The sequence below is a fragment of the Apteryx rowi genome, unplaced genomic scaffold (genome assembly GCF_003343035.1).
Source record: "Apteryx rowi isolate R43461 unplaced genomic scaffold, aptRow1 scaffold_380, whole genome shotgun sequence".
Lineage (NCBI taxonomy): Eukaryota > Metazoa > Chordata > Aves > Apterygiformes > Apterygidae > Apteryx > Apteryx rowi.
In genome coordinates, this window is record NW_020450308.1 from 652,512 (window position 1) to 796,690 (window position 144,179).

The window sequence follows — 144,179 nt, forward strand, 5'->3', positions numbered from 1 at the left end:
AGCTGGAGGCTATGTTGTGGTAGAGCCTGTTGGGAAGGATCTTGGTTGACCATAGACAAGAGAAAAATAGCCTGGGTAAATCCAGGGTTGACTGTTAAATTCAGAGATGATACCAAGTCATTACAGTTGGTTGTACTGCTGTCCTTGCAGAAGATCATCATAAAGGATTGCCTTCTCTTGCTTAAGGGAATAAATGCCCAGGAGTAAAGATCAGTGACATTTAGGCTCTTTAGAGCCTGGGAAATTATGCACTAAGGCACCGAAGAAACAAGATGTTAATCCTAATCTTAGGTGGCCTAAAATACATAAAGGTTTAGCTCTCATCTGTCTATGCATCTAAATAATTAGTCTCATTTAAATTAGCTGCAGTAAAGATATAATTATTTTTCTACTGCAGCTTCCTCCCTCTCCCCTAAGTATTTTGTGGCAGAGTGCCGTAGACTCATTCTGCAGCTTCACATTTATGATTAATTGTTCTTAAATTATTAAACAGGAGTCTCTAAATCATCTATTCTTTATCTACCTGTAGACACAGTTTGTCTACCTTGATTGTACTCCTTTTTATTATCCTTGTCTTCAAAGTACAATTTCTCCTGAAACCATTTTATGTTCCTAAAAAGTTATGGCATCCTTTGCTTTGCAAAGTGGAAGGATTTAAAAAAAAATACTTCATCTTTCCTTCTAACAAGAACAGGATGTGCAATAACTTTGGTTTATATAAGCCTTCCTGGACAGCACTAGAGTAACTCTGGAATTAATAAAAGCCGCAGCGTAATATTATAAAGTAAACTTTTTGTGAAGGTATGTTGTTGTACAAAGATATATTAAGAAGAAGATACTTCAGGCCTCTCTTTTACAGTAACTATACAAAATACAATAAAATATGTGGATTGTTCCTTTATGCAGCTTTAGTTAACTGAGTGCATTCAGTAGGAAAACATGAGTATATCATGTCACTAAGCATCGATTTATTGCATACAAGAATTACAGAAACTGACTGTCCAAATTGAGAGTTGTACCTCTTACCTAGAAAATGAGAACAAATAAGCCTTACTTGACCTACACTCTTACAGAATTTTGGCTATAAGAGATGGAGAAGCAATAGTACGACTCGGGGCACACTCCTGGAAGTTTGTTTGCCTTGCAACAGTACCCTGTCACTGCACACTACCAACACTTATTCAGCTTCCACTAGTGACTCAGGCAAAGCTTTGCTGAAGTTTATTTATTTGTGCTGTAATTTTAAGCTTTACTCCCTGGTCTGACTGCAGTAATAAACTGTAGGATTTACTGAAGAGTAAGAAGAACCAGAGTGAAAGTAACAAATCACTCATCTTCCCAGGCTCCGTTATGCTCGGTGCACACTACAGGCATATGTAGCATTTTAAAAACTGCGGAAACAATAGTGAGACAGAACAAATGTGTTTTAACTTCTCTTCTACTAAATTTAAAGGCAAATTAAAATCAGGAGAACTGCTTGTGTTATGGCACAGCACTTGCAAAGATATAAACAGCAGACACCCGCCTAGCTCTCACTCTCCCATTTGTATACTTGTTGAAAAATGAACATAAAGGATACCTGAAATACTATATTGTATGTACTGAATAGTTTAAGCCTTAATTTCTGTGTATTCTACTTTGTACAGAGAAAAGAAACCAGTGTAGAGTAGGCAATACCTTGGAGGATAAAGAGGGATATGAAACCTCCCCAGCTATTAAGGTAGATGTCTGAGAGTCCCCCTCTTCCCAAGTTAAGCAGCATGGACTCTACTGTTCACACCTGACACATCATCCATCATTTCAGCTGTGTTTGTAATGTCGACAGATATTGCCCTTGGCTCTGTGCTGGTACAATGCAAAGAGGCAGGTGTTCCTTTATGTATCTTTGGCACCTCCAAACACATCTTTGGTTATTAAATACCCTGACAACTTGCTTTGGTAAAATCAATGAATTCACCCTTGATTTTACTCAGATTTTGCTCTGAGTTTACATTAAAGACAATAATTCCTAAGAAAGTGGGGAAGATGGAAAACTTACTGCAACTCTGTTGTCATTTCAAAAATTATACCCACTTTTTCTTGCCACAGAGTGTTGACAGCTGATCACTCTGCATGGCCGTTTGCTGGGCCAGAACATGGCAACTGGCAATCTGAATGATGAACCTTAATCTCACGGCAGCATACAGTTCACAGAGTTATACAGAATGACGTAGGCCTGCAGATAAACTCTTCCAGATCAACCCATAAGCTAATGCACTTTAAAGGGCTTCACTTCATTAAAGCAAGAGTGAGACCATTTGTCAGTGAATCATTCCATTCCCTGGTAAAACACTGTGCTAACTCTCTGTACTGCACAATTATTAATACACACACAGAGACTTAGGTGTTCACCAGGGACAAAGTCAGAATAATAATATTTATAGATACAGATGGAAATATATATATATATAATTTAAATTTTTATTTTAAAACTTCTTTGTGCATACACTTCTTCAGCATCTTCCTCTTTTTTTTCATTGCACTGAAAAGTTTCAAAAAACATAAAATATGTCCCTTTACTAAACATTTTTTGTTCTTAGGCTACAAAAAGATTAACATTTCACAGTCACAAAGCATAAGAACATTGGTCCAAAACATCTTCCTCCAGCAGGTCCTCCATTCTTCAGGACATACAAAACCTAGACAGTTGTACAGATCTCAAAATAAGATTATTTGTCCAATGAAGGAAAGAAAAAAGTGGCAGCTATTAAAAAAAACCCTCAAACCAAAATAATATACTTATGGAAGAACACCACCAGCAACAGCTTTAAAAATTAAAAAAAAAAAAAGAAAGGAAAGAAAAAAGAGTGAATGTGGAGGTGGACAAGGGCACCCTCCTTCAAGTACATCACAGGTAGAAATACAGCAGCACAGTTACAGCTTCGTTTGGTCACTCTCTATATGGTAGCCACATTACTAACTTCATCTAAGAGACATGGAGGAAAACTATCTACACACCAAGAATGTTGGGGAAAAACAACAATTCCACATAGTTTGCAATTCATGTTTGATATAAAAATGTTGAAACTATTTGTACAGAAAATGCAAAACAAAAGCAAAATGGTGAGGCAAGAACAAACACAGCAGATCCGTTTGGAACATGTAGTGTCCTTAAAAACCTAGTAGAAGTTCAAAGCCAAAATCGGCCCAAACATAAAATGCAGTTCTTCAAAAATATCTTGGAGGCACAGATTCTACCGTATTTCAGAGACCCCTCTGGTCACATTTTAACATGGATTTAACTTTAACATGGAAATCCACTGCTAATACAGCAGACTAAGACTACTTTTCCTTTAGGTTGTTAGTGCTGTTGCTTTTTAACATTTCTTTTATTAAAAACACTCTCTCTCTCCAGCGTGAAGCTATAGAAAATTAGTCCTCTCAAACAATAGGCTTTTGTGTTAATAAAGGAAGCATCGCTGCAGTAGTTTAACAAAAGGTGGTTGTGTGCCCCAGAAATTTCTGACTTCTTCATCAAATTAAGCAAAGAACATTTTAGTCTGTAGTGCAAGTGAAAACGTCCGAAATGACTGTACTAACTTCTGGAAGAGTATTCATGGGAGAACGGTAGCAAGCTACTTGGTTCTGGGTTGATAAAAATGGAGCTGGACCAGGCACCAGAAGACAATGGCATACGAGTAACTGTCAGCTAATCTGAACTGTATGGCATACAGGTTCCTTTCTTGCTGCTGTCTGAAGAATGATAACTTGCCTAACTTTGTAAGCAGTGCCAATGTATTGGCAAGGATCCAGCACTGTACAATAGCAGTATTAATACAGAGGCAATTTAGGACGGAGGTTCCTTGCTGCTAGGGCATAATAATTTTGCATATGAAGGAAACTTCACCAGCAAAACCATCGTGCTGCCAGCATCAGGCAGTAACTAAGATGATGTGCCAAGGATATAAAATTTGGACTTAGTGCCTAATTTGCTCCTGCTTGATTAGGTGAGCTATCTTTTCCTACCTCAGGTTAGCAGCTTCCCGGAGCAGTAGAGCAGCTGCAAGTTTGAGCATGGCAAAATCCATGCCTTGCTGAAAAATGGTGTTGTGCAACACAGATCATAGCAATTCTTTCTCTCTGCCATCAGTGACTTGTAATGCTGTGACTCCTAAAATAATTCAACTTAGAAAGGGAAATTGAAATGTTTTTAATTATCCTCACTTCACACACAATACCTCCCCAACAAATGATTCCTGTCTCCTATTATACTGTGCTTTGATATATATATATATTTATACCATACTTTGAAGCAGAGCACAGACCGCAGTACAGGCATGGTAAGCAGCTCCTAATGAAAGCAGATAGAAGCGAAAGCCCAAGTACGGAAGTAGTGCATCAGAGATGTACCAGAGACACTCTAGGGAGGTGAGCATGTACAAGTATAACAGACTATGAAAAAAAGCAAAACAAAAAACATCACAGCATATAACTTCAGTCACCTACATCTGACTGGGAAGCTTTTTATTACTCTTGAATGTTCTCAGAATTTATTAATGTAGGGGACTGACTGGAGTTTATACAAGCTGAATTACAATCTCATTCAGATTCAGAGTATTGATACTATACTTCTGCCCTTTCCAGGAAAGAGCTTATAGCTAACTCAACTTCACCTAGGCACAGCAACTGCAAAGAAGCAGGCTGCCTGACGGCAATATTTCAGATGAAGAACAAACGTATTGGAGACTAATTCACAAAGCCATACCAGTGCCCACAGGATTTTGCTCTGAGAACTGACCAGTGTCAGTTCCCACTTTGTTCCCACTGAGTCATCCACCTCTCTAACACACCTCTCTAGGGCTGCATTTAAGAACACCACCGAATCAGAAGGCACATCTTCCTTTGCCTTGAAATTTCAGTTTTATATTTTGGTGAATGTTATGCTGGAAATTATTTTCCACCACATTGTATTCAATGGCTTTACAAAGACTGTGGGTGTGTTGACACCATGTTTCTAAAGAATGAAGACTAATGCACGGGCACCAAAATGTTTGACTCAGGCCTGCAGTTGGTAATTGCAGGCACCAGCTTCTCTTCTGTTCACACGACTCAGCAGGAATCGCCAGCATTAGTTTCTTCATTAAAGAGGATCTGAATCACTAAGGTATACACAACTGCATTTGCAAAGAGACAACAGGAGTTACACAGACCATGAAAAGCATGTTTATAAGTTTATTAGGCAAAAAAAAAAAAAAGAAAAAAGTGCAAGAGAAAGATCTCTTGCTCGAACTTTAAAATATATGAGGGGTCATGAGAAAAATATTCTAGACTTCAAGGCTGTGGATCTGTTTTCATTCAGTTGCACACAGAAAAAGAGGTAAAGGGAAAGGAGAAAAAAAAACAAAGGAAAGGAAAGGAAAGCTAAAGCATGACAATACAGAATCAGATAGGCCATTAATTTACGCAGAAGCTCTAGAATATAAAACGTCGCCGTTCTGCACACAGCTTCATCACATGCAGGCACTGTGGAACCCATGGAACAGTCTTCAGGCCAAAATCACGCAGTCTGCTGCATGTTTGAGCTGTTAAGCACTCTGCACTGCCTCACCTCAGGCTGCAACTCCTACCTAGTCTGCAGATTTAAAGAAAGGGAATTTTAAATTTACTGCGATTGCTGAACATGTACTCAGGATGCAATGGAATAAAACATCTGGTCAGCTACACCGAACACACACTGTACTTTGTTTACATAACACATTATAAATTACAAAACTGGCAAGCTCTTGGCCACTCCTGTTCAGGAGAAAGTCTGCACACGCCAGGGAACGTGAAGGACAGCATCCTCTCGTACAGCTGGCACTCTGTCCTTTGGTAGACATTGCATTTGTGAGTTGCCTAGTCAGTGCTCTACAATTATGTCAACTCCATGTCTTTTGGCTACCATGAAGTAGCTTTTATGTACAAGCAGGATTAGCAGCTCTAGAAGAATGTGGTCTGGGGGCAATTCAGGTTGAATTTGGCTCCCCAGCCAATATACCTGTCTATACATGAGAACCTTCTGATTTCCTTTAATTCCTGCCCATGAAGTGAAGAGCTATCTGCTTGAAAAACAGGTGGCTAGGATGATCTGTAAATTTGCTCAGCTGGTTCCCTCACGGACTATTGCTTTTACTCTTGATAAAGCTTTACTCGGATTTTCTTTTTTTAAATTGATTAAGCACTGCTAAGAAAGAGATGATGAAGTTAGCCAAGGCCTTGTTAACTATCACAGTGATCTACTGATCCTGAACTGCAGTCCTCAACATCAAAAGGACATAAAAGTTATAAGCTGTTACTTTCTGAACACAAGTCAAGCAGGCGGGTTATACTGAATAATAGGTGAGGCAGGAAGAAGAGAAATGATTTTTTTAAAAATAGATCACTATCTGGGCATCCAAACTGATAACCAGAACAATACCATCACTTCAAGTAGAAACTCAACTGAAAATACACTCAGGAGCCCATACAAATTTACTGAATCCCAACTGATGCAAAAGCTGTATGTTCAGGGATCCTTTCAACAGGATAAAGCAGACAGAACCATTCAATGAATGAAAATCTCTGATCCCAAAGAAACCATGGCTTCCAGGTAAACACCGCACAGAGCAGGGTTTGCTCGCTCTGTATAATCATGGTATACAGGCAACAAGGGAATCTTGACAAATAATTCCTGATACCAGAATAAATCTTGCAATACAAGACTGTGATCTATTTTCCTGGACAATTTCACAGATGGCTGTTTTAGCTGCAGTAGACATAGTCCCACTGAAAACAGTTTCAGTTTTTCCACTAAAACATGTAAAATACAGGAAGCATAGAGTCCCAGAATGCTACTGAAGAAGAGACAAGAGGGAAAAAATGGGGATTCAAAATATTACACGAGTTTGATGTTGTCCATAGATAAGTCATGAAAGCAACTTTTTGAAAGAACAAAAACTTTGAGTATATCTCATACATACATACATACACACATACATGTATGTATGTATGTATGTTTTTTTAAAATGAGATGTGGCCCGAGTCACTGCTCTGAATATTTGAGGGTGGATTTCAGGAGTCTCCTTGGCTTCTGGTACCCATTTCTACTTTCACAACTAAAATGGCTCTTCCAAGCTACATGGTAAACTGAAAAAAATTAATTCTTATTTCAGGTCTTCACCTGGAGGGACCACAGGATCCATAATACACTAGCAGCATGTAAATCCCGTTCCTGTTAAGCACCAAAACCATTTCTATAGGGGAATTGTAATCTTAAGAAATATCTTTAGTCATATACAGTATATGTGCAGAGCCCACCTTTTGGGCAGAAAAATACCCCTCCAGCATTGGTTTAGAATAGGTTATATCAATTGGAAAAGTCCTGGTCAGGTTGTCACAAACATATTGTCTCTTACAGGCCCTTCCTAAAAAGATCCCCTTCCTATAACCACTCTTGATGCTACTTTCATGACTGTTTGTTCCCGTGTATTAGAGGAATGACGTAGACAGAAATGTCGTCTCCGGAGCCCAGTCTGTCGTTGGATATCCTCCATCCCCTGTCCTTGAGCACTCCCCTGGCTCGCATCACCAGGTCCTGCGCCGCTAACGTGTATCTGCGGAAAAGGCAGAGCACAGTCAGCGTTGCCAGTACTACGCGCTAGCTCTCACAGCCTGCGGGATTTACACTGGCGAGGTACAAGGACAAGTTACCCGGTGTTTTAGAAGGGGCAAAGAGGAAAGTTAACAGCAACGTAACCACAAAGCGATTATTTATAGTTCGGTACGAGCTTTTATCCGAGACCCTCCAGGCATTTCACAGACACTGATTCATCAAAAAGTGATTGGTCATTTTGGGTGCTCAGCTTCACAAGTTTTCAGAAAGTATTAAAACACTAGCCTTAGCAAATTAAGTTTCTAGAAAAAAATCCGAAAAACCAAGGACCCAAAATAACACTACTTACTTTTGAAAACTACACCTTTGAGGACCGAAACACTTCTTGAATGAAAATAAATATGGGTCTACTCATTTCAGAGACAAACTATTGCAAAGGAAATGATTTGAAAACAACTAATAAAGCTAAAAATAAAATCCAAACTGCACTTTAAACCAAGTAGACAAATTGTCTGTTTTCCTTGAACATAAGAATGATTTTTAAATCTCTTATTCTGAAACTGGAAAAGGAAACTTAAGTTAATATAGCCAGATTAACAAAGTCCACAGTCCTTTCACATTTATGAGTTCAATGAAAACAGTGTGAACGTGAGTTGTCAAGTGCTTAATTTAATGAAATACTCACCAATAGTTTCATGATGCTTCAAAACTCCCACAGTGTGGTGGGCTGAATGGCATTGTATTTATGGGAGTTATTTTCTGTCCTTAAAAACAACAGATGCTGCTTGGGGGCGGAAGGGCGTCAGAGTAGAAGGGGTGGTGCACAGAGCATGCTCTGCCCTGCACCATCCAGAACGGGGAACTGGCGCTTTACAAGCATGATTATTTCTACATGAGGCCTTATTCAATAATCTTTCTGATCCTAATGCAGTAGTGATCAGAAACGTTCTCCCTTATTTTACCTGCTGTTACTAGATCAGCACATCTTTGTGCAAATTTAGAAATTTCCTCTGAAAAAAATCTCATTATGGATGAACAACTCCCATCATGTGTTTTTCCTTCATCAGCTCAACATCTGGCTGAGTTCTTTTGAATTCGGTAGGGTGGAGGCAAGCCTTTCTATGATTTGCCAATTATAAATTAATTTAACAGTTAAAAGATTCACAAGGAAAAATATTGTGTCTGCCTGTACTTTATTTAAAGCTTAAACATCAGTCTCTAAGGTGATGAAGGGCTCTATAAAGCCAAACACACATGCAAGCAGAAGCAAAGCACCCCTTTGTAATTAACAGAAACCAGGAAGGGCAAGTAGAGCCTGCACTTCAAGACCCTCTTTTCTAGGGGAGGCTTTTTGGCCAGAAATGATCTGCCCAAACCACATCTGAGGAAGAAGAAAGAACAGACAGTATAACTCCACTGATCAGAAGTAGAGAAAAAAGGGTTTATTAAGTCAGTATCCAGGATTGTTCTAAACCCAGAAATTTTAATCAGAGAATGAATTATTCAATGGTAATTTATTTCAAAAGAGACTTTATTCACTCTCTGGGGATAACAGGAGAAAAAAACCCAAATTGTTGTTATGTTCTATTTCTACAGTTTTGGTGCCTTAAACCAAATGACTCCTTTGAACCAGGAGCAAAAAGATTTATTCGCTTTACTGGAAAGTTACCTTCACTGCAAATAAACCAACCAATAATTTACTATATGAAAGCTTTGATGTTAAATCCACCTAATGTTCTACATAAGCAATGCACTTCCTCCTCCTAATGGTACTGAGAAAGTGGTCAAATTTCTAGGCCTCACTAGTTTTGACACAAGATTTACTTATAGTGATAAGAGAAGGGTCCAAGGGTCATTTTACACCAGGCAAGGCATGAACACGCACACACGCTTACACACGCTCTGTATATTCCAAGGTCTGTTCGGTACCAAAGACCTTGAAGTATAAGAGCAGGATGTAACAAGAAGCACTAACTGTATTGTCCTAATACAATGTGAAATCTTGTTTTCTAAATGTGAAAGAAAACCCAAACATACATACTTGCATTCTTCAGTTTCCGAATCCCCAAATCAGATGCTGGGCTAAAGAACAGAAGTATTCCACATGGCAAGCAAGAAACTAGAATATTTATTCACAGCATGTCTGATGATGAGAGAATTTTGGCTAAGAACAACTTTTTCAAGGATTTCTCAGCTATTGTCAGAATTTAAAGAGAAGAAATCATCCATTATTGTGGGAGAACAGAAAATTTGCCTTCCTCCTTTTTCTAATTAACAAAGGCTCCCCACATCTAAAGAGTGGAAAGGAATAAGTATTGCCCTTTATTGTGTAAAGGCTTTGCTGCTTAGTGTTTGGAGAGGACAAGATTAAAAAAAAAAAAAAAAAGTCTTACATAAACCAAAAATTCCCTCATAGACAGACTGTGAAATACACAGGAAAAACAGCACATTGAAGCTAAGGAAAAGGAACAGGTGAAGGCAGCAGCAAGGTAACATATTCCTCTCCTAGTGTAGAGCTGAATTGGAGCGATGTTGTTCAACTTGGCACTAAAGGAGACAGGGTGAGTTTCTTGTACCTGGAGATGAATAGCAGCAGCAGCAGTCCATTACTGAATGCTTTATTCTCTAAAGCTGTGAACTTGGGATTCAGCTGTCGAGACAGCATTAGAGAACTGCTGAAGTAGTTTTAAAGTAGCCACTTCCTCCTAATGAACAGCCTCACTGGAATACAACTTTTGTGTTTTAAGAATAAATATATATTTTTTTCTCCTGCTGAAGCTTTCAGTATTGATCAGTGAAAGTACTGCAGGAGAAATGGTAGCTATGGGGGAAAACATGCTCCTGTCTGAGCTGCTTCTTGTCCTCTCACGCTCAGCAGAGGTGGAGCAACTTTGCAGCATCCTCAATAAATCTCTAGATAGTGTGCGAGAAGACAAGGAATCAGAAAAGGCAGGAGGGAGGATGAGAAACAAAAGATTCCCGAAGTCAGTGGGTAAACCTGTATGAGCCCAGCTGAAGGAAATGGGCAAGATTCATGCTCCTTCTTTATCTTCATACTTTTCCATACAGATTCTTACGTATGAAAAAGCAGCACTGCATGGGTACCACTTGTTCTTCACTCAGGTCCCCCTTCAGGTTCTTGTCTGCCACAATACTCACAAGAAATCAGCTGGCTATGAAACCCAGTTCAACCCCAGCTTCTTCAGTCCGTCACCGAATTGCCCAGCTCTCACTCAGAAACCACTCTCTAATCAAGTCTGTTCTCATCATCCTTTGTCCAAATCCCCCGGGGTTGTCTCTGCATGGCTGGGTGAAGACAGACCTGACTTTGCTCTCTCTGCACTTGGAGATGTCCAGGCACATGCTACATTTGACAGGATTTGATGTTTTTCTGTGGGTAACAAACACTCATAGTTCTGACAGTAAATAGCAATAGAAAAGAGTCCCAAGAGCTTTCAGAGGGCTATAAGCTCTTGTCCATCAGACTATAAAATGACTTCTAATTCAAAAGGAGACATATTGCTCCCTCAAAGAGCTAATTATGTAACATAATAACTAATTACTCTACAGCCTAAAATCTTTGTCTCTGTCAATTTTTTTTTTTTTTAAATATATACTGCTGTCAGGGTATGAGTAGGCTATGGGGTCAGATGGATCCACAGTCTGCTCCAGCAGGTAGGTTCTTCAGAAGAACACATTACCAAACCCAAGGGGCAAACCTCTTACGTTTTGTCAAGTTTTCTATGTCCCTAGAGATTCTACATTTCCAGCCAATCATCTCACAATATGTCACTACACCCCTCATGGAACTTGACATTTTGTGGGATAACATTTCTTTTAAACATAACACACTGATAACACTGCAAATAGGATTTTTCTTGTCACTGCCTAGTGAAAGGAATGAACACTGCTCCACAGTCTGAGCTGCTATACTGCTGTAAATTCATTAGTTATACCTCATTTGAACCACTGTGAAGTAATTACGTAAAACCTCTCACACAGTACTTTAAACCCTTTAAATGTTCTTTATAACCAAGCAGCAAGAGCAATTCCACAAGGTAATTTTCATAAATATCATTGTAAACTGTACAAGAGACTGTTCTAATTACCTTTTGCAAGCTGGCATGAGAAATATCTTGCCAACACTATTTGTAAGTCTCTAAATGACCTGGCACAAAGTTACTTAAAAGAACAAATTAATTTTCAATTCAGATGTCCATTCCTAGACCACTAGGTCAAACATTACTAAATGTGTTTGTTCTAACTCATTATACAGCAGGGCCAATTCTGGACGCACACTGGTACAAACAGGGACTAATCTCCCACAATTATTGGGGATTAGTCAGTAATACAGCACAAATAAATTTAAATCAAACAAAAACTATTCCTCCTTTGGTGTCTTAGTTTTTTGCCTATTGTAAAAAACTCATAGAAATCACTCACCTAACAAGCCAAAAGGATTGAGCAAAGAAGTCACATTCCTACTACAACAGATGCGTTGGTTATCACCAACTTTGGAATGACCAAAAGATCAAAACTATTTTAATGACTACTTGCTAGATGTGCAGGTATGTTACCACCATAGGGGCAGGCTCAGCTGAGAGAAGGGATGTGTTGTTCTTGCCATAACAGGAAAGACACATGCACCCAGACTGCATCAACAACTAATAGATAAGACCAGCCAAGATGGGTGGAAGGGTTAACCTTTCCCCATTACTAGATGAGAATGGAGACAGAGCGGGGCAGAGGTACTGGATTTTACCAGGTACCTTTGCAATAAGAGGTCCGGGGGAGCAGAATTCAGAGCAAAAGCTCCCTAGCACTGCTCAGTGGTGCTAGGGAATGCTGAACATTTTCATGGGATATGGAAAGTAGATGATGTGGGTTATGCCTGCCCTAATTTAATGGCATATCTACATAGTACGGTGCAGAGATGCCCAGGAAACGACCCTCACTAATCATGTCTGACCTCCTCCCAGAGGAAGGGCAGAGAAACTTTCACGTCTTGCTGAAGTAGAGATGGCCCCAGCTGTCATTTATACCACATCCTCTTCAGTGCAAAGAGGTAGGGAAGATCAGAATATTGCAGTTGCAGCTTCACACTAATCATCCATTCACCTGACAACTGAGTGCTCGCAGCAAAATGTTACTTTACATTCCACGTTTGTAAGTGTCAGGATAAGAAAATACTGCTTGCAATTTACTTTGGAGTGGCTGTCACTTTAAAACCGAAGTGGCTGTCATGGTGTCTATACCCACCGTTATCTTCCTTTCTTCCTTGTTTGCTGATGGAGAACAGGGCTGACCCCATGAAGATGGCCACTTCGAAACATTAAACACACAAGCATTTTGAGATTGGTTTTCCCCTCACCCTCAACAGCTGCCACATCTAAACAACTGTAACTTGAGCTCTCACACAGTCCTGCGTGTTTTCACTTGGCTGGTGAGATACCCCGGAGCTTATTTCTGAAACTCCACTTTCCCCAGGCCAACTGGGGATGCTTAAAAAGCTCTGTTCTTCACTCACGGCCAAAGGAGATGCAGATCAGGAGACGCAGATCAGGAGACAGGGCTGGCCAGCCAGGCCTGAATTCAGGAGCAACAGACACTTTGCTTTCTGAAGGGAAGCCTTAGAGAAGGATAAAGCTATTTCCACTTTCACAGCCCTCTGTTTTACAAGTGAGGGCCTACTGATCTCTAGTGTAATGTTTTAATTCACAATGACACAAAACGCAGCAGTAGGCAGACTGATCAACTCAATCAAGGAAGACAGTGCTCTATCTAGTTGTTTGGGAACTTTTGTTCCCTTGATGGCACGTTTCAAAGAGAGAAGCACTGACCAAGTAAGAGGAACTAAAGAGAGGGAAATGAAGAGAATTACTTAGGATACAACTGTGGAATGAAACAGAATCAAACTAAATGAAACAGAATCAAACTTTCCATCTAATCTGTCACTGAATCTGTCCTGCTGCTGGTAGGCACTGGGCATTCACTTCTGAAGATGGGTTTAAAGGTCACAGCATGATCAGAAACGAGTGGGAACCACACTGTGTAGTATGTATACACATATATGTACAGAGTGAGAGACACACACACTGATAATAACCTAGAAAGAAAAAAATTCTTTAGTGCAAAATGACTATCCAGAGGAGAGTTAAGTGGAAACCTGTGACTGCTGGAGAAAGAGACCTACTATCACATTCTTTTAAGACTTCAGCCTCCTACAGTTTCCATGTGACCTAGTACAGCAAACAAAATAGATCCCATGCCGATACTGTGACTCCCACCTTTTCTTGAAAGGTAGGCAATCCTGATGTATAACATAAAAATATAATAACCCTTGGTTGTAGAGGCTCCATCCAAGTTATAAAAACATCTTCTTGTAAGTGCTGTGTATTTACTGAGTGTTATTCTTGTCATACTTCTTTCTACAAAAATACTCTCACTTCCATGGAGAAGCTAGAAATGTCAAGGAAAAGCACGAACCTGTGGGGATCATCGGGGTCGCAGTTCGGTAGAAAGTTAGTGACAGCTTCTGCCACTTCTTCATTTAACAGCACATCCCAGAGTCCATCAGTAGCTAGGATGAGAACATCATCTGGCCCATGCTCATACTGCAGAAGGTCATAGACTCTCACCTAAAACCGAAAAGCAAGAGACAATGATGAAGGCAGGAACCATCAAACCTGTCTGTGAAAAGCTGCTGGGTTTGGCTCTGAGTTCGCAGGCTCGGCAAGGTCACTGAAATACCTCTCCCACAACACAGCTGGGGTCTGTCTCCGCTTTAGCCCTTGAGCTGGCAACCCTTCCTGGCAGCCCGGCTCAACAAGGCTTGGTGCGGTTCAGGGGGGCACTTCAGCACCAACACTCAAGTGCTGACCTCAACTGGGATGGACTCAAGTGTTCTCGAAAGCAGCTGTAGTGCATGGCACTGTCTGCTGTCAGCAATGACCAAGGCAATTCCCCCCCAGCCCTCGGGCCTGGTTCTGCATGTTAAGCTCTTCCCTGTCATTAGCAGGGCTAGTCAAATGGAAGTTGAATTATTTATTTGATGAATCGTTGATAGTTTTAAATAAAATATTCACAAATAATTGTTTTTACTATTTGTCCAGATCCTACTAACCCTGCCAAATAAATTGCACGTGTTCTGAAATGATATAGTAGAAGTATCTTATTTACTTTTCTAGACCTGACCCAGCCACTGCACTTAAGTATTATGTCTGAGCAAGTGAATAGTTCCACGAAATGGGGAAAAACTGCTTACTTGTTCAGTGATGTGTACCTGTAAGGATTTCAGTGGGTAGAGACCAATTCAAGATCTGCACTGAAGTGACCCTCCCCCCCTGATAAGCTTATTGGCACTAAACTATTTCCTTAAAAAGTCCATTGGCTTCGCCACTTTTGCCTGTGGCCACGGTCACGCTGACCACTGCTGCTGATATCTCTGTAAAACTCTGCCTGCACTCCACTCTGACTTCCACAGCCCTCCACCAGACGAGGCTGGCTAAAGCCTGGACTGGAGAGGAGCAGTCACGAAGGGTGCTGGGAGGTCATCAGGTGAGCCACAATATGAGCAAAGGTCATCACAAGCATTTTAAAATGAGCCCTTTGTTGGATGTAATTCTTCCTCCAGCACATGCTATCTTCCAACAGACAAACTGCCAGCTGCTTCAGTTCCCAAGCCAAAGTGTGGAGCACCTCTGTGAAGTGCTCACAGGGCACTCTAATTACCACAGCAACAACTGCAATATGAAAGAAGTGCGACAACCTTGGCAAGGCAGACAGGAGGAAATGATGATCTGTACTAAAGTTTGGAAATGGTGCACCTTGTCACGCATCCTGCTCCAGCTGCGGACTTCACTAACAGCAGCAGCAATCGGCAGATTTGTTGGGACAAGTGCTTGGCACAGCTAGAAGCTATGAGAGTTGTTTTATTCTCCCTCCTGTCGCACCCTCCCCTTAGGAGCCATGGAGGAAATGCACATAAAATGCCTGGACCTTTTAATGTAATTATAATTTTATGGGATTGCAACCACTACAGGAGAAACAATCATCTAGACTTCACCGCTAGTCCTCACTTGCTCACCTTTCACTCAAAAGCACAGGAGGGCCATTTGTAAAATGTAACCTTCACTTCATTATCTAAGGTAGTGCCTAAACAAGGACTTTGAAGAGGATTAAAGTCAAAGCAAGATACTCTCTTTATTAAGGCATATTCTCCTTATTCAGACTGAGTGGAAATGTTATTCTAGAAAAGATCCCTGTATGCTGTACAAATCTCCTTTCAAGCCCATTCCAGAGGACAGGAGTTGTCAGAGACCCCATCTCCCAGAATTTAATTCAATCTATAGCAGCCCAGAGTTTCAACTCAGAAATCACTGGGGTGTGCAGGGGTAAGCTGGCCAACACAGCAATCAACAAGCACCACGTGTTTTGAACAGATGTCTTGGGTACAGGCAAATATTTCAGAGAGCATCACAGCTAATGCTCAAGTATCCACTTAGCAGCCCATGTCTCATATGAATAACCAAGCTTCTAGCATCGGCAGGAGGAAAAACATGTCTACCATGGCTTTCCCACTCAAAGTGCTTATTAAACCAAAGGAGCCTTTTTTCAGTAGGGTGGGGGAAGGGGGGAGGGGCAGGATAGGAAACCAAAAACATGCATCACAGATTTGAATTGTCTCAAAGTGAACAATCTTGTCTGATGGGGGAGCACCTGAGGTGGATGAGAAACCTATCACACACACAATCACACAGAATGGTTGAGGTTGGAAGGGACCTCTGGAGATTGTCTAAGTCCAACTCCCCTGCTCAAGCAGGGTCACGTTGTACAGGATTGCGTCCAGGCGGGTTTTGAATATCTCCAGAGAAGGAGACTCAAAACTTCTTGCAGCTGATCCACATGTGAAAGGGCCCAAATCCCCAGTGTGGCACACTTCTACAGCAACTTTGAGAACAGATAGTTTTATTAAGGGGGCATTTAGGTTTGGGGAAAAGAAAAAAAATTGTAACCAATGATTTTATGGGTAATCTGGGAACAAGGTAGTTATTTCCTAGAAGTAAAATCTTTATGAGCTGAGCACTCCAGAAAGGGGTGTCAATTATCAGATGTCTGAAGAGGTGCAGGGAAGTGCAGTGGGGTGAGCAATAAGGGATGCTTGGCTGGTACCAAAGCTGAGGAAAAAGGAGTGCCAAGGTTACAGAAAACAAGTGTGGGTCAGCATCAGCCAAGATCATTGTACGCAAACAGCAGTTAGCACATAAAACACAATGCTCACTGAAACATGGCTTTGTCTACCTTGCAATTATTGCAGTAGCAAAACATTAGGGCAGCAGCCATACCCACACAATACTTAAGGGAAGATAAAATTCTTTCTTTCTTTCATCAGATTCCTAGAATACAGTTACAGGTGTCTCCAATCCATTGCTGACACAAATGAGTTGATTAAGAGTTGGTCAGTCTGTTATAATTTCAGGTGATACTTACAGTCTGTCTTGCCCAGGTGCAGAAACAAGCCAGCTTCTACCCTTCACTTCCCTGCTAGCAGCTTTGTTCTAATTCTTACTTTTAATGAATGTTGACTTGTAACTTCAGTACAGCACAGAGTAGCGTGAGAGCTTTCAGAGACACACAGGTTGGTCAGGACTAGCAGGGTCCGTGTAACAGATGCTCAGACCAGCAGGGCTCACTGAGCATCTGCTCCACGCTCTCCCAAACATTTTGTAACATCCTATAGCATACTTGACACATACTGTACAGAAAACGCAAAGGATTGTGATATGTTAGCATTTTGGAAAGTAGAGGAGAGATCCAAGGAGTTACCCAGGTGCCTGCAATAGCAAGTACCCCACAGCACTGTGTAGATTTTTTGTGACTGTAAGCAGCTCATGGCCTCCAATGCATATGACTTAAGTTCCAGAGCCAGCCTTCCCAGTTACCACCTCTTTCCTTCAGCTGTATTTCAGGAAATGAAACAATAGTGAGGTTTAAACAATGTTCTGTGACACAGTTTGCACAAATCTGCATGCACTGCAAAGCAATATATAGCCCAACTAATGCAGATGATGGCTGGCCAGACACCAGCCAGCAGTGTAGGGGTTGCCTTAACCTGTGTTGCACCCTTGACAAATTTCCTAGCAGGTCCCTTGAGAATCTTGAATCTTCCCTCATGGCTCATTCTTTCTGCAGCCAGACATCAGTCCCGATAGTGCTCCATGAGTTCGTGTCCTCTGCCCCAAACTCCCTGGAAGGTGTGTGTTCTCCTCTCTGCCTCCCCTGCTCTTCTGAAAACCTTGCCTTGCCAATGTCCCTGAGCTTCCCAGCCCTTTTGTACTGCCGTGACAAGCGTTCTTCCTCTTTAACATCTCTCTGGAGCATCACGGCATCTCTGGAAAGCTTCCAATTTGCTCACCATACTTATACCATCAACTACCCGTCTTACTTGACATGGAACAGTTGACCTGTTAACTAGCTAAACTTGACTCTAATAACCAGAAAACAAAAAAAATCCAACCATAAGGAAGCAGCATCACCTGGGTAGCACAAACATCCGTGACCACAGCAGCTGGGTTAAACTAAATTTTACCCTAACTGGTACTTACAGATCTCTGCTGAGATTTAACAGCAGATACACACCACTAAAGCCCATAGTTACACATGATTTCTCTCTGAATATGCATACTGCAATCTGTCACATAATACATTTCTTCAATACAGATATTTGTTTCTAATATTGCTCACCTACATACACTCAGGAGTGCTGAGAAAAACACTCTGGGCAAGCAATGAATAAGCAGGTGGGTCAGTTTTGTATTTACATTTCAAATGGATCTACCCACCTGACAAAACCTGCATTTGGCTCAGGAAAAGGACCACACCAGCTCTGGGAAAGCGCTAAGACTTGTTTGTCAGCTTTGTTTTTAAGAGGCAGCCAACATGAGTCCCTGTGGCTTGAAAACTGTTCACAGCAAACTGCCACACGAGCCCGCAGCCATCTGAGGTGCTCCTGAAGCAGCCTGTCCCAGTGGAATTGAAGCCAAACTCACAGAGGCAATATTCTGCATTCAGCTGCCTTTACTATTGATCAACTCAGCTACTTCAATAAATTAAACCCTTTCTTAATTGTATTGTCCCTTTTTATGTGCAGTGTTATCCAATGCAGCTTCACTGGCAAACGAGGAGATCTTTCAATACCACCCTCCAAGTAATTTATATGTAAATAATAAAAAGCGGGTCCCAACACTGCTCCCTGCAGCACTCACCAATTAATCTCCTTTCAGCTTTTTATTGCCACCCTTTGTTTCCTGCTCTTTAGCCAATTTCCAGTAGACTCTGTGCCAACTTTCCACTTACTCTATAGCTTCATATCTTTTATATTAATAACCTGTGATGCAGAACAGTTTCTCAAATGTTTTCTGAGAAATCAAAGTGCTCATGCAAGACCATCTACTACATTTTTTTTAATTCTCTGGTAGACATAACCCTGAAGGACTTCAAGCTAGTAAAGCATGATGTTTGCTTCCTGAAACCACCTTGACTCCCTTTGATCAAACGGAACTTCTCTAAGTATTTGCCTTGCTTGTTCCTTCAAACGCTGTAATTCCTAAAGATTTCTCCAGAAGGCAGATGTGAATCTAAAATTGTTTCCTTTGACATATTTGTGAAGTTGTCAGAAAGACTTTACTAACACATACTGGAAGGGGAAAAGTTCTCCGTGGTTGCCTTCTTATCATTGACTCTGATGACTGACTTTGTGTTTATTACTAGCAAGGGCCAAATTACGCTGTCAGGGCCACACTTCTTCCACCAAATGGCTGAGTTGCTGTTTGAAAAATTTCAAGATGAAATTTTGCTCTTCATATGCAAGAAGAAGGCCCTTGCTGAGCTTTAAAAGGCAGAATTTCCTGCTGAAAGCTTTCAAATGAACTGTTCCATTATGAAAAATAAATATTTAATTCCACGCCAGAGAGCCTCAGCCATGGCTTGCCTGCTTTGTGCTATTCCAGTTCATTATAAAAGGCCCAATTCTCTAGAGCTCACCAACCTGCAAAAGTCCTCCAAATTTGGTCTCGTAACAGCTGAGCCACTGAATCCTGATTACATTTGTCAGTCTTGGCTACATGACTTCTCCTCCCATAGCCTGGCACTCTGTCAAAGTACAATTTTATACCGCTCTCAATTACTTATATCCCTCTTTCTGGATGTAGTCACAGAGATACTTACCTTTCCTTCAGATAAATTTTGATGGACATTGCATACCAGAGTTTTGTTGTGCTGGAAGTAAAATATTCTGAAAACTCACCGCATTGCCCAACCTGGGAAAGGACACTGTAATTATGGCACAGAAATGGGAGCCAGAGGACTTGGATTCGCTCTCTGTCACGACTCGCTGTGCAGCTTAATTTCCTGTGCCTCCCCTTTCCCAGGTCTGGAAACCAGACATTGTGCTTCCTTGTGCTTTATATAAACAATTCAAAATCCAGTGCTACAGAAGGGCCAAATATTATGGCTGCTTGACACCACTATGTTTACTTGCAAGTGCCAAGCTTCCCAGATGGCAGGATAAAGACATTGTTCCTTCATCTGGGTTTGTGTGTAAGGTGCATTGTCCACATAGGGACAGACCACGTGAGAGAAGAACATGGGAGATAAAGCACTGGGGATCTCTCTGGGAAGAGAGGCAGAGATGGTTAAGAAAGGGAGGTGCAATGGAAAGCAAGTTGGAGCATATGTTACTGTCTAATAATATTCAGGGTTTTTTTTGCCAACATCTCTAAATTGAGGTGGCTGGTCCTCTGTCTTTCCTGCTCCTGCCCTATTACATTTCTGCTGAATTTAGCTGTGAAGGGAATATGGAAACAAAGCCATTTTTTGCTTTCCTTTTATGAAGCAGTTAAGAGATCCTGAAACGTGGATAGCATATGAACTGGACATCACATTCCAGAATTTGAACACACACACAAATCAGAAAAGCCCATGAGAAGCTTTGGTTTATACACACAGACGAATACTGCAGCAGCAATTGGCAGAGATGATCCTGCTGAGATACTGTGCTGCAGCTATTATATACCCCAGAAACATGGGGTCTCATCATGCCAGAAAGAAAAATAAATAGGTAGAATTGCATCATTACACTGGCACTAAACAAATCCATCACAGTGATGAGGGCAGAGCAGCTGATTGCCTGGCTTAGGAGGACAGAAGCAGGTCCCAAGTGAGGGATACCATACAATTAAAGTGGCGACAGTGAAGCTACCAGACTGACAGCAAGAAAAACGGAAGGGAAGAAGAGGCTGTCTCTGGATCTCCTCCTTCTCTTTGGGGCCAGAATCTTTCAGCACTTCCCCCCTCCCTCCCCCTTTTTTTAAAATAAAGTCTCAAAGATGTTCTAGCAAGGTCAATTTAATAATTTTGTTCCTTCCCGGCAGCGTTATATTATTTGTGTATTTTCATTCTCTCACACTGCCGTAAGCAAGTAAATTCAAGGTCAGATCCCAGGTATGGTTAAAACACCAGAAAGCCAGTTAGCAGCGAAAGGCTCTCAGCATCTGGCCCATGGTAGCAAAGTCTGATTAGAACGTGGTTTGTCTTTTGGTGCTCTCAAAGGCTGGTTTGCTCCTGCTTAATATTTTATGGAAAATGTGTGTCATCTGTTCATTGATGTAGGAACAGGAATGTAGCTATGGAGAAAAAAAAAAAAGTGAGGTTTGCATGTTTCTTCTTGATAAACAAGTACATTCAAACCCCTCTAGCAAGCCTTTATATCCTGAGCCTCTTCTGATGGATAGCTCACTTTCTCCTACGAAATGCTTCAGTTCATTGCAAGGTCTTCAGTGTTCAAAAACTGAACATGTTTGGAGCAAGACAAGTCACAGCAATGGAGGGATTTAAAACAATAGTTCCCAAACAATTGAGTAGTAGGGTTACTACCCCAAACATAAATACTGTGCCATCCCCTCTTTATGCTATCATTTGGGAATCCATACTGTTGTTTCTGCCATTATTTACATATTACATAAAATCATCATACAGAATAATGAACTGGGTCTGGAAGTGAAGGGGTAGCCAGATGGAAGCATAAAGCTCTCCCAACGTGCTCTCAGTGTTTTCCTACTTAGCAGTTGATCCGATGTCCTCTATCTAAAGCAGGATTTCATGCTACCATGGAAGACATCCAACATGACAGTACCTAGTTCTCCTTCCTTACCTGAGAACAGAGATTTATGTTAGCTTCTGTGAAGGCAGCGCGATCCAGGCCTAAAAGCAAACTGGAGCATGTGGAGGTGAGGAGAGAGGGGTGTCTGTCACACTGAATGTGGGGCTGCAGGATAATGGGACACAAGCGGAAAAGAAGTATCTGGTACCATGCAGCAGGAGGAACTTCAGCCATGAAGTGCGAAGAGTGAGAAGGCATCACTGCCCTGGCAGGGATGTGGAGAAACCAGAAGTAGGGCACACAACTGGGGAATTTATAACATTCCTGCTCCCACATGTATTAATACCTTTCAACTTCTCCATTACAGAAACCTTTGGGAAGGGCAGCATGTTCCCTGGATCAGGCCAGAATCAGAATGGAGTCACATTTGGGATGAAGAAAAAAAGCACAGTTAGTGTATTTTTTATCTCTCCCACAAATCAGATAATTGAAGCTTGACTGTTTTACCTCGGGAGATGAGGACAGGAAAGGTTTGATGTAGATATTGGAGTCGTGCACCTTCAGGTCATGGTCTCCCAGTCCTCGGGTCACCCCAATTGTTGCCATAACCCGAGCCTGGAAACAAAGAAAAACAATGGGATCAAATATGGTTCCATGCACTATGCCGATAGGGAAAGAGAGAAAGAAAGAACAATCCCACTCCATAACTACTATTGTTTGGGATAAATTCCCTTTTTTTTCTCCCAGAAACTCTGGAGTTAACACAGATAAACAACTTTTAAACTTTTAATGCTCACATCTCCATTTCTGTGGTTATTCTAAGCTTTGTATTTGTCCACATCCCAGACTGTGCATGCGTGCCTTAGACTGTGACCATCCGAAAGGGCCAATGGAAATCTAACCCAGTCCCCTAGCTGTCCCATGACAGTCAAGGAGAGCATTCCTTTAGCAGATCATGCTATCAGTGTGAAGTAAATAGGTTTTACAAAAAGGATGAGGAGCTTAATTAGCTCATTTATTCCAGACACCTGTGGCCTCTTCCTATTGACACATTGCCACATATTCCCTCCACCAAGGAAAGTACCAAAGGTCACCGTAAACTGCTGATGCAGGAGCACAGAGAGGAGGGTGCCACTGTGTCAGTAGCACCCGATGTAGAACTGGTCCAGAGCAGGTCTGCTGCCACCTCAGATCTACCACTTCCTTTCTGAGCATCTTTCTCTGCGACATTAGTGGTTTTCCAAGAGGCACCAGGCTCTTCTTCACTAACACTTCCCCAAAGAGTGACCAGGCAGACTGTCTCATGGGGAACCTAAATCTCTGCTGTTTGCGTATCACTCCCCCAAATTTGAGCACAGCTGTAGCAGCTTCTGACCAGGACAGCTCAGTGCATCAATAGCAGGGAGTGACTGACTTAAAATTATTTTGCCTCACTAAATCTTAGCTCCATAATGCAATAAGAAAGTAAATTAAAAAGTAAGATGTTCATGAAACATTTGGCAAATAATTATAAACCTAACCAAATTTAGAGATAAGCTGCAGGTTTGAATCTTCAAAACTTAACTAGTTTTGAAGAGCACGTATTTCTGCATTGAGATAAGAACCTAATGCAGCAGGGGAGCGCTATTTAGAAACACAGCAAGCATACTAGTATCAGTGAACTGACACCACATGTCCTTATATTGATCCTATTGCTGCATCCAGCTAAGCTTGCTGGGATCAGCACTAATAATCTCACTGTTCTTAATCATGGAATTGGAGACAAAGTGCACCCAAATGGAATGATGGTGTTTTTTTTTCTTTTAAGAAAAGCTATCAGCATTCACATCAGAAAGACTCAACAGCGAGTTCATGCGCACTAGCTGAAGAAGATATGGTTAAGGGGTATTATATTTCCAAAATCCCACCCTGATCCCTCTCCTTCCTAAATTAGTGTTTTTTATCTCAGAGCACTATGAAGTGTTATTAAATATCCTTCTGCTTTGCTCAGCAAACATAAGCATACATTCATCCAGCCTAGTTATATTTTATAATCAAACTAGGAAAATTTTAAATCACTTAAAGGTGGTCCCATTGTACTCTAATCATTTACAATGAAACCAAACCAAAAGCAAACTGAACAGCAAATGACTACGTTTGCTATATAACTGCTTATATGTTGAGCTTCTCTCCTCCACCCCTTCCCCCCCCCGACATGAGACTGATTTATGACAGACGTAAGATATTCTTTCAAGCTGTCAAAACGATAAAATAGATACTGAGTGGAAAACATTGGACTGCCACAGGCTAAACTGAGAGGTAAACAGCACAGAATTCTTTCTTGCTTCAGTTGGAGTAAAGCAAATGTGCCCACCTTCTTGCCTTCTCCATATATAAGAGGAAACTTCAAGTCGTCTTCCTCAATGGTTTTGTATGCCCTGTGGGGGGGATAAACAACATTTTTAAAGCTTGCACTCAATTAGTGACCTAGTGCCCTGAAACAAGTATATATATTTTTAATCATTACTTTTCCTAGAGACTCTGCCTTTGAACCAAGATGTCAGTTCCTTCGTCTGTGGAAATTTTCCCTAAAGATTTGCACCATTTGACCAAAAGGAAAAGTGAACGTCAGGAAGTATCTAACATGCCAAGCTGCTCTGATTTCTTACAGGAAAAGAGAGGTGAATTGGAATAACATCCTAATGGGGGAGATATTTTTGGCTATGGCAGTAGCTATACTATAATACAGTGCCATTAAAAAAACCCCAGTGACTAAATTCACATTGTTAATCTGAACAGTGAACAACCACCGAATGCGAGCATGGTCAAAGTGTGAAACAGCTCTCAGCTCCTCTTCTCGCCTCTCCAAACCACAGCGAGCTTCACGTGGTGAAGAGTTTTAGAAGGATATTTAGTGCCCATTTGACCTTGACTGCAACATTCAAGGTTGTCAGAGATTTTACATTTCACAGCAGCTTTCCAACAGCCGAGAGACAAGCGAAGTAAATGCTCATGCTCTGATTCCATTTATCGCATGCCTGCGTACTCTACCTTTTACACATCCAGCTGTTGACACTGATGAGGTGAGAAGGTGAGCAATTTTGTCAGTGAGGGAAAAAATAGATGGCTGTCACTCTCATAGCTGCAGAGAGTCCTTTGGTTTGCACAACATATGCTCAGGCCCACAGGCTGGGGAGCCTCTGTGGTTGGAGTACGTCCCCCCAAAGCCAGAGGCACACGCTTCCTTCGTACCACAAAGCTGTATCCCCCTTCCCTGCGTGTTCTGCTGCCCCTGGCTCTTGGGGCTAGACCAAAGCCGTCACCGCATCAGCCCCTCTCGCCAAAGCTGGGGGGAAACGAGTGTGCGGAGGGACAGCCCAGCGGCACATCCCTTGCCAGGCACAGCCAGCACGCCGACCCCTGCGGCTCAGCGCTCGAGCTGCGCTGGCCACTTGAGCCCGTGGGAATCACATTCAGTCAGGCTGAAGCAACATTAAGGCGGTGACACAAACCAGCAGGAAATTAAAAATTAAGGGTGAAATCCTATATTGTAATCGAACTCCCCCTTGCTTCACTGAAATATAGCATAGACCTGGGATCAATAAAGGTGTTGTTTTACATAGCTATATATGCTGCATCCTCTAGGCACCACATGGCAAGCCTCAGACTTGAAGACAGTAGCACAGATGTCAAATTTAAGCCCCACATTTACATTTCCTAATAATCACAGGTATGGTCCACATTAGTGGCTGGGGGGGGGGGGAAGGAAACAATCCAAAATCCAAAGAAGTAACAGTAGTGAGGGACTCCACTCCTCCTGTACTACAGAACATTACTGTATGTGAAATCCCAAAGAGGAATCAGGAAAGGTTTCCAAAGATGCAATGGATACTTCCTGGGAGACCACACAGTCAAGAAAATTTACATAAAGAGTTACACAGATTTGGCAAATATGTTTTGGAGATCTCTACAAGAGATAATAAGGAGAAGGCACTTAAATGGCATTTTTGTAGCAGGAGAGGGGAAACAGATTAGCAGGAAGAGAAACGGAAGAGAAACAGGCACAGATCACTAAACACTAGCCAGCAAGATAAAACTTCACTGATGTTTAAACCCTGGAATATCATTTTGTTGGAAAGGATGAGTCAGTCATGGGTTCTGCTCTTGTTCCTTCCTTTATTTCCAGCAGGGAATAGCTAATGTCTTTGCCTCACTCACCAACTTGGATACCTGGTTTGGACAAGGCTAAGTTTTACCACAGCTCTATTACATCCCTAACTGTTAGCACATCCCAAAGCTCCCAGCTGGACCTGCAGTGCAGGGAGCCTTGTGAAACCTCCTTGACCGTCTGAGCTCTTTTCATTCCCATACACAGAGCCAGCGGAGCTCTGACTCCAAGAAAAAGGATGTCAGTCGAGTCCATATATGGCACAAGAGTCAAATGACTAATCAAACCACAAAGCCAACAAGACAATGATTCCTATTGGATTTTCAAGCTGCTATACATATTTGTTACAAATAGCTAACATGACTAAGCTAACGTGACTAACTATTTGCAAAACCCGCTTTAAAGCAATAGATGAACCCATTCCTTACCCACAGATTAGATTAGCAGCAAGGTGATTAAAAATACTTGAGAGACCAAGGATCCCATTTTACACTGTTCTGTAAGTAGCCAAAAACAGGGACTGAGTTTTCTTCCCTCACTCCCCTCCTTCCTCACATTTTCATGCACAGCACCTCACGTTGACTGTGCTTTAGGAAGAAGGGGGAAAAACAAGGGCATCATTTGTCCAACTGTCTTTCATAAGAATAGTCCCCACAGCTGCATCTCAGCATCTTTTATGGAACCACCATAAGGGCCATCTTCCACTGGGCCATCAAACTGTGACACATTGGTGCAAGGATGTTGGAAGAGGCCACGCTGCAAGAGATGAAGCTAACTTGTTTCTTCAGGACACTAGGAATGGCAGCTGGCTAGCTTATGATCTCCTCAAGCTATGTGACTAAGCGAGCAAGGCCCAGAGGGCTACAGTGATTCGTTTTGTTTCTCAGTTTCTCAGCAAATTGCCTCTTGGGCTCAGAACTTGGGTGTCAAGACTCATCTCAAACATACTTTTTTTTTTGTTGACATTGCTGTTGCCAAAAAATTATTCAGCCTTTGAAAAACAATGCTTATAACTGTAATTGCAGCAGTGGAAATGGCACAGATGCACTGAAAAGCCACTTGAGACACTCTAGAAAAGTATCTAGGTCCTACATTACTAGCGAAACAGAATTAATAATATATGAGTGTGTGGTTTCCTGCAGAAGAATGATGAAGGACAGCTTTTCAGCTAGCAGCTCTGCAACTGCACTGGGGAGAAGGAAGGAAGGAAGCTATGAAGTTCCTTTTGATTTATGCTGCGTGAAACCTCCTGTACTTTGTACGTATGTTTATTTCACACAGACTACAACCTTCTGGACTATTTCACTTGACTTTAAGTAATAAAGTTGCATTTATACCTTCCTGTGCTGTTTTGGGAGAGAATGTACTGTATATAAAGATATAATATGGCAATAGGTATATCAAATACAGACATATGGAGAACCTGAGGGGGTTGTTTGTTTGTTTTTCTTAATGCCAACACAGCCTTATTCAGACATCTATGTAATTCAGCCTAGTTCTCTGTTGTAACAAACACAGACACAGGGTTGAAATCCTCTACCCTCATCTTCCTCATCTGCATCCCAGAAGAACTCAGTGGCCACCAGAACGTGCCAAGAAAGGTCATAAAGAGAAGGCTATACTGTTGCTTGCTGCTCTGAGAGAGCCTAAATCCTGTCAAAATTTCTGCCACGTAAACCTCTATTTTTCCCAAATGGAAAAATGGAGGGGAGGGAGAGAGAGAGAGAGATGGGTGTAGAGAAGGCAAACTTGTGCTCAGCTAGATCTAGCTGCATTTTTTTTCCATTTAACTTCATTTCTTCTTTTCATTTAAAAAGATTTATGAAACACTACTGCTGTCCAAAAATACTGAACTAGGGCTTGACACATGTACCACCCACAAAGTTACATTTGGACTCAGGATCGACATTTTGGAAAACTGGGCCAAATAGCACCAGGAGCCAAAAGAGATGTCAGAAAGAACTAGGACTGAGATGATGTTACTCATACAGTAATTGGAATCTGTTCTAAATACACAGCAAAAAATCACCGGAAGCTGCTAAATGCACATGGTAATCTATGGAACAGATTTCCTATGGTATCCACAATCATTAGCAATGCTTAACATAATGCCCTTTAAATAAAGGGCTAAGTTACCTGCAAATTGCCGGGTGCTGAATTTGAAAAATTGGTCAGCTCCCAAATACAGATTTCAGAGCCAAAATCCTAGATAATCTCTCACATGTGTTAAGCATTCTCCTGCCACATAATTTGTTCTTAAAATTGGCCATATTAAAGTACATGCAAATTCACGTAAGAGTAGAAGCTGTTGTAAAACAAACAAACCAACATTATACTAAGTTTGCTTTTACAGAGAATAGTGCGAGTTTGCTGTTCATGAAAGGTATTGGACTGGCATCCCCAGGCACAACAGATGGTAGCAGAAACACAGTCTATCCTGCCCTGGAAGACTCGGTGTGTGAACGACAGGGGAATCCAGGCTTGTGCCCACTGTGTTTTCTGCCTTTCCATAGCACTTGGCTTTAGAAAGTTTGTCCATATTTCACATCTCTACTAGTGACACCTGATAGTAAACTGAGAATTACACCTGAAGAACAGCAACAGAATTGTCAAAGGGCTTTAGCTTGAAGCACAAAGCACAACCCACTTGTGGAGCACGAAGAAAAAGCACTAGAGCTTCAGAAATGTCCTAGTTTATCCTGAAAACAAGGATGAAGGCTCTCCTTTGAGACAGGTTTGTGGACACGGGATAATTCAGAACTGCTTTGTTACTAACTGTACAAAAAAAAGCACCTAACAAACCACCTTCTACCCCTCCACTCAACATTTCCTGGTCATACTAGTAGAAAATGGGATTTTAATCCTTGAGCAACACAAAACTTGCTAGAAAAAAGAAATTCCACAAGAAAACAATGGATTGGAACTAATCCTTTGTATAATAGGACTCAAATCACCAACCCAAAAGGAACTGGTTATCTCTGTTGTCTATTGAACTACATACATCAAACCAGAGTAAGTGAGCACTTACTAACAAGCTTTCCAAAAGGAGCAATGATATGTAGCACAGGTTAGGCACAGAGCCACTGAAAATTATGCAATTTATATCTTGATCCATCCACAATTTTTTGAATGTCCTTATACATATGCGCTTTTGCAGAGTCAGGATCCCTTAATCCACGCAGCACTGACATAAAGTATCCTCTGGATAGGTTAGCTGCAATGTTTCAGTGCCTCAGTTTCTTTCCTCTACCACTCATGTGACGTATAGTTCAATGAGGCAAAGTTAAGATATACAAATATAATAAAAGCATACAAGCCATACTAATGTTTGTTAGAGAAAGGATGATAGCAAAAACACAAGTATTAAAGAAGACAGACTCATGCGCACATATGTACAAAACACAGCTTTAGGGAAACATCTATTCTACAAACCAAGATGCTCTAATAAGGTTTTTTTCATGTAGAGAGAAAAACATGCAAGTCTTGAAACATCCATTTTCCCCAGAAAAGGCAGAACCCCCTTCTTCTGAACCTGAAACTGCCAAATGCTTCATTTTGAAATTCCTAGTTCTGCCTATATGGATGGCTTAGCCCAGCTGTGAATTAAAAATATGTATATATATATATGATCTCTGGCTTGCTCAAATCAGACCACTCCTTGAACGCTGGACCTGCAGGCAGCCCACACCATGGGGCACAGTCCTAATGCAGAGTCAGGACTTCGTCCCGAGAGGAAGCGTCCCCCAAGCACCGTGCTCTCCTGGGCAAAGAATTGCTGGAGCTAAGCAAACTCCACCCGTCTTGGCCACCCAACTGAATGATATGAATACCTGCATCTTCTTTCATGCGCTTTCCCGAGCGTGGCTGATTTTTTTAGTACATTTACCTCTGATGGAGCATTAAAATAAAGTGGTGGTGGGGTGGAAAAGCTGGGGAGAGGGTGCAGTCCTGGAGAGGTTCTTAGTCAGAGAAGGGCAAATCAGGGAAAAATGTCATTAAGTGTTTTTAAAAGCATCTTCACTTGCTGGTTTTGTGCTCACGACAGACAGGAGGAACAGAACAAGTACACTGCTAGCTCTTCAACTCGCCTCTTCTGAGGGGGAGAGCTTCCCTCACCCACAACGAGGGACCGAAACTGCATGCAAACTGAAAACCAAGTGAATCCATGGTCTGCAAATTTTACCAGTTCATTTTTCTTTTCCTCCAGAGAACTCAGTGTCTTAGGTACTTTTGAAAATTTACTTAATCTCTTCTACTTTTAAAAGACAAACAGGAAGGTTTGGCTGCAATTTACTATGGAGATAGGGGTAGAAGGGAAGTGAGCTGTTAACACCCTATGGGGCTTAACGCACTGTGATGGACAGATGAACCGTTCTTAAATGCAGAGTTTACTGTGCATTTTGTTAAAAGGATGTGGTGAGGCAGATGGGAGAAAGATGGCTTGTTTGCCTCGCAGTGTCTGCTGCGATCTGGCTAGCTGGGATCCTCTGGAAGGAAGGAGATCACTGTTAAGGAGCGAACACTCCTGGGAAACATCCCGGTAGTGTTGGATGGGGCAGGTAGTGAGAGATGCAGCAAGCGACAACTCATCCTCCCACTGCAGGCCTGGAAACTCCTCCAAAGAGCAAGGGACCTCCTCTCAGCCAGGAGCAGAGCCATAAGTCAAACTCTGGTGGCAACAGAAAGAAAGAGGATTTCCTAGGGACCCAGAAGAGGTTACGTGGAATGTGCACAACTCGGAAAAGCCAGAGAAAGTGTCCGGACTAGAAAGCAGGAATGGGAGAATAGACTTCACCTCACCAGGCAGAAGATTTGTTTCTGTTCAAGATGTCTCACTAAGCATATTTGAGTCTTCCATTTGCAGATTACCTCGCTTCAGTTTAGCTTCTGGCCACCAAAACCAGACCGGGAGCCTTTGGGTGTCCTTGCCTGTGCAGCACCTGAGCTTGGGGCAAGGCAGAGCCTGAGCTCAGCTGCTCAGCAGCACAGCCAGGCAGCGAGAGGCCTGCAGCGCGCTGGCTCCCGATGGAAAGGCTCCTGCGGGACACCACTTGGACCAACCTCATTCCTTTCAGGCTCACTTGGTCCCAGCAAGGACATTTCTGAAGAGCTTTACCCCAGATGCAGTTTTCTCCTTTGTCACAGCAGACAGTTATTTTTTTGTTTTGCTTTTTTTTGTTTTATCCTGCCCCAAAGACACTGGCTCAGCTCCTGTGGCATGTGTGCACTTGGGGAAAACAGAGCCATCCATCACTGTCGGGAGATGTGCTGTACACAAGCGGGTCAGCTCTTGTCTCCCGCTGTTCCTGCGGCAAGGCTGCAAATCTTGGAAAGATGCATAACATGCACATTGCAAACAGCCATTCATCATTGCAGAGCTGTGCCTCAGACACTCAGCCACAATCTGGCAAACTGCTCCGGCTGCATGCACCCCGGCCCATGCCATGCTACCTTGCAATGAGAGCAAAAAGCAAACAGCAAAGCAAGTGGCTGTGGAGCACCGTTTCTGCTGCAAAAAATGATATCCTCTCTCTCCTCTCTCTACAAAGGCCTAATGCTGCTGAGGTGGCCCATAATCATTACATTATGAAAATGTAAGTTGCTGGGAGGAAATTAATACCAGGCATGACCGGGGAAAAGGCTGCTTTCTTGTGAAGTAATTATGAAATTAAAATTTGATCTCTCCCTGGCGATTGTACAAAGGATACGGCTGAGGTCTCAAACACAACAATACAGCCAGGATTTCAACAGAAGAAGCACAGAAGGTTTCACTAGACAAAAAAAGCTCAATTAAAAATGGAGGGGAAAAAGATGACTTTTTGTAAATTACATGAATTTGGCTAAAAGGTGTAATCAAGCAGGTTATGGCACAGGGCTTGCAGACTTCCAATTACTTTTTACAAGTTGGAATCAAGCTGTTAGGAAATGCAGCTTATCTGAATAAGACTAATAATGCTAAGCTAATTAGACCCACAGGCATTAGCCAGCAGATAAATTCAGGCCGAAAAGAGGGACACTGTCACTTTAAATACTGCCTTGGGATCCGTGGAAAAGCTAATGAGGAGTGTCAGTTGGGGCTGTTTTATTAGGTGGTTCTCTAGAGGATGTAGCCTGAGGTTTCTGTAGCAGGGCTTCTGTGCTTGATTCAATAAATCAATTTATATTAAACGGGGGGTGCAGTGCGGGCGTCTGCTTCATAAAGTATTCTGTGGCATTTCTCAATCTGCTTATGCACTCCGCTGCCAGGCTACCTGAATGTGCTGTCAAAGGACATTGAACAGCGCAATAAAGAATAAGATAGCAGCCACATTGACAATATTTGTTCAAATCAACTCGCACATTACCACGCACAACATGTACATTGGCTCTTGACGTGGTATTCTAGATCCCCAATAAGTGATTAATGGGACCCTATTTTTTGTGAGCTGGAGTCTGAACCGCAGACTGCAAGGTGGGCTTGCACAATGAAAGCAAAAGACATCCATCCCAAACAAAATAAAATGACTTGAAAAGTAAAGTTGCTTTTTAAATCAGATGCTTAGAGGCTGAAAGACATTCCCTGTTGGAAAGAAAAGGGCAAGCACAGAACAGGCTGGCAGCATGCCAGGGAGTGGACAATATTGACTCTAGAATAAAATGGGTTTTGCTTAGCGCTAGCCCCAGGGCACCAGCCTTTCTGGTTTGGAATAAATCACACACATAGGTGACTCCCCCAAACGGGCTGACCATTGGGTGGCTAATCATGTACTACAACAAAACCTCACCAGACATGGAGCTGATAATAGCTCTGCTGCTACGAATACAGCATGCTCAGACTGAACATACAGTTTTCCTGCTTGCTGTATCCTGAGATTTTAACCCTTTGCAAGAAGCTGGGATGAGATCCGTTGGTTGAACCATTTTGGATGGGGTATAATTCAACTCTGTGCAATCTCTGAAGGCAAAGCAAGTCACAAACAAATCAGGTCTAAAAGTGGACTTTTGGTCTAGGGCTCTTCTGTCACTTCAGACCCTAAAATCTTCTACTTTAATGCAGACAGTAGAAAGGCTTCTGTTTATGTTTCAAGGAGGAACAAAATTTGGAAAACCACAAAACTGATGCCAAGTGGTAGTGCCTTCTGGATGCCTTTGGTCAAATATACTGCTGTAAGGATCCTCTGGCCCCACAGGAGGTTGGCAGGGGAACACTGGCAGAAGTAGCTGTGTGTGTGTGAGTGCCAGTAAGGAGCACAATAAACCAGAAAACCACAGAGCAGGTTTCAGGAAGTGCTCTAAGATACAGTCAGAGCAAAGCACTCTGAAATATATGTTCAGTAAGAAAAACAGAAATTATTCACACTGGATTTATCCATGGGTGAAGCAAACCTTACCAATCGTGTTTTAAACAAAAGGAGGAGATGGAGAATACTAATTCTGTGCACTTCTTAAAATGAGCATGGGTATTTGAAGACAAATGCTAGTATATTTTATCATCAGGCCTGCTTCTTTTCTATATACTTCTACCTCAGATTACCTGCACCCTTCTTAACACTGGCAACATTTTGCTTATGTGGCCAGCTGCCTCTCCCCTGATGCCTCTGTTGCCAGGACTTGCAAAAGTCACCAGAACGACCCTCTTCATCATAAAAGTTTAACCTCTGCAAACCATGGGCCTAAAAAAACCGTAGCCCAGGGATCCAGCTGAGAAAGCCTGTTAGCAACACAGATGTCTGCCAGCAAATTACAGCTCGAGACAGCTCGGAGGCTAGTTCAGCGGGAGACGTAGCTCCTAAAACGCCCTGCCGGTTGCAGTCTGTACCCTGCAACGGTCACTCAACCTCCACGTGCGTGGGGCAGCTCATGGCCAGCTCCCACCCAAACGCCGCAGCGTGTTTCTTGCCCTGACTCCCGCTGCAGAGAAGGGAGAAGGGGCTGAGGGGTGGGGATGTTCACAGGAGAAGGGAAAGGTTGGTCTCAAAGCAACCACATGCAGCTTGGGCTGGTGATGCAGCACGCACTGCTGGATCAGTGGTTGTCCTTAATGCCGTGGGGAAACTGGGCAGCACTGCTACCACTGTGGGCTGCCGAGACAAAGCCAATGTGGAAGCTTCATGGGGAAAAAAATAAAAAAAAGAAGAGAAAAAGAAAGGGGGGTGGAGAGGAGGCCAAATGTGTTATGGCAGACCCAGAGACAATAACCTTGCGTAAGCCAAGCAAGATGGGCAAGCCAACCCATTGTTGAGAAGCTGAAAAGCTCCAGAGCACAGCAGAAGGGGGCGGGAGGGCACAAAAAACAAAAACAAACAGAGTCGTACAGCTTCTAATAGAAACCATAGAAAGCGTCCCGAATTTTAAAATAAAACAGTTCTTTTTCCAGAGAAAGCATCAGAGCTGCATTTTACACCATCTTACTAAAGGATCAGTACAGGAGTGACTGCTTTTTGCTAAGATCACCTGCCTATCTCTACTCATACGTGCAAATGTCAACACCGAGGGAAGTCATTGACCAAAAAAGATCCTGACAATTCTACATTGTAAGCAATAAAGGTTTGGCAGCATTTTAGTGTAGCAAGCTCTGGCTGGTCAAGGTTCCACCTGACTTTTTCTAGAAAAGGAATATATATGCTAATTTACTCTCCATGACAGATACTGTACTTAGAAACAAATACATACAGAGATGTCCTGGGCCGCTGTGTCCTGATGCATCAATTAATTCTAGGAATTAGAAAGGGAAGAAAATAGAAGTGAGAATCTTGAGATGGAAAACTATCACTGTGCAATACCAGCCACCTCAAACTACCACCTCTACAGGCTAATCAAGCTGGAAAGCTAATATCTTGCCCACACTCTTAACCATTAAAATTGATCCAGACTTTTGGATAAATAGAAGCAGATTGTTTCTCCTCCACTTAGAAGATCACTGCACACAATTCCATGGAAAACAAGCCTTCCTTGGGCAAATGCCCTGCAAAAAGAAACAGATCCTTATTTAGAAAGACTCTGATTTACCCGAATACTATGGAGGCAGAGCTATCCCCTCACTACTTTATTGTCCTGAAGCAAACAAACAAAAAGGTAACTGATGCATTAACTGTGGGATATGAATTTGGCCAAGAAATTCTAGATTCTTTTATTCAGGATATTTTCTGCATCCAGCCAAAATTCAAAAGGAACAGCAGGGAGAGGTAGCATCATCACGGTCTCCACATGCTTTTGCTTGGCACAGATCATCTCTTTCTGGGACAACACTGAGGTGTACTTAGGCTTGAATATTCAAGTCACAGTTTAAATATTTGTTCCTGGATAGCTGTTTGCAGCTAGGCATATTTGTGCTAAACTAGGGGCAATCTGTGTACCGACCATATTAAAATCTATAACTGGAACAACATGTGTCCTAAACTTCAGGAAATTCAGAAAAGTCAACAGGAAAATCAACTCTCTTCTCCCCCTTGCCATATGCTAGAAAGAGTTCACATAGCAGTACTGAAAAACAATACATTGAATCAAATCTGCAATCCATTTAGACTTACCCAGTCTCTTCTATCTTACTCATTATTGTACTTCTAAAAATGGTGCTCCTTTATCTTTCTTCTAAAGCCAAGTAATATTAGCTAAGCAATAACCATTTTCAATAAGGTGAAAGTGCATAGCACAGACTCACAAACGAGGCACAAACTGATTTACAGATTTATCTCTTCTTTTAATTTTAAATCATTCCAGCCCTGTATGCATCCTAACATCCTGTTGGTGATTCTGACTGGAACAGCACAGTAAGCAGAATTTTCACTGAACTCTTTGACATGGCTCTCAAGTTCATGGGGAACTGCTAACATGCACAAATAGTTATTTTTCCCACTTCATGCTTTATTTGGTACTTATCAACACTGAATTTGATCACTGTGATGCCCATTCATGTAAATCATTTCACTCTTTACAGTTCCTCACATCCTTACTTATTAGTAGAAGAGCTGTGTCACTTACAAATGCTGCTATTTTAACTATTCTGTCATTTCCCTTCCCGACCGCTAACCAACTGGGGAAAAGCAAAACAACTCCCCATGAACCTGGAGAAATCCTGTTTGCCTTCTGATCACAATGAAAAAATTTTGCTCTTTCCCTTTTCTTAGGGAGTTCTTGGCCCATGAAACTTCTGTAGCTCCCCCCCAAATTAGTTTTCTTTTTCAGTAGCAAGTCTCATCTCAAAAAAGAGCTTCTGGAAGTCTACATTAAGCCATTCTTTACAGATCCCTTCAGAGAGGTCATGAATTTAATGAGAAAACTCCCTTTTGCAGAGGCTGGGAAGACTGTCCCATCATCTTCCAAATATTTTGCTATTTAAGTGCTCAGTTCAGCTAATTTACTCTTTTTGTTCCTATCCTTTGGATCATGCCTGTAGCTTTTTTAAAATCAATTTCAGGGAGGGATTGTGTATTTCTACTAGCAACTGTTCGAGATGATGGACAATGATGGTTATTCTCAGATTAACATGTTCTGTACCATTTAAACACTCCAGATTACATTGATAAATTTAAGTAATTATTCTGCCACTAAACCATCATATTTATGGGCAGTGAAGTATGGGACAATCACAAGTGTGCGGAGCTCTAGGTGTGTGTGAGCATCCAAGTCTCCAAACCTACAAGAGCTCAAGCTTTTTCATCCCTTCAGCCTTTTCCATTCCTGCATGAACATCCGCTAAAGATTGCTAAAATGCAGACAGCATGTAACTGAAGACCATTTGCATATATAGGACCTTCGCATTTACAGGTCACATACAGGGCATGCAACTGCAAGGAGTGGGGCTTCTGTAAGTGAGGGGAGTCACTTGAGAAGGAACCTCTTGAACTGACACAAAACAATGAAGACATTTAGCCAGAGACAAAAACTCATCACTCTTCCTGTCTTCAGTTCATTAAGTCAATGCTTTTCATTCAAGCCTTTTCATTTTAGGCTGGCTGTGACTTTTATTCAGATAGGCCTGTGTCTAAAACAATTCCTCAAGATTATCCAAATCAGGGGCCATCTGTACTGGAATATGGGAGGCAGCTCTTCCCTTTGCAAATATTTTTCGTCATGCAAAGGAAAAACAGCCCATTGATCCAGATTCCATAAAAAGCTACTTCCAAGACAGGAAAGATGTTCAGCTTTCAGAAAGATCCCCTGGCACTTCTACCCTTTTAAGTGTTTTGCTCCACTTTGAGTGCTCACATGCTAAAATGAGCTGAGGTCCTGGCGTGGAAGGAGGGTTCCAACTTATTTAAAATGTTAGCTTCTAAAAGAAAAATACATTTGAAGGAAGGAGATACCTCTCCTTATAGTACATACACAGGTACACTGCCGCCTTTGATGCAAACAGGTTTATGCTAATCACAAACGCATTCAGAGCAGGCATGGGTGGGGGGAAGGCTGTCACCGGGCTGCAAAGGGGCATGTTCTTACCAGCCGGTCATGTTGAAGTTGCGGTAGAGCATCCTCTTTCCAACCTCCTTGCGCTGCACCCTCCGTGGAAACTCTAAATGTGTGAACTCATTTCCCAGCAAGTGGGGCTGCATGTAAGCCTGTGGGCAAAAACCAATCCACAGATACCACACAAATATCATAAAACAAGACATCATCTATTTTTAATGAGGTAATATTACCATCCCTTCCCGCTCCCTTCCCACATGATTTTTTTTTTTCCCTCCTCTTTTTTTTTATACAAGGAAGATGACAAGCTCTGTTTCAGCAAACAGGGTTTGCGTACACCAGTCCTGATGGACTATCGGTTGTTCAGCAGCAGCTGCAGTATGAGTGGTCCTCTCCCCCTCAAAATCTCTCAGTTCTTCTCCCTGGTTCTCAACATTTGGGATTACTAAAGCACACTTCAATCAACGACCCTGAAGGAGTCTGTGGAGCCAGACAAAACAGAGGCATATCCTTCTGTGGGTCAGGGAGAAGGGAATGGTTGAAGGCCAAAGCCACAGAGCACCTCTCTGGCTGGACAGGTGCTGGATGGGTGCTGGAGCTGTGAAGAGGCTCAAGCTTTCTGATACCCAGCTCAGCTATGCTGACAACACACACCACCTGGTATTAGTACCAGTCTTTATTTAATCTTCACTGTCTCAAGAAAAGTGAAAAACAGCTCTGTTCCCTTCTTCCTGCTGAGCATGCTGCACCCCATCACATGAGAAACTGCTAATAAACATGCATCTCACACCACCTTTTCTTGTTTTCTAAAAGCAACTTCTTTCATAGAGAATATAATTTAAGAAAAGTAGCAGCAGTTTTTGGTTACAACTGAAAGTAATGTTTTTGCCAGTGTTAACATTCGACTGCTGCAGCTACTGTCCTTTCTGGTGTGTTGCTCTCGAGACGCTGTGAGGCCTCTTTGGCAGCAGTCTGTGATCGTACCTGATAACCGAGCACTTCAGAATTGATCGTTCTGCAGAAGGCAAGGCAGCTTAATTTGCTTGTCCAATGCACAATCTTTTATTTGGGATTTATGCACAGACCATCTGACATGACAGGTTAATCCTTTCACATATTGTATTTCTTCTTACTGAAATAACCCTCACTCATTTCTAATATTTGCATAAACAGGCCTTTTCCCACTCCTTCCCCCAAAACACACTGCGAGTGAGTCCCTCAAGTCAAATTGGTTAGATAGCACTAGCTGAAAAAAAGTTGTGTTTCTTAACCTTTTTGCAGATAACTCTTTTTTTCTTATCCAGACAGTTAAGGAAACAAAGTCTGTCTTATCTCCAGCAGCAGCTGCCATCTGGACAGATCAAATGAGCTGGCTTTAGTTTCTGGATTTGCTCATCAAAGGTGAGCGGCAGGAAGTACTGGAAGCCCTTATTGATCTACCTGGTAGCTATCACACAGATAGTTCCCAATAAAGTACTTCCTGCATTTAAGGGCTGAGCCTGCTCCCACTAAATTTAATAGGAGTTGGATGAGGCTCAGCACATCATGGCTCGACCCTGCTATCGAGTTGTCGCTTCTGCCTTTGCCAGACACCACCTCCGAGCTCTGCTGAGCCGCAGCACCAGGAGACTGCTCTGTGCTGCGGACGAGGACAGAGACTGCTTTCAAGCACACAAGCGTGATCTTGACATCGTGATCCCTTCCTGGAACAGGGGCTCCATCAAATCCTCCCTCTACACATGGTTAAGAGAATTACATTGTTTTCCTGCAATCTACAGCCTGCCAATTCCCTCCCCACCACACCCAACTGTTGCTCCCCAGGGCCATCTAATTGGATCGCTGTTCCTCATTACAGAAATGACTGTGAAGTACTACTGACTTTTCAAAGGTCTAGCAGTACTCATCCAGATGAGGCTTTTTGCCCTTTCAGAACTTTGAATGCTTTTCAAAAGTATATGCAACACTGCATTAATTTTTGTTCCAGTTGCAGTGAAGGCGTAACATCCCCAACAATTTGTTTGATGCATTGTTACACGCTGATGGGAGAGAGTGGGACTTTCTTCTGTATTATTTATTCTTTGCGGTTGATGGTACTGTAAACAACAAAGTCAATGGTCTGCTTAGAAAGCGTAATGCAGTTCATTTTAAAATACACAGCCTATCTTGATTAAATCATTACAAACCACTTCTAGCTAAAGACTAGTGTTGTCCATCTACAAAACAGGAAACCTTATTTAAAGCAAAAGGCTTTGACACGAAAATGGAGTTATTTAACCATCAGATTATCAGATTACTTATTACGCTGGATCACAGGTCCAGAAGAAATGAAGTTAGAGGCTTTTAGCATTTTTCCCCTTGAAAACAAGAATTTCCTTTATTGAAAGGGGAAAGCGATTGGGAGAGACTGCATTTCATAAAGATTTACTCAGATGGAAAGTCTGAGGTCACAGGTGAAATAAGATTAATAAAGCTGGCAGAGTTACCAGTGGACTGCTAATGTTCAAATAAGGTTTCTCTTCCGCAGCCAAGCCTCAAAGCTTGATTTACAATCTAGGGATCTTAACTTGATTCTAATATTTTTGGCGTCAGTAGAACAGAGGGAAAAGAGAAATTTGGAAGCTTCTGGTGGCTGTGAGCTGAATTCTTATGTGAATAATTTTTAAATTATTCTTGATGTTTCACTGGTAATTCTACAGAGAGCAGAATGTTCTACTATAAACCTCAGCTCTGATTTTTCAGTCTGGTTTGTTGAGAACTGTTCTCTATTTACTACAAGGCAGAGCTCTTCTCCCTCCCCACCCCAAGCAAACTTTGCTGTGCAAGAAAATCAGAAAATAAACAAAAAGAAACACTGTAAAAATCTACAGATCTTTAAAGTAGACATACAAGCAGACACAAAGAAATCCCTTTAACTGATCAAATGAGAAACAAAAATACTAAGTGAACTAACTACCAGAATTTCAACAGAAATGAAGCAGGCTCAATTTGAAAGAAATTTTGATAAGAAACATCGTTCAGAGAAAGCAGCATCACTTACCTCCTTATTAATAAAAACAGTGTTTGTCAAACACTTTATATATCCTTATGAGGCATGGTCAGACAACATTGTTATTCTGTGTTGTGAAACTGGAGTATTTTCCATCATTTTTCTTTCCAAAGCTATTAAGATTTTTTTGGAATAAGTCTGGCATATTCTGTATCATATGCTTCTGGTACTCAATCATTTTATGGTAAGTTTTAATGGTTAGATGTATTACATTTAACATTAGTTGTATAAAACAGTCTGCTCAAGGAAATATTAGCCACTTCTCTTTCAAGAGGCCATTTACTTCCTGCTGTGTTTCCTTTTTTTTTTTAATTAATACTCATCAGCAGAGCAAATATGGAACTAAGCTAAACACACATTAGTGTCCTAGATAATTATCTGGTAGGGAACATTGTGCGTATCTTATCGTACCTTGCAAGTGTCTTTCCCTCATCCCTTTGCCAAGTCCTGTGATACCTTTTCCAGCTGTTCCTGAAGGCACTGCTCTGGGACATCATAAGCACTAGTTTTCACTGCATTACATGGTATTTTCAGACTTGCTATTTTCACCTACATCAATTGTATTTTATATCATCATCTTCTTACTATCTTGTGCTATTTTCTTCAATCGTATTTTCTACTACATGGTACTAAAACTCAAAATAGCATGTGTAGCACAATATATCCAGGAAAAGTTCTATAAATTAAACCATCCATTATTATATGGCTACATTCACATTTAAGCAAAACAGAGGTTACAAAGGCAAGGAGGTGGTAGTAGAAGGAAGTGAGAGCAGAATCCATCTCTGGATTGGTGTTTCCTCTGTTATGAAAGGACAAGACTCTTTCCATAAAACCATGCATATCTTTTACCATAGCGCCACATACTATATCAAATTACCAAAACAGTTCTACACTGGGCAATGCATATATCTATATATGCATCATATGATGTATAAACTGTAAGAGAATTAAGGAGCAGCTGATTTGTAACTGGAACACTGAACTGAGATTTGGGAGATCTAGGTTCATCTTCTATTTTGGCTTGGATTTCCCAGGCATCCTTTAGTAGATAAATTAATAAGTAAATAAATTAGTAAGTAGCAAGTTAATTCAGTAGATAATTAATTATCACTTAATCCTCACCTGAATAACAAAATAAGAATACACCCTCTGTGAACTCATGTCTGTCTAGGCTTGTGAGCCATTGTTTGCTTGGTGCCAAATGCAAAGAGTTATCAGGGCTCATTACCATTGCTGGCTACCCAATCTCTACTGGTATCAAACTCTGCCCTGGCAGCAGTAGCACACCATCTTTGGTCTGAGCTGTGAACTTTTGGGACACTGCCTAGCTACATGCATGGATACTATATACAATAGCATCATTTTGACCTCAAATGACATCTTTGAAGAGCAACTTTGATAACTAATAGCAATACACCCATCTGCAATATTCTCATTCATCATTCATTTTAAACACATTTTCTGAGGAAATAAGTAACAAAATCTATGCCATTTACTGTTACAGTTTAGTCTATCAGGATTGAAATTAATAGCCTCCTTAGAAGATAAAAGGAAAATTGCCTCTAGCAATCTTTGCCCACACAACTGCAGAATGCACCAGAGCAGTTCCCACTGAATACTGGATTTTGTTTTCTCTTTCAAGACATACTGATATGGAAAGCCAGAGCTTTCCTAGAGTAAGCACTATGTAAACTTCACACGCCAGAGTGTTTAAAAAAAAAAAAAAAAAAAAAAGGCTTGTGAATGCCTGATGATGGAAGGGAAGCATTATGTGCACTGAACCTCTTTGGAAGCTGAAGGACCAAGGTGTAACACTTTCACACCTTATATCTTTAAGAAGTGCTATTTGACTGAAGGATTGCCTTTTAGTGCAATGTCCTCACAAGTTGCCTGAAGCAGAAGCCTGCCTTGGCCCACCAGCATTCACATGGCCTCCTTGAAATCAGCAGGAGGACCCAAGGAGCTGAGGTGCTGGAGCTGTATGTTGTTCTCTCTCTGCAAAAAGCAGGGCACATGTGGAGGCTGAAGAATGAACATGCCCAGAGTTGCTCTAAAGTCTGAATGACTGGCTGTAGAGAAATTGTTGTTTTAAAGCTGCCATGCCAGAGGCCTATGCCCAGGGTCATTCTTGGATATTGAGCAATAAAATTGCATTAAAACAGAAGCTGGATATAGAAAGCATTTACAATTTTTTCCTCGAGTTATTCAAACAGTACTAGTTGGAACACATTTGCGTCTAAGGCTAGGCTGGAGGGCTTTATACAGTGATACTCACAGGACCTAAACAACTCATTAGCCTGCAGACTTCTTTGCACAAGGAAGTTAGAGCCCAAAAATCACAGCATGAATATAGAAGATGCTAGTTAACCTAAACCAACTCCCTGCATGGCCAAAGTAGTCAGTAGGCACTAAAGGCAGTGTAGAGCTTCTTCACCCTGACTGTATACTAACAGTATCTACACAGGCAGCTGACGTTTAGCAGTCAGTATGCTGTAAATTCATACCCTCCTTTTACTTTTGCAATAATTTCCCCATGTAGGCAAGCCCTGAGGTGAACAGCATCTGCATTTACTAAGTAAAACATTTATGCTAAAATGATTAAGTGAATTTCTTCCTATTGTTCAGAAAGAGCAGTGCAATGTTTTAGAAACAAAGAAAATACACTTTAATTGCAAGGGACAGAATAAGTCCAAAGAAAGTAACTTTCAGATAAGAACTGCAAAAATGATGCATTGATGGTGTAATACAATGATAGAAGAATCTGGGGACAGCCCAAGATGAGTAAGGAAAATTATTTGGGATTTCACTTTATCTAAAGATCTTCTCACCGAGATAGATGCAACCTTTGGAGTCTAATGTTTTATGCCAACCTTGTAAGAAATCCAAAGTCTTTTTCTTTCTTACTAGAGTAAAAATGTTACTTATGGAATGTTATGTTTGAAATTATCTCTAATTTTCTTTCATGCTCTTGCTGTCTTGCATGTATTTTCTTTGAACATGATACCCATAGCCCTGGCACATTTGCTACATATAGAAATAAAATAAACAAACAAAGGTAAATAAATTTTCAAAGGAAACAGCAGAAATGCTTTTCAGATCAGCTGCTGTTTTCAAATACAAGCCAGCAAGGACATCAAAAGAGCAGAAAATCCCTTGTAGGCAATGCTTTATCTCTTATTTCCTAGAGAAGTGCCAGACTCCCTAGATACTAAAGATACCTTTTATTTTAAAGGAAAACAAATTATTTTAAATGTAACTGAAGTATAAATATTTATTAGGGCTCCTCTGCATTTGGTTTTCTGAATATGAATACTCCCAAAGTAATATTTCCTCTGAAATTTTCAAAGGCAAGCCAGTGAACTTGACTAAGAATTGAATGTAACAGTTGCAGAAACTTATTTAAAATTTTTCTTTAAAACCTTCCTACCCACCTTCAACAACCTGCGTTTTGCCTAGTTTCAAACCACAATGCTTGGGCCAGGCTGAAGAAAAACAGCACCTTAAGAATAGGGAACTCCACCAGCCTTGACCTATGCACCTAGGATCAGACAAAGCTAATAATGAGCCTGCGCTGGCTTAAGTTTGAATTGCTAGAAGACAAAACCAGGAGATCAGAGGAAGCAGAGAAGAAATCTCTCTGCTATGTTAGGAATGATATTTTGAAAAACAGCTCTTCAACAAAATGATTTGACTGTTTTCATGCAAAATAACAAAATCCATTTTGACTTCTGTTACATTTCTTGGGCAGCTTATCAGCCAACACGACTTGCTGTAAAAAGCATCCTGTATCTCCTCAGCTAGTCCCCCTGTCCCAGCTTTATGGGTTCTGCTACACTAAATAAAATTAGTCTTTCTTCATCCATCCCACCCTGCAACCATTAACAGTGACAGAAATCACCTGTAAGTTGGGTATCTTCTCCCTGAGCTGGCTCTGTCAGTATACTATTAGAGCAAAGGAATAAAACCCTGCAATAGTGCTCATGTATGCACAAAGAGCAGTCTGTGATGTTTTATACTGTCACACAGTAAACACCGGGATGGATTGAAATACCTCTGTGGTTTGTTAGTTGTGTGTCTGAGCTCTCATTATCCAACACCAATGAGCTGCTGAAGTCTGCAGCCAAACAAGGTACAGCCACGCTGACTGATGGCCTCCACGGAAGAGAGAAGACCACTTTCATCGGGATGTGCACTATCAGGTTTTTCCTCCACATTTGCTGATGGCTAAAGCACACACGTGGCCAGTCACCAGTGTTCAGCAGGTATGTGGCCCTCCATTGAGTCACAGTAACTCAGCGGCACGTGTCTGACCCTAGGTATTACTGAACAAAGCTTGTAATCAGCAGCAGCTGATTTGGTCCTCGGGTCTCTTACCAGATACTGAAGTCGCTGGCGTTCAGTCTCTGGAGTGAATTCCGAAGACATTGGAATGACTTCACCATTTCGGATTATTATAGCCCTGTAATTGTAATAAAGCCTCATCAGTAGAGGGAAAAAAAAGAAAAGAAAAAGAATAACAACAGAAAACCATAAGGTACAGTCAGATGCTTATTCTCTGCAGAGCCACAGTAAAATCAAGTTATTTCTTTTCTACTGAAGTTATCAGTAGAACAGAATAACAATTCCTGTCCTGCATCCTTTAGGCTGGATAACAACACAGTATATTTGTATATGCCAAGTTCATTTCAAAGCTCACAAAAGCACGGAAGCAACAAAGACAAGAGTTATTTCAGTTGATGTCTACAGGGTATCCTTATTAGTGAAATCCAGACACCCAGAGGAGATGCTGCAGAATCACTGACTGTAGAACAACTCTTTGCAGGATTTAATCCCAGTTGTGGCTGACACTGCCTAAACTATGGCTTCAAATGACTCATGCAAGCCACTTTCCAGTTATTGATTGGTCATATGTCATGTCAGAACATTTCTAGTCTAACAGCAAATGGAAATGGCAAAGCAAATCCTGTTTAACACAAATCTAACTAGCTACCTGCCAAAAGACGACAAGTAATGAAATGACTATAGATCAGCAAGAAGATTTCACATACATTTCTGCAAATGGCACAAAGAAAATTCTCTCAAACACCTGTCTGTTGCCTCTTAAAAATCTGCTACGCTGCATGCAAAATGTGGTCTGATTCTTCCCTGGTTCAATCCCACTGGCTGAAACGCAGTTTCAAGGGGGAAGAATTTACTCAGTGTTCCTGCTGTATTTATTGGTCAGGTATTCACTCACAGAATTTTATTCTCTTACCTTTCTATTATTTATGCAGTTCTGTAAGTATAGCAACACTTGGTGCTTTAGAACAGCTGGATGAAGCATATACCCTCTCAAAGATTTTAACACCTGATTTGGAGCTGCTTCCCACCCATCTGCAGATTAATTCAGCATTTGGATACTAGCAGTGTACCAACTCTCCTCTTGAATTACCACAGAATTTGGTTTAGACAAAACAGATAACCATCACTTGGATTCAGATTTCTACAAATTTTAATTCTTCTCCTTTCTGTGATCTTCTTGTCCTGTTGTTGTGCTATGTAAATTTTAGATTAGTTCTCTTGATAATTTGATCAGTTTGCTGGCATTACTTCTATACCAAGTATTCTAATGGCACTGCAGTGCAACCAAGAAATACTGTAGACACATGAACACTGAAAACCCTTGTACAAGCCAGCTTTGCAAAATTAGTGGCACTGTGCATCTTCAAACTCATAACTTTCCAAGTGTTCCAGATATGATACTGGATTAAATACTCTCCAAACCACCACCTAATATTGCTAGCATGCAAATGGAAAGAGCACTGCTGAAGAGGAGAGGAACTATCCACATTTCTAAGATTCATGTGGCAAAAAATGGACAGGTGCAAGACTGAGCTGCAGTGGGAGAGGTGGGAAAAGGGTTTAATGATGGGAGAAAACAGCTGTTCTTTGACAGATAAGTTTACTGCTTCTGGACTTGCAGCACTTCTTTGCAAATGACCCTATGTAGTGATGAGAGGAGGCTCTTACTGGCCCTCCTCTGCTCCAATTAGAGACAATTTTCTGTGCATGAAACAAGACAGACATGGTGGTTATAACTCTTTAATTTCTTGGGACAAATTTGTGCAGAATTTTTGATGGAGTTTTTCCCCTCTTTATGAGATCTGAATGTATTATAGGTTTACAAAAATGCCAACCTGATAAAATATAATAAAGGTTTGCTGAAAACTGGTCTTCAGCCTTAACAGCACGCTTGGATGCTTGATCATCAATGCTGATGCTCTGAATCATTTAAAAAATGAATCAAGAACACAATCACCTATTTTCTGCAATGACATCTTTGCTTTTAGTTTTACAGCTTTGAACTACAGCCATTTACTCAAAGACAGCAGCCAGGTTTTATAACCTTTTCATGTGTAATTTGACTCACTGGTGTAAGCCTTAGTTTAAAGGAAGGGTCTGTGGGTTTAGCACAGAGACAAGTACTCTGGCAACAGTCTTGGCTAGACTGATCAAAGGATCTGATCAGATGGTAACCAAATTGCCACATACTAGTTTAAAACAGTCGTAAGGAGCCTATTGATCCTGTGTTCATCTGAAAGAGCTAGTATAAAAACACACACTGATGTAATTGCTAGTGTGTCAGGCTAATTTTTTAATTATTCTTTGCTTCCCCACTAATCACCATCACCAATGGTGATTAGGTACAGTGCTCTGTACCTCAAAGAGCACTCGCAGAAGTTTGGGATTCAGCTTTTTCTTTGTGCACACTGACATGGTTCCTATATACTTTGATAGCTATCTTTCTCACTTCTATGGGTAGAATTGGGCCTTGAGGGACTAACATCATATAAAAAGCAATTCAGAGGTGAGTGGGTCAACCTTTCATGGCTTAACTTATTTTCACTAGAAATTGCAGCCATCTGGGATGAAAAGTACAACCCAGCACAAAAACCTTGGGGGGGGGGGGGGAATTAAAGCAAAGATGTTGATAAAATAGAGCCTCAGTTTTATGCTTTTCATTACTGCTTCCAGTGGTTAGACTTTACTTAACTTGAGAGTTACAACTGCTCATAAGAGTCAAATGGTTTGATCTGAAGAATTAGACAGCTCTAGGTGTCAGTAATGGGAGGGACAGAGGCATAGCTACACAGCTCTGGGGGGTTCATTACCCCGTTACCGGCCTCTGACTTCCCGCACCAGCTATTTAGCAGTCTCATGATGGCAAGAGATATCTCTGACCATTTAGACGACAAAAAAGGACTTATGTGCTGGCAGCCTCACCTGAGAGGCTGGGCGTGAAAGCTCCAGGCCAGGAGCCGCTCTGCTTGGCCGGATTTTTTCCTGTGACTTAAGAGATGCCGAATCAGGCCCGAATTGGGCTTGGAGACTGCACTGCCATCTCAGTGACCTCGCAGTGACCGAGCTGCCAAGCACCGGCTGAACGCTTTTCCCGCAGAGCAACCTCCCGGCTCCCAAATTCGGCAGCCCAGCAACACTAACGACCGCTCGCACAGTGGGTGGCTGGCCGGTGCTGGAGTTAAGGGCATGCCGGCAGTCACTTTTGAGGGGCCACCCCAATTGCCCCGTTCTGTGGGAACATTAATTTTGACTTTACGCTTCCTAAAGGACGACGCAAACAGCATCGTGTTACACGAGCATTGCTGCTCCTGCATGGAGGACGCAATGAAACACAGCACTCCGAAAGCGTTTAGCTCCCCGCGCATTGTGCAAATACGGATGTATTATTTTATACCAGAATATAGCTGTCCCATTAAACTGTCAGAAATAGCTACGTAGGAAGCCAGAGAACTTGAAGAGATGCAGTGCCCAGAGAGCATCTGATTCTGCCATGTTTAACAGTGACATTTTAATTTCAGCCACACGGCTGAGACACATTATAGCACAGCCACAGGGCGAGCCTGCCAGAGCAAGTCGGATGATTCATGCCAGTAGGGAACAAGTATGTCAACAGCAACAAAATATTCCTTGATGACAAGGTTACTTCAGACCCGTACCAATCACTAATTTATATCAGCAATGAAGAAGTAATAAAAAGAAATAAACAGAGGGTTTTTGGCAGGAAAGGAAATCAGGAGTCACAGGCCTGCAGCCCCTCAGTGCTTTGCCCCTCAGGCTCTGCGGTGCTGAAGCCCTCTCCGCATAACACCACCTCGGAGCAAGCAAACAAACCGCACGCACGCTTCTTAACCCCCGAGGCCACCGAGGCCATTAAGTCACTTGCTTTGATCCCCTTTAGAAACATAATCTATAAATTTCACTCCGTCCTCTCCCCTCTTCTGAATCCAGCCACTTAACTCCCCATGAAAGGTCCCCACCCAAACAGAACCACAGGACTGCACTTACCCTTTCGTTGCATAGATATGCAGTCTGCACACAGAAAGAAAGTTCACTAATTTGGAGCTGGTAAATATTTACAAAAAACAGGATTATATTAAAAGAAAAGAAAAGAAAAGAAAAGAAAAGAAAAGAAAAGAAAAGAAAAGAAAAGAAAAGAAAAGAAAAGAAAAGAAAAAAGAAAAGGAAAAGAAAAGGAAAGGAAAGGAAAGGAAAGGAAAGGAAAGGAAAGGAAAGGAAAGGAAAGGAAAGGAGACCAAAGCACAGCTGAAGTAGTTTAAAATGGAACAAAACAAAACTGTTTTTGTATCTCTTTTCCTGCCACTTCACTCTGTTACGAGTGTTTCTGATCCAGAAAATCCCGGTCCTGAACAACTAAATGCGTGCAAGTGATGTACCAGTACTTCAGTCTGTAAGATGGTACTGACAGTCAAATCAAATTCTGCAGTGGGCTACATCCTCTCAGTTGCAGGCAAATGAAAAGAAACATCCAGAGCCCAAAAGGCTGAACAAAAAATACATTTATCTTTTGGATTGACATAACTGCGTAGTCCACAGTGACCAACTAGACTGTTGAATGTATTTCAACATCATTTGCACAGAACCTTAACTACATGCTTATTTTCTACATTCAGATTTGATACTTTAAAGCAAAATTTGGTGTTTGAGGATATACCCCCTTTTAAAGTAGGTGGTGAATGAGGCAATAAAAGGGTAAAAATCTACTACTGTGCTGTAGTGGTGGTCCCACAGTCAAGACATAGCAACAACACTGGTATAGAGAAAATATCAACGTATCAATTACTTTTGTATTTTTAATAGGGATAAAGCATCCACCCTTCCTTGAAGCAAGAAGGATTTTTTTCTTGCGTGCACAAACACAATTGGCTGAGAATTGCACTGCATCCTTTCTGGGTTTCTTATAAGAAACAAAACAGGGAAACTCATACATTTTAGAGAAAGCTATTGTTGGTTACTCTCATTTAATCATACAGAGAAAGAAACACTTTAGTGAACAAGGTCAAAAGTGTAATTTCACTGCTGTCCTGGGTCTATTGGGATTCTGGTGTTCAAAACAAAGAGGCACCTCCTACTGTTGGGAGTATTCAGGGGACACCCTGATTCCATTACACACTTTTTCAGTCAAAAATGATTTGAAACGCAACATTAAACTGCACATTTCTACAATGGAGGATAAAAATCTGGTAAAGGTGACAAAGAGAGACCATTTGGAAAACCCTTTTTGACAGCGTATATCAATTCCAAGCCACAGGGAGGATGTATCCATTTTGTCAAAAGGTGTTAAGCACTGTGGACTCTGTACAGATGAAGCAGAAGTGTCTGGCCTCACTGAAGAGGTATTAGAAATATGTCAATGGATAATAAAGAGGGATTAAACTGACAGAAAGAATAAGGCAGGGTTTTATAACATTCAAAGGGGAACCAAGCAGTAGATTTTAATTACGTATGTCACAAAATAACTGAGAAAAAATGTAAATCTCAAAACTATGGAATTAGTCTACATAGGTACTTGTTTACTACGGTAACTATATATACATACAAATATACATATACTTAAGGAAGCACAATGCTAGTGTCTGGTGGACTTCGAACAAGTTTTTTTTTTTTTTAACTTGCTAAGAAATGAAAAATAATTATAAAAAGATTCAAAATAATGTTTATTATCTCTCTCAATTAAGTACTGGAACTTACAGCCATTATGATTACTGATGAGTTTCAATATGTTCAGCGCTGGCACCTTGGTTTCACTTATTACTAACTGGATTACCCTCCTTAATCCCATGCAGAATCATTTCTGTGTTTCTTTATAAGCCTGGTGAACACCTCATTTTATCAGCAATAATCATGGAACTATAGCACAAAGCCTTTAAATGATTTCCTTAATTCTTTGAATCAAGGCAGACTGAGGATAGTGAAATAAACCATTATACAAAAATTTAACCGGCATTTAAAACATGTCCCACTGATGCCATGTCCATCACCATAAAATTCAGAGGTGAAAGCTGCAACCCTCAGCAACACCGATGGCAAAAACACCTTAGCTGCTCCCCATCCCCAACACCCAAGCGATGCTTCATAAATGCCCCACTCCTACTCAGCATCTCTAGCAAAACGGAAACAAGCAACAACATGGGGAGACGTCAGAGACGATTAAAATCGCCTCTGCCATTATTTTCCATCTACTGTCATTCAAGGGTCCCGTCACCCTGGTTTCACCACATTTATCAGTGTGAACATCAGGCTGTCCACAAAAACATTATGACAGACTAGAAACACTGGATCATTTCTTTCAACTGAACAAAAAGTCAGCATTAACAGGGAATGCAGTCTCCCTGCTAGTGGCTCTTCCTGTGACAATTTTGTCCCATCTCATACACCGTGGCTAAAGCAGACTGCTCAGATGCATTCATTAATGGCTTGAGGGAACTTCTGCTCCCTCCAGCCAATAAATGGTGCAAGAACTTGCCTTGGTTGGCTATTGCACAAAGGCAGGGTTAAAATAACTTCCTGCACCCGTGTGCTTTAGTATTTCCTGCACAAACAATGAGGGACTCCCCCAAACTTTTGCCAAGGCCTTTGACAGAGTCCTACTCAGCAGCAAGGGGCATCTGCCCAGAAGAGCAGCTGCGAAGCTCAGTCATGCTCTGCAAGGACCCTGACATGGGGCTTTCACAGGTATCTGACTCAAGGGCCTCTTTTCCTTCTTTGCATCCGTACTGAGCCAACTGCGCTACACTGCTCTTGCGATAACATAAGCATCTCCCCATGCTTTTGCAAGAGCTGTGGAAAGAAATCACACAATCCTGTCACTGCAAGGAACCTGGAGAGTCTTCTTTCAGAGGCACTATGCAAGCAAGCAAGCTTTTCTTTCAGGCACGCATGTAAAACTTTATTTTGTTTCAATTTACCTGCCTCATTCACATTACATTCCAAATGCTTATTTAGTCCTTTCCAAGGAGAAGGCCTCTGTACAAAATGAGGGTGCTGATATACTCTAAAGCCACTCTTTTGGTGGTCTGCTTTTACTAAATGAATCATATTATTTTTAATAAAGGATTACAAATAGGCAAGTAGAAGCTATTTCTCATAGCAAAATAATATTCATAGATTTCCACGGAAGGGCTTACGTCTCATTTACACTAGCACCCGAGCCAGTCAGCATCTTCCTTACTGCCAAAAATAATAAAAATCTAAGTTTTTAGAACTGTTCTCACATTCCATCTCATGTATTCAGCTAACAACTTAGTAAGCAGCAGTTAAAGGGATTTTCTACTCCTGAAGACCTCCCTCTGCCCTATATATTGCATCCAATCATTACAGGCACTTGCCCATCATCAACTCTGTAAGTAAATTAATTCAGCTGTTTCTATACCACCATCATTTTTTGATTTTAAATTAAATATAATACTGAGTTTGCAGGTTGTCCACAGAGGAGACAGCCTGGAGAAGACACATCAGCCTGAGATTTTTGACACCCGGAGCCGCATGCTTCCAGGTCTCAGAGTCTCTTTGGCTGGGTGCAGCTCCATTCCCATGAGACTCCCTCTTGAATCCCTTGCTCTAGTTTAGCTCCTCAAGTGTCTTGCTGGTCTGATGTAATCCAAGTCTGCAGTTATTACTGTTAGTAGCATTTGGCTAATTATTAGCCAACTGGCCTTACTAACAGCGTTTCATTTTAGGGCTAATTATATCATTTTTTGTACTCCTACCTCATCACAGTAGATTTTCTAATGGGACGGTGCCAGCTGTCTGTATGCAATACTTCACTGTTTCGGCAAGGAAAGTAACTTTTGCTACTGAAATATCTGTCAGTGGTGACTTTACATGTTTACACATATACTTGTAGTATTTTCTACTCTGGTTCCAGTTGTACTAAATTAAAAGCCAACTAACTCAACTAAAACATTCTGGAATGAATTGTGTGTTGTAAGATATAAGATGTAAACCAATTCTGTTGGTTTCTGAACATACTGATCTTCAGAGGACCTTGGCAGCCAGGCAGCTATTACAAACCTGTTTACAGTGAGTGGACCCTGCTGGCACATGAAAAGTGCCTGCTGGTGACTCCAGCATGCTTATATGGGAGATTTACTGCCCTCATGGGATTCATTCTGCCCGTCATGATATCAGCAGTATTCAAACCAAGAATACACTAAGTCCAAGGTCACAACGATGATACACCACTGTGCTTCTGTATCATGGCTGAACAACATGCCACCAACTATTTAGGCCATGCCAGGGAAACGAACAAAGCAGCACAGCCACCTCAGTGGCCAGCTCCAAGCCTCTGGACTGGCATATGGGGAATCAAAGTCTTTTTTTTTTTTTTTCCCCTCCTTTGCTGTCCAAAATATCACATTCATATCCAGGATGAGTTACTATGGTAACTAAACCTGGGTTTAGTGGACGAAGGAATTGCTATGCAAGTCAGTGTTTATTTTGCCAGTATATGGCTGACCACAGAAGTATGGCATTTTCCCCCCACCGATCTTCGGTGATTTACCAGTAAGGAAGAGCCCAGAATGACTGTGGCACCTAAAGTGTTAAGACTATCTTGATATCAGCTCTTCTGCATACGTAACTAAGCGGCAGTTACAGAATACTGGAACAAGTTGAACTGAGAGATAAAAGCACATTGAAAGCCGCAGTCTGCTAAACTTGCGTCAGTGAATTTTTACCCAAGTCCTGCTTCATTCGTACGTTCAGAGCTGAGAGGGGAAGCCCTCACTAACAGCTCCAGGAGCGGGGCTCAAGCTGCACTGTCTAGATGCTGATGGGACAGCACTGCCTGGCTCCTTGAGTTCAGGGGCTGAGAGGAGCCTTCCAGCTGAGAGGAGCCTTCCAAGCGAGTTTGGGGAACTTCCCCTGGTTCCTCTCCTGCGGTACTGACTGAAGCCTAGAAAGATGTCAGTGCTCCCAGCCTGCTTGGCAGGCCTTAGCCGTGGCCCTGTAAAACTGAAAGGAAGAATCCACGAGTCTTTCTGCGGTCAGTAAAAAAGGCACAGATGAAAAGATGGTTTTGAGCTTAATGCAGTGCACTGGTAGATCTGGGTTCTGGTATACCCAGTTATACCATGAGCTGCCCGTACTAAAGATCACAGGATCTTTATGCATCAATACAGGCAAAAGAGTGATTAAAATGGGGTCTCACCACCCTTGCTCATCTTGTCTCACAGACTACAAGCTCTGCAGACTACATATGCAACATACATTTGAAGACATTATTACAGTGGGAATTTTTCAATTGGTGCTTATATACACACCAATAAAAATGCACAGCAAGGGAATACTTTTACTTGCAGTGGTAGCAACCAACCTTTTTGTTCAACTTGGTTAGTTGCTGTTGTGTGTTCCCCCCCGCCAAAGTTTGAACACCTATGAGAATGAAAGGTAAAGAATATACTGCTTTTGGAAACTAGCACCAATGAACTGTGGCTTTTGAATTTACTGAGATTACTTGCATAGCAAAAACTCCTCTCCTTCCTCATAATCTGAAACGTAAGGAGTTCACGGGTAGATGTCTGTGTGGTTAGGACTGAAGACTTAACTGAGCGTACCACACATCAAAACTGTTTATAATGGCTTCAAAACCTGCTAGATTGCCATAGACATTGCTCAGGCATGAGCTCTCTCCCAGAAAAAACATGAGTTTGGAGAAGAGGCAGGACATTTGTTTTGTCTTCAAAAGCCTATGAACGCTGACTGCCAAATTAATCATTTCTGCCAAGTCACTGTTGGATATAACGTGCCAGTACTCTGGAACTCATCATCTGCTGGATCGGTAGAAAACACTCTGCTTTCTTACCACTCCACGTTGAATGCAATGACTTATTTCTGATCCAACAACTCCCCCCCCCACACACATCTCTGCTAAAGTGTTTCCTGAAGTGTCTCCAAAAGCTTTAACCAGCACGAAATCCTGCAAGATCTGAGGTCACTGCTATTCTTATGTACTTTATGTTCTTATTCTCCTTGGAAAGAGGAGAGATAGTAAGGGAAACAGAAGTGCTTTCTGCAGGCCTGAGAGTCAGGCTTCCAAGGAAGGGAAGCAGGGGAACAAAGCGAGACGGGATTTGGCTGTATCTTCTGAATGTGACTAAGACGTCACATTCTTTTCCAGCATTTTCTGCTGGGCAGAACCAGACTTCTCCACCTACCAAACCTTAGTCAGTGAATAAGAATTTGTGTGGGAGAGACTGGCTTTGTTTTGAATCCAGTCTCTTCTCACTTTACAGGCTCCTGAGCAGATCAGGCTTTGGTTATCTGTTTCCCTGAAACAATTAAGCTTTTTTTTTTTGAGAGAGATTCTGTCAAAGGACTAATATCATCTAACAAGAGGACGTGCATATAGCTTGGCCAAAATATGGTCCAAAAGTGTTGTTCTGGCCTCTTGAGAGAAGGTATCACTTGAGGAATGGAAGTAACGAGAATTTGCAGGAGGAAGAAGAGCCACCACAGACGGTGTGGTTCCAGGGTGAAAAGGCCCTATGCACCGTTCATCTGCTGCTTGTCACATCTTAGGAGGAGATAGGAGTAAGAATGTTGTTCTAAATACTGCGGACTGATGAAGTTGAACTGAGTTAGCCTTTCCTCCAGAGGCCTCTAAGTACTAAGTACAAAACACAATTATTGTTGCTTATGCAGATGCAGATGTAAGGAGGCAAGAGGACTAAGCAGAGTACTCATACTATACACAGTTCAGATTAGAAAATAAGTAGTTAAGAAAAACAGAAAATTAAAGTTTCTTAAAAAAATACTATAAACCAAAGAGTACAGCAAAGGAACTCTACAACAGTAATATACTAGAACATTTTCTTAGTTCCCATCCTTATACAATGTTAAGATCATCTGGCAAAGATCACCCTTCTGAACTGCCTTGAGAAGAGATCACATACCATGAACACCACAAATAGATCAGAATCTTCAATTCTGCCTTTTCAAAAATTCCGCTTGAACTACAGTGCCAGGCTTCAGTCAGCAGACACATGGCTATTTCCCTGCCTCACTCATTGGTAAAACCTCATTAATCCCCCAAATTTCACTCCCTACAATGAGAACTATTAATAGGGAAAACAGCTGAAAAACACCATGATACAGACAAAGAGAAAGTAGAGATTTAGTAAGATTCAACACAAGAAGCAAAGGGGAAAGAAGCGAAACAGTAAACAAGGTGGAATTAAATTTTCAATTCACTATTTTATTATGTTGCGAAAAGTCAGGATTATAAATGCACTCTCCCAAATCTGGGCATCTGATGCATCAATAAAGTTGTTTATCCTGCACCCACATGGATCATAAAATCATTCACTCAAACTGCTATCATCCAGCAATCCCAAATGCCTGAGCATTAATTCTACACTTGCAAAAAGGAAGAGAAAACCTTCTCTAGACATGAGGATGCATGTTCAGCCAGAGGGTGAATGTGCCCTGAAGACATAAGCATAAGGGAAACAAGGAAGCAAAAAGATGATTAAAAAAAAGCAAAGTGATGAAGTAAAAAAAAAAAAAAAAAAAAAAATCCAGTCATTCTCCAAGCCTGTGAAAGCTTCTGAAACGTCAGAGCACTTATTTTGTCTTATCGTCTGCCAACAAATCAGAAAAGCCTAAAAATCCATTGCAGATTTAGTGATTGTTTCAGTGCCTATGGAAAAGTCAAAATAACTTGTGATGTTTTGCATCTCTCATAATGATAAAGGCAGAGCTAACTTAAATGGCTCTATAACACCTCCAGGTGTAACACAGCACAACATGGCAGCCCCTGTAGTCTCCAAGCAGCTCCTTGGACAGCCAACATGAAAGTCAGAACTCTTGTGCCAGAGATAGTTAATATGATTATACTGACCTAAGGTCATCGGAACGATATTGGGCAAATGTTATGTTGCATGAGGTTATACAATAATTGGGCAGTAATCAGTAAAAACATTTAAGTCCTTGGTTTACTATGGCTTCATCACTAGCTGTAAAACAATATACCAATAAAGACCACAAAGCTAAAAAGAAGTGAGATTAACGAGGTGTGTTATGGCAGTTTAGAGGTAAAAATCACTTTAGCAATATAAAAAAAAACAAAAAACCCCCAAACAATACTATTTAAAAGAGTGAGCAGAGAAAATTTAGTATTCCTTATTAAAAAAAAAAAAAGCAAGCTATTCAGAGAGTCTGGCCTAATTACCATAGTGTACATGTCAAATTGGTAAGCAAAGCACAGTGTACCAACGCTCACCAGAAAAGCATTATATATGGGACAGCTGACTACAGCACTATTAGTCCCTGTCTAGAGAGCCTTTTTGAACAATGTTAACCATCGAGAGAGAGAAAGAGGAACACATTAAAAAGCTTTGGCCAATATTCAGACATAAATTTGACTGTACAAGTAGGTATATTTATGTCAGAGTCCAACAATGACCAGATGAACCAATGGAAGTGGCTCCCTCCAAGTTGTTTCATCAGGCTCTGAAGACATCACCTCATTCTTAGTAGAATTCTGGTATCATGTGCCGTTACCATTTAATTATTATAGGACTGTGATTGCATCGTTAGCAGAAGTTTAATTATATCATTGACATTAGTGATGCCATAACATCAAGCTCAGTAATAGTTCATAACAAAACCTACAATTAGCACAATTTTTCTCCATTTTACGTCACCCAAAAGTGTTCAGCATGGAGAAGGCTAATAGTCCATACAGAAGCGAGCTAGGGCTGAACCTGAAAGGATTGCTGGCTGTTAATTTAGTAATATGGTAATTAAAATCTTTTCATGATGTAATTACACATCAACTACAAAAGGACAGCTGCTATACAACAGTGCCAGGGTACGTGGCATGAAATGATTAGATTTGAGAAGCTTTAGTGGTTAAACTGAATACCAGAGACCTAAGTCTGAGGTATAGCTGGCACAGCACAGAACAGCACATTATTATTCAAGTCCCATGCTCGGTGTTTCTTTAGTCTCATTGTGATAGTAACAGTTTGTTGTATATACCTTGGTCCTGTGATAGCAGAAGCTGTTCAAAACCCACCTTTATAAGCTTCAACTGTTTTGAAATTGTCTGGAATTAAAAGACCTAACTCTCTTTTGAGCAACAGAATCAGTACAAATGAGGTTTGCGTTGATACGTAAACATTTATTTCCCATCACTGCAGTATGAAACCTCCTCTCTCAGACTGCAGTCTGTGGGAAATGTAGCTTGATTTATTTGTAGGTTTTTCACCGGGGGAGTGGAGAGGGGAGAAAGAATGAGAACAGAGGAGAAGTGCAACCAAGTATGTGAACTCAGGGAAACTAAAGCTCGACTGAGGAACTGAGGGTTTTGGCATTTAGTTCTAAAATCAACAAACACAAGTCCCCTTTTTGGGGGGGGGGGAGAAAAAACAAACAAACAAACAAAAACCACCCCACTCTTCTCACCAAAATGTTTGTCCACTCTTGAGAAGTAGTCTCCTTATTATATTTCTCACTGCACTCATTTGTATCTGTACAAAATGCAAAGTTGACCACACAAGGCATGAGACAACAAAAATGAACATATTTTTCCACTGAGTAAGAACTTCTTGGCTACATGACTGGGCTTTTAAAAATACACAACTACAACATTGTGCACCCTGGCAGTAGGCAGACAAACTCAGAGATGTCTAAAATGTCCTTTTACTGATGAGCACCAACTTGGACGCGTCATAATAACTGTTTTTCTCCCCTTCTGAAACATGGGAAGCAGGCACTTGGCAGGAGAGTGCCTATTTTCTAGGCTTTAAAGGTTTTATTGAATGAATGAGATAAGAAAATCTAGAAGTGGGTATATTTGAAAGTCAAAGAGTTTGGGAATGCATAGAGCCCTTCCCAGCACAAGTAAGTTTTCCTTGAAGCCTGTCTGGAAAGAGCAAAACCAAAGTGCTTTGGATCTGGAGACCCTGTTACCTGTAGGATCTGAGGAATGAATAGAAAAGCTTCAGTCCTAGTCCCAACAAGACCTAGCTTTGCCAGTGGTTTACCTTCTCATTCCTGCTCTTCCTCTTCTTCTGAGGAGATGTTTGGATGGGCTTAAAGATCACTCAAAGCCTCCTGAAGTCTCAGTGGCTTTATCTACACCGGACGCTGAGGCCACTTCAAGATCACTATCAATGAGGTTTTCTACCCATGGGTATCAGGAGGTTGCAATGCAGCTGAGGCTGCTCTCCAGGGGCAGAGGAGGAATCTTGGACAGGAACTGGAAGCAGTCAGTCATTTAAGAAAAAGATCTCAGCTGCTCAGAAGTACATCCAGCATGGCCAGTTTTACATAGTATAGATGAAAGAGACTTATTAAGAGACAACAATGAGTTTTAGCCAACTCAATGGAAGAGACTCAATTGCTCCTCAAATATTACAGTAACACAGGCAAAACATGATAAAAGAGGTAAAATGTAATGTAGCCAGTGGTTCTGATGACTGGATAGGCACTCCACTTAAACATGCTTGCAGCTGTCCTCTGTGAGGACTAGTCCAACATTCAATGTGCAAAGGAGATTCAAACTGTCACTTGCCAAGGGGAACTTGGTAAACAATTTGTAATATATACACCAAATTCATCACATTAGCAAGAATCATCAACATGCAAAAAAATAGGAACTTCACGCACATCTTACTATCTACACAGTTTGAAGCAGCAACAGGCAACAAAAACCTTAGGCTGAAGCTACAAAACACTGCTCGAGCCCTGTCTCTGGAAATACATGGGTATACACAATACAAGCACGAAGTATGTGCGCACAAACCTTGAACACAATTAAATGCATAACTCTGCAGCAGTCTTCAGCTAAAGACAGGCTGGTTTTATACCTTTGCAGACTTACAATCATTCAGCTGCTTACTAACAGAACACAATGGTCCGTATCATGAACAGAACTACTGCACCAGGCCTGTTTCTTCTGGCAGCACTCTGCATAAACATGTGAAGGTCTGAAGTGGTGCAAGAACAGTCTTATTCCCTCTCTCTGATGGTGGCATGGGCAGAGCACGATACAGAGCGAAAGAGTACAAGTGAGAGATTTCCAGTATGCTCCTAGCTTTAGCTAAGTCAGAGAAAGCTTCTCATTTGTGGTGTTTAAAGCATTCAACTTTAACAAAAACACACACACACACACACTTCTGAACTACAGCATTCGGCTCTGAGGAATGGACAAATCCGTGAGACAGAACAGGACACAATAAAAATCCTAACCTGTGATAGTCCCTCTTCCTCCCCTCCTCTTTCACTGCAGAAGTAGCAGCTATTTGCTTACAGATGACCAGCTTCAACTATATCAAAATTTGAGAGCCAAGTGATCTTCCAAGATATCCTTCCAAGGGCTGTGGAGAGGGGCCATAGGACTTCCTATTGAACCAGTCTAGCTCTACCAGCTCTTCCAGTTTTCAAACACAGTGATCTTACCAAACGGTGCTCGACAGACAATTCAACTACACATCCAAGGTCTCCTCTGTTTGATTGGCTATTCAGTGATTTTGCACTACTCTACAGCCATCACATCATCCAGAAACTGCTACAAAGAACAGAAGGATCAACCCCTCTGAATGCATTCACCACTCAACTAGATATCAGAAGTCTATCACTGCCTTAAGCATTAGGTTTTGTGAGAACCGGTAAGTGTTCTGGTCCTGCAGCAGAACTGCATTGTGATACTGCTTGCCCCTAAGGAAATCAAAACCAGTAGATTTGGGGGACTGGGGTGAAGGGAGAGTCAGGGAGACACCACAGTTGCTTACCTGCTATCACCAGCATTTGCCACGTAAAGCTTCCCCAACAAATACACCACAACAAGAGCTGTGCAGCCACCAGAAATATTATACACAGTCCTCTCTCGTTCTATTTGTAAATCCTACAAAAAAAAGAACAAAAATTATAAAGACAGTGTTGCAATTATGGTTTTAGAAAATGAAGATTCCCCTAAAAAGTGACCATCTTTCTTAAATTGCAAGCCCCACTTACTTACTTTACTCTTGCAGCTATGGCTACATGTTCATGGAGATGAATGGAAAGTCAAAGAGTACCTATTACTTATCATACAAAGCTGTTTGGGAAAATTCAAGACAGAAGATCATAAAATACAAGGCACCAAGGAATAAATGGCAAATCTGAGGGATGCAAGAGATTTTGCAATGGAAAAAGCACAATGAAGGCAAAGATAGATGTAGTTTGACAACTGGTACCTGATGATATAATTGCACAGTGCTTTACATAGACAGGAAATAATTAATGGAGACCTAGCTATGATGTGAATAACTACCTGCTCTCCAAAAGGAAGTCTAGGACTGTGGAGAATACACATTTACAAACAACAGCAAGCACACTGTTATTACAAGGCTATCCTTCAGAAGCACAGGGAATGAAGGCATGCTAAACTTCTTAAGGGGGGAAAAAAAGGTCAGTAGAACAGCATATACTGATAAATACTCTGCAGTCACAGACTTTCCAAGATGAACCATGGTTTCAGGTTGTGTGTCATCTCACTGCTTTCATGAGGCCATGAAAAGATTTACGTGCATGCACAGGCCCAAATTCAGGGAGCTACGTACCTACTCAAACAGTTTTGTTTGTGTTTAACGTCCAACTTTTAACTGATTCCAAGTGAAAGAAATATTAAACAAACAAAAAAAAGCCTTGCTGCTTACTAGAAGCAGAGAACACAAGTCACATCTATCACTGACAATCAGTCAAGCCCAGGAGTTTATATTGTCCCAGAAAAGCATGCAGATCATGTAAAAACATGTAAATGAGCTTTCCAGTACTCTATACATTTTAAACACAAATTGAATTGTATGCCAATGACCTGCCTCTTTGTTTAGCTTGTAATAAAAATGCAACATGTTACAAAGCACCCTCCTCTCCTATGGCCAGAATTAACCCCAATTTAAACTGCTCTTTCCTTGCAGTACTAGGATTCACACAGGGAGCATCACTGAACATGGCTACTGCAGGTGCTGGTTGATCTTTTCAGCTGAACCCTGCCTACTTGTATGCGTTTTTATTGCAGATGTATTTGTTTGCCTCTGTATGTGTGTATTCACGCACAGAGCTATACTTCAGCCACTTTGCTCTTTGCACTGAGCAACAAACAGCTCAAATTGTCTGTGCCTTGGGGTGTGCGATTTAGAGCTTTATTTTAGAGCTAAATTTATCTGAGGGAAAAGCACCACAACAAATGCTAACCATGACAGCTGCAATTTGACTGAAAATCTGCGGAGCTGAAAGAGGCCAGAGCCGACGCTTTGTTCCCTGCACATTTCAGAAAAGGGCGTATTTCTCAGGCAGCATGGATGCGTGGCGGCATGGTCCCTGCCTTCCCCGCCGCGGGAGCACGAGGGGCTGCGCTGCTGATAGCGCCGGTCACAAATAACACGATTCCTCGTGGGTCGGTTGGGGCGCGCGGGGCCCAATCCCATTTTCCGTGAATCCAGCCCGGGGGCCAGCGGTGCGGCAGTGCTGTGCTACCCCGCGAGGCCATCGCCCGACGCACCCGGGAACTGCACTCAGCCTCTCCACTGCTCGCTCTTACATATCAATTTTTTTTTTCCTTTTTTTTTTTTTTGTCGGTGGGGCAAGGACCAGGAAGAAGACACCTCAAAGCCAAAAATCAAATCTTACAGAAGATTTGCTCCTAGACATGGGCCTGTCATAAATGCCACTTTATATAATCTTGCCACAGAAAAGTTGATTTTCCTCCCCATGGCTTCTACACATCTTTAAATTAAGCCGCAAAGAACAGTTTAAAGGAAGCAGACGTTTCTAACCACTAAAATAATTTAAACTTAAAATACTACAGTGGATTTTCAAGATGCTGCCAAGAATTTAAAAAACCTTCATCTTCGCTGCTCAGTGTCCTTTGAGACCTTTAAACAAAATATGTTTCCTCACCTGGTTTCAACTCTGTCATACATATACTTTGCAAGTGCCAGAATGCCAAAATTAAATTTTATTTCTTTCAATAAGCAGAACTCAGAATCATTTGTTATAGGAGAGAAGATGAATAACCCTAAGGGGCTCATTTATCACAGTTTCCTTGACTTAAACTAGAGGTCTGCGTACTGGGTTCTTTGGAGAGTTTGAGCCTTAACACACAAAGATCTTTTTCTTTTTCTTTTTCTTTTTAACTTTCACTTTTTTTTTTTTTTTTTTTAAGTTACAAGTCTTAAGAATGACTCACTCAGCCAACTCTAAACGCACACCTAATTGTTGTTCAGAACTCAGGTTTACTACTGTGATCTACCAGAGTATATTCAGTTCCATTTTTAATTTGATATTACATACTACTTTTTTTTTTTTTTTGAGAAGAAGAAGGGGGGGGAACTTTACTACATCACAACCAGATTTGAGTCAGGAAAAAAAAAAAAGCCACCATGCCACTAATTCATTCTGATGTGGAGACAGTGGCTTTTAAGGAAATTCTTTATCATAGTGCTGCTGGGAAACTGGTGCAGCACACATTTTACAAAGAAGGGCAGAAACTCCAGGATGTCTCTGAAGCCCCAAGAGGTACCTGTCACTGTACAGGGCCTTAGTCTAGACAAAGTCTGAGTGCGTACAAAGCTTTCCTAACCTTCCAGCTGCAGAAAGATTTCAGAGCAATTTTTTTTTCTTCTTTTCCATAGTATATGCAACTCTTAACAGTAACAGCTGACCTTGCCCTGGATTTTTGAATCTCCATCATAGCAATCTGCTTGCACTGGAAGTGCTGGAAAGAATCAAATGATACATCTTTCAGCCCAAAGGGCAGCACATGCCACTCTCTCAGACCCTAATGGAGCTAGAAAACGTCACTCACCAAGTTGGAAATGGATACAAACTGCAGGCTGAAGTACCAAGGCCAAAGAAATAAAGGCTACATTAACAGTGGTGACAACACCTTTTATAGCTGCCAGCTGCTCTTAAAAGAGGATTTCTGCATCTCTGTTGGAGGTTATCATTTAACATCGAGAAGGCAGCTAACTCGGTCCCTGTTCTGCCCCCTCTTTTTAAGACGTGTGATCGAGACAGCAGTTATGAGCCTGGTATGCGTAAAAGTAATTTACACCTTGTAAGTCTGGTCTCTAACCCCCCTAATTAAGGGAGTGCAGGGAGAGGATGTCTCCAGAGGATAATCTAAACTATCTTTAGCTACATTTCAGGGGCATCAAGAGCAGGGGTTACTTTTCCACCGACTGCGGAAGCAGCCCATGGACATCACTGTCTCCCAGGTCAGTCGGCCCTTGGAGAGGACACCCTGCCACCCTTACGGTGCAGGTCTCCGCACGCCTGCCACGCCAGCATGCAGACCTGCGTGTCCCAGACCAGAAGCGCTGGTTGATGGTGCTAGCTAACGATCTCTTCTGAAGGAGAAGGAAGACTGCACCACGAGGGCAGTATTTTCCACTGTCGGAGGCTGCTGGTACCCCTGACCACGGCTTGCTCGTGCCACCTCGTGGACACCCGGCGGAGACGCTGCCGCGTGCCCGGGCTGCGGCGGACGGGCGGCAGCAGCCCTCCACGAGGCCGGGGGGTGCAGGGCCCCCGCTCTCCTCCTTCGCCCGTTCTCGATCAGCGCGTTAGACATGGCACAGGTCTCCAGCACAGCAAGCACGCTGCCGAGACGAGCAACGGGAGCCTCCGCAAGGCTGGCTCACACTTACAGGCGGTACCAGCGCTGCGGAGACCCGGGGGAGAGGAAGAAAGCAGCAAATGTGGTGGCACAGAAAGGCAGTGCAATCTTTACCTGATGCCAAATTTTAGAAATTTAGCATTTAGAAGACAGAGGCTAGCCAAGTGATCAAATTACCATATCCTCATTATAACAAGTTATCACATTACTGTAACAACTAAAGTAACTTTTTCATCTACACCTATCCTCAGAGCTGGGACCTTTCCTCTAGAATCTGAATCTTGCTATGACAGAAAGAAGCTTTATTGTCTACACACAGTATTTCGGGTATCTGTTAAAAAAAGAAAAAAAAATCATTTCATATGTTAGAAGCCTTAAAGTCAAAATTAACTCTTAAATCTTTTTTGACTCTGTCAAAAAAGGTATCAAAAGTTCTTGTACCACTGTTGCCACCTTTCACTTATTTCTATTGGTCACATAATCAGAGGAATTTTTTTTAAAGGGAAAAAAAAGTGAGACATATGTTGCGCTCTCAAGATTGCTGCCATTTTGATTTGAAGCATCTTGCAAAACCACCTGTCTAGATTTCATTTGCGTTGAAAGAATCTTAATGAAAAGCATGATTCAATGGATACAGAACTATACCTTTCCAATAAAGCATACAGCCTGGTTCTGTGGCATTTTTTAATAATTAATCATGGTTCAGTGTGGCATTGGTGCTTTCTCTCCTCAATCTTTCTTAAAGACAGATAGTAAAAAGATATGCATCACATGCATGCCCACAAGGTGAAATTCAGACAAGGGGCTCTACTTTGATGCTTTTATCCAGTACAGAAGTGCACTTGGAAATATCCCTCCTGGTTCCTAGAACTGAACCTATAAATACATATCTTAAAATGCACAAGATGAAAAATCAGAGGATTTGACTTACTATACATTCAGAACTTGAGCTAATTTATTTCCATTCAACCGGAATAACTGTGATCACTTAGAGTTACTGATATCGAGCAATTTTTTTGTTCATTTTAAACAGGACAGTTTATCTGAGAACACACCACAGAACACACCATACAAATTTACTTATCCCAGTTTCAGCACAAAGAACACTGTTGAAAAGCACTCCAAAGAGAGGATATTTTAATAGATCAGATTTCTAAGTTAGCTCCATGTCAGCTTTCCACACTTTTTTACTGCAAGTAGCTGTAAGACAAGCACTGTCCAAGAGAAATCATACCCATCAGAGAGAAAAATAATTTTGAAAAGCCATTTGAAAGGGATAAGTTACACTTCCTTTTACACTTGAGGCAAGGACAGGGAGAACTTAATTAGAATTCAGAAGGCAGCTGGGAAAAAAGTAATGGCATGCCGAACGCTCCCAGGAAGAAGGGGGACAAAGCCCTCAGATAAACCTGACAGGATGTATTTTTAAAAAAGGCATCTCTAACTACCCAGCATTTCCACCAGGTAAAAAAGGCTCCTTTGCAGTGGTGGGTGTTTCAGGAAGCAGCACTGACAAGCCTGTCTACATGTCCAGGAACATGAGCTTTCACCAAGTGCCAGGTGAAACGATACACTCTGCTGGCACAAAACCCTTGTAAATTATGCAACTCTCAGCTGCATTGAATTCACTCAACAACACCCATGATGTTCTCATACAGAGTAAAGCCTAATAAACAACATACTGTGGAGGAAGTTCAAAATTCTCATCCAAGAGCTACCAGGACTATAAACTAGTAGGAAGTTAGAGAGAGGTAGGAGGAAGCTTCCTACTTCTCTCTAGCCATCTACATAGTCATTATAGGCACAAATGAGACCCTGGAGTGCTGATCTTGTGAACTGCTCTCTCACACGGACATTTACGCAAAAGAAAAACATTCTTTTGCCTAAACCAATTGTAAACACAAGACACCACCCAGAGATTAAAGTTGACATAATTATCTGTCTCTCTCCTTAATTTGGACCTCTTATTTTAGAAGACTTCCTTTTAAAGTAAAAGACAATGTCAGGACTATATTGCATTGTGGTAACCACTTTGGATCACTTATGTAACAAAGACAGAAGATGAACTTCAGCCCTCTCATAAAAAACAAAAGTGGGAATTAAGATACCTGATCTGTAGTATGTGACCGAAGACACAGGGAGGATAATCAGATACTCTCAGGACATCGGCTTGGATAAAAGGGTAGATTACTAGGATCTGTACATGGAATACCCAGACAGCACATCTGTAATGAGCTGTACAGGCTTTCTACACTTCTGTCATATTACGGATTTTCCACCACTGCAATGAACCATGATGGGTCCAGTCCTACAGCAGTCTGGGACAAGTGGTAACTTCCATCCTCAATCCTGAATAGCACACAGGATCACTAGGCCGAACGCAGCCACCCTGGTCAAGCAGTCTATCCATATGAGCCCTCCTGAGCAGCCAGGTGTGTGGAAACGAACAGAGCTTTCAGCAAGGGAACTCTGCAAGCACCTACAGCCCTGCTGAGCCCATGCCTCTGCATGCCACCACCCACCAGGGCCAAGCGGGTCTGCGCTGCTCTCATGGCACAGTCAGCACGGGTAACACCAGGCCTCCTTCTGCACAGGTCCCACGACAAGCCCAGCTGCATCCGTCTTCTGGGTGCACACTGAACAGGCAGAGGCGTGAGCTCAAAACAAAGCAGAGCAATCACAGCCCCACTCCCTCGGACACGCTCAGGAGGGCAGGGTGGGAAGGCAGTCATCCACGCACTGCCCTCAGAACAAGGGCTACACAGAGCACTCAGAAACAGTGCTTCTTTAGCTCTCTTTTCCAGCTTCACGAAACTCAAATCTCTTTCCCACATGTGCAGCCAGTTTCAACAGAAGGAAGAGATAGTCATGTCACACACCCGACAGAGCCTGGCAGTAAAAGCACTCTTCTGGCCTTAAAACCTCTCCAACTGAAGCAGGAAATTGGTGTCCCTCTCTTAAGCATGCTCTGCAACCCCTAGGTAGAGCGGACAGGCAGTATCATCTCTTCCCTGCTTCCTCACTGAGGAGGGGAGCAAGCTAGTCTCCCTTTCTGAAAAGGGCACATTAAACTGATGGATTTTTGCATTTCCCTGTCTTTCTTTTCAGCTAGCAGAGGCTTAGTCTACTAGCTGCAGTGCGTCCAACCCTCATATAAATCTTCTCATATGCCACACACTGGATGATGCCTCAGTCTTGGCTGTGGATTTTGCTCCTGGACCTAGACACCTAAAACTTGGCCACTGCTGTGCCCAGACCAGTTGGGGATCTCTCTGCCTGCACTTTCTTGGGAGAAAGGGCAATCCAACAAGATGATCAGTATTCAGAATTCAAAGTGAAACACTTCTTTCTTACAACAACAATTGCAGTCTAGATGCATGTACTAAAAACTCACGTAGATCAGGAAAACAATGACCAAATCCTGCCTTTGTACTTCTTGTTAGACAAGAAATAAAACCTCTGGGAAACACTCATTAGTTCAAAAATCTTCTGCTCAAAAAGAGGCTTTCCTGAAAAACAGAACAGATGTCTCCTAAGACCTGATCCCCAAAGTACTCACTGGCAGGCCTAGTCTCTACTCTGGCTGGCAAGGATTATTTTTTAGAAAAAGAATTTGAAGGACAGAAGGGGAAGGAGCAGAGTAGCCAAGTCAGCTACATAGGCTCAAAGACAAAACATAGCCTTCTGTACAGCAATCAGTGGAAATTCCATTTCCATAGGGTCAGGATTTCTACTCAGTTATTTATGGTGCAACACAAGTAAAGTGGGTGCTAAGAACATGTTTCACGCTCCCCTCACCTCCCCCCCCCCGCCAAACAGGTCAAGAGCTCCACACCAGGCTCTCTATATCCACTATTCTGTCTTATGAGCCACCCCAACTCTAACATGAACTAGAGGTTATTAGATCAAGGAATCTTTCCAGTATTCATGTCTTCAATGTGACCTTTTATGATCAATTTATGCAGCTGTGGGTAACAGGAACAGAGGTCCGTGGTGCAGGGACACCTACTGAGAAACTTTTGCTGTTGTTCCTGCAGGGCAATAGAGCTTTATAAGATGCATATCCTTACGCACAGACTTATGATAACAATCAATGCTGAAACATACTACTGTGAGGCAGTGCTAACTTTTATCTTAAAAAAAAAAAAATTGAGCCAAGTTTCTAAAAGTCTTTTTAGCAAAGTAAACCATAAACATGGCAGCGGAGCGCTCTCTGGGATTTAAGATGAAATTCTTGCCTGTTTGACAGCACGTGAATCATATACAGAGAACTGAGGTATACAACAACTTTGTCAGAGGGAGAAGAACAGTTCTCCGCCTCACAGGGCTATAACAGGGTAAGTTGTTGAGGCTCTTAAACACCATCTAAGTAGGGACAAAATTATCTAACTAGCGGGGGGGAAAAAAAAGTGAAAAAAATCCATAAATATTCATTTTCTCCAAGCAATTTAACTCATTAACTTACGCAACATGGATTCAATAGCCCTAAAATATACCTACCATTTCTTTGAATGCACTTTCTATTGCCCCAATTATGAGGCACTCATGTGGAATCTTCTTTTCCGTGAAGAAGCGTGTTGGAGGCGTGCTGGGTGAGCCCGGGGCCCCCACCCCGCCACGCAGTGAGGCCGCCCGTGTCAGCGTCCTGCTGTTGGCTGCCGGGTGCTCGGGCTCCTCTCCCAGGCAGGTCGGTGGGAGGACGGCCGAGTTCCTCAGGATGTCCACGAGCTCCTGCAGCTGCTCCAGGATATGGTGCTGAAGCAGTTTGGAAGCGACGACAGCTGCCCCTGACCCAGCATGTCCATCAAACAGGGACCAGTAGTATAAGTTGATCCCATCTGTGTCCTGGCAACGCAGGAGGGGATGAAAAGGAAAGGAAGAGAGAAGGTCACCATTATGCAACCAGTAGTGAAATCACGGAGCTGCCAGTGGTACAGTAGCAGCAGCAGCAGCAGTAGGTAAAACAGAGGTGACTTTCCCATGCAGGGATCTTTCTGGAAGGGGGAAATATCCAGTGTGTTAGTACAGCTCTGGGAGAAAGAGATGTATGATTTTGCTTTTTTTTTTTTTCTTTTTTCTTTTTTCCTCTTATCAAAAGGGGAGGGGAAAAAAAGCTAAACTTGTTTTGTTTCTCACTTTCCAGTCATATGGCACCCTGACCAAGCCTAACCCCACCTTGGACCTACCACTGCGGAGACAAAAAGGCCGCACAAGATCATGCCCGGTACTTCTGCGACAGACCCTTTCATTCACTGGCATTAGACTGCGGACCTCAGCCAGACAGCTAGTAATAATAAGATCTGATCCCCACCAAACTGACTTGTAGGCAAGACCTCTCCATACTGGCAGATGTGACAGTGTCAGGCTTTCTTTGCTTGCGCCAAGCCTGGTACCAGAACGGGGCAGAGGCAGCCAGTATGGTGGACACAAGTGGGTCCAGATGCACTCTACCCATGCAAGCCTACACATTCATCACTTAATTCTCCTAGCCTTTGGAAAAAAAGTTTCCTATACAGTGCTAGAGTTACATATCCTCTAATCAGAAGAACTAGGTAAGTGTTTTGGTATAGCTCCCAGCATAAAAGCATGCTTTTAGATCTGACCTCTTAGCTCAGTTCCTAGCATGCTAGTGTGGAATCAGGAGAGAATTCGGGAGAAAAGATAAGGGGGCACAAAGGAGAAATGGTATGTGGCAGCCAAAGCACACCACCCCTTTGCAACATGAGTAACGAGCTACCTGGTGAAGGCCAGACAGCTTGTTCCAGCTGCACCGCGGAGGAAAGAGCGATATGGAGGTATCGCGGTCCGCCCCTGACCGCAAAGGGTTGCATACCAAAAAATAATTGCTGCCCACAGACTAAGTGTTGACCTATAGTACCCCTAGCCTCATTATCCCTGATTACCATATTAAAAAACATGCCCTTTGCTGCATAACTATATGTAAATAAGGGGGGCATACCCCACAACAACCACGCAAATGGCAACCTAGTCAATGAAGTATGACCGCCGCACTTCCACATCCCACCTTCAGCAACTATAAAACAGAGAACAGCCCACTAAAGTTTTGGAAGGGAAGAAAACTGAACCCCCGACCTGTTCACCGGAGATCGCTGACGAGTGAGCCTTCTTCCTCCCTCCCCCAAACAGGGACGCCTCTTTGGTAAGACATGAGCCTCCAACAAACATCAGACGTTACCCAGGGAAATATATTATTATTGAAAGTGCTTAATTGTTAGTTTGAGCTCAAAGAAAGAAAATTTGTAGCAGCAAGTGCATTTATCAACAGCAATTCCGAACCTGTTGTATCTGTCACTTTAATAAATTCTTGTTCTTTCCTATTTTGCAAAACTGACTCAGGGAAAGTCCTTGAACAAGGGGCTCTGGCAGGCAAACCTAAATTACCAAGATAAGGAAGGGCCTGTCTTCCCTCCCTTCACGCGACAGCTAGTCCTCACAGCTGCTCTCATATAGGCAGACTATGTACCTGAAAAGAGTGAATTTTTCTAGATATCATTATTAAAAACAAGGTGTATGTGATAATTTTAAATACTCAGCAACATGCAGTTATCAATTGAGGGTGAGTTTTTCAAATACTACTTTTCTGTTCTACAGTTTCCTTCTGACGGGTGTTACACTGGCTCCACACTTGCTCCGATTTGAGCAGAAACCATGTTTTTGTGGTATTGTGCACTAGACAGCTGCTGAAGTAAGGCCCATTCACCCAAGCCTGGAAGCAGACTGAATTCTGGGCAGCATAAGCTCAGATCTGCTGGAAAAACACTATGTAGCCATACCCTGGATCACCTCAACTCTTTTGGAAAATTCACGTAGAAAATAAGCCTTCCCTTTTCCCCCTCCATTTCTTCTTAACCCTGCATCTTCTCCCAGCTATGCTGAAATAACTGTTAGTAAGTCAGATGTGGGGGATTCGTATAAACTTAGAAACAAATGTTTTTGCAAGGGACGGGAAAAAAGCAATGCTGTTGCAAAACAGCTCATACTATGAAAGCATAACCTACATCTCACTGCAGTCAAAGAACTTAAAGATTATATTTTTATGTTATGCTGACTCTGGTCTTAATTTAGGATGACAGACATCATAGCAACTCCTCCACAGCTATGATACAAATCAACTTCATTCTCTCAAAAACTGCTCACTTTTACACAACAGATCAGCAGAGAGTTTATGTACCACCTGAATCCCATCAGCTAGTGCCCAGGGATGGAAGTGACAAACACAAGATAGTCAGAAGTCCCCACGCATTGGAGGTGGACTTGAAGAGCTGTGAGAAATAAGGACATCGGAAAACCAGGGTGTGAGAGTCCACAGCAAGAGACACATCCTGCTGCTTTCTCACATGGAGCCTGAGATGTCTACCACCTCGCACCTCTGCTGATAATTAACACCACTGTCAAAGGGAGACAAAAACCACATCCGATGAACCAGCATATATTTTACATCTATTTACTAGGTGTATTAACCAAAGCACTACTGATTTCAAGTTCATGTGAACTTGGGCTGTGAACTGCAGCTTCTTTTAGTTTCTTCCATTCTAGAGACAAAGGTACCAACCACTGACAACAGGACAGCAAAGACAAAAGTCTCCTTTGGCAAACTATATATATATAGACCTTCACTACGGGTTCACCCTGTTTGAAGTGCAAAGAGTCCACTGCTGAACAAGCATTATTACTTTTAATGTCATTTGATGAAATGCATGTTTAAATGCCACAATTAAAACAATTACATAAGTCTGCCTAACATCACTACTTTTTAGCTTATGCCATTGTTGCTCCACGCACAAAGCACAAACTGCATATACTAAAGTTCAGACATATTCCTAACCACCGCATTAACAATACAGTCATTTATACAGCGGAGTTCCTCCAAGTCTGAATTCTACCAAGATAAGGACAGCAGTCTGTTGTGCACGCCATTTCACTATCAAAACACTGAGGAGAAGAGAGAGTATTGTCCTACAGTACTGGATTACTTACCACAGTAAATATCATATAGGATATATTCTATAAGGGTGGAAAAAAAACAAATGTACACATTTCTGAATGTAGCTCCATATCCAGGCCCACCCATTTACCCAGTCTGGTAAATTCACCAAAAACCTGCTGTGAAATTTTACCCCTGTGGACATGAGTGGCAGTTGTGCTAGTTCACTCTTGGCTGAGAATCACTCCAGGTTCACACAACAGCTGGCAGTAAAGTTCCACCTAAGCTGTTTTTAATGGATAACTGGATAACTGACTAAAAAAAACCTGCTTGCAAAAATAGTCTGCTATCCATGCAAAATGTGAAATATTTTGTCAACAGAAACAACTGTCCCAAAGTGAAAGTATTTCAGCTGAAAATTGAAACCATTTATTCAAAATAGCAACACTGTGCCTCCTGGGAGCTGTAGATCTAATTACTTCTGCTCCCATTCTTCTCTTAGGGCTTGGTTCCCTGGCCAAACTTCATCTCTCATGATGCACCGTGGATAATGGTGCTATGGCTTATGTCTTCATGTCATTCAAAGGGTGATATTCCTTTGGAGATATGTCGCCACTGAGGTGGGGGGGAAAAAAGGGCATAAAGGAATTTAATTTAAATGGAAATATTTTTCCATCTATAGTATTTTGAATTTTGATATTTTACCCCCCCCTCCAAAAAAAGGGGGGGGGAGTTGTAACAGCTACAAATAAGAATGAGTTAAAAAAAATCCAACTTTTCTTGAAATTTTCCACAGAAAGCCCCCTTCAAAGCCTGTATTAGAGCTTGTCAGAAAATACAGGAGAATGGGTATTAACTCAATCCACTCATAATTGCAAGCATAATGCAACAGTCATTGAGATTTGCAGAGAGGTGCTCATTCCAAACAACTTTTCCCCCTCCTTCTTGCTTGGCTGCTCTCTGCCTGCTGCAGTTCCCTCTCTCCATCTCCCTTTCGCCAGCTTTGTTCTGGTGACTGCAGCACCTCAATCCATGTGCAAAGGGTTTGACTGGGCCCCCCAATACACAGAAAAGGGCCATGACGTGGGCAAAGATGCTTCAGCACCTCATCAGGAGTACAGCTAAAAGCTCCAGCTCAGTCTTCCTCCAAAAAAGATGGGTCAGAGCTGATGCAACTTTTTGTCCCTCTCAGCTGCATTGTCTTGTATATCTAAAACTCATAAGAATATCAGACAAACCACAACAATGGCTCATGATGAAAAATTAAATTGAAATGTTATGACTCCTTGCCTCTAAGCCCAAAGGCAGCACGGATGAGTGGAGAGACCAAGCAGCACTCGCAGCCTGTCACCGATGTGAACATGGGCATGTTAACCATTACTATGGTTCTTCATCTGTATTTCAACTATCTCTGTCTTTTTTGGACTAGTAACTTTAAACAAGAGGCCGTGGCTACGTTTTCAGCTAAGTTCAGACACCTCTGAGGTGTCTAGACTCCTCTCTAGATTTCCCCTTATACCCGATGGAGAGAAAAACTGCACTTTTAGACCATCCTCATCTCATTCCAAGGTAAACTATTGCTTCCTATTGACTACATAAGGAAGCTAGATAACCGAGAGGTCTGTATTATAAGCAAGTGAAGTTAGGGGAGATGACTACCACAACATTTCTCTCATGCACACATTCTGTGTAAGATGCCCTGGGGCCTTAACTTCAATTGGGATCTGCAAACATTACCCTAACACAAATATTAGTCTCCAGAAACTTCTAAGCATGCCTACAAAGCTTCATTTACTTGAGGACTAGCAAAGAGAATAACCTCGAGACATCCTATTAGCTGTCTAAACAAAGAAGTAGAAATGAACTCCTTTCCCCTGCCCTATGAATAAAAACAGCTCCTCTGTTTGAAAAAGCAGAATTTTCCAAAAACCATACCAATTTGACAAGAATGGAATATATGGTGCAAGCAAGGCAAAAGTCCAGAGAAAGAACAAGGGCCAGCGGCCAGGGTACCCAGCTGAACCAGAAGGTATGTGAAGGTCCTTGCTTTTCTCCCACAGCTGAGTTGACCCCTGTAGCCACCATGCTCCAGTCTATTTTGGCGTGCGTATGCATGGCTGTTCACTCCTCTTTCACATCCAGGGAGCTTGAACTTCTTCCCAACAAAAACCAGAAAAAAGCATTAGTGTTCGGAAAACTCTCAGAGAACAAGAAATCTATTTCTACTAGCTATAGCAGTATTCTGTCAAAAAGAGTCTTTTGATAATGAATCTCCTTTTATTCATTTAACTGGCCAGAGCAGTCAATTGGGAGTATGATCAGTCAACACATACTGATACATTTCAGGTTTTGTTTCTTTAAAAGATACAGATTTAACAACATTCTGAACAGCTACCAGATGCACAAAGAGCAAACATTCCTCACTGCAACAACCATACAATTCACTTCCAGTATGTGCTAGGAAATTTAATAAGCTTCAGACTCCTCAGCTGCTGACCTAGCTTTCAGGCAGGTTCAGCAGTCTCCTGGGTTTCATAATTGTAAAATATAATTAAGACATGCAAAGTTTTGGATCAAGCAACAGATGAGAAATCATGACAGAAAATGCATATATATATAAATAATAAGAGCTTAGATTATAGAGAAAAAAATGGGCAGCCTTAGCAATACACAGCAATCAATTTGGGACAAATTTTTCAGGTAAGCTAGGGAGTGTTCTTACACTGCAGACCTTCAGAAATTGTTTATTCGTCTAATTCCAAGCTGGCAAATAAATCATGTTACCATTAAGAATTTATTTTAAAAAACACAAAATCCCTAACTATTATTGTTCTGAATATGAAGTACACTTACAAAAGGCATTAGAATAGGCCTTTGGTTTAAAACAAACAAACAAACAAAAAACCCCCAAAAACAAACAAAAAAAAATCCCCCCCAACAACAAAAAAAACCCACTCAGACAGATACTCAATAAATCACCTTCCTCATACCTGCTTTCTTAAACATTTCTACAGGGTGCTTCACCACTCAAAGATTATTTCAAATCAGGTGTTATGGTGGGATTTTGCTATGAGGTGTTTACAGAATTCAGCCTCTGGTTTTCTTACAAAGCACTTGCCAGGATGATATTACACCATTCACTGAAGTGTCTCAAGTCTCTATTTCTACATCCCGTTGATGCAGAATAGCTGCACCTTTATCACATTTAACACCCTGTCATATAGTCTTTAAAAAAAACTTGCTTCTAATGCTACCAATGCTATATGAAGGCAAAAAGCATTATATTTCACAGTGTTAAAAAATGAAATGAAAATATAAAATTTGAAACTTTACAGAAATAATGTGTACATTTGGTTTTTTTTTGTGGTTGTTTTAATATAGTCAACCAGCAAAAAAACATACCAAGGAAAAAATCCTACTAATTGCTAGTGTAAGACTGCCCTCTAGTAGAAAACTTTCACCAGAAACATGTTGCTTGTTTGGGGAAAATATATTAAAATTTTAAATTCACAAGCTGTGGTCCAATAACACGGTAGAATAGGTTTTACACAGTTAAATAATGAGTGATATAGCACCTTCATGTGTCATCTAGAAAACAGAAGTAAATCTGTAGATAAGAAGAGAACATATAAAGAACAGAACAGCAAGTAGTGTGGAAAAATATACTGCTACAGAGATCAGTTGGTTTGTCACTTCAGATGCTCTGTCATGATACCATAACAGTATGACAACCATATTGATGGGTACCACTGAGACTAGTGAAGACATCTTTCCAATAATGAAATGCATTTAGATTGAATTAAAAATACAGGAATCTAAAACTATTAACCATGTAATGTTTGGAGAAAAGTTCCTTCTGAAGAAGATGATTAGCCACACAATATAGTCTGTACAATATATGTATTCAGCAGTCCCAACAAGCACAAGACACAATCCTTCATCCTAGACGTACAAGTGTGTACTTGAAACAATTATAACCACCTAAATTCAACATGGAACATCAGCACAGAGGAACTCGGACAGGTGATTTTAGGAAAGAAGCAAAAAAGCAAGGCTACTTGCAAACCCAGCAAATCTGTTCAGAGTCTGAAGAGGTTGCAGCAATAAGAAAGTAAAAACAAACCATCAGCACAGAGATTGCATATCCACATTGCCCGACTCCAACATCCAGTGTTGCAGGGCTAAATGTCTGCATCTAACAAGTGATACTCATCAGGGCTAGAACGCGAGCCCATGCTTAAAGAAGGGATGAAGTGATTAGCCAGTCAAGAAACAGATGAAGAACACAAGACAATTACTGATGGACAAGTGCATGATTTGTATCACTCTCCACATAAAGGACACTGCGGTCCCCAGTCACTGAATTCAGGCTGCTGGGTGACCTCACCCCTAGCTGCATAAACCAGCTTGCTCCATGCAACACTTCTTCAGTAAAATGAACCCAATGACTAACCCCACTCTCAACAAAACTGTGTGACCATATAAACGGGGATTCTCTCTCGCTTGGAGTGACTGCCATTGGATAAATCAACTATGGCCATTAAACGCACAGGATTCTGCGGCAGTAAATTTCACAGGATTATGCTTTGAGAAACAATACAAAAAGTAAAATCCAAGGAGTCTTCCCCTCCCCATCTTTAAACTAAAATGTATTAGATACATGGAGGACTTCTCAATGCAAAACATTAAAAAACAGGAAGTAGAGCTAGGCAAACTGGAGTTAAGTGTTCTGTATTTAAGCAGAGTTCATTAATATGAACTAACTGAAAACACATGCAAGTAAACATTTGGGGGTTTTCTCCTAGTGTCACATCACCACATGCTTTTATATTTGTTTTGTACTGCTCCACTGACAAGATATGTAAGTTTGCTTACCGAGTTGTCTTTCAGTTGGAGACCTTCTCCATTTGGCAGCGATGACCTCCGTTTTGTTGATGAGTTCTTGTTTGGTGTAGAGTTAGTGCCTCCAGTTTTCTTTTTGACAAAAAGCACTTCACAGCTGGCTTGATCTTCATTGTGTGTGCTCTTCCCTGCATTTATTACCCTAGGAAAAAACAAAACAAAACAAAAAAGAAAACAAGGGACATATACAAATTAGCGAAGCACAGAAGCCTCCATTTATATCTCATAAGTGACTGAAAGACAGAGGTCCATAGACCAGAAATACCGCAAATATGAACTGAATTAAAATAGTTGACTTTTATACACATGTACACATACATACATATGCACACGTACTTGTTTAATAGCTTCCATACACCTATATTTGGCATAACAAACATTTTTCATAGAACAGTGTTGAATAAGAACTAATGGTATCATAAGCATATATTATCCATACTTGTGACACATTTTAAAGAAAATGGACTAATGCTTGATGGTCATGTCTGATGACACGCCTCCCTGTTGAAACATGAGAGCCCCAGTTGCTTTTCTACCTGCCAGCACCTTCTATTCACCTTCAGTGAATAATGAATTGTTTGGCTAAGGGAGTCTACTCTGTCAAGTTCCCCAAGTCTTGCATGAACAAAATACCTGCTAAAAATCTAAGCTGTTAGTGCTAAAGGCACAGCACAGAAATAACTGACAACCTACTCTAGATGACCAAAAAAACCCCAATGAGACAAAAAAATCCTATGTCTGTCCTATCCCCCAGGTAACACAGCAGCTCATTTACACCAACAGCTTTCAGAGTTCAGCACTAAGATCTTGGTACAAACTTTGGACGTCCAAGGGTATCCCGAGAATTGCACCAAGCTGCCAAGTTCAAACACATTTCCCACTTTCTACACAAGAATCTTTCCATAAACAGACTAATTTTGCTTCAATTGAAGCTGTGTTCAATGAGACATGAGCTTTGACAGCCCTGACTCTCCCAAGGAAAGCCATGCAAGCTGGGGCTGTGTCTTGTCATGCAGCCCGAGTTTTGCATGAGGCACACAATGACTTTTAAAAACAACCTCTGCCCCCAATGGAAAGTAAAACAACTTGAAGGCATATCATAATCCCTATGGCAAGTCCAAAACATATCTGACTTCTTGCTCTCCCCTGTTTTCATTACAGTAAAATGTTACATAATAGAAAAACCCTTAATAAAAGTTGTTGTAAAGAAAAGAAAACAAAAACTTCAAGGAAGCCTGCAGGAGACTCTTTGCATGAGCTTGCCTATTCCTACTGAAATGTCAATTTTGTGTCAGCTTGTCTTAAAGATAAAATATTCTTTTGATTTTCTAAGGGCAACATGACACTATATTACATGCAAATGAGTATTTTTTGCTCTTATTCGAAGAAACACAGTCATACCCTATAGGAAAATGCACATCCACTAAAATTAACCATTTCCAGAAACAAATAGTTTCTTTACAATACCAAATGTCATATACTGCAGTCTGACAGGAGAGAGGCCTTTTTTTTTTTTTTTGCAGTTAACATCTGTATGCATAACACCACTGGCTGTTTACAAGTGTTCCTTGTACATAAACACCAACTGTGGATAAATTGTTTTGTGATACACGCATACAGAACAGAGATTAAAGAGCATCTAGCTGCAAGGCACCTGTGAGCAGATTAGCCACTCTCAACAACTATAGTGTCTAACATTTGAACAACTGGAGATCAAATATTAAGATGCAGTAGGCTTCTTGTCTGAAAGGTCAGCATTTTCTTGACATATTAGGAAAAAAAAATGGAAGCATATAATCAGAAACAGAAATGAAAGCAGAAATATCAGATAACTTAATTAAATCAGCTGACTGGCACTCCTTTAGTTCCAAATGCTACAAGCACGATTAAACATTGCAGCAGCAAAGAAGATAAAATGTTATCATATCAGGAGTGTCTAAATATTCAATTTAGCTGAGCAGTCTCCTCACCAGTGTTGCTAATTGTTTCCAATCCCATTAAAAAAGCAGAAGACAAACAGAGACAAAAGCTATTCCTTAAAACAATCACTATCATTCCATTTAAGCCGCTCTGGTCTCTGAGCTTAGTAATGGACTTGAGGACTTGTATGGTAGAAGATGCTCTGTCCTAACTTATGCACAATACTATCATTTGATAAAGCTCTTATTAAGAAAGTCTGTCAAGGCACTGAATACATTAGAAAGGATAAGAGAACAAAATGACCAAACTAGCTCGGCAGTCAGCTGCCATGAAACACCTGGAAGTTGTACCTATGTATCAAACCCCTTAGTAGAAGAGGTTATGATCAAAAGGAACCTGGCAGCGATGAATCCTGAAAATGCATGGGGGTCAGGTGTCAAGCATATTGAGGTGGGAGGGCTGGGACTGTGAAAGGTATGTTCCCTCCCAAAATTCCAGTTTTTCCCTCTCCAGCAGATAAAAAAGTTTAATTTGGAAATCTTTGTGAAGACTTGAAGTAAACACAGTGTGCATACAGGCATACTTCTACCCTTGACTTCTGGAAAAAGGGCTGCAGTGAATCTCCACAGTTTTTAATCTCAAAGCTTGAGCTGTGTGTTGGTAATTATTAATTCTGATGCCTAGCACAGAGGCTAGTAACACCTTCCACTGAGTTTCAAACAGCTCTGTGTCTTCGCTGTCTTTTGAAATCCTTTCCTCTATGCAGCTTCTCAAATTCTTCCTCAAGGCAATTCTTTCAACTAGCTTTCCAGTGCTGATTTTCTTGTTGACTTTGCTTCTTACTCTCTCAGACAGTAACTTACAAAGACAAAAACTGCATCTAAACTGCTTATACAAATAACAAAGCAGAACTAACAAGATGTGCATATCTCCAAAAGGTAATTCTTAATTACACCTCTCTGAAAATGCTTAGGGAACACTTACCACCTCCCTCCTTCTTTACAGGAAATGCCTGAACTGCCCAAGCTTTTCAGTTCCCCTTTACATCTCTTTTTCTCCCCCTGCACCTCACCTTAAAAAAGATCCTCTGGGAAAGTGAACAAAATGTGATAAAGTGTTACTTTCTCACACTTAAGACACCTTCCCCTTCTCTCCCCCCCAAACTGCAATACAGTCATCTTCATTCCCATTTTATCATGGATGTAAATAAGAAAAACGTAAAGTTGGGACACAAGAAAGACAGACACCTATAATTCTCTAGCTTTTGCTCAGAGAGATGTTTTCAAGGCAATTACTACTCTTTTTTTGTAACAGTTCTTGGACTATTTTATTAGCCCCATTCATGGCCCTGAACTCCTTTCCATCCCTTCCCTCTCCCCATTACTGATTTATCTGTTATCCACCCCTTTACAGTTTTCAACTCAAATAACATATCTAATTTGGATAAGAAGCTCCTCTGGTCCAACTTTTTACAGTATTAGCTCTCTCTATTGTGTCAAACACACATGGCTCCATAATAATCCAAAGGCTTAGTTCATGGTATAGAAGCCCTAGTAAAAATGCACCATACTCTGCAAACAGGAGCTTCATGAAGCCTGCACAGTGAGACAGTGAGGTTTGATCACAGTTGAAGAGGTCCTTGCATCAGCCTTGATCGATGCTTCAGTAGTTCACAAGATTTATCTCAGACACGTCCTTGGCTAAAAGCAGATCCTCCAGATGAGCCAGTGAGTTGCTCTGGCTCACAATTAGCATTCTGCTGGTTTCCCCTGAGACCCCTGGTCCCATCTGACTGAACGGAAATGTAGGTCACTCTGTACTTGGATTTTTCATTCAGAGAGCAGAGCTCTGAAACTCCTGTTGCAGGGGTCACTGATTACAAAACCCTAAATTTATCTCAGAAGAGCAAAACAGACCAATCTAATAAATCCAAATCAGGCTTTGATAATAATTTCTTGGGGAAAAAATACAATGACTTAAGTTTTTTTAAACATTTCCACTCAGCCCTTTATTTTTCATGTTGATACAAATATATTTACTCTGTGGAGCACTCCCTGGCTGTTTTACAGCTACCTATAGCTTGCTTGTTGAGAAGTTCCAAGCTGTGCTGTCAGAGGAGCATTTTCTTCTCTTCAAGATCTCAAACTCTGAAAAGATTTTTAAAAGTAATCCAATACTACTTTTTTTTTTAACTCAAAAAATCTAGCAAAATTTTGCATGTAGCATACCTTGATAAAAGTAACTGAGAAAGGAAAACAGTTTAGCAGAAATTGTGACTGATGTCCTACACAACAGCAGCTTACACTTGTTGAAATATAAAGACTAAGACAACTACAACAGCTCAGGGAGTTACGCTGCACCCAGTGAAGCATGGGAACTGGCCGCAGGTACGCTCCAAACCTGCCCAAGCTAAGAAATAAAACCTGTAAGCAGACAGGGTAATTCAGAGTGCCTGCTTAGGTGAGCTGCAATAACTGGCAGCCTCCTGCAAGGCCATGCCGACACCCCAAATCCTACAATTTCCTCCCCACCAATCCACGGTCCCTTTCCCGGGTGTGCCACAGCAGTGGGGAGCATGCCCAGTCCCAGCTCCTCTCCAAAATTTGCTGCTTGGGTCAAGGCATCCTACACAAGCCCTTGCACAGCAAAGGTCTGAGCAGACTATGGTTGTGCAGGGTAAGTTACTACTGAGGCTTTGAGCATTATCTGTAGGGCATCAGAGCATCAAAATACCTAAAAACATTTCTAAAAAGAAAGTGCTGCAGAGAGAGGGGGGATCCGGCAATGCACATTTGCTACTGAGCAGCAGCCTCGGCAGGCAGGACGCTATCCTGGGAGGACGGCTACAGGGAGAAAGGTCAGCTCAAGGAGGAAGAAAGTGAGTGAAAAGAAAATGAAACCAGCTTGCAGGGGCCCAAGCAAGAGAAAGTAAAGTCATAAACAAAACATTATTTGATGTTCCCAAGTTGCTGCTTTCAGGTAGATCTCCTGCAAAATCACACTGTTAAATGCTTTTCTCTGTAAACTTAAAAGATAAGAAAAATCTGCAACTCTGCTCAAACAAAGGCTGAAAGATCAGAGACCCACAAGATATTTTAAAAAATACATTAAAACTATGCAAGCAAGTTACATGCTTTCAAATAATCTGCCCCCAAAAAAACCCACCACCACACACACTTTCAGTCACCGAAACAAAAATTATTTTCTGCTAATCATGCCTTTCTATCTTTCTTCCCCAAGGAAATTTTCTATTCCTAACTCCATTTCTCTGATTACACATAATCTTAAACATTTAGTAAATTATACAACTTGGAGCATGCTCCTTTTTTGACCATTATCAATTTTCAGGTTATGGACAATCTCAAACTACAACACTAGTTATTGAGGAGTCAAACAATTATTTTTCTAGGAAATACCGCGTTCATACAGTGTAAATGCTGCTTTATTCAACCATCACAAAAATTAAACAATGATAACCAAGGGCTTTTGTTGACGTTATTTATTTGCTGAGGATAAAAGTGACTTTCTGCAGTTCTGGTGTATGCATGTTTCAGAAATAAATGCATTAGCGACCTTTACGCTGTTCACAAGGTGAGCAGCCACAATATCAAAAAGCAAAACAAAACAAAAAAAACCAAACCAAACCAAAAACAAATCCCAAAACAATGCAGTCACCTTACGTGCTTGGAGGAAAAGTTAACCCACCACGGAAGCTTAAACCAGAGTCAACCAGCTGAGGTGCAAAAGCAGCACTTGCCAGACATCCTGCAAGATGCCTTTACTTGTGGAACCTGCTCTCTTGTTTGATCCATGAAAAACTTAAATTTGTTAACCACCAGGCAAATATAAATGCTTTTCATCTCCTCCTTTAAGCTCAGGCAGAAGGGAGGTAGACAAAAGTGGATATAGCCATGGGCAGTTTGTTGATTTTGGTTGGAAATTTAAGGCTGGGGATTCAGAGGAGCAACGGGCACCTAGAGCCATTGTTCTGAAACTGAATAAATCGATGCCGCTGCACCACAGGCGCTTTCCCTCCTCCTGAAAACCTGCCCATTTCCAACGGCTAACAAGAGTTACAGCCAGCCTCCCTCCTTGCTCCAGCTGGGGAGCATGCACATTTCTCTGGAACCATTAGCACGACGACTGCTTGTATCCAGCCTAACTAATAACACAGAAGTAACTCAGATTAATTAATACTATAAATGTTAGGTAATACACATCTACAATTTTGTTCTGCAGTTTCAAGAGTCATCTTTTGACCTGACTGAGGATTAAAGATACTGTGAGAAAAAATCCTCTTTCATACAAGTATTGCTGTCTTCTTTTTTTTTAAATGGATTAGCATTTGAGTGGATGCTACTGCCTTTTTCTGTGACATCTCATTTACAGTCTGAGATTTCCAGGTAGGTGGCTGTTTCTCCCCCTCCCAAGATTTATTTCTGTGTTGGAAATTGACTTGAAAGAGATTTCATTTTATCTGTTCAAATTCTTCTACAAATGAAAGGAAGCATTTGAAACAGGCTCAACAGTTTCACTCATTCCCTACTGCATTGCTCACATCAAAAACAAAATACCCAATAGTATTTTCTCCTGTGGGCAGAAACAGAAGCCATCCCTTAATCATTTCCCTAAGTCCATGGGGATGGAAAAAATTTTCATTGTCTTAGCCAAGCAGCAAGTGAATGTTTAGCCAAAAACATGAGTCTTGCAATGCTACACTGTGAAAACATGGTTTCTGGTATCAGCAATCTTACCAGTATTACGTTAGGACATGGCTAGAAGCTACTACACATACTAAGCTGATAAGGAATGAATGTGGGATAAAAATAGACAATTACCAAAGTGAAATATCATTTATGCTGAAAATTTAAAATATATTAACAAGAAGTTAGAAATAATGTAAAAAAGCTTTAAAAAGTTTCTGTCACAAGTTTAGTGTAAATGAGCACTAAATGGTGATTGATATAGGTTGTCTTTAGATTGAAGTTAACAACATCTCTGAAGGAAAGTCTGCTCTCAGGTTACCTCTAGGGTACCCTCAAAAGCTAATCCATGGCATAACACCCAACTATGCTTTCCAAAAAAAGATGAAATATTAAGCAACAACAAGGAAGAAGGCAGTTGCAGGTCAAAATAATGGTGTATCAGTCATAACAAGCTCTACCCAAAACGAGAGGAGCAGCTTTTTTGATAATTAGCATGCAGGTCTTACACAAGTAAGCAACAGACCGTAAGCCCACAGCAGATGCTGAGCAAGACCAAGGGGACCAGAGCAGTAGGACACAAGCAGCAGCTGCAGTTAGCATGATCTCACTTTGGGACTGAGCACTCTCAGCTACAGTTGGCAATACTAATTGCCAACTTTTCCTTTCTTACTCCTTTTCTACTGGGTATGAACACTGGGTGAGAAGTTGCAAAAGCAAAGGTGAAGTTGACACCATAAAAGGGAATGACCATTTCTTTTCCAGAAAGCAAAGTAAAATTGCAGAGAACCAGGTCAGACTGCTCACATTGTCCTACCTTAAGTAACTTTGTATGGCTGTCTGTTCAAAGCTTGCTCAAAAAACTAAGCAAGGAAGAATATCCTGGAAGATAATAGGGACAAAACTCTTTGGGTTGATAGGTGTCCTTCTTGCCCATTTGCAAACAACACCTTTTTCCTCTCCTCCTTAGTAAGTCAATTTTCAAATAAGCCAATTCCTGCTGATGTGGGAAAAACATTTCTGAACTTATTTACGTGGTACACAAGAAGTAGCCTTGAAAGTGTTTCAGTGACGCTTCCTATATGAATTGGGCATAGTCAGTCTGGGGCATAGTCAGTCTGGGGAAGTCTGCCTTCAGACTGGTGTAAATTTGCATAAAACTCTGAAGAAGATCCAGTAGCCATCCTGAACCTAGTATGAAAACAGACTCCTGGCTTCGATATGATTGACTACAGAATTTTGGCAAGTGCTTTAGCACATCTGGACATCATCAACTTTCTCAGGCCAAATCTTCCATAACTCATTTTACAGCCGGGTTGGCTGAGGGTGGCCACAGAAAATTTGAAGCACTGGTCTAACTTGTGCCTGTAAATTCTCAAAGTATGATGCTTTTAATCATAGGGAAATTAGTTTGAAATCCTGCCCAGTATGCATCACTAGATTTTTCTAGATTTTTGTTGTTTGTAAGGCAAGGAATGTGTATCAGCTTTGGCTAGTATGACAAGTTAGAGTCCGAAATTGAAGCAGAAGACATTAAACAAAGCAAGTGCAGAAAGACAAAGCATCTCTCTACAGAAATATACTTCATCATGCCTCATTAGCGTGTAAATTACCCTTTGGATTTAGGATTGGCAACTCTTGAAACTGGAGCACCTGATATAATCTTAAGAAAGACATCACACATGTGATGATGGTGCGAGTTTTCTTCATATTGCTCCCAATTATTTTACCACCTTTGGGTCCTTGCTGCATTGAAGGACCCTGAAGGACGAAACTGGAAGTTCATTGACAGAGGATATTTGACTTTTGGCAGCATAGGGAGAACATATCTACCGATAGTGGTTTTGAGCTGTATGTAGATGAGAAACCTCTTTGGATCAGCCCTTGAGCCAACATTCAAATTAAGAACCCAGGTTCCCGCATTTCCCTAACTCCAACACAGGGGAAAAAGTAGGCGCTTCCATGCGTAATCCCACGAGCAGTTCAACTCCTCACGCACACAAGGCTGAGGATAATCTTGAACACAAGCATGTCTCGTAAGGAGGAAACAGCAGAGCCACAAGGCTGACAGAGGGAAGCGTGACTGTATTTGTGGTCCAGTCACCCCCAGTTATGAGACAGGAATACACAGTCACACCTGTTGAACTGATGAAGGGCCAGGGACAGCAGCCTGCCCCTAATCTGTGCAGCGAGGTGCATCCAGGCCTGAGAAATATTCACTCTGCCTACAAGCACAATACTATAAAAACAGCCAAATATTCACCAAATTGAATTCTTAACTTGAATTTAAAATATTTTAGCTTGATTATAGGCTCCAAAGTGAATGTTTGCACATAACAAGGATGAATGGAGGAAACAAAATGCCAATTTTTTAAAAATTTCCTTCCTAAAGCTCTACTTTTGAAAGCACATCCCAAAATATACCCTTTCTTCCCTAGAACACTATCAATTGTACGTAAATAAAAGCTCCCCTTATACTTGCACTGAAGCGAGTTATGTGTTTAAAGTACTTCAGTAAATCCCACACCATCAGGCAATGATGCTCTAGACCGCAGTCTCAGCTTTCTCAGAGTTAAGGGAAATCAAGATAAATTGCATATACAAAACTGGTCCAAGGTTTAAAAAAACTGTCTTTCATATTTAGCATGTGTGAAAGTTAACTGCAAGAGTCTGGTGGTGATGGTACTAATCCCTTTTATACAGCTGTCAACTTAAATTAGCCCAAAGCTAATCTTCACAAGTGTGACAGAGAGTGTACACATTCCAACAGATAAGGACTAATGCCTTATTCACAATATTCCTCTGCCACAGCAGGTATTGTAAAGCCCCCACAACCTGAAAGAAGTCAACTGGCTAATTTGTTTTTTAAAAGTCATTATAGCAAACTGTGTATGTATGAGAGCACCCAAATGCAAGGCAAGGAAAAAAAAAAAAGGAAAGAAAAAAGAAAATGTTATGTAATATTCCACAAGTAGAAGATGAATGCACAGCCACTCACACACTGGTAATTTTTAAGAATACCTTAGAAAAGAACTATATCCTGCTGCTAGAGTTTTATATCCACCACTTTCCCTCTGAAAGAACTTTAAATGGCAGATCTGTAGGAAGGGGGCCATGCACAAAACATACTACAATGGCTCTCTGCCATAGAAATATGCCTCACAACTCAATCTTTCTACTTCTGTTATTAAAATTACTTTTCTAGAACTCGTTTTTGAAGCTATAAAAGCAAGCTAAATGCAAACCAATGAAATATCAGCATCCTAAGCCTGAAAAAAGTTTGCAGAACAGTGAGAGCTATCTTAATCTTGAATCTTTATAGATCCTGATGATCCATCAAAACATTTGTATACTGTTCATTCATTCTCCTAGGGAGTAAGACAACTCCAAGACTAGCCTTCACAAATTTCAGTCTGAAAAAAATTAGAAGTGACAGTATTTAATATGAGACAGGATTAAAAAATACTACAGTTATGTGTGTATACGAGTGTGTACGAGTATGCGCACACACGTCCATACAAAACACTATGGTATTTTTCAGGCAAGCTATTCAAAGTTCAGTGAAATGTTATATCACTGAAAACATTTATTTTTCATATAATTGGTCAAGGTACTAAAATCTCTGCTGTCTGAACATCACAGATGCAAAATATCAAGCGTAGTGATGATCTGAAGACAGAGTCAATGTAGGGACCCTGGTAAAATCAGCTCCAATAAAAATGAAGAGGAATCAAGGTTGAATGCAGAATTTCTATCTGAGAGCAAGTATGCAACAGTGAGGAAGCGAGTCTCTCTCTCTGTGCACATGTGCTAGGGTTTGGATAAAACCATGTCCTTTCCAGCCTAATCCACTGCCATTATCCACGCAGAGGGTCTGCTCGCCACCTATCACTGTGGTACGCTAAAGCAGTTTTGGGGGGTATGCTGCAACTGCTCCCAGCTGCACGCCAGAAGGTGCCGACCAGACACCAGGTAGGTGACGTCACACCATCTCCAGTCTGCGTGGGAACGTGGGCTGCACAGAATCATGCAACCACATGTCCGCACACTGGCTTCTCTGGCACAACTCTTTTTCCTACCTACACGGCAAATCTGTCTTCATAATGAATCTTACCCCTTTTGAAGTTAATGGCAAAAGCACCACTGGCTCCTATAAAATCTCAGTCCAAGTCCTAATGTGCAAATACATCCAGGTATACCTGAAAACCTGCAGGCTGTCAAGTACTTTGCAGTTAGCACAAACACAGCAAACAGGGCAAACCAGGTATTTTAAAAGCAACTATAACCAAGGATAGCTAATTGTATCCTAAGCGGCCCACAGTTTAAAGAGGAGCCCAACACAAACTGACTTCAGCACTGATGAAACAGATCCTCTGGGGTGTAACCAGAATGAGCAACAGTCCCAGGGAGATCTTACAACAAGAACAAAGCCAACACTAGAACCAAACGACAACTGTAATTTGTATGCAACCCTTACCATTCCTCCCTAGCCACTGTGAAATTAAAATCTTGTCAAGACTTGTAAAATATATAGATAGACAGATCAGGAAATAACAAAATATTACTGTATCCCTGCATCCTGCTGCAGTAAGGAACAACTTGTTTTCCGAAATTATAATTAAGGTTGCACAAATGTGAAATCCACACCAAGGCAGTGAATGAAAATGGAAATTCAAAAGGAATTTATTATCCCCTTGACATGACTTTAAATATATATTAAACAGAGCTGTGTGCAGACTGAGAAGAAAACCACGCAGAATTCAAGAGCTGAAGAATTCAGAAATCTAGCAAGAAAGCCAACATCTCAGCCAACTGACTGAAGGTGAACTTCCGCAAGCTTTTCCTCCATTGACTTTGCTGGCATAAGCAACCTCCACCTTCCCACACCACTGTGCTGTTCCTGCTCAGTTGCACAGGTACACCTGTGTGGCAAAAAAGTTTTATTTTGCTTTTTTTAAAACTCAGATCAACATATGACTGCAGCAAAACTGAAGGGACAATATGGAGAAACAAATGGCAGATGATGGGGAGGATGGGTCCTGTTAGCTTAAACTAACATTTCTGGAGAAGAAAAAGAAAAAAGTGAAATTTGTCTCATAAGTCCACTAGTAACAAAAAAGAAATGGTTCGTCATAGTTTAGTGCTATGCACCTGCATACATCAAATACTGATCTATATCTTCCTTTGGAAAATCCATCAGCTCTTTTCACTATGGAGATCATCTTGTGCCAGCCAGCTGCACAAGAGTTCACCAGTGTCGAGTCAGGGGGGACACTGCTGGTCTAAGATGGGTTTGCCTTCATCATTGAGAAGTCAGGCTCAGAGGGCCTTCCCCTGGGTGCCTGAAGTTGCAGTGGCTTTGGATCAAGAAGCCAAGTATTTTTAATCCTCTTAGGTATCTCAAATACCTACACGTGATTGCTGATGCAAGGATGGTCCCCAGAGGAGAGTTCTGATCAGATGTCTGTGGTGCAGACAGCTAAGTGAGCTAATCACCCAGACTTTACTTATGAGCAACAAAGAGAAAGAGGACGTTTGGGGGCATGATTCATCTGACCTATTTTAGTTGTTTACATTTCCACAAAATGTCTGTTCCTCTTCATGGACAGTCAAGCAAAACCTTGACACTCAAAGAGCAGGTGTCCACACGTGGTCAGATAATTCCCACCCTACAGGCCTGAGGTTATCTGGGGGCAAGGGGGAAGAAAAACAAACAAACAAACAAACAAACAAACCACCAGATCCCAACTTCCCTTTCAATGAATTTTCCTGTTACTTGAAATACATTTTCTCAAAAGTCATCTTTGGTATAGCAGTCCCTTGGGATGACTAATAATGCCACACAGTGCAGAAAACCAAGACTGAAAGGGAGGTAGAAGAAGCAGAATTACACACAGCAAAAATGATTTTTAAAATAAAGGCCAGGCACAGATTACCAGGTGCCTGAAATCTGGCATTATAGTTCCTGATGTGACATGAATTTGCATGGTGGAGCAATTTAAATGCATCTAAAACAGCTGGTGGGATTCTCAGACACAAAAGGAGATAATTGTAAACCTTATTCATAGCAATTAAATCTTTACAGACTAAAATAGAATCTATTGTTCCCCCCAAATACTGGGATTAGAGCCAGCAGTAACTTCAGTAGAGGAGAAAGTTGGCAGTTTGGAGAGGAGAAGAAAACCATGTACTTCTCTCACATTAAAAAAAATGTTATTAATAATAATAATAAACAAACAAAAAGAGAGCAAAGGCAACTTCAGAAGTTTTAACGGAAAAAGAATTTCCTCTTCCAGGAGCAACAGAGAGACATCAGAAATTAGTATTGCAACAGATGTCAACATAGACTTTTCTCAGTGTGTACTTCACACAAATAGAAGTGTATCCAGTAATTTCTTCTAGTGACTAAAAAGAAGAAAGCTAGGGATTATTATTGCTATATTTAGATATTTGCACAGTACCCAGACATGTTTCCTTTGGAGTCATCTAAGCACATGATATTTAGGCAAACACAAGAAAGCTGGATAACTGACTGCTATTAAGAGGCGAACGTTGCTACTGAAGAAACAATCATTAATCTGTTCTCAATTCAAAATGATCAACCAGAAGTGGCAAAGACTTTACAAATCATTTGCCAAGGACAAAATACCTCCAAAACAGTGTCAAGAGACAGCTGTTAGACTGGGAAAAGCCACAAAGAGATTACGCCAAAATCTTAAAAGCAGTAAATAGGCTGTCACACATTTATCAACACATCTCAAGGAGACCAATGTTAATGTCAACTGGGATGGGAGTAATAGGGGGAGCACATGAGAAATCTGTTCTCGAGGTAGAAAAAATTCCTCCAAATCAACCAAAAACATGCCTCTCTCCTGACTGAAAACCTGAAAAACCCAGAGCGGGGCTGGGCCAGAGTTTTTGGGGGTGGGATCAGAAGTTTTTTTCTTGCTAAGCCTGTGTGCCACTTCTATCAATACTTTTACAGAAAATATATTTAAAGAAAAAAAATGTTGAATTTAAAGGAATCAAAATCCATCTGTTTAGGTCTCTGACAGAGTGGTCTGATAGAAGAAATTGGAACTGCCCATAAGTGTACGCTGGAAGGTGTATCAGTGCTCCCTGCCCCGGGTTTATACCCATCCCTAGGGTGGATAATATATCCACCATATAATACTGCAAAAGGCTGAAAAAGCAGCTTGCTGCTGCTGACAGGTTTGGTCCTGTTCCTGCCTTCCCCCATCTCAGGGTCTTGCCCCCACCCTGCACCATGTCTGGCACTCAGACCTTTTGCTAGCCCAGTAAAACTAACCACCAACCAGACAAAAAACCGCCAAAAAAAGACCATTAATTTTTCTGCAAGATCCATCTTTGGTTTCACAAGTTTAGTCAGCTCAGCAGAAGGTTCAAGACCATCAAGGCAGCCCCTTCCTGGCGGCAGCAAATTTGACATTCTCTCCCCTTGGATGAGTCTACCCCTGTGTTGTGTCTATACCACTAAATAAAACAGGCCATTCTGTGGCCCAGGCTCCAAGCAACACGGGCTACACATTGGACTCTCTTCACCCTCTCCCCAGATGGAGCATTTACATCCACACAGCCTCTACAGAGCGGTTCCTGGCCTATGCGCTCCCCAAGCTGTTCCCAGGCACCGTCTGGAAACATGTCAGATTGCGCAGGCCAAAACTGTGCTGGGAAACTGTGCTAAGAAACAGTAAGGGCAAATGCAGGATAAGGACTTCAACCAGCATCCACTTCAGTGATGTTTCCGAGCAGAAATACTGCCTTAGAAGCCAGAACGAGACCTGCAGTGAAGGGCAGGTTTCCCCAGATCTGCTCATCTGGGGATTCCTTTAATCCATTCATTGGGGATTCACTGTCCTTTAAGCTTAGTCCCTAATGCTGGCCACTGTCAGATGGGATGCTGGACTATGCTTTTCTAGTTGAGAAATGCTTAGGAACCTCATGGAAACAAAAACAGGTTCCGTTTTTCTATACACTTACTCTTGAAGAAAAAAACTAAACCCACCCCTGCTTCACCATACAATCCATCTGAAATATAATTCTGCAATAAAAGATGGGTACAGATAGCTGCTGTTATGCACCACAAACACTATAATTAAAAATCATTCATCTTCAAAAGATCTTTCTCCAAAGCTTCAAATGTGTTATATTATTCATTGAAAAGGCTTCTGCTGCACTCAGGGAAAAATAAAGTTAACCGTTCTTCCACAGTAAGAACATTTATTAGTACAATGTCTGCTGTGTAGTGTGGAAAAGCCCACGTAATTTTTAAACTAGCTACCTGGGATGTTGGTAGACACGGTGACAGGTTGCCCAGAGAGGTGGTGGAGTCTCCTTCTCTGGAGATATTCAAAACGCGCCTGGATGCGATCCTGTGCAATGTGCTCTAGGTGACCCTGCTTGAGCAGGGGGGTTGGACTAGATGATCTCCAGAGGTCCCTTCCAACCTCAGCGATTCTGTGATTCTGTGATTCTGTGATTCTGTGACTTGAGAGGATGATGAATCAGCAAGTCTCAACTCTGTGCCGAGACAACAACTGAGTATTAGGTGTCACCGAGATGACAAGATGAGAGCTGTTCCTTTCTGAACACTGCTCTTCTGGATCTCAAATACATTGGCCTGAGCACTTAAAGTGTCTTTGGACCTTGGGCAGCTCTAAGCCCTGCTTCAATGCCAACACAGTGCAGGCAACCTCCCAGCTCCACAGGGTGCTCCAGCAAAAGCCTCCTGTGCTGGGCCCAGAGGTTCCTCCTCAGGGACATGCGGCACTAAGGTGCCCACACACGTTGCTGTCTAACCTAAAGGGTTCTTCAAGTCTACAGACCTAAACAGAGGCAATTAAAACATAACCCTGCCCCACATCCTTCAGTCCCCTGGCAATTTCTTCAGGGTGAGGGCAGAGCCCTTCTGGTCTCTCTCCACCAGCATACACAACTACAACATCAACACAGAGTCTCTTTTTTTTAAACCTGCTCTGCCCCATCTTCCTCTAGTCTTGACCGGCCCCTTGGTTAAACGAGAAATGCCATAAGTCTACATTGCTTCCCCTTAATCCTCAGAACTGCATAAAGCCAATTCTTCAGTCTTAGGCTGGTACTCATCCCACCACCAAAAAACTTGGTTCCTTTTTCTTGTTACTAGGAATTTTCTCCTCCCACTTCCTCTTCCTTGAAGAGAGGCCGAAGGAAATATTTCCTACTTTTAGCCAACTCCGCCTGAAGAAACTGCCATGAAAGAAAAAAAAAAAAACAGTCATATTGTTTCACAATGAGCATTAAACAAAAAATTCATAGCAAACCAACACGCACATGCTACTCTTAGACTGATTCTCAAAATTATCCTCCAGATAAGGTCGCCTCCTAATCTACAACAATACAGCAGCTTAAAATAAGTTACTCCTTCCCTTCCCTTCTTTCCTTCCCATCTTAGGGCACTGTACAGTACAGTAGAATGATATAATCACCAATATGTTTTAAATACACAGGAAACAAGACACAGAACCACCTAAAAAGTATGAGAATAAAAAGAAAAAACAAAAGAATATGTTAAGCATTGGGGCAGCTTAACTAAAAAAATACTCTTTATATAATATTGCCTTTATGTATAACCAACTGTATGCTATATTATAAATATACATACACACATATATGTGTATAGAAATGTTTTTAAAACAACCAGTGAAACAGTCAGAACTTCCATCTTTACATTCTGAACTCCTCACTTCTTTCTAACTTGTGAGACGATGCCATTAATACGATTGTCAACCCCTCGACCCATCAACCAGCTCAGAACAACCACCTTTTCCCAAAGCGTGCGTGCACGTGTGTGCGTGCATGCATGTGTGTGTAATATTTCTGCAAGGAAAATTAGATCATTTACTCCACAGACTCAAATAGCCGCAAAAAAAGTCATGCCAACTACTGTACAAGTTTAAATAGGGGTTTTGTAACTGGTGAAGTCACCAGAGTTTCTTCACTCATCTTCACTCATCACATACTGTATATATATTTGTGTGTGTGTGTGTGTGTGTGTGTGTGTGTGTATATAAACATGCACACACACACACACACACACTTTTTTCTTTCTTTCTTTTTTTTTTTTTTTGAAAGCAGGATAAACTTAGCTGGTTAGAGCAGATTTTATTTACCACATAAGATTTAAAAAAAATCGTATTTCTGCAATTCTCAAACAGTGGTGTGTTAAAATAAAACGCCCCACAGAATGCCTGAATAATCAGCATAGTAATTAGAAAAGAAAGATTTCAAACACAGAGGACTTCTTTACCATGAAGAAAAAGATATATGAAAAAGGAAAGGAAAAAAAAAAGCCCAAACCCTCCCATTCCTCTGAAATATTGATTACATCAAGTAGGTATAAAATTCAATCTTACAAAGAAAACATGTGTGAATAATTCACTTCTGAGCAGAACACCCATTCCTCTGTGGTTGATGAGCAGCAGGCTACCACAGTAGGGGCAAAGAACTCTTGACACTCAGTTCTTCCATTTTACCTCATTAGTTTCCTTTGCATTTTTCTCCCCTTTTCTCCTTTTAATACATAAACTAAAAATTGTGTGGAGCCCATTGCCAAACAGCTGACTCCAAGGGAAGAAGTGCATCTGAGAGGAGGGATACTGCCTCCCTCCATCCGCAGCATCATTCGGTCAGGAATAAGCAAGTTGCTGATTTAGGTCTCGGGAGAAACAGGTCACTAAACACTGGTAGTGCTATATATGCGCTGCAGCAACTACTGCTTTCTGCTCCCCTGCCCACTATATCCCTATCTGGGGAGCAGTGCCAGTGGCAAAGGAAAGATGCCTAAATTCAGTTGATTCTGAATTGTACACACATCTTCAAAAATATCATTGATTAAGATAGTTTGATGACTTTACTGTATATTAACACAAATCCACTGTTTAGACAGGGGATCAATGTGCTGCTGAAATTGTTTAACCATCTCTGCTTTCATTCTTTACAAACTAATTTTCAAAACATGAAGAGAGAAGAATTGGTATCTTCTGTAACAAAGATAGTATCACTTCATTAACAGAGACCGAAGTCAACAAAAATTTGAACAAAATGCCTACTTAGGCTTCTTGTACATTATCTTCCAAACAAAGAGAAATTTGCTCCAAAAATGCTAGCATAAAAACATGAATTATCACAGCGTTCCATTTCTTCGGCTCACTGCTCTAATGTGCTTGCTAAATGCTATACAAAAACAAGCAAGAAGATAGTGCATGAAGGCAACGAGACAAGGATCATATTCAACTTATTAAATTAAGAATACTTCCTGCATCATCATCTCTCTGTAGAGATTTATGAGACTCAATGGCTTATAATATAGCCAAATTAATATTCAGTTTGGGGGTTGCTTTACCTAATATTTCTAAGTTCACTTCACAATCTGAACACTCCTCTTAGTACATTCTATTTTGTGCCTCTAAAAGCATTGAGACTCTACTAAACCTACTCACCTTAAGAGTTGTTCTTTGAAAAAAGAAAAAAAACAAACAAAAAAACAAGAGGCAAGCTTTGCATTCCATTTATTTTATGAAGTCTGATTAATTAAAAGAGAAGATTATTTCTGTCACCATGTGAGGAAAAAGACTTTCCATCATGTTCAGTCAAATGAAGGAGTGGGCAGGCTTTCAAGCACTATCACTTTGGTCATAAGTTAATGGAAACAACCAACAGCTCAGAGATACAGAGCTTGAGTCATCTCTGTGTTGTACTTACTCCTCACCTCTTAGACACTCTGACACTCACAGCTTTTGGTGGCTTTAACAGCAAGCCAAAAACTGCACGCAAGCCTGAAACTTCCTAATGGCACAAAAAGCTCTTCTTACCAGCTCTGGCAGCTTATAAGAATAATGAAATTTAGAAATCTATGGGGGCTAAATAAAAAAAAAAGAAAGAACAACTGACAAGGGAGATTATACAAACAAAGAAACAAGCAAACAAACAAAAAAACTATAAACAAAACCAGAAATAGTTTCTCTTCTGCTACAGTAGCTTATCACATCTGTCTCCCAAATATGCAGGCCTGCTGTCTATAACATATTCCACAATGCTTTGACTAATACAGCTTTCAGTGACATGGGCAAGACCACTCTGCATTAGAAAATGCCATTTTTTCTGGTTTCAGAGTACATTCCAGCTACTTGTCTCTCACATATGAGATCAGACCACAGCTTCATTTTATTTACTGCTGAGAAAAGACAGTGACCACAACAGGATATAGCTTGCAAATGCAGCAGAAAGCAAGGCGATTTGTAGCGGTCCTTAGGTTCCTGCGAGAGTCCGTAACACAGGTCTGGATCAGTCCCCCCATAAGCTTTATCCCCTGCACCACAGATGAGCTTTATTGACAATATACTTCTGCAGGATTTTCCATTAAGTGGCAATGGTTCAGTACAGTAATCCCCAGAGGTAACATGCACATTGGCAGTAGCATTGCAGTCATCTAAAATACTGCAGAACATATATAAGACCATTTTGCTACAGTAAAGTAAGCCTCTAAATAGAGCTTGCTAACATAAAGCTAGCAGGGTAAGTAGGACACACTGAGTCAGAAACACTAAGGTGGGGAGAAGAAAATGACACATGAATGCATCTGCTAATGCATTAAATAAGTGGAAGGAGAGAAAGTGAAAAAGCTAAATTTTCAGGCTGTTTGCAGTGTTTGAAGTGGAAAGTAAGTTTTATCTATCAGCATCCCCAACAGTTAAGAGGTACAGTGCTTTTAGTCACATTTTTTGATTTACACTATGTCTCTTAGGTTTAGATGCCCAGGCCTCAGTGTCACATTGTGTCGCCTTGCCATGCTCAGCCTAAGGAGACTGACCCCAACACGGTGCTGGTGCTCATCTCACAGCACTTTTGCAAATACCTGGTTTGCCTCTTTCAAAACCAGGCAAACCAGTTCTTTAGTTCAGGGTTAAAAGATGATTCTGCAGATGAAAGTGCTGAGGACTGTTTGGTAAACTTTCAACAACCTCAAAAAAAACCCAAAGTGATGAAGAGCCCAAGAAGATAAGGCACATGGGATACTCATCTCATATTTTAGGCCCTTGTCCTACATAGTCCCCAAGAGCAGTCCCTTTGCATTTCTTTATAAGCTGTAGCTGCTTATATGTTTAAGAAAAGTTTCCTTTCTCCCAACAATCACTAAAAATAATTACACATTCAGCAAGAAAAATAAATGCCAGGTTGAATTACCAAGTCACCCCTTTTCTGGTGATAGTCCATCACCTCAAAAAGGATCAGGGCACTAAGTAGGATCGCAACCCTGGACTTCAGGAGAGCAAACTTTGGCCTCTTCAGGGACATACTTGGAGAAATCCCATGGGTTAGGGCCCTAGAAGGAAGGGGCCTTCAAGAGAGCTGGTTAATATTCAAACATCACTTCCTCCAGGCTCAAGAGCGGTGCACCCCTATGAGTAGGAAGTCAAGCAAAGGAGGTAGGAGACCTGCATGGAGGAGCAAGGAGCTCCTGGCAAAACTCAACCAGAAGAAGGAAGTATACAGAAAGTGGAAAGGGGGACAGGCCATTTGGGAGGATTATAGGAACATTGTTAGAGTATGCAGGGATGCGACGAGGAAGGCTAAGGCCCGTTTGGAATTAAATCTGGCAAGAGATATCAAGGACAACAAGAAGGGCTTCTTCAAATACATCAGTAGCAAGAGGAAGACTAGGGAAAATGTGGGCCCGCTGCTGAATGGGGTGGGTGCCCTGGTGACGAAGGATGCAGAGAAGGCAGAGTTACTGAATGCCTTCTTTGCTTCAGTCTTTACTGCTCAGGCCAGCCCTCAGGAACCCCAGACCCTGGAGGCAAGAGAGAAAGTCTGGAGAAAGGAAGACTTTCCCTTGGTGGAGGAGGATCGGGTTAGAGATCATTTAAGCAAACTTGACACCCACAAATCCATGGGCCCCAATGGGATGCACCCACGAGTGCTGAGGGAGCTGGCGGATGTCATTGCTAAGCCACTCTCCATCATCTTTGAAAGGTCATGGAGGACAGGAGAGGTGCCTGAAGACTGGAAGAAAGCCAATGTTACCCCAGTCTTCAAAAAGGGCAAGAAGGAGGACCCAGGGAACTACAGGCCAGTCAGCCTCACCTGCATCCCTGGAAAGGTGATGGAGCAGCTCATCGTGGAGGCCATCTCCAAGCATGTGGAGGAAAAGAAGGTGATCAGGAGTAGTCAGCATGGCTTCACCAAGGGGAAATCATGCCTAACCAATCTGATAGCCTTCTATGATGGAATGACTGGCTGGGTAGATGAGGGGAGAGCAGTGGATGTTGTCTACCTTGACTTCAGCAAGGCTTTTGACACTGTCTCCCATAGCATCCTCATAGACAAGCTCAGGAAGTGTGGTTTAGATGAGTGGCCAGTGAGGTGGATTGAGAACTGGCTGAATGGCAGAGCTCAGAGTGTTGTGATCAGCGGTGCAGAGTCCAGGTGGAGGCCTGTAGCTACCTGTGTCCCCCAGGGGTCAGTCCTGGGTCCAGTCTTGTTCAACTTCTTCATCAATGACCTGGATGAAGGGACAGAGTGCACCCTCAGCAAGTTTGCTGATGATACAAAACTGGGAGGAGTGGCCGATACACCAGAGGGCTGTGCTGCCATTCAGAGAGACCTGGACAGGCTGGAGAGCTGGGCGGAGAGGAACCTCCTGAAGTTCAACAAAGGCAAGTGCAGGGTCCTGCACCTAGGGAGGAATAACCCCATGCACCAGTACAGGTTGGGGGTTGACCTGCTGGAAAGCAGCTCTGTGGAGAAGGTGTCCACCAGCACTCCCAGGTCCAAGTTAACCATGAGGCAGCAATGTGCCCTTGTGGCCAAGAAGGCCAATGGTATCCTGGGGTGCATCAGGAAGAGTGTTGCCAGCAGGTCGAGGGAGGTGATTCTCCCCCTCTACTCAGCCCTGCTGGGCCACAACTGGAGTACTGCGTCCAGTTCTGGGCTCCCCAGTACAAGAGGGATGTGGCACTACTGGAGCAAGTCCAGCGAAGGGCTACAAAGATGATTAGGGGACTGGAGCATCTCTGTTATGAGGAAAGGCTGAGAGAGCTTGGCCTGTTTAGCCTGGAGAAGAGAAGGCTGAGAGGAGATCTTATCAATGTGTACAAGTATCTGAAGGGAGGGTGTCAAGAGGATGGGACCAGACTCTTTTCAGTGGTGCCCAGCGACAGGACGCGAGGCAACAGGCACAAACCGAAACACAGACAGTCCCATCTGAATAGGAGGAAAAACTTCTTCACTGTGAGGGTGACAGAGCACTGGACCAGGTTGCCCAGAGAGGTAGTGGAGTCTCCTTCTCTGGAGATATTCAAAACGCGCCTGGATGCAATCCTGTGCAATGTGCTCTAGGTGACCCTGCTTGAGCAGGGGGGTTGGACTAGATGATCTCCAGAGGTCCCTTCCAACCTCAGCGATTCTGTGATTCTGTGATCAGCCAAAGGTAAAAGACTGACGGAACAAGCTACTACCCTCCAAAGGATCCCAAGTACCCAATTTGGAACTTATTTCAACAAGAAACTGGAGGATCCACAAACAGTAAACCTGGAAAAGCCTTAGGGCACAGTTCCATACCCATGAGACATGGACTGAGTTACCTGCTTTCCCCCATCCGTCCTTAGGGAGTTCCTACTCTCCGTCCTGGGAAACACAGGTGTTTAGGTTACATAACGCTTCTTTCCCAAATATTCCCCCACCACCACCCTCCTCACCTTTGGCCTTCAACTGTAGTGGTTTAGCCAAGGGATGAAAGGAGCAAACTTTTCGCGATATCCAGCTATACCTACATAGCCAGGACAAATTCCAATGCATCAGAAAGCATTATTAGCTCTATTTTTTAAAAAGGAAAGACTGGCTCCGATTCAGTGTCTGACTTTTTAGCAGATCATAGGTGTTCTTGACATACATTGGCAAAGTAGGATAAAACCTGCAAAATTCATATGCGTTTGCAGCCAGTATTTCACTGAAAAAAGCCACACAGTTTGTGTCATATCACTCAAAACCTGTAATCATATTGAACACACTGATTGCCTTAGACAACTGCCTTTTTTGCTTCAGCAAAAGAGATAGCCCAGGTATCGAATCAGATAAACTGTAATTTTAGGTCAATAAAAGCCCATATGTCAGGTTTTTATCCTCCCATCCAATCAAGAAATAACTATGCTGAACCAAAAGCTCAGCTAAAGCAGCAAGCCCTCACAGAGCACGTCTCCGGATTGACTTTCATTCACCGAGCAAACAGAAGGCTGAGCCTTCACTGCCCTCCAGGTGTCTTCACCTTCCTCACTGCCAGCGTTCGCTGATCTTGCTGACACACCACAGCCCACCTTCAGCCCCCACCTTAGCTAAGCTTAGCTAAGCAAGCCTCTAGCAAAGAAAGGCTGAAGCCTACAATGAATTGCAAGTTAATGCTGCCGAGCAACAGACACACTGTCTTCTGCTAAATATTAGAGAGAGTTATTCTGATGAACAGTTTGGGTAGACAGCTGAAAGCAGAATATCTTAAAACTACAGGATCTAGATACTTTAGAGCTTTTTTGCCAGAGTTGTTTGAAGGCTTTTGCCTCACTCACCATGCACATCAAGGACCAAGGCACAGCAAGCACAGCACAGAGCCAGATCAGGTTCAGAGATCTGCCTGTTCCTAACTCTACCATCTGCTGGCTAGGCGCTTTCGAGAAAGTTCCTTCTACTCTTGGCAAAACAGGCAAAAACTGTATCAATAGGCCATAGATAAAGCCAGCCATGATAAAAGACTTACTTGGGGTAAGAAGTCTACAGTCCTTCAGTAAAAGAGATCAACAGGACAAATATGAGTCTTCTTTCAATCACCTACAAAATTCATGCTAGGATAATGTAATAGCTTGCCATTTTGTTATCTTTGTCTTGCTGTAGGTCAGATATACTTGTAGGCACCACAGGAAGAGGGAATCAAGGAAGAAGTGGTTTAAAACTGCCGTTCCTCCTTGAAGTTCTGCCATAACATGGTTTCAGGAGGTGAAATTACAACTTCTGTTTCTTGTTTCAACAGTTATTTCTCTGCAGCTGCACTCAGTAACAGAAAGCATCTGTGTGGCTTGGATGTGGTCACAGAATGCAAGAAGGTAAACTGAGCTATTCATAACATTAATTTAGTGCCTGATCTAAGAATGAAAGGGTGGATGGAAGCAGGAAGAGAGAGAAACCAAAATGATACAAAAGGAAAGGATGTCCCAGATTTTGATCGTTCTTTAGCTAAAGCCTAAGGCTCAGGTTCTTTCCACCCTTCTTCTGGAGGTTATCCCATCTCCCAGTTGGAATGCGTGCCAGTACCTCAGCTGTTTCAGTTCACATCCAGCTTAGTTTAGATGGCTGGTGAAGGTAACATTTTACTAAGGTGCTCAAGTGTAAACTGAAGCAGTGGAAGCACAAGAGCCCTTTCCAATTTGCCAGCAGTGCTCAGGGGTTTTGCTCAGTAAACACTCTTGTCCAGCTTTATAGGCAAGTTCTACAGCTTGCACTAAGCTGCAGGCTGCTATGACCACAAAGCATTTACTTGGATAGTTTTCTGCCAGCTGTAGTCTATGTGCAATCTAGATGTATCCTGGTGGGATTTTTCCACTTAGTAAAAGTAGGTTTAAGTCTAGAACTCTCTGCGGCAGCACAGACAGACACCAGGCAGAGCTAACACAAAGGTTTGTCTTGTACTGTGCAGGATTTTTTCATGACTTTGTTATTAAAATTTCAAGGTATTTCAAGAGAAAACATTCTTCAATGCCCATATTAGAAAGCAGATTTAAGAGAGAAGGTATTAAAGTGGTTAGATGGTCTTCTGTGTTTTTTATGTTCCTCCCTTCAAGAAACAGCTCTTTCAGAGAGCACTTTTCAATTTTCAGAAGAGGGGAATGACAGGAGGCAACAGCCCCTACCCTGTCCAAGCTGCTCCCCACTTTTAGATTCCCAGTCACTTGATAAGCCTTGCCACTTTGCAAGCTATGGACTTTGAAAAATTCCTCAGAGTAAAACTGCATCTGTTTCCTAAGGACTTCCATCATCAGAGCCCTGAGCATTAGTCTCTCCTTCCCCAAAAGAATTCACTGATGCTTAAGAAAATGCAACCAGCAAAAGCCTTTCACACAGTTGAAGCATAAGTGGACTCTCCAGTGTCTAATGACCACAGAGTTATTACTAATAACCACTCTCTACCCTGTCACTTTTTTTTTTTTTTAAAACACAATATGTAGGAATTTAACTACTTTTGAGAACTGTCAAACTTGGCTGAAAATGGCCAACAGGTTTCAAACTAATTAAGGAGCAGTACACAGAGTATTCACATATACATTGTTTCCATTGAAAAGCAGGTAAATGAGTGATCAGAACAATGACAAAGATCAAAAAAAAAAAAAGGTATTTAGTACAGATTGGAGTCTACAGAGCTATTACTCAGCTCAATAGGAACTGCAAGTAATTTAAGAACTAGAGGAAACAATGTATTTTCACCAAAGTAGGTAACTACACAACGAAGAATCAGACCAAGCTGAAATGTAACTCCAGTGCAGCATAATAAACCTAGTGACTGAAATACTAGGTATCAATGCTTTGCTTTCAGCTTTCTTTGAAGCTTAAAAAGATTTTAGTCAGAAATCTTGTGTCCACACATAGCTAGATACAATTAATAACTACAACTGATGCAGCACGGAGCAGTTTGTCTAAACTCCTGGTATCTGACTGCATGCCACCTCAAATTCTACCCTGTATCCCAATTAAATAAGTTGCCCAGCCGAAAAGTAAATTTCTTGTAATTCATTCAAGAAAAACAGCCTGAAAGTTACACAGTTTAATGCTGAGTCTATCAATTTTTAAAAATACTGTAACAGTATGCTGGAAGACACCCCTTATCCCCCCATTTAAAACTAACACTGCATGGGGCAGAGAGAAGTGGCTACTTAATGTAAACAATTCCAGTCTCTGCAGTATCATGTTTGGTTTTTATCTGACACAGAACAGCTACAGGCGTATTAAGCTGACTGTAATATGTTCATTTTGCACTGCGTCTCCTGAAATGTTTTCTATTCTACATTGCTGGAACATAATGTGGCGTGACAAATATCAAACTCGCAATGTGTCTTCCAAGCATCTGGCATGAAGAACTGAAGATGTGCTAGTTGAGATATACAACAAACTTTAATCAGCAGCTTAAGGAAGTGAAGGGAATGACTTAACCTCCCCACTATGATATAATAGCCCAGTGCCCAGTAGAAGAAATAAAGACAGGAAAATCAGGACATTCTTTACATTTTAGGCAGCGAGGGGAAAATAGAGCAGCCGTTCTGAGCAGCTCTAGCAACAGCCAGGGGAAGTAGGGAAGATGCAGTGTCAGGGACTTGCCAGGGCATGCCAGCCCAGCTGCGAGGCTCCTTCACCTCCATCACAAGCTAGTTAAGCTACTGAAGCAGCTAAGAAGGAATCTTATGTCTAAGCATAACCCTAAAAATGTTTCGATGTGTCATCTCTTTACAACTTTGACCTGTAACAGGAAAAGTTTAAGTTTTCAAATAAACATACTTTATCTCTAAACTTCTACTTAAAATCAGTCTGATCTCTGGACATGTGGTGGGCAAAAAGGCATCTCATCCCTGGGTATAGGGATGATTCTGGTGGTGCTCAAGTCCCAGTTCAGTTCAAGGGTCCTCAAGGGATAGCAGCATGCTCCTTTACGAAGTTGCACGGGTCACTCAGAGAGTCCAGAAAGCACGGACCTGGGTGGAGAAGGGCTTTGTGTGACGAGCCTTAGACAGGTAACACCCTCAGTACTCAGCACTTCCCTGGTGAGAGTGTCTAAACCTTGAGAGTCCTCAAGAAATTCTGACACAAATGAACACAAAACGGGCATATGGTCATCAGAAACATGGGGCAGGAGTAAGGTTTTAAACTGAGCTACTCTCTGATTTGAAACGACAGCGATGTAGTTTTATTTTGATGACAATAGTAATTTGTGCTACGTTTTTCACAAGGTGTTAAATTACTTATCTTAAATAGCTTTATATTTCCCACAGATTGCTGCCGTGGTCCAGAAATGATAGTCAGTTTAGAAAAACTAAGAGGGGGAGGGGAACAAACAAACTCTGTTGCAACATAACATTCGGAAAATAGCAAAAATTCCAGGGCCCACTCAGAAACATAAATGTACATCCACATACACTGATGAAAGTGATATAGATGTTAACAAAGACTGTATTAGCTATGCTTTTCTTTAGTCATATTTAATCATGTTTAAAATCGCTCACTGAGTGGAATGGCACTGCAATCGCAATAACAGGAAAACTTAAAGGGAGGTTTTTTTTTTTTTCCTCCCTTTTTTCCTCCAAGAAGAGTTTTTACTGATGATTTGCCCCACCATTTGTCTTGAGCATTGATGGAGATCACCAGATTCCTTTTTGGGGTAGAGAAAGCAAGCAAATACTGTTTTCTTCTCCATAAAAGCTAATATTTTCCAGATGAACTTAAAAGATTCTGGCATCAGATGTTCAAAGTACTCTGCGTAAACAGTACATTTTCTTCAAATCACCTGCCAGAAAATAAAATAGCCGAATTCTCCCATTCTTGGGGTCCATTACGTAGGAAGGAAGCCATACCACATGCCTGGCACGTAGCAAGCATGTTAACGCTCACTTAACCTGCTCACCTCACCTGAGGGGCAGTCAGCTAGTGACAGCAGGTTCCCATTCCAGCTCCTGAGGAGACACTACCGACCTCCTCTCCTCGAGCAGATTCCCTCACTGTCAGCCAAAACCCTCCTCTGGTGGGGTGGCTTCTGCCACCTTCGGGTGGCAGAAAGCTTTTTCCAATGACCTAACAGCTACATCATCCCAGATTATAAAACCTGAGTTAGGGCAATGCAGTTGGACCAGACAAGAAGAAATTCATTGTCCATCAAGATAAGGGGGTGATAGTTGTGGCCAGCTAGCCTCTTCCTCCAACTTGCCACTCCTCAAATAAACAACCCACCCTCCCCTCAAAACAAGAGGGTTTTTATTAAAGCAAACCTCACAACAAAGATAAAAGCAGTTTTCAAGGTTTTTGCAGTAACTAGTGGTGTGGGAAGAAACTAGGCTAATATCCAGGGCTGAGAGCAATCATTTAAACCACTGAAGTTCATGACTGCAACAAATTCCCAAGGAGCATCTTTAATTCTTGTCAGGGGCTTGGTCTACTGATTTCCACAAGCAACTGATTGGGCACATGAGAAATAGCTGCTCATGCCCCATAACTGGACAGTGACAAGGAAAATAGACATCACAGAATATTCAAAAAACCCAAGAAAGCAGAATGGATAAAAATCCATTTCTTGAATAGCATCTTGCTCCAATTCCTCTAAATCTGTGATTTTCTTAAATTCTGAGGCAAAAGCTTTATTGTGCATTCAATAATACTCTAACCTTTTACCCAAGTAAGCGTACAGTCTTGCTTTCAGTCTTGCCTATTTCTTGGCCTCACTGCTGCATTCAACAAAATACTAAAATATAAATTATGTATCATAATGTATACAAATTCTTTACAGGAGTAACATTTAAAACTGTGGAAAGATCATAAAGCAATACATGTTTATTTTTCACTTGAAGTTTTATTTGGACAATAACAGACCTTGCCATAATATCTCAATAACTTGTATCTGAAATCTGTCCTGTAAAAATTGAGTGCTTCAAATCATTGGGACATTTTATGTTGCAGAACATAAACTAAAATTATTTTCACTTCACAACTGAGAAGTGTTTACCATTAACACTCTGCTCTAAGTCTGTTATATATACTCCATCTTAAAACCACATACATACACTCAACACCGAATTAAAAGAAAAAAAAAGTAACTGCTTTCCACCTAACCTGCTAGGACTGATGAGATCACATTAAAATAAACAAAGCCCTCACAGGCATATAAGGGAAATTGTTAGCACTGTTAGATCAAGTAATGACAGATTCATTCGACAAGAGGCTACAACACCCAGGACTTTTAAAATCTATACATAACCATGTGCCCTCCAGATGTGTAGAGCAGCATTCTCTCAGGCAAAAATTCACAGCAGCAAACAGATAGCGTGGAAACATCCAGCTATCCTGGACGCTACTTTTGCTTTTTCCTCATCCACCATGCAGGAAGAAAGAAGCAAAGCCATCACTGTGATCAAAACATAAGACAGACTTACGTCAAATACCACCTTTTTCTATGGCGAGTTCTCAAGAACTCACACTTAAACTACGCCCAGATCCAAAAGAGTCTTACTTTAATTCACAAATGCACTTCCATCTCTCTCCTTCCCCCTATTCCATGGTTAAAATAAAATAAAGTTAACACAGCTGGGTCTAGAGAGAAACAGACCCATCAAATATGCAATACCACATGACTGATATCACTCTGATATCACATCAACAGTCCTTCTTCACCGTGGCCCACCTCAGACCCCAACTGCTAGCAGGTGCCTGGAGAAGAGTATGAGAAACAGCACAGAGATCTTCCCACAGATACCCTCTCCCATCCATCAGTTTTAGGATTTCTCATCTCATCATCTCTTGTTTCTCTTCTCCATTAGAAACAGTTTTAAAATAGATGTACTATATTTGAAAATCGCAGCTTCACACGGTGCAACCAGGTCAGTAGAGGGCTAACACTTGTCATAAGTGGGATCATCGTCTCTCCAAAGAAACACACAGAAATGGCATCTCCAGCTCCAGTCAGAAAAAACACTTTCACAGCCCATACAGAGGAGATGCGTCTGAGCAAACATACCATGAGCCACAACAGAACTTTTGCATTGCAGGAAGCACAGTGCAGCCACTGAATTTGTAAGGTGGATAAAAGAGGGAAAAAAAGTAGATTGATCAAACAACTGCAATAGTGAATTTAAAGATAAGTGCTAGTATTGGTGACACTTTTGTAAACAGTACACTTCCTCTTAAAAACAGTAAATAAATTGGATCAATATTCAATGCTCCCAGAAACCATGGTCCACTCCTACAACATACAGGAAGGGGAGACTGCAGTGGGAAGACACTCAAGCTAAGCTTTTCCCCTCTGGAACAATAAAGAAATGTTCATGCCTATTCACAATTATTCAGCAAGGAGAAGTAGCTGCTCTAATCACCTCCTCTTTAAATAATGCCTTAAAAAAAAAAAAAATCCAGCTAACATCATTTACTGATCATGAGTTGTCAAAACTCTACAACTAATTAATTTCTTTGCACCAAGTAGATGACTATTACAGGGAGAAAACAAAAACAAAAGCAGTGCACGTACTTCCCATTTATTTAACTTGAATAATGACGTCCCTGCATAATCATCACATATTTTGTTCATTCAAAAAAAAAAAAAAAAAAAAAAAAAAAAACATCAAGGCATTGCAGGTAACAAGTGAACTCATGTTCTGCCACCAAAAAAAAACCAACAAGAAAACAAATCCCAAACCCAAGGTTTCTCAAAGTAAATGAATCATCTCTGCTAATACTTTCACGATCCAACACTTCCTAAGGAATTGTACTTTTTTTTTTTTTTTAACTTCAGGAAAACACGACTTTGAAACAAGAACTCATGAAGCAAGCGATGATAGGCTGTTATATACCTGCTTAGACTGCATGCCCAGATGATTAAAAAGAACTTGTATTTCTGCAGGATTACAGTCCTATGAATTAAACAATAATCTGAACCTCAGGCATTTCACAGGAGCCACCTCTGGTGGCTTTTCAGAAGTTGTGAACTATTTTATGAATATACTTAGTGATTCAACTGGTAGTCACTTCTGCTTCGTCTTAACTGTAGAGTTGTCTTATGATACCAGTTTCATTTAAAAGATCTATTTCAAAATTAATCAAATTAAACATTTAAGGAGTTATTGATATTGAACAGCTTTTCATCAGCCAACTATATTTGAATTTTCCTCCTCTGTTTACATTCACAGAGTAAAGAAAATTCAAGACAAAGCCTTCTGCCTACCCCCTTAAATCCTAAATTTTACTGAAATCATAAGGAGAAAAATCCAAACAATCATAGAAATTTTACATAGAGAAGGTGAGAGGCCTCATCAAAAGCTACAGAACACCACAAAATTCAAAGCATTATTTGATGGTACTAAACAACCATGTAAGAAATTAGGAAGGAATACACCTCCAGTAGAATTGAACATTGGATTATGCAACATATTTTACTGCTTGATTAATAGCTAAAGGATATCACTGAATATAAAACATTCAGTACAAAACGGCATATCCTGGCAGCTCTTCGTCAGTGCTTGTGTCCAAGAAATAAAGCATCATTGTCCTAGTGCCTGCTTCCCTTTCTTATCACCTTTTCTTTCTTCAACATCCTGTGGGGAAATCGGGTTTCATAGTCCCAGGCCGTTTCCGGACAAGCGTTAGAGGACTAGGCTGCAATGTGAGGCCACACCAGCAAAGCCTCGCGTAATACAACAGCTATTCAACACAGCCATCAGGTTAAGCAACCCAGTGAAAAAACAAATATTTCTACTGAAAAGTTTATTTATTTTTACCTCATTTTGCCATTGTAATACTGTTTCTTGTATGATATAAAGCATTTTCCTATCTGTAAATGGATTTGTCATGACAAAGCTGTCCGAGGTTTACACAGTACGGGGGTGAAATCCACACCATCTAAAACTAATTTTTTTAAAAGTCATCAGACATTAGGAAACATGTTCCTCTGCAAGATCCCACAAGATTTTACTGCTGTTTAAGCCTGACAAATTTTTCCCATGTGAATTATTGCTTCATGATTGGCCTTCAAATATCAAAGGCCTAGCAGGCATTTAGGCTGTTATAAATTAATGAACAGGGGCCTTTCAGCTCTGACTTTTACACTCAAATATCAAGAGGTCCTCTGTCAGGGATTTCATTAATTTGAGCAGAATTGATGGAAGCTGCCCGCACAGCCTCTTCTCGCCAATTATAAACACACTGAAATAATTGTAAGAACACCAGCTTCCATTCACATGACGCAGAAATAACGCTTTCATACGTGACTGTGTGTGCTTAGATGGAGAAGCCCCCATGTGCCTGCTTGCAGGTATATCCCAGTTTCTGAGGAAAAAAGCCTCTCTCCCTCCCCCCAACACACTGCACACGCACACTGCACATACACACACGTAAACGTTTCTGTAATAAACTAAGAATAAGGACTACAATAGGGAACCTTACATTTCATATTATTCAAATAATGAAGTTAGGACAGATATTTAAAGAAATAACTTACACATAATAAACACTTGAGAGACTCACTCACAGGCAAAACGAGATCAGTGTAGTAGATAATTGTACAAACAGGAAAACAAAAACCAACACATACGTGGACACCAAGTTAAGCATGAGGCAGCAATGTGCCCTTGTGGCCAAGAAGGCCAATGGTGTCCTGGGGTGCATCAGGAAGAGTGTTGCCAGCAGGTCGAGGGAGGTGATTCTCCCCCTCTACTCAGCCCTGGTGAGGCCACATCTGGAGTACTGTGTCCAGTTCTGGGCTCCCCAGTACAAGAGGGATGTGGCACTACTGGAGCAAGTCCAGCGAAGGGCTACAAAGATGATTAGGGGACTGGAGCATCTCTCTTATGAGGAAAGGCTGAGAGAGCTTGGCCTGTTTAGCCTGGAGAAGAGAAGGCTGAGAGGGGATCTTATCAACGTGTACAAGTATCTGAAGGGAGGGTGTCGAGAGGATGGAGCCAGACTCTTTTCAGTGGTGCCCAGCGACAGGACGCGAGGCAACGGGCACAAACTGAAACACAGGCAGTTCCATCTGAACATGAGGAAAAACTTCTTCACTGTGAGGGTGACAGAGCACTGGACCAGGTTGCCCAGAGAGGTAGTGGAGTCTCCTTCTCTGGAGATATTCAAAACCTGCCTGGACGCGATCCTGTGCAACGTGCTCTAGGTGACCCTGCTTGAGCAGGGGGGTTGGGCTAGATGATCTCCAGAGGTCCCTTCCAACCTCAACCATTCTGTGATTCTGTTACCCTCTCCTCCCCCCTAAAATAATAATAATAATAATAATAATAATAATATTATTATTATTATTATTAAATGGATTTTTTTCCCTCCATGTTTCTGTCCCTCCCAGCAATTTCCACACACTACAGAAAACAGTTTCCAGACTGTTTCCCATCCATAAGAAAAGCAGATAAAAACATAGGTTAAAATCTAAATCTGCATCTACTTAGAGTGGTATTCCTTCCTTCCTTCCTTCCAACCAACCCATAAACTTCCTGGCTGGGTTTTAGGATGCCTTTTATAACTGTCCAGGAAAGGGGTTGCAAAAGCCCTTGGCCAGCCGCTGTGCCATGCCTGGGGGCACGCGTCACCACCCGCCCTGGAGCACCCCTCATCCAAAGCACCTCCAGCCAGGGGCATGGTGCAGATTCAGAGCTGCCACATTCAGGATCATCCTCCCTGTTGAAATACCCTCTGGACATGTAAAACTGGTTGAAAAATACCATTTAATAATATACCAGCTTAAGTTTAGCGAGTCTTGCTTTTATACGCTCTGCAATATAAAAGGGAATAACCAGCAGCTGATACAGTCTAAACCAACCAACTGTCGTTATCAACATTCCAGCAAAAAGGCACATTACAAGGACTATTCTAATTCCATATTATAAAAATATCAACACCAGATTCTCAGCAGCACAAGCTGCATGAAACCAGAAGTCACTAGACTTTTCAGAAAGGGTGAGAAGCACTGACCAGTCTGTATGACTGTAGTGCTCATCTCTTACGTTGTCCAGGGTTGTAGAAACAAAGAGTAAATTATTTAATATTTCCTATATTTTCCTTCCTCTCCCAGGCCTTTATCCCTTTCTTCCTTCTTCCAATTGAATATTTTCTTCTGGAAGCAGTTTTATATAAATTACACGGAATTTATGGACTTTTAGAAATCTCAACAAATGCTTTGAAGCTCTGTTAATTCCTTAACTAACTGCCAGTAGCATAACTTGCTTTGTAGGCATTTGGAGAACCTTGAAGTGGGGACACAGAGAGCACTGCTGTAATAAACATCCCAAAGAAAAAGAAATGCAAAAGGAACTAAATAAAATGCTTGCTCAGAAACGGTGGGCTGAAGTTCAAGTTTTAGGTTAAAGATTTAAGGCTACTGCCACACCGTTACTTTGATGCATGTGCTGACTTAGGTGGAGTAGCCTTTTCCACCTCTCTGAATCACTTGCTCCCACTTCTCTTACCAATTTATTTCTCACAGAAGAAACCACTGTCCAGCTCCAGCCTGGCATGCACATTTCTGGTGCTTCATTAAGAACCCTTTCAGCACTGACAGAACTTAGAAAAAAGTTCATAAAACCCCCTAGCACCCTTTCATCCTGGAAACCCTGCTGCATCTCTTGCTGGATGCTCTTGCACAGTTTCTTACCCCTAACAAGGAAAGGTAAGAGGCTGTCCCCACCTCCAGTTTACATTGTGTTGGGTAAGTCAATAATATCCATCATTTTCTATTCCACTCAAGGACAGATTTACTCCAAAACTCAGCTGATCATTCCCTCCACAGTACTAAAGTCCTAACCCAGAGCCTGCCGCACAGAAAGCTCCTTTGCAAGATTCTCAACCCCTAACCATTCATTCCTAGCTTCTGGTTTCTAACTCCATCAGTTTATTCTGGAATAAAACCACTTGTGTTAAGGACTTTTTTGCTGTCACGTAACATCTCATATGTCTGCACCTGCCCTCAATTTCCCTGGAACCAGGGATCACACCTCAAATTCCCCCTTCTTTAATACAGTTTTCTGGTTTTGAGCAGCAGAACCTCCTCCTAAAGCAGTTGCCATACACTTATAGCAAGGCTTTACATTGTAGCTCTGATCATATAAGGACGTAAAAGCCAATGCTGAAGCAGCCTCTATTCACTGGGAAAAGCAACATTTCATGCCAATGAATTACCATAATCTTGCAATCTACTCCATGGCAATAAGCAATGAGTTAACCTACAGTATCAGCAATGTTAAAATGGATACACAGAAGCTTCAAGTTTGGGCTATATGGAGTCTATCTGCTTCTTGCTGCCCAAACAGTTGAATTCACTATTTTTTATTCACCACTGGAGATACCCAGGCACGAGATGTTAATTCTGCCACCTGAATTCTGTATTTAAGAGACAGAAAAATACATCTCTGGGGCTGACATGATCTGAATCTGTCACTAAGACTCCTAATTCCCTCTGAACTTCACTCTACCTCAAGAAGCTTGAAGCAGGCTGTAAGCAGCAGGTCATTCCAAACACAGGAGCCAACCTTTGTGCTTGTGCTTGGGACAGCTTCTACACTGGGGTACAGCTGTCCTTGACGACACCTGCAAATTTCCAGTTGAAGACGAACACTGAGGGTAAGAAGTTCTTTATTTGTTTGTTAACTGTCTCTGTTCCAAAAATAATGGCATTAGGTTGCAAGAAGTAGTACTTAGTTTCAAAGCTGAATTAGTATTATTGCTAGTAATCAACCCACAGCAAACAGCACGAGTGTAGACTACTAGATATCTGTTACTCAAGAAAAGTGCTAACAATTCAAACAAGCAGCAACACCAAAACTCTGATTTATGCAGAAATGCAAGCCAGTGAACTGAGATACAGGTGTCCCACATTTCAGCCAGGTTGGTGCATTACATCAGCCATTGATTCTTTGAATAAGGCTCTCAAGAGCAAATAAGGAAGTTTGGAAAGGTTTCAAAACTCAACTAGGCTCCCAAATACCAGGATGTGCTGATTGTCGCATCAATTTTGGCATTAATCTCTTATGTAATCCTCCTTAGCACCATTCTAGATGTTTCTGAGCTATCTAACAATATTCAAGTAACAACCAAAGTCTTATCAAAGCCTAACCGAAGGAGCTACAATAATAATAAATTAATGAAAAAAAACAAGAAAACCTAATGGGTAACCCAGCCAATTTTTGCTCAAGTATTAATTAGAAAGAAGTGTTAAGTTGTCTATGTACCTGTTACAGTAATACAGAGCAAGCCAAGGGGTACGCCAGAGTAGTTAAGGGTGTAGGAAGACAGCATGTTTGCCCAAAACAATCTGAAACACCTCATGGCTGGGCCGGCCAGCCTCTCTAGCCCGCTTAGCAGATGGTGAAAACCTATAGGATCCTCCAAAGCGCAGGACAGAGCCCTCTTCGGGCACTCTAAAATGCCCTCAGAAGATGCTCTGCTGCTTCACCGCCTCCAGCGAGGACGCAGAGAGCCCAGGGGCACTAGCCACCTACCTTGGCCAGCGCAGGTGCTGATGGCCACCTGGCACGAGTACCTCACCTGGTCACAGTCTTATCAGAAATGACAGATCTTCAAGACTTCACCAAAAATTTGGCCACAAAGATCAAGAGAGCCCAAAGTATGAATATTTATAAAATAAAGTCAAAGGAAGGAGACAAACACCTGAAAACGTCTTTCAGAAATATCACACACACACTCTAAAATGAATCCACAGAACCGTTGAGATTCTGTTTCTAACTATTCCTTGTTCCTAAAATTGCTCAGAGGGGAATGTGGAAATACTTAGGGCACATGTTATAAATGATACCAACATTAGCTGTCAGACATGGAGTATATTGGGTAGCTAGGGAAGCATGCAAGAGGTTAACTCAGAGAAACTTCCAGCAAAGAGAAAGAACATATGGGACCTGGCAGTACATCATGGAAGAGCAGAAAAGGACTTTTTATTCCTGTAGCTCCATTAGTCGGCTTTCCTCACTTGTAAAGGTGTTCAAGAAACACATGTCCAGTAAGAGCAAAGTGTCTCTTCACCCCTAAGCCACCAGTTCCCCTGATGGCTGATTCACCATGCAATTAAAACACGCTCAAGCCAGTTAAACACCAAGATAGGTGAAGAACCATTCATATTAAAAAACAACAACAACAACAACAAAAAAACCCCACACACTGAACTGCCAGTGCCAACCCATAAAAATGCTACCATTGATAGTTGTATGGATTGAAATAAATCTGTACCCCATTTTTTCTGGTCTGGTACATGCTTAATAACAGCACGATGTTGCGGTAGTATGAGACTGCTACAGCTAGGGTATATTTTACATAAAAACTTCTGCAAGGTAAGTGACAGTCCCAACTGAAATTTATTGCCAGTTTTTTCCAGATTCTTCCAGAGGACAGTTAATCTAGACTTCACAATAAATAAGAAAGGAGAAGAGGAATGTAATTAGTGGAGTCAGTAGGTGGTTGGTAGGGATATAACCTGGTAGAGTTAAAAATAATAATAAAAATCAATAATTAGGTCAAATATTCAATACAAAAGCCAGATTATAGTACATGTACTCATTCAGTCAGCTATGAAAAAAAAGTTTCTTCTCATCTCTCCCCTCTCTTTTTAAGAACTCCCTAAAAAATAGTTATTTAAGGAGTAGTGACATATATTTATTCACACTTCCCTTAAAAAAAAAAAAAAAAAGTGACCAGCAGCTCTCAGGGCAGGGCAAAAAGTTCCTTTGTAGCAAATTGTATGATTTGTAAAATAACCATCTCGATGAAGTACTCTTTTGAAAGCATGGAATAGATAGATTTACATCCACAGCCCTACAGCCAGCAGTGAGGTCTGCTGGCACACAGATTCCATGCAAGACAAAGTGATCTTTCTAATCATTACAGAAACCCCAGATTAACATTTCTACAATCAGTGTCAAACACTAATTGAGTGGGGAGGTCAGCAGTCTCTAATACTCCTATTAAGCTTTCTCTCTAGCAGAAGGGAAAAGTACATAATCTAGAGATTTGAAGAAGCAGTGTAATTAAGCACAGTTGTAAAGTCCCATGCAAAAAAAAAAAAAAAAAAAGAGAGAGAGAGAGAGAGAGAGGGAGAATAATATAATCTGAGCCTCTGAAGTATCATCCATGTAGTTCTGGAGCGTACAGCACTGCTCGCTAGCTGCAGCATCATGCAGCAGCAAAGAGCACACAAGGCTGTTTGCCACCACTAGATGCCCAGGGGCTTACAGCTACCTGCCTGCAGCTACAGTGCAAAGGTGAACGTAGCAACGGAAGGAAAAAAGGTGCACTGGATAACAAATATCAGCGTGTGAAAAGGCATATGTAAATGGACTGTTCCCATACCTTTAAAAAAAAAAAAGTTCTGAAGTAAAAGATGCACCTATTTTGAAGTAAAGTCATTTTTTGTGATGCATTCAAATTCTCTGCACAAGAGTTAATCAGAAACTCTCAACACTGAAAATGCCTAATTTGTAAAGGATATAATCTTATAAAAAACAGAAGTAAGAAGTGGGACTGTTCATTACAGACAACTGATCTGAAAAACAAGTACATTTGCAACTGTAATACGACTGCCATCTGTAAACAGAACAGTCGTGACATTGCCTCAAATGACAACAGAAGTTTCAGAAGAGAAAGGCCAACTTTGGCTCATCTGAAAAGTACGATGGGCTAGTAAAACAATGAAAATAATCCAGGTTGTCTTCAGTCTATTTCTACTATTCTTGACCACACGAAGGTCTGGGCTAGAGTAGATAAGTAGGAAAAAAGCTGCTGCAATAGTGTTAGTTGGCACAACAGAAATGGGGTCAGGACAATTCATCCTTGACAGAGGAGGCAGTACTTTACTTTTTTTGTTAATGGAATAACATATTACAAGGCTTGATTTATTTATTGGGTTAGGACATAAGCCTATTTAGATGCAGCAGGTAACTGTAATAGTTAAGACACTCTGTCCAAACAAAGGAGATTAAAAACAGTGGCTGCACCGTGGGGGGTGCACACCCTCAAAGGGAGCAGGGAAAAGGTGCGATTCGGTCACTTCTAGCTTTTAAAATCACCTCTAGGAATGCTCCACATAACCATTTTGGTTTCTTTAGATTGTTAATTATAAAAGCCCAGGCTTCCTGGGTGCTACCAAGGAAGCGCCACAGTTCCCCGTGGTCCAGGTGTTTAACAGCACCATCCCACCAGTGCCTGAGGATGCTCCCGCCCTCCTCCCCAGCAGCACTAGGCCAGCTATCACAGGGAGCACTGAGGTGCTTTTGACCAAGGACATTTCTTTATCTGCTGGAACCAATGTTGAAATCTACCCACACTACTAAGCCACACACTGTATGAGCAACCCTGAATAAGGGAAATTAAACGGGGGGGGGGAATACCTTAATAAAAGTCTTCCCCTGAGTTCAACTTCTGTTGCTAACAATAAAGCTCTAATTCAAACTCATCAGTTATAGGAAGAACAAGATGGGAGAGACTGCTATAATTACAGAGCCAAGTCTGTCAACTCGCTATCAAGTCGATGGAAAACACACAAACTCCTTGCAAGGAGGAAAGCAGACCCTGACAAGGCATTGTTTTTTGAATTTCTGTGTATTTATTTGAAACAATACATTATAGCCTAGAAGACGGAGCTTTAGAAGAAGCCATTTATTCAAAAGACATAATATACTAACATGAAAACAGATCTCAACAAAGCACACCTCCTCCAGATGCGTCCGAGTTTCTCTGCAACTTCTACACAGAAACGCTGATTCTACAAAGATTTTCTCCAGGTCTCACTAGACAGGCACAGATGATATTCCAAAAATGACCAAAGCAACAGAACATTCATTGTCTCCTCTGCAATATTGCCTAAACACCTGGAAAACGAAGTTCCCAGGCCTTATACCCAGGCTCTCTCTGAAGTAATGGTTCCTGTTTTTTTGATTCCCAGCAGTTCTACACTCTCAAACTGAAATACTGGGCCTAATTTGTTCCAGTGAAGAGACAGTTCCCATAACAGGCCATTGTTGTCTAGATAAAAAAATCCAAAACAAAACACAGACATGTAAACAGAGTCCGTGTTTGAAGTGCTGTATCATTGTATTTGCAGTTTTCAGTTTAGTCCAACCTAGTATTTAAGAAAAATTAAATCCTTATTGTTCTGTTTTCTCTGGGTCTACAGATGAGTATTTTAAAATTGTATGTTCTTTTTGCATAGGATTTAACTAACTACTGCTGTACTACACAGTTTCTCACTGAACCATGTAATTAGGTTACATTTTTAGCTGACTACATAAATTGACCTTCAGAACTAATAACTGCATGTGCAGACTGACATTTTGGACAGGCACAGCAGGTCAGATTCCCAGCTAGTCTTGGTCCTGTCCTGCTTCCATTGAAGCAAATAGCAAAACTCCCTTTTACTTAATGGACAATAGACAAACTCTTTTTGTACAAAAGTGCAGAAACTGTAGTGAAAGAACAAAGAAGTAACAATATTAGTTAAATACATTTTAAAATCAGAAACAAATCCAGTGAAAACTACTGATAGAAACTACCACTGGCAACCTAAGGACAAGTTCCTAACCACTGTATGTCTGTACAGTTAATGCTAATACATATTACGAGCCTTACAAGTCATCAGCCAGATCCAGGTATAGGGTTCATTAAGTTTTTGATGTCTTTATGAGTAATTGCAATTCATTTTTCTAACCAATTTGTTTTATGAGGACAAAAGGTTGCTGTGATTCCTTGTCTTGTAAAGTTATTTCTACTAACTTGAAATTAATAGCACTGTAAAGGTGTAATTGATGCCTTTTCAAGTTCTTCAGTTGCAAAACAGACAGAAACGGCCCTTTTGGAGGAATTCAACACCAAGATACAGATTTAGTCTTGAATATGAGGCTTGTCAATTTTAAACAAGGATTATTTTTTAATAATTAAAGACATTTGCAAGTCAAGTCATCTAATTGGAGCCACTCCATAGTAAACACCTCACCACACACTCAAGGCGTTATTTCTTATTACATATTTCAAGTATATTTCTATTTCCATTGCCCAGCTAATCTTCCGAGTTCTATTAATACCCAGAAAAATGCTTCAGTGAAGTGACCTGAATGGTCATTAGACTTACAGAGGCAACAATTCATTCACAGATTTATGAATGTTTCTCTGTGACATGTATTCTTGTTAAGAACAATAAGAATTTGAAAAGGCAGTTCTCAGCATCTTGAATGAGTAAACACATCTGCTCCCAAATTCTTTGTTTTCTAAAACCAAACTGAGATCAAGTGACTAAGAACGACATAAATCTGAAATTCCCTTCCCCAGTCTCTGCGATATCCAAGTGACAATTCTTACTGGGTTCTGGACTTCTAAGATGTGAAAGGCAATTTTTCCCCCCTCATGGTTCTTGATGAGAAGCCAGCAAAGACTTTTCAGTGCCTCCGTTCCACTCTTCAGTTTATTTGCCACCACTACCCCAGTCACCCAGGCTTGGTAACGCAGTAGCTGTTCTGACCTCAAACAAGCTCGCAGGGCTTAATGCGACTTCAAGACAAGAACAAGGCATGAGAAGGATGTGCCCCTTCTAAAACTAAACCCAGAGAAGGGTAATTTCAAAGCATGGCAGGCTATGCAGCTCTACACTGGAGTGTAGTCGTCTTCTCAACAAAGCTTTGAAGGAACTGGAAGGATGATCTCCAGATCTCCTTCTGGTCAATGCTGTCAGTTGCTCCCCCAACATCCTGTATTACATGTTAATCAATGTTATTGATCTTCATAATAATGCTTGAAGCTGAGATACTTTCCCTTGTGCTCTAGCAGCTTTTCCCCCCACCCTTCAACCCTTGAGGCTGAACTGCAGTTTCTTCACTTCATACCTAGGCTGTGGTTGAGTCTGTCTTCTCCCTTTACAACCTGTTAAATGTGCCCTTTCTCTCCAGTCCATTTTTCCAATTGCTATGCCTTTCTTTCATCTTCTCTTTTGGTTTTTACACGAGTGAATAAAGTGATTCAGTGCTCTTGCCCAGAGCAGCTCACAACTCTCATCCCTCTTCTACCCACACCTCACCTCCGGATGGCCTTACCCACACTGCCTGCTGGGAACAACCCCTGCTCCATGCAGAGCCCCAGGCTGTACCAGGCATTACTTGGAGAGTACCAGGCACCATGGCCCAAAACTGTCAGTATGAACAGCTGTGACAGTGCATTTGGAGCCTGTGCCTTATAGACAGATGACGGTGATAGTCTTGCACCTGCAAGGCATCTCTTTCCATTTCTCCTGGCTGTCTCCCTGTTTATGTGTATCACCTTTAAATGATTTTAAAAGGCACACCACATTACCGTTCATTCTTTTGCATCCATTTGCTTCTTCCTCTTTTCTACCCAGTTCTTTAATGACAGCAAACACAGACTTCTCCATCCAGCCTGTTTTACAGGCTTGAAATAACATTAACAGACTTAGTTTTTTAGCACCCCACCTTAGCCTGATCATTCCTAATCTTGCTTCTATAGCTATGCATAGCACTTCTCTGTAGCTTTAATTGCTATGTCATCAAGTGCCTGCGATCAGGCCAACAGCTTGCTTTGTGTGTTGCAATTTGAAAGACAATCCCTCCACCCCCAAAAGCAGGGTGGGATAAACCAGTGCAACCTCATTGCAACAAGCCTGAGCTTTCCTTGAAGCTTGTGCACCAAAAGCTGGAAGAGGCACCCCGGCTTGTTAGGGGTAGTGGATGGCAACCCTCCAAGACCCACTTACCCAGCACAAACTTAACATAAACAGTAATTAGCACACCGATGTAGCAACCCAGCTTGTGGATCATCCCCACATAATGGCTCCTTCTACGCTTGACAGCACCTTGCTGTCAGCCACCACCACTGCTCCTTGTGCCTTCCCATGGCCATGACCAGAGTCACAGGCACTAGCTACTGATCAAAGCAAGGCTTCGACGAGCCCCTCCATTTACCCCCTGGATCTCCACCTGACTATTTTTCTCTTCTCTTTATTGCTATAGACATCTACGCATACTGTACACAGCTCACCTGCGTATTCTGAACTATGACTTTAAAACAAGTTTCCATTCAAAAATGGTATTTTGATGACACAAACTATCATGTTAGCCAAACGTGGTGGAAAGGCAGATGGACACTTTCCAGGATGAATTTGTTTTTAGAAGCTAGTCTCTAACCCTAAGCTCTACCACACGGTTACTATGGTATTTGTCATGGCTTCCTGGGCCTGGAGCAGACTCTGCTTAGGTGTGGGGGAGCCACACAGCCACCAAATATCACAGTGTCACAGGCCTGGCCATGGGACGTTACAGTCCCTTTAGGCCACTTTTTCTTTTTTTCTTCTTTTTTTTTAAACCTCTCAGTCTCATCTGTCCTGGTATGTTCCCTGCTACAGTTACAGGACTAGTCTCATCTCTGTACCTTTTCTGGTCTCTGACATGGACCTTTAAGATTTTAGGCACATTTTGTCCTTTGACCTCTGACAAGAGGGAAAAAAACAAAAAACCCCACCTCTCTGGTTCTTCAACCAAGCAGACCATTAATGCTGAGCAGATCCCTTCTACTTTTTTTTTTTTTTTAAATGAAGAGATCCAAAGACAAAATAAAATGGTGACACAGGAAAGAGAATCATTTCTGGAACAGTTAACATTATGCTCCTCCAAACCTTTGAGACGTTAATTTAGCTTCATGCATCCCTTTCCAAAGTCTTACCAATTCACCATTAAACACTTACTTTACAATGGTATCCATTGGGGTGGGGGGGTAGGGGAAAGGAAACATCAAGGATTAATGTGCAGTGGTTAAAATAGTTGCTACCATGCATTCAAAACACTTTTTTTTTTTTTAAATCTGCGCTGATTTTTCAGGTAACACAGGAATAAATTATTTATTCCTAGGTTTTCCCCATCTTAATAAAACTACTACTTCCACGCATCCTAGTAAATAAAGCAGCACATCTAGAGAACTATTTTCTCCTTTTTGAAATTCATACCATATTTATGCCAGATTAACCATATAAACATATGAGAATTTCTTCATTATTTCAGAAGCTTCACCTCCCCCAGCGCCAATTCATGCATGTGTGTGAGTATTATTGCATATTTTGTTAGTTTATACTTATTTTTAAAATCTAAAGGTGCTGGGTGCTACATGGGACATTTGCTTCTGAAGCCACACATTGATTAACTACAAGCTGTTAACAAAATAACTGTTGAGATATTTCCTCTTTAAAAAAAAAAGGTGTTCTCTTAGTGGCTTTTACATCTTAATACTTTAAAATGCATTTGAAATGTCAGTCTTCAAAATCAGCTACATGTCCCATAAGAAATAAGTACTTCGATTAAAAAGAAAAATAAAACCCTTAACAAAACAGCTTATAGGCTTGCACTTAACTGATGTCTGACTTCATAAATAAATGCTCTCAATAGCATCCATGAAACATTTTAACAGAAGTAATTATAAGCAGTTATCACTAGCTTCTTACTTCTTTAGGTTTTTTTTGTTTTATAACTTCATTTCTAAGTTTTTGATCAGGAAGGGAGTGAAGATAGTAATCCTTCCATTATTTAAACACCGTAAAACAAATTTGGATACAAAATGGATACTTCTCTCTCCTCCTTCTCTTGTAGCATATAAAGCATCTTTTCACTTAGAACCACTGAAGTCCTATAATCAATATTTTTAAATGCACAGTCTAGAAAGTTATAAAAAGAATTCCATTAAGAATAGATTATGCTTCAACATAATGCTAAAAAAGTTTATTTCAGAGATGTTTTATTTCACCTCTTTGACATCATCCAGTCCTTGCTTTAACACATCAGTAATTAGGACCTGGGTGCACTGATGCTCCCTTGAAGGTCAAATGATTTTATTCTCTCCTCTGCAAAAATATCATTTCAAAAGATTGGAATGATCATTATCAATGCTGTCCTGTTAGCAGCCCTGAGATACAGCACCTCCTAACATGAAACCAAATATTTGTGTAGTTCTGAATGACTGAATATTAAAACTCTCTAATCGTAATAAAGAATTTGACTTCCTTCACAGATGTACTGTAGCATAGGAGATTCAAGTTTACCCTCACCAATGGACCACCTGAGAAAACTGCAAAAGCACTGTGAGCTTCACATTTTGGAAGCTGGAAGCAAATTTTTCCATTAGCAGCAGAGCTAATGAAAAACAAGGTTTATCACATCCCAGCTCCTCTCAAAGTATAGTAACACCATATTCTCCTCCTACCTATTGCCACAACCTCCATGTTCTCCCCTTTTCTTTTTAAGGAACATCTCCTCCTACCAGATTACTTCCAGCTCCCTCTGCGCATCCTTACTTGCGGGGAAGGGTCAGCTCACGGTATGCCTAACCCAAGCTCAGCACGTGCTGAATCACAGGCCAACGTGCACGTCCGGCCCAACAGCCAGGCCAAAGAGAATGGATAAATCAAGATATTGCCACAAGTTTTTCCAAGGAAAACTTGATTTGGATATCTCTCCAGCCGTGTATTCTCACAAAACATCTGCGTATTCAACTCGGAGCTCTGCTCCTTGGACAAGTTTGGCTGAAATTATCCTCTACAAGACTTCAATCCATCAATCCCTGAAAGACAGGGTAAGCAAGTGTGCTTCAAATCTTTGGGCTTAACCTTGCACATAAAGTTACAAGGGTTTTTTTGTATTTTTAATACAGATTTTAATACAGATCTTGAAACAGGCAAAGGATGCTACACTCAGATCTTTCCACCCTATTTACGGTATTTCCAATGCCAGCTACCAATGCTAAGGTAACAGGAAGAAAGATTGGTGATAAAAACACTTGTCTTTATATTGACAGCTAGATGGTAAGACTAGGCAGCAGACAAGTTAAAATGTCAGCCTTGCCTCTAGCCAGCTGTCTTCAAAACCTTCTCTCTGCTTGCTTGCAGCACATGCAAGATCTCCAAATAGCTGTTTCACTTGCTGTGCCACATCTTGATGGAGACTTACTCCAAAACGTGTATGTGTCTATATGTATAGATACACACACACACTTACAAGTATTTATAGAGAGACAAAGAGATCCCTACAAGTACCATTTCTCACAAAGGATCACTGCTTTCTTTATATAGGAAACTAAGTAGGCTCTTCTTTTCACTGCTCATGCTACCAAATAACATACACAAATTAAACTAAAATAAGGAACAAGAAATTCTATTAATGCAATCACCTCACAATTAAGTATTTATGTAGATACTGCAGAAGGCTGGTGGATATTTTATAACTTCTTGGGGGTTAGATAAAAGAAATCAAAGGGCTAAGGAAATACAGTGACGCAAAAGCTCTCCTTTAATTAATGAGAATTAAACAAAACACAAGTCAATGTTCTTCAAGCAGTCAAAGCAGCATGAGGGTAAACACAGAAATAGAGTAAATAACATAGCAGAAATATAAATACTCCAAGAACTGGAATCTGCTAATTAAAAAGGCTTTTCAAGACTGTAAACTGTCAGAGAAATGCTTTTGCAGAATCCATTCAGATGGGTATTTTTCAGACCAGTTGTGAAAGTAATCCTCAATAACATAAAGACCACATTTAAATTTCAGCCTTGTTAGTCTCAAAATGTGGGCTACTGCTCCTTTGAAGTGGGCAGGCTGCCACTTTGCAAGTTGGTGGTAGAGCTGCAAGCATCACTGCCATCACATCACTCTGCAAGAGCTGGAGGGCTATTATAAATGCTGGTGTGAGAGGGTATGACAATGCAGGCGTTTCACAACACGGTCATCAGGGACATGAATTACCTAGCAAGTCTATTTTGCATGTGCACACCCTGTGGTTGGGGGTTTGGACACTGCTCAACTAATTGGCTGCCTGCTTAATTACAACCCTACCCGAGATAAGCGTTTCTAAATGGGTGGAAGTGCAAAGCATCTCCATAGCTACTAATACGGCTGATACAATCTATAAGCAGCGAAGGCAACTCTGAATAGTTATATGTGAAAGACTTACAGACAAGTGCTATAACCAATATAACCAACTGCTATGAAAATAGTTACAGTTCTCTTTGTTAATAAGGGTATTTTTAAAAATATATTCATACAAAGTTCTGAAGCCAGGCGAGAGAAGTTCATTGTATAGTTGACCACTATTCTATCACAGCTCTTTATATGCGATAAAAATATCTCAGGATCAACATCAGTAATTTGTGTTTGTAGAAGCACTGGTTCCATCAGTGGCCTTCAAGTCAAGACAGAAAGATAAAAGGTTCACCAGTTTCCCTGATAGGGCCTTGAATTAGCACCCTGTGGAAGATCTGTGCTTCACTTCTAATCTGAATGGATAGTTTTCGCTTCCAGGCCTCAGTTCTCATTCTGCTTTTCTTCACTAGATTAAGAGGTGCCCTTAATAATGAATTTCCCCCCCATAAATATTTTCACAACTCTCTAATCATATCACTTCTCAGTCTTTTTTTGGCCAACTAGATAGATCACATCCAGGACTCCTGCTGTAAGGCATTTTCTCCAGCCTTTGAATCATTTTTATAGCCCTTTTCTTCACCCTGCAGTTTTTTCAACATCCTTTAAAGAATGATGACACCAGAACATTACACAAAATCCCAGGAGTGCAATACTCAGAGGCCAAAGCTTATCCACCCTATACTTTTGGGCAGGTTACAAACACAACAAAAAGATAAGGCCAAGTTATCTGTAAAGTGCAGGGTGTTCTTTTCATAGACTCCTCAGCCCTAATCACTCAGCCCAAATTATCGAAATCCCTTCGAAACCTTCAAATCCCTCGAATCCCTATCGAAAACCTTCAGCTTTGCCCTCTTAGCAGTGACTCATCTCTAAAACCTGCATTCTCTCCTCTTTTAGAGCACACCAGCTTGGCATTCCTGTGTTTCTGCTGGATTCCCTGTCAGCTCTGCCTACGGATGAGAGCAGGAAAGTCTCCACTGGGAGCTACTTGTTTTATCCTGCAAACACTCCCACTGGGTATGTCCCTGTAGCTTTCTCTTCTCAACCCAGGAAGCATGATGGCGATCTCAAATTTCATTAAGATGATAAAAATGGTTTGTGACTTCAAAATACAGTATTAAATAGCAAGCACAACGTCTGTACTCCACAATTTGGAAATTTCAAAATGTGGAAAAAAAAAAGTGTAAACCAAGTCTGTTACTTTAATAGATTTCCCTTGCTAACAGCAGTCTCTGTGGATTTGTAGACCAATTTGGTAGCAACTCCAGTGATAGCACTGCTATACAACAATAATTATGAAAGCAGGAAACATTCAGTAATACCGAAATAACTCATTGTCACTAAAGATACGTATATTTCATGTGAAGACAGAGATTTCTTTTCATCCTTTTCCTCAAATACCAAACCGAAAAATAAGGAAGCTCCTACCTCCCCTCAGCCCAAACAAAAGAACGAATTACAAGACAGAACTATATGAAACCCGCAGCGCAATAATCCAGCACTGCTGGCAAATGCCATTACGGAGCCCGGGGAACCTTCAAAACACCCTTTGGGAGCACCTATCAGACTTGCCCAGGCATTCAATCCCAGAGTAAAGGGCAATTCTGGAAAGCAGATACTTTGCCTTTGAGGACCACAGGGATTCATTGGCCAAATTCAGCCCCGTAACAAAGCAGCGGCAGTGCTCCTGCATTAGCAACAGCAATGCAGGCTCACGACACTGTGGAATGCATTCAGTACATTGCAACCTTCATATAAAGTCATCACTCAGCCACTCAATCATTGCAACCACTTAAGGGAATTCTGTAGTTTAGGCACAGTTTTAATTACTCACTATCAGAAGGGTACAAATTTGATATAAGAAGTGACAGTTGGATAAAACCTCACAAATGAAAGATGTCTCAATCGCTGAATCTTTATCAAAACTTCCTCATCTGCAAGAAAAGTATAGAAATGAACATACATAATAAGGAGTTTTATCAGGCCCAAACTAAGGAAGCCCTGGAAGATGATACAGTATTTGTCTATAACAAGAAAATCATGATGTATCTCTATTTAGTACATGCATATGCATCTCTATTTATATGCATGTGTGCCTATTTGCTCTAGATGCATATATAATCAACCCAAGTATAAATTAGAAAGCATATGAAAGATTAAACATCAATTGCCTTTCCTCCTACACTTCCCATCTCTCTGCCAAGTGCTGAGAAAAACAGAAGGCACAGTAGCAATGGTTGGAAACAGAATCTGAAATTGGAATAAAAGAGGAAAAAATATCCATTTTCTTTTTGTAAACCTATGAGAACCACACTGGTATTTTCACTTTCAACAAATATCACCATATTCTGAAATCAGGAACTTCTGATGGTTTTAACAGGGATCTTAAAATGCTACATAAATAAGAGCAATTAAAATTTGGATTTGTGATCATTATACTTGATGACAGAAGTAGTATTATTACAAAAAGAATTGTTTTAATAATACTCAAACATCCCACTTATTATAGTCATTTCTAGCAGACAATGAGCTATGGATGGCTAGGAGAGTTTCATAAAATCTTCAAGTGTAATCTTTAGATAGCTTCACTATATGGAAGTGCACAGACAACACTTAATTCTACTGGCCTTTTTCCAGAGACTTATGGTAAGTCTGTCTATGCCTTTCTTTTAATAATCAAACAGTGCAGTTATTTTATTTTGATAGTGGGTTATTTTAAGCCACAAACAAAAACAATAATAGGTAGACCAGATCTGCAGAAAACCATCAGCTGATAGAGTTGAAACTCTGCCCAGTATCTTCCCCCAGATAGGCAAGCACTTCTTCAGAAATGAAAAAAATGCAGCTTCTAAACTAAATGCAGAAAAACATATGGATTAAAAATCAGAAAGAAAAAAGGGTGCTTGCAGAATGCAGGGGCACGTCAGAAAGAGGAGAGATGACAGTCATTAGCTTGAGAGACAAGGAGAGAAGCGGCACCCCAGGAGAGAACAGGGCTAAGCTGGGGAGAAGAGTGTAATTACACCCCATGCCATAAAGCCAAACTCTCTGGAGTCTGTCATTATGCATACCCAGGAGAGATATGAATTTGATTTCTCAGGTTCATCCTCTTTAAAGGTTTTTTTTTTTTTTTTTTTAACTCACTCTGAAGGATCAAGGCCAGGAAGACAATGTGAAGATACAAAAGATGTTCTCCTGCTGAAAACTGGGCAGTCTAGTCCTTTATCAACACCCTGCAGGAACACATTTGGGTATAAAGAGTTCTTTAGGTTCACCCACACAATTCCCAGAGTCTACAGCATTGAAGTTTACGGAGGTTTCAGGCTTCCTTGTAATGTGCTGTTGTGACTTATCTTGGTTTCACAGTTCAGGGTTTTCTTTTTTTGATCCATTGGAAGTTTGCTTCTTGTGAAGACTTTGGTAAGGTTGAAGGCTATTTTGAGGACTCAGCAGGAGAGGGTAGAGAAGGAACGTGGGTTGGGGATAATGCAAAAATGTCTTTCAGGGTGTGGTCTTCCAGCACTGGCTGTAAACAACCCCATGATCTTCTGTTGTGGTTAAAGGATAGGTTGGCATGGCTTGTTCAGAAAAACAAAGGACGAGTATCCTTCAGGTGAAGCGAGGCTTTTCCTAGAGCACCATGTTGGCACCCAAGCAGTGTGTAACAGCTTTTGTGGTATGCTTCAGGCGTTCGCTGGTTTTGTGGAGGAAGGTTTCTTGGTCTGTGGTTTGGGCCTCAGAAGCTTAGCAAAGTCTGAGGAATTAAAGCGTGATAACAACCTTTGTATCCCAAAACAACCAGCTCCCCAGATCAAACAGACAATGCAGCAACATTTGATATCAGAGATGGAAAGCTGGCAAATGAAAAATAATAATATGGGCTCTCTTTGGGCATCATTTTTCTCTTTTACATTCTGATTTGCTGAGCAATTAACTAAAAGGATCAAAGGTCATAAAGAAATGTAGTTCACAAAGTAAGCCTGTCACACAAGAAGATTACTCCAGGTAAGAACAGAGCAACATGGCTTTTCTATCTCCAACAGTACAAAATAAGGAGAGACAGCATTCTTAGACAAAGAGATAATTAGAAGTTTTCCATTTCATTCAACTGTTGCAAGCAAACAATGGGGGATATCAAGCAGGAAATATGAGGGAAAGAGACAAAAGAAAGTAATGGGCAAAAGAATACAAAACACTTTCAAGATCACAAAAATGGCAGGCTGGTGGGCATGTCTTGAATGGGAAAAGGCTCTCTTTTACAAGGAAGATGATGGGTTTGTTTTCTTCAAAAAAATGTATGCTCACTCTCTAAAGTGGCTTTGCTGAAGATAGAAGAACAATTTCTTCCTCAAAACGTCCTCTGACAGGTCACTGCGAACACACACAGATGAAATCTATACTCTCAGCTGTGATGCACATTCCCCAGCTGCTCACACCAGGTAAAGCAGCTTCATGTGGACAAAGCCTGTGTTTGCAATGAGGCAGCACTAATAATGGTGATTCCAATAGTTCCACAGATTCCAATTAGCTGTCAAATTTTTATTTTCAAATTCCCAGACCAAATTCCTATTCAGAGTTGATTGAGTGGAAATACATTTTCCTAAGTATCATATCAGACTACTCTGCAGTTTGGTGGCCATATTTTCCTCTTCAATAACAGGAATTGCACCCATGAAACAAGGAGGAAGAGATGGAAAGAAGTCAGCTTTGCAGGCATACGACCCCTCCACACTGGAAGAAAATCTAAAGACATCCTAGAAACCACATGGAGAGACTGTGACAAGCAAAGATTTTCTATGGTAGATCCTTCATCCTCTCAGCTGCTGAACAACGCAAACAGATTTAATAGCCTCTTCCAGAACCATGTTACCACTGGCTTCCTTGTTCACAAAAATCTAACAAACACTGCTGCAAAATAAAAGCTTTTGCAACTCTGTCCCCCGTTGCTGCAGGACAGCAGAACACCAAGTGAACAGACACAGGAAGGAGGAGGGACCTTTCCTACAATCCACCCACGTACACAAAGTCCAGTGCAAAGGGTAAGCAGACTATCTTCACAGCTACCTGGACATGTATTAGATATTTCAGATATTTGCTCAGATTTCAGTTTCCTAAAATAACAAGTTGGAACTTTTTTTTTGTCTTCAGAGTCTCCAATCACTCTTCCTCCCATATCCCCGCACTCACTTTCTACATAGCTAAACTCCCACAGCTCACCAGTTTTATTTTCTATTTGATTTACAGCTCAGCTTGCTGAACAACTTTGTGTAAACTCTTACCTGAATATCAACAATTTCTATGACCACATATCTAAAAGATGGGGCTCTAAAGAAAGCAGGGTGCCAAAGAAAGGTGAAAGAGGAATTGATTACACATGCATCTGTCCAACAGGAAGTGGAAGGTTGAGTTTTTGCAGTTTCTGAAGGAAGTCACATCTACTAAAGTATGTTCAACTCCAGATAGGAACAAAAGCCTTTAACATTTTAGGTCTAGACAGAAGCTCCTCAAATAGTCTAAACAGGCAGCACTCAGATTTATTACATCAAAATAAATAAAAGAGAATAAGGAGAGAAAAGCAGACATGAAACCCTCACGTGGTCACTACCAGGAAAGCAGGACAAAACATAGCCATTAACTCAGTGTTTAGTATTTTTGTAATCATGCAATTTAACCAGGTCATCTAAAATTTTACATTAGCAATGAGGAATAACGGCACATTGCTCAATGCATGTATTTCTGGCAGAAAACTTGTTAACTGTTTGTGTGGAGTATTAGAAATCTCAGTAATTCCCATTCCATTAAATACATGTTCAAAGTCAGTCAACAACCAAAACCCAAAAGCAGAACGGCAAGCCTTTTACATGCTGCTCTGTAGAAAAACTATCCATTTGACGTACATAAAAAGTCATAACGAACTGCACAGGCATAATGTCTGCTTCACTATTCCAGCGGTAGGAGAGCAATGACTCACAACGATGCTCTAGCAGGAGCTTTCCCAAACAGGCTTACTTCACGCCTGTTACATGAAAACCCCACCGTGTTTTTCCACTCACCAAGATGACACTAACCCAGATCCACCCCCATCTCCTAGTTCTTGGCCTAAATATTTGCAAATATCCTTTTGAGTCTGGTTAAGACAGGCTCTCCTGCAAAGTGCTACGCTGTCTCCATGTACGGCCTGCACCCTTCATTATGCTGCATGACACTATAGCAAGTGCCAGGTGCTTTTGCACTGCAAGTGCCTTTCTCTGTGCTGAGAACAAATCCAGCCTCTTCCTTTTGCTTACTAGTAAGACTGTTTCATTAGAGATAGTTTAGTTCTTTCACATCTTGTTAAAACCCTCACGTGGGAAGCAATTTTCAAATTCCATTCTTATTTTCAAAGTCAAGACTATCTTGCCATTCCTCCAGAATGAGCTATTTCTTGAACAATTCTTTATGACTAATACATTTGCTATTCATGCACCTTCTGTGCTATCAGCCTTGTAACCTGCCTTTAACAATCCTCAACTCTTTACCATAGCAATATGTATGTTTTATTTCTGTAAAGTCCTTTCCGAATGTATTCCTGCAATGTCAGGGAAGGCTGTCTAGAACCTCACAGTTCTTTCAAGCTTCCAATGGGATAGGGGTGAAAATTCAGGGAATCAGACTCATTTCATGCAACGGTATGGAAATTTGGTTATACTGCATCACTTCCAAATTTCAACTTATTTTAAGAAATTCAAGTAGCTTCAGTTGTTCCATTTTCCTAATATTTTAGCTTCTAACAGCATGTGTTAAAGGCAAGAGCTGAGAGGGACGAGACTTTCTGTTGAGTTTCAATTCCTGTCCTGCGTCAGGGGTAGCAAAGGCCAAGTCCTGCCGCACAACAAGGACCTTAATCCAGGAGTTACTCTTGAACTCTGTTCATCTAGACTGAATTCTGCATTTAACCATTCACAGAACTTTTTCATCAGTGCAAATCCTAATCCTGACAGCTGGGCTTGCAATTAAGCCAGTATTTTCCAACAAAACAGGGAACCTCAACAGAAGATTGAGACAGAGAACAAAAAAAGGACAGATATTTGCATCATATTTCTCCTTTTTGTTTCAGGAATGTGGGATAAAATGTTAAGCAAGAACTGAAAGATAAAGAATAAAATGTTACATAATACCAATGGCAAGAAAGAACAATCATTTTTCTTCTTTGTATGGTAGCTTTCCTCAATTCTTAGCTTGGGAAAAGCTCTTATTTTAGAATTCCATAAAATAAATATACTCACTCTCAAACAAAAAAGTTGCTTTCTGAAGTACTTCACTAAGGACTCCTAAAACGAAAAAATTGTTTATTCCCCCCCCCACACACACCCTTAGATGAGCTTTTATTTAAGAAGCAATTTTCTCTTAATACAGGAAGTCTACACAACATGTTTTGGCACAGTTTGTGCTGCCATTTTCAGTTTCTGTTGCAGTCTTCATGGAAGGGTCTTCTCCCATATTTTTGTATCTAGTTGGAATCAATTTCCATTCAAAACAAAAAGACACCTTTAAAAATTTTCACAGCAGCTCAGTTTGATTTTCCACTAATTCTACCCTGCTTTCTGCTGCAATGGCTAGTCCAGATATTCCAGGTGAAGTATGAGAAACACCAGGTTAATTTTGGAATGAACCCAACCATAGCAGAGCATTTTCCTTAAGGCCCAGTAGTCATCTGTCATGCAGCAAAGCGTGATAGGTATCAAGAAAGCCCAGAGACTTTTTTTCTGTACTTTATAGAAGATATAACCCATCTCATACTCTGTTTTTAAATACTCTTTCACCTTTAGATACAAGATGTCATGGCATTCTGAGACAGAAGGCCCCAGCCTATCGAAGAAGCTTTTTACAACTACATGTCCTTATGCAGTGAATCTAGCTGATATACGCTGAATTTCATAGAGAAGCATTATCTTTCAGTACTGTTTATGGCCTTTCGTTTTCTGTGGTCGGGGTTTCTATTCCCATTAAGCTTTTCCCCTAATAAAAAATAAATAAATAAAAAAAATTTGCCTGCCTTCAGTGTGCTGTCGCTTGGTTTTATAGGCTTGACTTTTGTCACCCCTCTTCCACCTCCTGTACGTTTCCAAATTCTTAACCATTTTCCATACTTGTTACTCATCCTTTTTTGCTTTGCCCATAATTAAGGGTGAACACATTATTCTCAGTAGTTTACATGCAGACTTCTACATAGGCAATCCATTTTCACTATCGTATCCACTTCCCTGGCATTCTAACATTTTCTTTGGCTTTTTGCCTACACACTAAGCAACTGTTTGAGCAAGCTCTCCAGAAGGATGCTAGAGGGGTCACAGTAATTTCGAAAAGCACACCTGTGTAACAGTAGTTCAAATTATCCCTTCCAATCAACACTGCATTTCTCCAAGATTGAATCCCTCTAGCTGCCCATCTAGCTGTCTTTTCCAGTTGTTCAGGGAACCCAATGTAGTTTCAAAGCGGGGAGAGGAACAAAAACTTCACCTTCAACTATTTGATAGGGTGGTTTTTTTAGACGCTGATTTCTTTGACAGCATCAAGAAGTTTACTAGCCCTAGAGAAAACTTTGAGGGAACGCAGCAGTAACGCCACATACTAAATTACACACTGTAATTAAACACAAGTGATGATTTTTATTTGTAAACATGGCTGTCTCACATTACCTCTCAAAATACCAATTTGACTATGCCTATATGTCTATACAGCATATTATTGTTAAAAATATATATATATATTTCTTCCACCCCTCGTGCCTTTTCCAAGCATTCAAACTGCTGTTACACAATTGACATCATAGGCCAATTAAACACAGAAGACAAAGTTAATACTCTCTTATAACTGACACAATGAATTTGCTCCCATCACGCAGTCCTTCAGGGAGCCAAAGCAAAAAGCTGTGCTACAACTTGGACCATGTGGTCTTTTCCCCAGTGCCTCAGTTATCCCTCTTTTTGGAGGGACTAGGAGCTCCGCGCCAGGTCTTCGTCCCACCAGGGCTGTACGGTCCTTGTCTCACCACAGTCGTACCAGCCTAGAGCCCAGGTAAGACCCAGGAGGGGGGGAAGGTGATGGGAGGACAAGCGGAAGCCTCAGTTCCCACCGCTTCTTTAAATTGTAGTATTCTAAACTCTTCTCTAAATCATAGTATTTCCATTTACTGCCTAAGCAAAAAAGCAGCAAGTTCAGCCCTCAGAACTCACTCCTGTCTGGGATCACTAACTCCAGAGATCTCAAATAACATCCACCTTCTAGATTAGTGTACTTACTGCCAATTTGTCCAGTGCTTTATGAACAAGGTATTTTTCTGCCTGCTTCCACATTTATTTCCTCTCTCATATTTCACCCTCCATTTCCACTGGAAACAGAAAATAAATCTCTGAAGTCACAGCGCTGGGAACCATGGTGCTCCCAAACTCTACCAGCCCCAGCACCAAGCTGCCTCCGTGACGGCTCAGTCTCCGTTTTCTCCCCTTGGGAAGTGGGAAATGAGGGAAACTCTTCCTCCTCCTACCACACAGGGGTTGCAGGCAATACTGAACCTTTGAACAAAACTAATTCAATTTTATCAAATGATAGCATGAAAGACCTTGGTCTCAGGTTGCACTTGGCATTTCACCCAACAAAAAGATCTTTGTCTCCAAAGCAATACTTACAGAGTATTTTGTTGCAATAATTCTTTGCACTGAGGTTGCTTGTATGCAGGAATACACTGAGGAATTTCTTATTCTTTTCATTAAGAATCTTACCTCTGTCTCTCTCCACTGGGCCAGCGGTATTTCTAATACTTCGCACTAACGTTTCAACAGAAGTTAGTGTATTTGTTCTGTTAGCATTGAAAGGAACAACTTGTGCCTCAATGGGGAGAAACTTCCCAGATCATTCACTTCTCTTTTAGTAGAGACAGTTCTGCTAATGGAAGGCTTTTCCCCGGTCTGTATTAAATGCACTAGTTTCTTTAGCAGTAGTAATACATTAGCAAATAACATGATCCTAATGTAAACCTGTGGGCCTACAAAGCTCTGAAGAGCAATTTGCAGTGTATGTGTAAGTTGTTTCTTGCCTGTGTTATGTATACATAGATATTTGAAAGGATTATGTTGGTTTTGTGTTTCCACTTACATCCTCTTGGTTTCAAATTTCTAAATTATGCTGAACAACAAAGCCTAGAAACTAACTGCCAGCCATATGCATTTATTTCTCTCCTGCTACCAATGTTTTTTCAAAGACAATCAGCTGAGCAGTAAAATAACTCACCAGCCCTCCCCATAAAAGCACTTGGAGTGTTTCACAAAACTAGCTTATGAAACAAGAATCAGACACTTTTCTAAAACCAAGTAAGAATGGGATTATAGTTAATCACATTAGCCTGTAACTTTTTTCCTCTAAAAGAAGGATTAAAGCTAGAGATATGGAACTTCCCACATTTTCACATGCCAGCTTCATTCTTCCAGACTTCATTTGATTAACAGCTAATAGAATTACAATTCATAGACCTGGGATTTTAAGGGATTACTCTAAAGAGGTTGCTGAAGGAACTTGTTAGGCTGTAATTCCAGACTTTGTGCAACTGGAAAGGGATGCAGAGACCTTAAAATGACATCGAAAAGTAACCTGGAGGGAGTCCCAGCTTGAAAAAGTTGTCATCTACATTTTGCAAAGGTTAGTGAGATACTGATCTCAAAGTTTATTGAGAAGAATAAAGACAAGAACTGAAAGCGCAGGATTGGAGGCGCAATAGCGTGACATATGACAAGGTAAGGGAGAGAGGAAGAATCCCCCAAGTCAGTTATTTGTACCATTTTATAAACTTTTAAAAGACTAGTATAAGTTTTAGTGTTGCAAAAAGTGGTCATCAGTTCCCGATTATAGTAGTCTAGAGGACACATGACTGATTTAAATTCCCTCCTTCAAATGACACTCAAAGATGGGGGGGTGGGAGGACAAGGGAAGTAAAATTTTATTTACATTGTTTCATATTTAGTTCTATATTTGTTTCCGGAAAATGGAAATCGCCCATTTCAGACCAACAACCCACAAAACTTTATAATGTGTATGATGATTGAGTTAGCTTAATGATCAGTGTTTCTCAGTTCTAAATACCTAAACAAATATCTGAAATGGTATTTTCCATCTCCAGTAGCACCACATGTACAATGCAAGTTTTACTGTACGGCACTTAAAACTTCTAATGGAAAAATATTACAACTTCGAACAAAGATCAAGTGATGGAAGTCCTTGGAAAGAAGCGGAAAAAAAGGCTTTTAATTTCCTTTTCCGGTAAAGACACCTACAAATAAGAGCAGCAAAGAAAAACAAAAATTAGTTTAAACCAGGTTTCAGATCAAGTTTCAACTCAAAAGTCATAAATGAAACAAGGACCCTTAAAACAGATTTGGAAGAAAAATCACTTTCTCCAAAATGCCGTTTTAAAAATGCTTATAACCAGTAATTTAAGGAACCTAGTTTTATTGCACAGGCTCCTGCAAAAGATCACTTACTGCTGAATAAATAAACAAAAAACTAAGAATCGCATTCAGACAGCTAAAGCCCTTGCACAGAAATGGAACCAGTGGAATTAATGGGCGACGGGGGAGAGGGCAGAAACCCCATGTAGTGCCCAAAAACCAAGGGAGGTGCGAGCCCTGTGCTCCCGAGCACAAGCAGCACACGTCCCTTCTCCTCAACCGCTCAGCAAAACCCCTGCATGCAGTCAAAGTAAGTACGTGGCGGTTTTTATTCAGTGGCTCTCAGCTTCCAAACAAATTATCAGAAGCCACTCAGAGCTCGCTGGCAAAATCCTGCTCTCAAATATGATGAATCTGAACTAATTTCGGAAGTGTCCTACCCAATTATGTAATAGGGAAGGCTTAGATTCACAGTTTCTTCTCATTTTCTCCTCCTCAGGAGCAGGCATTATGATCCAAAAAGAAAACAAATTCCACAACCCAGAAAAAAAGACAATTTCCTTCAACAACGGGAGGGGGTAGGGCAGAAGAAGGAAAAAAAAAAAAAGAACAAGATCAGCGGCACTTTGAACAATTCATTTTTCTGACACTGACTTCCCTTTCACTCAAACTGCATCTTCCAAAAGCCAACAAAAACATCTGAAATCAAAGCAGCAATGTCTGTAGTATTTTCCTAGACCTTTACTTAGGTTTCGAAGTTCTGTGTCTTTAAACATCACATCTCAGACAAAAGGACCAAGCCCTTGCCTAGGGAGCTGCCATGCAAAGGCTGCGGTTTCACCCCGGCGGATGGCTATCAAGTGTCTGGCGGTTCTGTAAAGGCTGAAGCTGCCACTTAGGAAAGGCCGCAGTGCTCAGTGCAATGCCTGTTCGGCGGCCTGTTGTATCTGAAGAAAACAGAGATCTCTGAAGAACAACAGGGTAACTCCCCTCCCCCCCCTCTTTTTGGGGGGAGGGGGAGGGGGGAACACTCCACAAAATGGACCACTGTCCAAACCATAAGAGCTGGAGGTCTATTGTCAGTCCCACTTCTGACACAAGATGCTATCAAGTGACTATTATATCAAGAGATTATTATTTCTGATAGATTATTATTTCTGTTTGATAGATATTTTACAACAGTAAAAACTTGCACTATGCATCAACTGTTTCTGAGGAAGTCTCTAGCACATACCTGAAGACAGACAAATAATGCTGGGCCTGAATGAATCAATTCTGGCCAAAAAAATAAAAAAGATCTGCTGTGGAGTTTGGCTGGAGCTGGATTTCTTTCACCTCCCAGCAGGGAAGAAGCTTGGAGAGTAGAAATTGTCATAACAGGTCATAAAAGACAGAGGGACAGATTAGGGAAATTCAGACAGACTTACAGGAGGAGCAGAGGCGAAGAGAATCCCTCCTTTGTTTGTGTCTTTAAGCAAATGGGCAGATAAGTAGACAGGACTGCATAAAGATAGTTTGCCATAGGACCAGACGATTTAAAAGGAGAATTTAACTGGAAAGACTTTAGAAGCAGAGCTATGACTACAAAAGGATCCCTAGACAATCTGCCAGCCCTCTAATTCCAGTCCAAGGACACTCTGCAGCGGCATTTCTGAACCTGTGATATGTACGACGGAGCGTGATCCATAAAACCACTGCAAACACATGAACAGCACTTGCTCTTCTTCCACCCCAAACCGCACATATGCGCACCAAAAGAAGAGAGAATTGTTCATGGTACAAAATGCAAACAAAGCTCAATCTTTTTTTTTTTTCTTATTGTACCAGAAAAACACCATGGAAAGCATACACAAGACGGTCCACAGATTCCCACTCTTCCTCCCACCCTCTAGCCCTTTCTCCCCCCAAAATTAGACTAATTTGACTACTTTGAGCAATTATATCAACTGGTATCATCAAAACTACAAGCAACACTGAAGACAGTGCTGATGGCAAAGGAGTCTGAACAGCATCAAAAACAGTCAATCAGGATTGGACATTTTTACAGTAGCACTTCCAAAAAAAATAAAAGAAAGGGAGACTGAAAATGGCTATCCATCTTTCAGCCACAGTGATCATCAGGACCCGGGGCCTGCTTTCACTAGATGAAAACTCGCGGAGCTGAAAGAATCTGACAGCATCCCTCCCCTAGAAGAGAAGGTGCCCACTGGAGTTAAAGCCAAACTGATATTATCACAAGAGATGGACTAACTGATCTCTGCAAATCAGTGGAGAAAGAGGCCTAACCAAGGTTGTTCTGTCTCCTTCTGGAGGATCGGACCCATTAGACTCCTGCCTGCCCTGGAGGTGGTAACCATTTGGGAGGAGTACCACTTATCAAGACTGGGGCCACACAGGATTCAGATGTTAATGCAACCCCTAGGATTAAAGAAAAGAAAAAGAAGAAAATTAAGTGAAGCAGAACACAGATGATAATCACTCAAGTGAGCTGCACTGACAGCTTACCATTATAAGTTTTTTGTTTTTTGTTTAAAATATCTTCTCAGTTCTGTAGAGCCAGAGGGTCTCCTAGGATACAGCATTTACCATATTCCCACACTTCAGCAATCCTGGATTTCCCCAGCAGACTCCCTCCTCATTAAGCCTTATTACGTTGAATGGAGATTCAAAGTGAGGAATGAAGTTCTTAGAGATCCATAATTCCCATTCTGTATCAAATTAGAAGAGTAGCTCTGCCACAACAACGTTGATAACCTCTTTTTATTTGATAGTAAGGGTTTTTTAAATCAGCATGAGCGCAGAGTAATGTACAGGGTCCATATTTTGGTTTTCTCAACTATGGATTATCAAGGTATACCCTCCTGCTCAGTGCCTGCCTCCCACCACAGTATTTACCAATGTCAACTGCCTCAGTTTGGGGTTGTTTTTCTCCATCCCCTCCTTAGATTTCAGGAATTAAACTATGCTTTGAGCAAGAACCAGGCATGTCAAGCAGACCAGCTTTACCCAGCATTGCTTCTCCCTGAAGAAATAGCAGGTGTGGTATTGCACACAGCACAGAGAGCTAAAGCCTACAGACAAACATTTGCCTTAAGTATGGACTGGGCTGAGCAATCATCTCTGTCTCCATCCATGTTATTAGTCAGGATCTCAGGGTTTCTGTCCCTCAGGCAGGCAGGTGCGCACCTCCACAGGGACCACCAGCCCTGCTATTTTGGGCAGGCCTGAGTCCCTCTCCCTGCTCCAGCCCCTCTCCGTGTACATGCCTAAGTCTCTGCCCCTCTCCTTGCTGCAGGTCCAAGCAGACACACACAAGCCATTGCCCCATGTGCTGGGGGGACTGGTCCAAGGCAGTGAAGGCAGCATTAGTGTAGGCTCAGTCTGACCAACAGCTCACACAGCATCACCGTTTTAGTAGCCTGCCACATATAACTATGCATAGAGTTGGCAGCGTATACTAGACAGCAAGCCCACTACTGACTTCATGGGGCGGAGGAGCTGGACATGAGGGGCTGTGAGTTGAATGAGCTGCCGAGACCGAGGACAGCCAAACGGCTGCAAGAGGCACGGCTGCCTCCTCTGTGGGCCCGGAGCTCTCTGATCACCGTGCAATAAAACCCTCGCTCTCTGCGTTGGATTTGGGGGGCCCGGACACAAGCCAGGATTTCTCTCACCAGCTCTGCCAACAGTTTGGTATTCCATGCACTTGAAACCACGATCACTTCTGCTGTACCTAATGCACGAGCAGGAAGACCATTTTGGATAATACCATGAATTCTATCCAGCCATTCCAAACACAAAGTCTTCTTCATAAACATAACTGGCTACATGGGAACCAAGTCTTATAAGTAACCTTCTTATTCCTTCTGTTTAATGGGGGGGAAAAAAAATCCTTAGTTAAAAGACAACAAAATGCACAGTTAATGCTGAGCTGAGTTGCCTGGTAGTACACCTCTTGCATTTCTGAACACAGTGTTCGATCAAAACAAAAATCTAAAAGCCAGGGAATAAAGAGCCAACATACATGTAACAACAGGTTTTATTTTCCCCGTGCAAACGCTGCCCCAGCATACACACAGCACATGCTTCTCTCCCATTATTGTGCCACAGCAGAGAGAAGTTATTTATCTACACTCTGCCCAAATCCACCGAGACATCTCCCTCCACTTCTTAAGAAAGTTTCCCTACGCGCTGAGCCTTACGCAGGATGCAGTTCAACACAGAACTGACTCACCTATCCTTAAGCCTACAAACCATATTTCCTCCTCATGTGATATATGGATCCCATCACAGGAATGATTTGTGCAACGCAGCACAGCTTCCTTCCAAGGTCAAAGTGAACGTGTTAAATTTCATCCCATTTACAGAATCAAAGAGGTTCATCTTAAGGGGCACAGCCCTGTCAGATTACTTTATAGAATGATGATAACTCTGCCAAGCTGTTGCTGCTTATACCTTTCTCAAGCCATGCAGCTATATCTAACCCAAATGAACAAAGCTGGAGCGTTTGCAGGTAATATCTGCCAACCCCTTACAGCACCAAGCTAAAAGGGGGGCCAAGCTACAGCTGTCTGTGGGGACACAGTCTCTCTGCAGCCTCAGAAGCCTGCGCTGTGCTCAAGCCAGCTTTTCAGAAACACATGAGACAACAACAGTCTTAAGCCTTTGGGAGACTAACCATGCAACAAGGCAGCTTAGATGGATGAATTTCATACTTCTTCAGTATGAATTTCATACATCTTTAGGAATCAGATGCATGCAATTTAGGCAACATTAATACCAGAGCACATGATTTACCTTCTTTTTTTTTTTTTTTTTTTGGGGGGGGGGGGGGTCTGAGAAATCAGAGACCACATAGCAAGAGCCAAGCACACAAAGACAGAAAAAATACTGTGATTCAAGCCCAGATCTTTAAATTCGGGACTCATTTTCAGTGTTCATGTCAATCCCCTCGCCAAAGCTTATCTTCACTGCCTCAGTTTCTTCATCTGAAGGACCAAAACATTTATACATATATGTTTTTCTCCAAGGTTATTTTGAAATTATTATTTGCAAAACACCTGGCGGATTAGAGGCACTACATAAATATTAAGTGTTATAGTACACACATGTACCCTGGCTTTATACGAGGAAAGGGATTTCTGAAGCTCTTAACAACCATCATGAGGTTTCTGTAGGCCATTTTATACGGCTCAAGCTTAAATAACTGTTTGGTAATGTATATTTGAGTTAACATTACATTGTACATAGAAGAATAATTAATTCACAGGAAGAGTGTTTAAGGTTCTATAGGAACATACATGGGATCTGAATTTTAAGCTCATTTATCAGGTCCTACTCAATTTTGTGTTCTGAACCACAGAAAGAATTAAGGAACATAAATTCACCTAGACACAAAGAGAGATGTAACCAAATTTTAAAAAGGAAAGTAATCCATTATGCTCTACAATGTCTGTGTACTCAACCTGAGAAGGAAAACAAATAGAAGAATATTAAAAAAAAAAAAGTGTTCCTTTTTTTCAAGGCATACTATCCTCCCGAAATTTGCAAACAGAATACATACAAGAATTCTGTTTACAGATGGGGTATGAGTCATGCTCCCAGCTGACGATTAGAAAGACTAGCTCCCAGAAATGAGAATGTAACTTTCAATTCACATGAGCATGACTGCTATGTTATCTCCTGTTAATATAAGGCATCGAGGATTAGAATAAGAGATCAGTAGTTGCAAGCCCTAAACTATTCTCTGACATCAACACATTGTCCAACTTCAGACAAGTAATTTCTGTGCTTCGGTTTACCCCATATCATAGACGGGGTAAGCTCTCACCTACTTCAGATGGTTACTACAATGCTTAACATGATATTTGTTTAAATAGTTCAGTCTGCAAAGACAGAATGTGAAAGGTAAGTCAGGTGGGAAAATACTCCTTTGTTATCTTAACTCCCCAAATCAACAAATTTTAGGTTGATAGTGTCAACCTAAATTTTATGATGCCCGAAAAAGGATGGAAATGATTTTAATAAAAATCTTGAGTCATCATGCTCACATACATGCACTTCCTGAAAGCTAGGTAAGCAAGACAGCATGAGAAAATACGATGCAACATCATCAGCCTTAGAAAACAACCAGTACTGGGGGGGGGTGGGGGGGGTGGAGAAGAAATCGGTAAGTTCTCCCCTTTCCATTTTGAATTAAAGTTACTGCTGTAACAACGTGCCATTATAACAACACTGTAGAAGGCCACAGTCATAATGCTTCACCTACAGCTCTGTATCCATTATGGGCCACTAGTCACCACACCACAGAGAAAATGTAATTGCTCCTGCAGGCCTGCAGAGCAGAGAAACCACAGTACTGCAAGACTTCTGAAATGCAACATTACGGAAGAAGAGCCTGCACTTTGTGTCTCATCAAAAGAAAGGCACTGCAAGGAGAATAAATTAACTTTACATAAAGTCAAGAAACATGCACACCATGAAAGTCTTGTTTGTGCCTATTAGAACTTGAAATGGCAGAGATATCTAAATGTCCTTTAGAAATAAAAAAATCTAAACCAAAAAATGGGAGGCAAAACTAGCTTTAGCGTAAGGTCACAAAAAATATATATGATTTAGAATGTTTCCACATTTCCCTTGAGTGTGTTTAATAGCACTTTTAGAATTCTTTAAAGAGATCACAGGAAGGTAAGAATAGAGAAAAGAGAGAAAAGAATGCAATACAGAAAAGGCTGGCCATGATCCCATCCCCAGGACTCATATTATTTAGAAAAGCAATTACAGCACTGCATTTTGGACTATCAGAAACACACCTTCACATTCAAAATAGGTTGAAAAGAACTAGAGTTCTGTTTTTCTATCATAAAATGTTGTTCAGTTGCAGTTTCTCCGCAACTCCATGAGCAGGAGCGGCAGGCCATTTCTTTGTCATTTGCAAGTTTAGGAACAATTTTTTGGAGTCCAAAGAAGTCAAGCAGGACACAGCCCTCACACAAACAAGAATGAAAGGCTCCCTTCCACCCTGTTCATGCTCTACCTTGAAGGTGGGAACCAGATAAATACAGGAAACGAGCAGAAGGTGAAAAATACTTTTATGTCCAGAGTTCAGACAGAGATGAATAGCATCCCAGTTATTTAATGATAGACACTACAGTTATCCTACTGTCCCTATTTCACCAGCCACTTTCCGAGTTTAACAGGGGGCTAACGGCTGTTTAGCAGAAGTTCTGTGGGGAAGAGGTCATAATGTACAGAAAATGGCACAAAACAGGACTACGGATGGAATTTTCCTCCTGGAAACAGGGCAATCCCGGCAGGAGCTGGAAACCAGCTCATGGCCCCAAGAACGAGGCAGCCTGGGGAGCGCGGCCGCCCCCAGGGAGAAGGAGGGCAATGAGTAAAAAAAGTGTCCGGCAGGATTATTTTCCTCTCTCCTTCCTCAAATAAATCACTTAACTTTCCAGAGAGCAGCAAATCTCCTTACTACGTCTTTGGATTTAAGGCAGACTTAAACGAACAGTTGTTAACAGACTACCCCCCTCTCTGGGTCATTCTTGATGCAAGTCAACTACATTCAGTAAAGCCACATTAAGTATACCCTTGGTAAGGAAGAAAATGGTTATTTCTAAACAAAATGAGACCTTTAAACACAATTAAAAAGCTTACTGGATTTGGGAAGCAATTTTCATTTTCCTTCTACAGAGTTTGGTGACCAATAGAAAAGTGTCTGTGGAATAAAAATATTTGAAATACGTAACTGCCTTTTGCCATTCTGGAAAGAGGTAAACTAAAATTCAAGATCTCAAGTCTTCTATGTAAGTAAGAGACAGCACGGGACAGTTGTTTTAGAAGACGATTTTGAGTCTGCTCACTATGGAAAGCTGAGTCTTTACTGAAATTTCAGGAAGCAGTGATGTTTTATCCCAGCATCAAGTATGTTTTTGAAGATTTCATTTGCTTGCCTACATGCTTTGCATAATGATCACAGTATTAAAAGAGGGAAAGCTAATAATAAAAATTAAAGGCTAATTTACATTTCACTGCATACTACCACAGAGATAATTTATTTTTAAAATTAGCTACTTAAAATATATGACATGAATGAACAATACTGCAAAAATACCTATTTCAAAAAAGATTTGGTGTGAGACAGGCAAGAAAAAAAGAGGAGGGAAGAAGGAGAAGGACCAGTGCTTGCTGAAGGGGAACAAGTCCAATGAACAGGCATACACAGAGAGGAAATAAATAACGGGCTGGGCTTCTTTATCACTGGTTAAAAGAGAGGAAAAAAATGTATTCTCAGGAGTCAAAGGAACAAGAGGAAGTTCCTTTATCTTCACATCTGAGAAAATGATGCATTTTGTGGACTCAGACTGCTTTAATCCAGCACAGGAACCAGCTGTAATCCCAAAATGCCTTCTCGAGCTCAGATGAAACACTGACGTCAAAGACCGTATCAAGGAGTTCCAATATTGTCAGTAAATTGACACACTTTTACAACTAAAGAACATAAAAACTACAACCACCTTTCTGAGCCAAGGCCTCCAGGTGATCTCTCCTCTGAGCCACAATTTCCTCCCAAAGACAGCAAAATAAATCTAGTGCTGGGAGCACGGCATAAACTGACTGAAACCCCACTGCACGGATGGCGTGCGACACTGGTGAAGACCTAGTAAAGAAAGCACACCTTCTCCCTTTACTTCTTCCGGGCCAAAACCCCACCATTTAAGTCTACCACAAGCCTTTTGTTGACTTCAAGAAGTAAAAATCTTGGTGAGCGGTATGAGCACATCTGCCCTCCTTGCTCACAACTAGGTCTGCAATTAGGTGTCACAACCGCCCACGCAGAGATACTACAGCCACCAAAATACTGCAACAACTTTTACCGTTTTGCTACAACATGGAAATGTAGAAAATCCAGTAGCTCAGGGAAGTTGGATCTTGCAGCACTGCGGGTAAGAAAAGCATTTTCTGATTTTATCCTACTGAAGCAAACTAGTAAAATGAGAGCTAAATTGCTGCCTTTTGTATTATGCCACAAACTACTTGTGAGGACAGCAAGTTTCCCTCTAACATTCTTGCAAGGGCTCATTTATATTGTAACAAAAGGCAAATACTGCTCTGATAGCTTCCTTCGTATAGATACTAATATAACGCTAAATAATAGTATAGAAGGACTTCATTCCTCCTTCAAAGCAAACAAACTTAAAAATATATATAATAGTAATTCT

General features: G+C 41.3%; 1 protein-coding gene across 1 annotated transcript; it reads right to left on the minus strand.

The window, feature by feature from the left end:
* Positions 1 to 5,335: 5,335 nt before the first annotated feature.
* PPM1H (protein phosphatase, Mg2+/Mn2+ dependent 1H) lies at positions 5,336 to 77,313 on the minus strand (the record flags this gene model as incomplete). Its single annotated transcript, XM_026074193.1, has 9 exons — positions 5,336 to 7,610; positions 14,096 to 14,247; positions 22,275 to 22,382; positions 24,121 to 24,184; positions 37,333 to 37,451; positions 44,723 to 44,807; positions 60,448 to 60,560; positions 68,817 to 69,161; positions 77,137 to 77,313. Coding segments are annotated over 9 exons (1,311 nt in total), but the record flags the coding sequence as incomplete, so codon positions are not given.
* Between the last annotated feature and the right edge of the window lie 66,866 nt (positions 77,314 to 144,179).